This window comes from Nicotiana tomentosiformis, chromosome 3, assembly GCF_000390325.3.
Source record: "Nicotiana tomentosiformis chromosome 3, ASM39032v3, whole genome shotgun sequence".
Classification (NCBI taxonomy): Eukaryota; Viridiplantae; Streptophyta; class Magnoliopsida; order Solanales; family Solanaceae; genus Nicotiana; species Nicotiana tomentosiformis.
The window spans coordinates 110,822,237-110,931,962 of NC_090814.1; the positions used below are offsets into that span (position 1 = coordinate 110,822,237).

A 109,726-nucleotide genomic window follows, 5' to 3' on the forward strand; every position below is an offset into this window, starting at 1 on the left:
TGCCCTGTGAACCACACAATTATTTTTGTGAAAAAGAAGATACTAATAAAGGGGGAAAAAGAAGAAAGATGATAAAGAAATGAACTTTGCGTCCAAATTAACCTCAAAAGTTACATAATTCATAAGCTGATGATTGCCCAAGAGTATATAATTAAAGAGAGAACGTTTGGTTGGAAGTTTAGATGCTTATGAACTTAAGAGAAGTTCAATTGATGGTTTGATTGTCGATTCATAGATATGGTGATCTTGCACGTGTTTGGAGTCTTTGGATAGGTCCGAATAGTACTTATGCACTTATTGGGAAGGGGTCACGGATGGCTGAGGTGAGTTTCGGACCACCCGGAGCTTGATTGAGTTGCTGATGACTTCTGGTGCCTAGTGTGCTTCGCGATTGTGGAGCAGGTCTCGAGATCGCAGAGACTCATTTGGGCAGCTGTATTTTTATTCTTCGTGTTCGCTGGTGAAGAGATCGCAGTCGCGTAAGCAGTGAGGCTAGCCTGGAGCCAGATGGAATTTAGCCTTCGCATTGGCGAAATCTGGGACGAATTCAGGCATTAATTGTAGTTTAAAAGATTATTCAGCAAAACCTTAATTGTCATCTTTTAGAAGGATTTTGTTTTCTTTGAAATCTATCTGAGCCATTTATAATTTGTATGTCCCTCTTCTTTATTAGATATTGCACGGATATGCTGAATACCTTTTCCTCAATGGAAGTAATACTTCCCAATGTTTTTATCATGATTTCAATTTATAAATAGAAACTCCTCCAAATGGTCTTAAGCATTGAAAATTTTGATCTTCTTCATTATTTCACTCCTTTAGAACTGGTGTGGGAATCAACACCCTTCGCACATCTAGAACTAGACATCTGGAGTGCGGACAATATAAGATGGGCCCCAACACCGGATAAACAATAAATTGAGATGGAGCTGGCTCTAATACCATATTAGAGATATGAATATTGAGTTTAACTCAACTTTAAAAGCTAGTTCATGGGATAAGAATTACTCAAGACTATATAAAGAGATCGTCCTACCCCTTTACAACTGATGTGGGACTCAAGAGAAAATTGATATAGAAAAGAAATGTAAATGGTATAGAAAAGAAATGAAAATGATATATATAACTATATAAGTTAAATATTTGCACTAGGGAGACTAAGAATATATGAGAGGATAAGAAAATGTTCCAAACGTTTGCCTCGGGCTTGACCAAGATTAACGCTGGATGAATAAAGAAAAGAATTACACTTCTTTAGAAAATGATGGACAGGAAAAGGAAATAGATTAGGGAAATACGGAAAAAGAAATAGCTATCTCCTTTGACTGGTTTAAGGGGGGAACATAACGGTCTATATTTCTCTCTTTAACTAGTAGCGCGTGGCGCTGCGTGTATGTTAAGTATATTTTTGGAAAAAGTCTTCAGATTGTAAAACAATATTCATAAATTTAATTAGCTAATCTTATTTACTTAAACCGTTATTCGTAAGAGAATTAATAAATTCGAAAGTTACAGTTTTATTATTTATATTAAGCCACAAAAATTCTGTTCTATAGGTAAGGGAAAATTGTAAACAGGACGACCTGAATCAAGCTGACGCGATATATGCCTTTATCCTTAATCTCTTCTTGTATCAGCGTCAAAGATTTTTTTTCATTTTTTTTCCTTAAATATTCTTTCACTATATGTATATATATTTGGAGTCGTGGCAGTAAATCAACTTCTGAAGTTGGAGGGGGTAAATCATTTTATAAGTTAAATAGAAAAGATTGGGAAGTTTAAAATCATATCCGAGTCAATTTGGTCAATCCTACACGTGTAGTCATGTAATCTGTCATGGAGGGCATTCCCAGCCATGCTCCATGACCCCTTGGACGCGCCCCATGGCTTCCTGGGATGCCTTCCAACGCCTAGCGCCATGGACGACCCTGTGGTCTTGGCCGCGCTAAGTGACAAGCGCACTTGTGCCTATGTCGCCTCATCAATATCCCTCGCCAGTGCCCAGCCGCAGGCAGATGCTAACAGCGCCCCTCGGCAGGCTGCGCCGCGCGCGCAAACCCTGATGCTAAAGATAATGATGCCTCCAACGGAGCTGCTTTTACTTTGTAGGAATCTAAGTCCTTTTTATTATAAATATAGAGTAGTTTTACTTCTTGTATTTCCATTACGAGTCTCTAGCTTATTTATGTCAAGTCTTGTAACTTTGGTTTATTTTTTTAAGCATTATTAGGGGGATCAAGTAGCCAAACTTTCAAGCAAGCAAATAATTCTCTACTGTCTCTCCCCCTCGACATCGTGTTGCCTTTCTATAATAGCTTGCATTAATTCAATCAAGCTTTCTTTCATTCTCATTTTCTTTTCTATTCTCTCAATTGCTCTTGACATCGGTTTTCTCGCAGTGACAGTCTCGTCTAGCGTACGGAAGGGACCCCAGTTGGCGGATAATAACCACACGGACATCGATTGCTTAGCCTTACGTCGCCCTTCCAAGACATCTCAAGAAGGCGCCGCGGAACAAATCACATGATGTCACTTGATGTCAAGAAAAACAACGTAATTTCCCTTGTTCCTGTGCCTCTATGTGTCTCAATGTTCCATTCTTTACCATCATATGACGAAGCATTTTAGTTCAATGTGATTATTTATAGAATAGGAGCGGGTATGACTTATGACAGCCACATAACAAGGAAACTCTTCTATGGAAGTTAGAAAAAAAGGCCAAAGTAACTAAAAAAGGCGTGCCTCAATTTAATTACCTATAAATTATTACACACTCAATAGTAGTCTAGAGCTGATCAAAGACATCTTTTGACAGCCAGACAAATACATACAACATATGACTTACATATAGTAAAAGAAAGGTGGTACAAAGACCACCTGTTATTTTGGACAACAAAGATGAAAATCCCTTAGCATAGAAACTAAGGAAGCACATTACTATATAGCAAGCAATAGATTGAATAGAAACAACCCCTCAATCAGTGCAGCAACGGTACATGAAAAACCTCTCCATTGGCCTTCCACATTCTGCACAAACTATCATTTCTGGAATATCACCATCAAGTCCCGGGAGAATTAAGCGATTGCAGTGCTGAGGAGTGTGCAATTGTAGGAAATAATCAATAAGTGCAGGCACAAATCCTTTTTCTCTAGCATCTTCCTCCCAAACTGTATAATCATCTAATGTTTTAGTGATTATCTGACTTTTGGCTCGTGCCATTTCGAATGATCCTCTGCTTATCAGTGCCCAACCTTGATCACTTGCATCAAAACTCAGCATTGTCAACACTTCTTGCATAATTTTATCTTCTTGGATTGTCTTTCCAAGTTGCATTTTAGAGTAAAACATGCTCTCTATTCTTGTCCAAAAGTACCAAACTGATGTTAAGTCCATCAAACAATAACTCAGATTTTCTGCTGTTACCATACTGTTGATCCTTCGAACTCGTTCCTTGTTATTGCTCTTCCCTACATACATCATTAGTAGATCAATCCCAGCTCTCTGTGCCACACTTCTTGCTGATTTCGTGAAACTACGGATCCATTCTATGTCTTCTCCTCCATATAAACAGATAAACTTCCCACTCGTCATCTGATTGCCACATTATAAAACCAAGATTTTTATTAGAATTAATTAGTACATGGATCATGGATGTGAGTATAAGCATAAAATAGCAAGGGATTTTTGTTGTAAGCTTACCCATTCAATTAAATTCTGATCAATGCCATCGACGACTAGCTCAAGACGCCAAGATTCCACGCTCCACAAAGCTTCCTCTTTGGAAATAGTGAAAGGATAGGCCAAATTTCCCCAAATCCAAGCCATGTGAATAGCATTTGGACAAGCCACTTTACCCTGTTGTGGATCCAAGGTTACAAGCATCATTTTCTTGGAGAAATGCCACCTTTCTTTGACAAACTTGACGATTGCTGGCTCTAACAAGGAAGGATGGTGCAATGTGTACCACGGCATTATTGCTTGCAGCGCCTTAAATTTCATTTCCTGCTCTTCATTCCACCCCCTTGATCGATCCACAATCGGAAGCCACACTATTTCGTATTGAAGTTCTGGCCTTGCCCTTGATTCAGTGTATATATGAGACAGTACTAACAACTCTTCAGGGCTGGCGTCAAGATCTGACAGAAGAAGCAGAACAGTCTTTCTTCTAAGCACCTCAATACTAGCCTGAAGTCAGGGAAAACATAATCTTTAACACAGGAAAAAACATAATCTTTCTTTAAGGTTAAAAGAAGTAAAATTTGAACGTACCCTCGTGTGAGTGGTTCCTACTTCAAGTGGGAGTAAATCGTCCTTGATGTAAATCATTCCCCTGTTTATCTTCATGTTGTCGAATTGGGTTGTCTCAAAGAGGTGCACCAGCATCTGATAGTACTCAACGTGCATCTTCTCCTCTGCATGGTATTGATATAATTAAGCCCTTATAGAAAATTCCAAGAACTAGCTCAAATTCTAGTTTAAATCATGATTTTGTTACTTTATGATGATTTCTTAATTCCTTGTGAAGGATTTTGAAGTTTCAATTTCACTAAGATACTTTATTATGTATCTTAATCTTCACTTCTCTTCCATTTTCTTGTATATTTATGATTCGATGATTAAATCTACTCACGAATATGATGATAGCAACGATCTAATTCAGCTCTGAGGTGATCGCTTATGTTTCTCAGCTTGTGAGTGGAGCTTGACATTTCCCATGTGTCTGATGTGGTAGCTGCTATCATCCTGCATATTCCATTTGTTTGTATGTAGTAATGTTACTTCCATTGACCAAAATTAAATTCGTACACAAAAAAAAGAAGAAGAAATATTGTGGTTAAACGGAGGGGCTTACTCATAGTTCATTCCAAGAAGGCTAGTAAGTTGAGAAGCACAAGCAACAATACTTTTAATGGTCCAATAAACAGCAGTAGGAATGTGGGAAATAGCAATAGACAGAGGTGGTTGATCTTCAGAGATGTACTGAGAAGGAAGTCTCTTGAATTCAATTATACGTTTGGTTACTTCCAAAATGGCCTTGATAAGTTCGTTGATGGCATCAAATCGCGACTTGAGGGAAGCATGGTGTTCCATAGTATCTGGTAGCTGTTTCAAGAGAGCCACAGATTTTGCCAAAGGATGAGTAGCAAACATCTGAGCCACCAGCCAGAATTCACCATAGGTAATGGCAAATGCTGCTAAAGATAGCACGAGTTTTGCGTCCCATTGGTAGCCAGAGAGCATAGCTAAAATTGCCATTGTTGTTGAATGAGTATCCCCTCCACCTGAGCACTTGCATGTCAACTGCAATTACATTTTGTAAAGACAAACGCGTTATAGCCAAAAAGAACAATCTAATAAAAAGAAAAGTGTGTGGACACACGGAATATTAGTCAACCTCGCAAGAGACTTTGTGTATGATATAAGCCAATCCTTCTAGTATGCCATCAAAGGCAAGTGATGCATTTTCTTCTAACTTCAATGCTTCAATGTTGGCTTCAAGAGGCTGAGTAGTGCCCTGAAAACATATAGCATAGCAAACAAAAGTTAAGAAAACAAAACGTCGTTGTTTTGACAAGAAATGTGTTCAGAAAATTAGATTATATATCATGTAATCAAACTAAAAAAATTTAAATGTTACATGAAGCACGCCATCAATGCTAGCAGGGTAGGCATGTTGAAAAATCTCCTCAACGACATGGAGGATGATTTTAACATCAACTTCGCGACCATCAGGATTGTGAGTATCAAGAATTTTCTTGGACATAGCATGATCATCAGACAATGAGAATACTGGGCGTTCTCGCCTAGCCATTGGCTGCGAAGGCTTACCATGATGAGCAGATGGCACCAAAGCACGACTTGCCATTTTCTTGGGGGTTTTAGTTTGGGTTTGAAGAAGAAATTAAAAGAACTGGCTTTGGTTCGATGATGTTAACTTAAGCATGCATTCAAGCTATATATAGTGAGGAGAAAGATAGGAATAAATTAAGGGGGAGGAAAAATGTAAATGAATCGAGTACCTTGCTTGTAAGAGGGTGTAATATGCTAAAGCACTTCCGAATTTGATAAGGGAGTAATTATTACACTGCCTATGGTGGTCCCTTTGAAATTTTCTTTACAGGGTTAAAGCATAAAATACTTTTTGATTTGATTATTACAACTTGGACAGGTCCTAGATTTTGAAGTTAGGTTGGAAAGAATGTTCTCTATTTTTTATGTTGAAGTAGAGTTATCACTGACTTTTCTTCTAAATAAGAAATGTTGATTTAATTAGGCTACTCCCCTATTGCATATAATTAGATTAATACCTAATATAGGTTAAACGCTTGAGGGAAGAGGCAAAGAACATATATAAATCCTCATTCTATCTGTTTTTTCCCCTCAAAAGTCAATTTGCGGAGTAATTAGCAGTTGTCTCAGTAGTAATTAATTTTAGAACTTATCAATATAATGAGCACGACATGCAATAACACCTCCTGAGAGTTAATATTGAAGATTGCAAATATTTATTATTGAAAATAATACGGACTTGTCACCTCTCTTTGCCCAAGAAACCTATTTATCTTTTTCCTCAATTTTTTAGATTTTCCATCCTTTTTATTCCATTTACGTGCTAGATTAAAAAACACAAAAGACATTCTCAAATGCTCTTAAATCTTAATCATATTTATCATAATGATTGAATCGCTAATTAACGGGATTATTATAATTTTAGATGAGTTACAAACTTTTCACCTCCCCATTCACCTTAACATCTCCTTTTTCAATAAATTCATTCATATAGATTTCATATACATGTCAATCCCCATTTTTTAGGCTTGTTATATGGTTCAATTGGTTTCACATTTCTGGTGCTAACGGGGGCTTCCGAGAGTATGTTAATAGATTATTGTTTTAGTTGTTTGGGCTTCCTGTTTCGTTTAGGTATATCAAGTGTGGTTTGAAGTACATTTATGTTAATGTAAAGATTTTTGTTCTTGATGTGCTTTTCTTTGTCCATGGTTTTTCTCTTTCACAGGTAATGTGATTCAATATTTATTATGCTCTTTAATTGTTGCTATGCTCTTTGCATAATGTATATAATGGAGGAATTAAATTGGCTTTTGCTTCATGCTTTCACGACATGCATTTTATCTTTTTACTTTCTTTTTTTAATCTTATGCCTCTTCTGTTTTCTTTAAATCAATCCTCTAAACGTTGAAAATTAGCATTCAATGAGTAACAAAGAAATATAGAGATGGAGAGAAACAAATGATGAAAATTAAGAAGAATATTGTAGTTATTTTAGATGAATAAAAAATTTAAGTGTGAGGATGGGTCATTCCTTTTCATGGAACGGATCTATTCTTTGAAAAGGCGTGGTAGTTAATATGTCACTCTGTGTAAATATATATATATATATATATATATATATATATATATATATATATATATATATATATATATATATATATATAAGTGGGCAATAAAAAAGTGAGGTGGCACCTCTCTTAAGCCAAGAAACACATTTATCTTTTTTCTCTTTTTTTGGTTTTTTCATCATTTTTTTCATTTATTTTATATTAAAAATTCTATCTTTATAACTCACACCTCTTTATCTTCAAACCTATATTTTTAATAATATCAATAACTCTCATGCATTTTATATTCTTAACCTCTAAATATTTAATGTGTAAGTTTATGACTATTTATTATATGTTCCTCCATATGTACCTATATAAGGACTTCTATGTTTTGAACAAATATGATTGATACTAACTTTATATTCTGCTTATATTGTTTGAGCTATCTCTATGTCAAATGTTATAGTGAAAAAGAAAAATTATACTGAGATATGGTATAATTTCTATTCTTTATTTTTTGTTTAAGGTAAATGCACAAAGATATTCCATACATGTGTGAATCTTAAGAAGAATGTTTAAGAGGAAGTATCAAATAATGAGGTGAAGATCGAAGTAAAGCGTATTTCACAATTCTCAATAATGGTCTTTGATTTTGTCATTTTTAGGTTTAGGTTGTATAAGTTGAAGTAGTGATTTTTTTCAAATAATACATAGAGATTTTGATATCTGTTTTTTGTTGTATATATTTATACTCTACAATTGTAATTACTTTGAGTCGTGATTTTATCCGATGTCGAAGTGAGAAATTCTAATGTGTTTTTCTTTTCTTGTTATATATAGATTTATCATTTTTATAAATATATTGTTCTATATGTTCTTAATTTTTTTGCCTCTATTTCTTTTCTTCAATGAACGTTTTTGAATTAGGCATTAATCTATGACATTGATAATGTGTAGATAACTTTAAGTTAACATATAATGTAATATAATTAATTAAGAAATCACATGTAATAATAGGTTATTACCGATCAAAAGTTTTAACACCGTGAATGGGGTAGGTTTTCAATAGTTTAAAAATCACTAGACAACAAGTTATTAACTTTATGAAATAAAGTATTTTTTTTCCGGGTTATACTATCGATGATTGAAAACTTAGTGAAGTTCATAATCAACTTGCAAACAATACTCATTATTCTAATGTTAGGATTTACACAATATAGATTTATCATTTTTATAAATATATTTTTCTATGTGTTCTTAATTTTTTTGCCTCTATTTCTTTTCTTCAATGAACTTTTTTGAATTAGGCATTAATCTATGATATTGACAATTTGTAGATAACTTTAAATTAACATATAATGTAATCTAATTAATTAAGAAATAACATGTAATAATAGGTTATTACCGATCAAAAATTTTAACACTTTGAATGGGGTAGGCTTTCAGTAGTTTAAATATCACTAGACAACGAGTTATTAACTTTATGAAATAAAGTATTTTTAATTTTCGGATTATACTATCGATGATTGAAAACTTAGTGAAGTTCATAATCAACTTGCAAACAATACTCATTATTCTAATGTTAGGATTTACACACATATACATTTATCATTTTTATAAATATATAAGTTTCTATATGTTCTAATTTTTTTTGCCTCTATTTCTTTTCTTCAATGAATTTTTTTTAGTTAGGCATTAATCTCTGACATTGACAATTTGTAGATAACTTTAAGTTAATATATAATGTAATCTAATTAATTAAGAAATCAATTGTAATAATAGGTTATTACCGATCAAAAATTTTAACATTCTGAATGGGATAGGCTTTCAGTAGTTTAAAATTCACTAGACAACGAGTTATTAACTTTATAAAATAAAGTATTTTTTATTTTGGGGTTATACTATCTATGATTGAAAATTTAGTGAAGTTCATAATCAACTTGCAAACAATACTCATTATTCTAATGTTAGAATTTACACATAATTAGTTTTGATTCTTATCTTATTAAGTGTGTTAGTGAAAGATTTTTTTATTAAAAAAATTAAATGTTCATGTGAATGCTTGGTGAATATTATTCTTTAAAGTGTGACATTATCTCTAATTTAATATTACAATTACTCAATTAAATGTATCACATAAAAGCATGCTTTAACTACCAGAATAATACAATAAATTAACGGAATAAAACATTTATGTTGCAAAGTAAGAGGAGGAGGTCTTCCTAATGATCTTTTGTCAAAAAGTATATTTTTTCTCATAGAAATTTTCAGCTTCTCAATATACAACTAACAATAATTTAATTTATTTTATTTGTGTAATTGATAGTTTTAAGAATCTATGCAACTTTTATTTTAATTTTAGGTTTTATTTTTCTTAGTTTTGGACTTTCTTAATTAGATAAAACTTAAGTAATATTCATTGATAATATACAGTTAACTATACATCATATAGATTATTTGCTACAAATAAACTAAATTTATGAATTAAACCAAATGTATTTTATTTATTGGCGATTTGCTTTCTCATGAAAAGAGGGATAATATCTACATTTGTTATTAACTCGATAAATTCTTTTTTAAAATTTTATTGATGTTTCTTGAACCCGTGCAAAGTGCGGGTAAGTTTACTAGTTATTAAGTAGGCGTTTGGACATAAAAATTGTAAAATTCGAAAAAATGGTGAAATTTTAGTTTGGATTGTTTTTGAAGTTTTGTGAGTGATTTGAGTGAAAATTTTGAAAAATAACTTTTTGCAGTTTTTCAAATTTTCGAAAATTTCTTAAATGCATCTTCAAGTGAAAATTGAAAATTTTATGAACAAACGGTGATTTCGAAAAAAAGTAAAAAAAAATTAAAAAAATCTTCTATCAAATTTTATGTCCAAACGGGCTATAAATATATTCGGACGAAGGCATGTGCCAACTTTCTGGCAAACGAAAGGCGCAAATACAAAAGATTTACTAATATGGGAAGATGAGACCAAGGAATGAAAATGTAGAGTTTCTTCTCCTAGCAGATTTAAAAGATTTTAAGTTTTTGTATTTTTTTTCCAATTTATCAAAAAGGTAAGTAGTGAGTAGTTATTTTAGGAGGAAAAGGGTCAAATTTATTCTTGTACTATCAAAATCATGGCAGCTTTAACCTCTGTTAAATTTTTGATCTCATATCATTGCATGCGTCACTCAAAAAATCCTTTTTATATATACACTTGACCCCTAATTGAGCTCCAACTATTCAACATGATGGTAATTTTAAATCATAGTCAAAAGTTAAAGGATCAATTTGAATCTTTTTTCTTGAAGAATTTGAGCAAAATACTCTACTAATTTCAAGCTAAAGCTCCATTAAAGCAAGCGCAATACAAGATAAGTTGCATATAAGGGTGGCAAGTGGGTCGGGTCAGACCCGCTGGCTAAATGGGTTAAGTGGGTCGGGACTGGTAGGACCGCTAGAGATGGGCTTGGGCCGGTTCTTGCCTAGGAACCATTAGGATCGGGTCCGTTTGGCCCGCCAAAGGCTCGGTCCGGTCCCGGCCATAACGTCCCGGCCCCGGTCCGTTGGCGGGCCAAACGGGCTCAACGAATATTTTTTTAAAAAAAAACTAGTCGTTTGGCTATTTAAAAAAAAGTTGTTGGGCTTTAAAAAATAGTCGTTGGCTATTTAACCCCCTCCCCCCAACTTAGTTTTAACTCCAAACTCTTTATAATTACACTTTTTTCCTATTTTACCCCCTCCGAACCTTGAAGGATTTATGAAATTTGTAAGAGATAGCATGTAACTTGTATGAACAAAAATTAGTACTATGTATTATGTAACTTGTATTTTGGCAAATCTTGATTAGTTCCTTTTTCTTCTCAATGGTGGTATTAGCACTTTATTGTTCTCATTCCATAGGGGGGAGGAAGACTAAGAAAGATATTGCCATAATTTTTATTGATATAATAAAATTATAAGGCATTACTTTGAATATTTTTTTATAATATTTTGTCCTTAAATTTGAATTAAAAAATAGATCACAATTCTATAATAAATTTATAAGGCATTGCCTTAGATATTTTATTAATATCTTTTGTCTTTAATTTCTATTTAATTTTTTAAAAAATCACAACTTAGCTGTTGGGCCCACTTAGCACGCGGCCCCGACCCGTTTAGCCCTGGACCATGAGTTCATGGGCCCAGTCCCGGATCGGTTCTTACAAAAAGACTGTTTAGCCCGGGACTGCTAAACCCATTTATTTAAGGACCGGGATCGCAACCCACGAGACCGGCCCACTTGCCACCTGTAGTTGCATACGAGAAAGGTGTGAATAGACCAAAAGTATAATTGAGAATAGAATTGAGCAATTTTAGATAGTATAGGGACAAATTTGAATATTTTTCCATTTTAAAAAGGAGAAAAAGAAAAGATCTTCAACATTTTCGTTTCAAACAGACAAATCATGAATAGTTCTCTGATCTAAGATAATATCCTAATTTAAGTTATATCAGTTGTAAAAAGCTTTCAACAATCTTCTTTCTATGTTATACCTCACATTCTTACACGAATAATTTTCTTAGCAATTGGAATTGAAAAAAGAAAAAGAGCTTACTAAAAGATTCCGTTGAAAGAGTGTTTTGATTAATCTAATTTGATTCTCCAAACTCGTGCATTAAAAAAGAGCATTTAGCCTATTATATAAATGACTATTGACTACGTAGAAGATCGGACGGTGTAGGTGGACCTTCACTCTTTTATGTTACTTCTATTATATTTGTCTTTAGTTTATGTTATATATTTCCCCGTTCACTTTTACTTGTCCACTATACTAAAAATACATTTTCACTTTACTTATCAATTTTCATAAATTAAAAAGAAAACAAAAATTCTTTTCTTGTTTTACCCTTATCATTAACTACTCATTCCCCAAAATATTTTCCCAAGACTTGTTAAAATGGTATCATTATTATGAGTATTATAGTAAAATATGTACTTCATTTATCATTTTTAAGGGGCATGTTAAATCCATGTTGAGCTCTTTTCGGCTCTAACCTAACGTCTCTCTCTAACCTAACAACTCTAACGTGTCTCTCTCTAACCTCTGATAACACCGGCGTAATTTCGACGACCTCCACCGGAGTCAGGTAAGTCCCCTCCTTCCTTCTCTAATGTCTCCCCTTCTTTCCTCTTTCCCCACCCCAGATCGGCGGATCTGCCCCCCTCCCCCCATCCCTCACATTCTCCCCTTCTCTTTATCTCCCACTATTTCTGGCTCTTCTTTCTTCCTCCTCCATTATCCCTCTTCTCCTCTACCCCCGTCTTCTTTTCTCCAGCTTTTGTGTTTTTTTTGTTTCTTGTTTTTGGTTTTTTTTCTCTGTCGTCGGGCATCTCCGCCGGGCAGCGACGTTCTCATTGGGTGGCTAGGCCTTCTTGGTCGTCTTCTGTCCTTTCCCGGTATGCTGCTTTTCGAATTCTTCGGTGTAGCAGTGGCGGTAGAGGATTCTGCACAAGGGCAATTTTCTGACGAGCCTTGAGAGTCAAGTGAGGCCCAGACATGGGCAGCTGGAGGCGGGCGACGTGTAGGTATTTTCGGACTGTAGTTGTTGTTGGTCAACACCATTTTGGCATCCGTAGACATTTCAGGTTCTATCATTCCTGCTTCGTATTTGTAATACGGGAGAGGACTGCGGGAGGAGACTCGGATCATTTTTCAGTGAAGATGGGGTTGCATCAGGGATCGACTCTTAGCCCGTTTTTTGTTTACCTTAGCGTTAGAGGTGATGACGCGACACATACAAGGGAAGGTGCCATGGTGTATGCTATTCACTGATGAAATAGTCCTGATTGATGAGACGCGTGATGGAATTAACGTTGGGTTGGAAGTTTGGAGACAGACACTGGTGTCTAAGGGTTTTAAGTTGAGTAGGTTAAAAATTGAGTACTTGGAGTAAATGTTCAGTGATGGGATGCATGAAGAAGGAGTGGAAGTGAAGATTGATACTCAAGTCATTCCCAAAAGAGATAGTTTCAAGTATCTTGGGTCAATTATTCAAGACAATGGGGAGGTTGACGAGGATGTTACCCATCGTATTGGAGCGGGGTGGATGAGGTGGAGGTTCGCTTCGGGGGGTTTTGTGTGATAAGAGTGTGCCACTTGGACTTAAGGGCAAGTTCTACAGAGTGGTGGTTAGACCGGCTATGTTGTATGGGGTTGAGTGCTGACCTGTCAAGAAGTCTCATGTACAGAAGATAAAAGTAGCTAAAATGAGGATATTGAGATGAATGTGTGGCCATATCAGGAAGGACAGGATTAGGAATAAAGTTATTAGGGACAAGGTAGGAGTAGCATTTGTGGAGGACAAGTGGCGAGAGTCGAGGCTGAGATGGTTCGGGCATGTGAAGAGGAGAGACATAGATACTCCGGTCAGGAGGTGTGAGAGGTTGTCTATTGCGGGTCTGAGAAAGGGAAGGGGCAATGCCTAAGAAGTATTGTGGAGAGGTAGTTAGGTGTGACATGTCATTACTCCAGCTTACTAGGGATATGACCCACAATAGAAAGATATGGGGGTCAAGGATTAGGGTTGTAGGTTGACAGATAGTAGTGTATTCCTCGTAGGCTTACCAGTAGTACTAGGACTATTTTTGTGTTATCTTATTCATGATTCTTTACTATTACATGTTGTGTCATTCGTGCCCGTTAGCTTAATATATTGTTGTTACTATTGTTTGCTACTTTTGCCTTATCTCCACTGTTCCTTGAGCCGATGGTCTATCGAAAACAATCTCTCTATCTTTATAAGGTAGGGGTAAGGTCTGCGTACACACTACTCTCCCCAGACCCCATTTATGAGATTACACTGGGTTCATTGTTGTTGTTGTTGTTGTTGTTGTTGTTGTGGTTTAAGGGGCATGTTAAATCCGTTGTGGACAAGTAAAAGTGAACGAAGAGAGTACATTGTCAATATAAGAAATTTTACACTATCATATTATTTTTACCTGTTTTAGTAGGTAATCTGTCTTATTTTTAAGATTATAAATTTTATATGTTAAGAAGGCTTCCTTATGGATAATAGTGTGATTCTTTTTTTTTTTTTATAACTTAAAAAAACTCTTGTTTGTATTGTCCTCCACTCACCCCGCTTAGTGAGGGGTTCCTAACAAGACTAGGTTTAATTAGACTACCACTTGTCCCTTTAGGGGACATCCCAATTTAAAAAAGCAACCACTTTCAAACTTTAACTTGAGTCATAACTTTATACTCCTAGGTCTTATCCAAATTGTAAGTTGTCCACTCCAAGTAACGGATCATAAACTTGGAATATTAAAATATTTGCAATGAGCTTCTTGTGTATAGGTTTTTCTTCTTTTTGTTTCTTCTTTTGTGTTAATAAAGTTAAGTGAAAATTTGGGAACAACGAGCATTTTTGATTTGCTAAGATTGCTTAATTTCCAAGGGGATTTTGGAATACGAGGATTCCTCGATTTATTATCTTTAATAAACGTACCTAAAGATAAGAAAGTTAAAAAAATAAAAATCGTAAAGCTGGATTATTATTTTCCAAGATTCTTTTTGTCTATTTTTCCTGAGTTCAATTTCTAAACGTAATTGAAATGTATTCCATTTTGCTAAATAATTACTCTAAGTGTTTATATCAAAGTCCAAACTGATCAATTTAACTCAATAATTAGAAATAATAGCAAAAATATCATACAAAAATTAGTTAAGTGATAAGCGTGTGTACAATCAGACTTTTCTATAATATTATCTCTATATAACAACCATTCATTATAAAAGTCACGTTTTATTTAGAATCAATTTTTATATTATGTTATAATATATGTCCTCTATAACAACACTTTACTATAACAGTCAAAAAATATTATAACAAACGAGATTGTTTTAAAGATGTTTGACTTTCATTTACTAATTTGATATAAACAGTAAATTTTAAGATTAATAGAGTGCCTTAAACTTGGAAGTTTGGACGTAATTAATGTGACGATAGGAAAGAGGATGAAATGGTACGTCACTTTGTATAAAGTAAAAGATCTTGCTATACTAATTTTCTAAATTCTATAGAGAAAGCAATTAAACTCTGGAGACTCCAAGGTAAGCACAGTGCAAAAAGTCTCTGGGAAGACGCAAAGAACACAAATCCTCAGTAGTCAGTACATCTCTTTTCCTGCAAAAGCCAGTTTCATGGATTAATATTCACGTTTGTCACTAAATATTTTACAAAAAAGTTCAACCATGTTTTCATTCTGAAAACTTAGGTTCAATTATTACCGGTATCTTCCTCTTTTCTAATAATTCAGGGGTCCTTTTCTGTCCAAATAAATTTGAAAAAAACAATATTGATCTTAGATTCATCTAAGGTGTAGTATCAGGAGTTATATCACTGGTAGGAAGTTTAGATCCACGTACAATCAAACTTCTTTATAACCATTTCGTTTGTTTCTACACTTTTCTGATTGCTATAGTGAAGTGTTGTTATAAAAAGCATAGATTATAACTAACATTAAAAGTTGTTTCCAAAAATACTTGACTGTTATAATAAAATGTTGTTATAGATTATGACAATTATAGAGAGGTCTGACTGTCAGTGGCGAAGTCAGGAAATTCAATAAGGGTGGTCATATTTTGAACACCTTTTGCCAGTGGGCTATGCAAGGGTATTCAAAGTCTATTTTTATTCAATAACAAGTAATATTTTACTTTATACGTAGTATAATTTTTTGGCGAAGTGTGATCAGTTGACCACCCTTGGACCAACATAGCTTCGCCCCTGCTGACTGTAATTCTAATTACAATTAATCTAATTTATTCTCTAAAAGCTAGTTGATTAAAAAGAGCATATTGACCTACTATGATAAGAAAGGAAAATGTCGGGAGGATCTTTAATATTTCTGGTATTATATTTGTGTGTGATGTTTAGATCCAAGTAGTCATAACTGGATTGAACTAGAATAGTGATGGAAACTTTAATTTGACGCCAACTATGTAAAATTGGCATAGCTATATATAAGTATATTGTCTAATTACCAACTAAAGTTGTGGTGGAGTGATACGTAATTATTCATCCTTAATCAGAAATCTCGAGTTCGAATCATGTGTACGGAATCACCTTTATTAAGGAGTATTTTACCCTCCAATGTGAGCGTTCTCGGCACAAATCCAATTTAGTCATGCCACATTATAGGTAGCAGACACCGGACTAAAAAAATTATCTAATTAATCCATCTTAGAATATGAAAAAAAACGCGGAATGAGGACTCTTCCCCCTTGGTTAAAAAGTTCAGTAAGAAGTACGTACGAATAGCATGTTTCATGTGGTATGTTGGCTTTCTAAAGGGATTTTGGAATATGAATCCTCTAATTTTAACTTTAATAAATGTACAAAAGAAGAAACGAGCTGTTGTTTTCCAAAATTCTTACTTTTTGTCGCCATCTATATAGGATCTGTATTTTTGGATATGCCTCCAACTTTTGTTGAGAAATGCATATATATCATTTTTATTGAGTCCTGCAATAAACCATAGTCTAATCTGCTGCACAAATACGTTTATTCACTATTTTTCCACTTCAATGACTTAGCAATATTTAAATGAAACGGCCACACATAAAACAAAATATACATTGTCGACCCTATAATTTAGAGTTGAGGTATAATTGATATTTTCTTTTTGGCAACAAGGTGTAGTTCATTGATTAAATGTTAAGTTATTTCTTTTAAATAATTATAATGTGTTTTTTAAATCTAGAGAGCAATACTAAAGTGACTTACCAAACTCCAACTACCTTTTCTTCTTCGAGAAGACTTACTCGGACTAGGTGCGTGCAATAAAAGATGGAAATATGAATTAACTATAGTTGAAGTGACAAGGTTTATGCAAAAGATATAGGTATATATTTTTTTTGGTGGATTTAAGTTATATATACGTTTGACATCATAAATAGTTATTCACATTATGAGTTTTAACCTTTGACATCATAACAATAATTTATTATTATATTTAATAAATTATCTATTAATATTCACTAAAAGATTTAATTACAATTACCTAATAAGTTAGATAATTATGTATATAATTTTTTAAACTAACAGTGCATAAAGCTTAAGCTCCTTTCATGTTATAAGTTTAATGTTTTTGTTATCAATTCCTTCATTTTGCTACTTAAACTCCTTACATATTGTAAGTTTAATGTTTGTTATAATCAACCCCTTCATTTTTGCTTCCCTTACATGAGTTCCTTATCAAAAGGAATTTTATTCATGGGCCTTTTTATGGGCTCTCGACACACAAGGTATTCACATTTAAACATGTTGTTTAAAATATATTCACAGTTTACAATATATTTAAAGATTAGTTAATTTTACTCAAACTTTAGGACATAGAGTCCTAGAGTTTAAACCTCAAAGTTCAAATTACAGAACATCATGTCCTAAAATTCGACTCTTACGTCCTAAATTTTAAATTAATAATTCAGAAATTCAAGATACTTAGTCCTGAATTTAAAACTAGCAGCTCAAAAATTTAGAACAGTTAGTCCTGAAGTTTGGGTGAATTGGCTAGTCTTTAAATACAATGTAAATTATGGATATATTTTAAATAGCTGAGCTTAAAAGTGGCTATTGCTGCACTTCACCCTCAAAATAGGCCACAGCCCATCCACACTACATGTTAGCTAAGGCCCATTATAGAGTTGAATTTGAAGGCCCAATTATTATTGGGTTAATACCCTTCTTCAAAAGGGGTTGGAGAAGACACGTGCGAAGAGTAGAGTGAGTAAAGAAACAGGACTAAATTAAAGGATCGAGAAGTAGCTAGAGTTGAAATAATGCCGTCTTCAATACCCTTGCTGCATTCTGTGTCAGCTATAGCGTATGGTTTCCGCTACCGTGCGCCTTTAAAGCACACTTGTTTATTCTACACTCACCAACTCTATACTCTTCAGCCTCCTAACTTCCCCCTCTTCTCTTCATCCTTTTGCCGTGTTCCTAACCCCAATTTCTTCACGGGGAATTCTCTCTTCTCTCGAATGGAGGTAATAATTCTATCTATAGAAGTATATTTTATATTTCTACTAATTTTGTTTTAGTTCAATGGTTAGAAATGATCGTTTTCTTCCTGATAGTCAATACTGGTGGCGAATTTCCGAACAGTGAATGGACTAGTAACAGAGAATGTTTGATGACTTGACTTTGTTATACAACTGCAATGAAACTCGTTCGGATGATTAGTTTCTCTTTGGCAAAATTCCTTACAAGTTTCTGGAAACATTTTGAGTGCTAGGTTACAGGATTCATCACCATATCCCTGTAGTAGTTTCGGCGTTAGCGATTTTTCCTAATTGTTGTGATGTGGAAGTAATTATCTGGTCTTGGTTTTATTTTGATAGCTAAGTTTATTTGAGATTATAATCAGCGATACGTTGTAAGCCATGCCCTTCTGTTCTAAGTGGCCTTTTGGAAGTGTACATAATGTTAAAGGTTGTCCCCCTCCCCTCCCCAAATCCGCACCCCTCTCAAATTGTTAGTGTCCTAGCTTCAAATAAGCATTCAATTAGCTGATATTCGGTGCACATTGTTTTTCCTTTTCGGCTAAAAGAAAAAATCTGAATAAAAAATAGAGTTGTGAGGATAGGATGATTTCTAATTATTGTAAGCATGATCATTAAACAACAAACTCAGTAAAATCCCACAAGTGGAGTCTGGGAGGAGTGGAGTGTTCTTTTCTTTTAAGGAGGTTACTCAATAGTTTGGCAAGACTTTGTTTCTTTTATTAGGCTTGTATATTATATTAGGCTTGTATGAAATGAGGATGATGCCCCATTGAGCAAGTGTGAGAGGTTGGCTATTTTGGGTCTGAGAAAAGGTAGAGGTAGGCGGAAGAAGTATTGGGAAAAAGTGGTTAGACTGGACATGGTATGCCTCCAGCTTACCGACGACATGACCCCTAGATAGAAAGTTATGGAGGTCGAAGATTAAGGTTGAGGGTTAGTAGGCCGTCGAGTTTAGGACTCCGTATCAGTTATGTTTGTTTTGGTTGTTTGTTTTTTGTTTTATATACCAGTACTAGTATTATCACTTTAGTGTTATCTTATTTGTGGTGTCTAGTAACATTTGTTGTTCCCCTTGTTTGGTTATATTAATGCTTTGTTTTTTGTTGTTAATGTTCTTACCTTTAGTATTTCCGACATGACTTTCTTTTACTGTTTTCCTGTTCTTATCTTGTTTTCTTGAGCTGAGGGTCTTTCAGAAACAGTCTCTCTACCTCCACAAGGTAGTGGGATTACACTAGGTATATAGTTGTTGTTGTTTTATATTATATTAGGCTGGATAAGTATTCCTAAATGGGTGGTACAATCTAAGAATATCCTGTGGTAGAAAGCTATGAATTTCTTCTAATTGAGCTTTCTTTTCAAGCTTAAATGTGAAATTGAACAGAAAGATGAGATTGGTGTGCCTAGATAACTAAGTATTTTCATACTCTTGGAAATTTCTAGGATGCAAATTTTCCGGATACATTACCTGATCCGCCTTTACGAATAAAATCTTACATCACCTACCATTCTTGTGTTACATAATTCAAATGTTTTAACTGCTGTGCATTTTTTTTCCTGTTTTCCTGTCAACCTTGAGCAGGTCAACAGATGGGCATATTTGTTATCTCTTACTTCAATCTTGTTTTATGTTTGTCAACAGCATTTTCTGAGTGGAAGTGGCATTAACAGAAACAAGGGAATGATTGAGCAGTTGCAAAGATATGGAGTAATAAAATCAAAGAAAGTAACAGAAATAATGGAAACTGTTGATAGGGGTTTGTTTGTACCTGAGGGTACTCCCGCTTACATTGATAGCCCCATGAGTATAGGTTACAATGCCACTATCTCAGCTCCTCATATGCATGCTATGTGTCTTGAATTATTGGAGGACAGCTTGCAGCCTGGCATGCATGCTCTGGATGTCGGTTCAGGTAATTGTCTAATGAGCTCACTTGTTTCTACAAATTAATTGGGGGATATCATTATTTCTTTCAAAACGAGTATATAGGTGTCAAAAAGCACGGGTAGAGATAGCACAAGCCTTAAATATCAAATCCTTTTGCGCAAATAATAAGAGGTTCCTTGATAATAACTCAATCAAGATAGTAGATAGCAGATATTTAATTTTAAATATGAGAACAATTCAAAAGCACATATTTATTAGTTTTAAACATAGAAGACATTATTTCATTGCTCTAATTTGGGACCTTATGATATATTTTGACTCTATCCGTCAAACATTCAGCTGTCCAAGTTGTGATTGAATTGTGCTCTCCCAGGAATAAATGTGATACTTATAGAGCTCCCTAAGGTGGACGGACATTCTCATAATTTGCATGGTTTTTCATGTGGTGGATAATCAGAAATGACATTGGTTTATGCACTCAGTGAGAGATTAATAGCAGATTGTTGGTTCTCAATATTCTGGACTTGGTTGTTTTTGTTTCCCCGAGGTCAATAGCTTGTGACGTGTGAGCATGTATCAATACCATCAGTGGATTGAACATGACCAGTTTTTGCTGCGCAACTTTTTTCTCTCATTTTCCAAGTTCCTTGTATTGTGGTTGCTTGTCAAACGGATGCCATCTAGCAGAGCATAACACTTTGGTGTAGTATCAATTCTACACTTGTGCTATGAGCTCCATGGATCTTAATATCAAAAATAACCTCTAATCCAACGGGGGAAATAATAGTTTCAGAAGAATGTTAAATGTTTTGCATGATTGGCCTGTCCGGGTGAACAGTTAATAGATTGTGTAGTTTGGTGTATATATCTTATGTAGGTATCAAAACTTGATTTTATGTTAGGAAAATCATTGGGTATTTGATGGGTCGGAATTAGACAGAAGTGAAAGAATCAAATCTGGGGTTTGGTTAGAGGAAGAGGATAATGTTGACTTGTAGATTGAACCAAGATTATTGGTGTTTCTGCGTTGCTCTGACTGAAAAGTTGGTCTTTCTGTGCTTTCTTTTTTTGGATAAGTTCTTCCTGTATTAACTATAAGTGAGTGTTTCATTTACCATGAGTTATTTTTATGTAATGACGAGATTTGTCTTCAAGGTAGCTTTTATCTCACTAGTAGAAATGTTTTCTGTAACTTTCATATTTAGTCTCAAAAAAGGAAAAAAAAAAGATTTGGAACTTTCATGCCATTGTTGACGGACATTATTTTTTCTTATGGAAAACATCAGGAGATACTGATAAGCTTTTAGAATCTTTCTTGTTTTGTTGTTAGCAATGAAATCCTATCTATAGGGATTAAAGAATAGTTGATTGATTCAATGAATGAAGGATGACCTTTTCTTGCCAAAGCTAATAGCTTTGTTTCGTGTAGGAACTGGGTATCTCACAGCATGTTTTGCTCTGATGGTTGGACCACAAGGTCGAGCTGTTGGTGTGGAGCATATACCCGAGTTGGTTGCGTGGTCGACCAAGAATGTTGAAAGAAGTGCAGCAGCTCCTTTGTTAAAAGAAGGGTCTCTCTCATTGCATGTTGGTGGTATGGTTTTGTACTTTTCATGTAGTTTATTCAGGAACTTATGGATTAGGTCATAGAGAGATTTGTGTTTTAAGTAATTTAATTGGATGCGTCTCTGTAATTGCTGATCACAACCAAATAATTCGCACCAAAGAGAGCATTAGGAGACACTCGACATACCAAAGTAGTTTGTGTTCGTAGATGGTTGCTTAATCTTATTTCTTGTTTCCTGTCTACCATGACCCAACCATTGGACAAGTTTTATTGTGGGATTTTTTGAGTACGTTGACAAATAAGTGTTTTTTAATGACGACTTTTGCATCATTGCAGACGGGAGGAAAGGTTGGCCAGAGCATGCACCATATGATGCTATTCACGTTGGAGCAGCTGCAGCTGATGTTCCCCAGGATCTCATCGACCAGTTAAAGCCCGGGGGAAGGATGGTGATTCCAGTGGGTACTTTTTTCCAAGATCTCAAGGTTATAGACAAGAATTTGGATGGTTCATTAAGTGTTCGAAGTGAGACTTCCGTCCGTTATGTTCCACTGACTAGTCGGGAAGCACAGTTAAAGGGCACATAACGCTGTCGAGTCGGGTGGTGATAGTCTTGGTTACCCATTATAACTAGCTTCTATTTCCTTTGCAGTTTCCTTTGATGCTTTGTACAGTTTCACCTCTTAGCCTGTAAAGAATGAACAATCCAGATGATTCTGTATTTAATCTCCATGCAAATTCTCTCCTCTAGTTACTCAATGATAACGAAGCTTTCAATGCAATTTCTTGTTTCTGCGCCAAAATGTCAATAAGTTATGTTTTACTACTATAATTGAGAAGATAAAAGTTTCATTTCGCTGTGTTTTGTTTTGGCTTTGCTCAATAACAGTAGTGGAATGTCCAAACGAGAATTTATTATTCTTCATCGTTAAATCCCACCCTAAGAAATTGGGTAGGTTGTACCTCATCTGGAAAGAACAATACTGCAGCCCTGTCATTTCATACTTTTCCTTATGCGCATTTTCTCTGCTTCCCGCCCCTAATCCTATAGAACCTCCAACCATTCACCCCTTCTAGCACCTTCCACCTATGTGAGCCGGAAGAGCAGATTGCAGCTGCATAATCTAGCGCAATCGGCAGAGTTACTTATGCATTTATCATGTTAATTATGAAATCGGACAAGTATGAGATTAGTCATCGTTAGAGATCCCAAGATATATAAGGAAACTGACAGCATACAGCAACCAGTGCACACCAAGGTTAACGGCAAATCAGTACACCACAGATAGTTGATAGCAGTCAAAATTTTAATGCATTCAACCCTTCAATTCGGAATTTCCGAAGGGCAAGAGCCAAAAGAAAAAAGAAGTTCCCATACCTATATATAAGCAATCAAGGAATAAAAACAAAGAAGTAGAGAGCTCAATCTAAGACGTCTGATGAAAATCTAACTACTCATAGCTGGCATGACTGCTATGTCAATCGAACAAATAAATATATGATCAAATTCAGTATGTGTTACGCCTAGGTCTTTCTTCAGCAGCATTAACCCTGATAGTCCTCCCATCCAGAGTCTGAAATACACCGAATGAGAAATTTTTAGCTTCAAGATCAAAGATTTTGAAAGAAAATATATCTTAAAACAAGAATCAATCAATGAAAGTAACCACCAACCAAGCAACTAACTTTTTAACGTCTGTATTGCCAATAATACACATAGAGGGTGTTTGGTTTGTGGACAAGTCATCAAGAATCTAAATACTAAGACTATACTAAAGCGAGTGATTATCATTGCATATTTGCAAGTCTTATCGAATAAGTTAATCGTGTTAAAATTTGAGTACACTAATCCAGTTGTCCTCACTAAGAGATCCACAGTTTCTTATCTAAAGAAAATGAATCAGATATATAATACCTAGCTTTCCATTGGTAAAAGTTCCGGCGCTAAGGTGAATAATGTGTGTAAGGCAAGCAACTTCTCTTTCCAAAAAGTTAACACGTCTAACTTTTCTAATCATGTACGTCGTCAATTACTTAAATAAGTACAGAAAGACTACATGTAATGACTAACAGATGAATGAGCTAGAAATCTACAAAGTTTAAACTTGGTTTCATGATCAATATGGAAACACATATACGTAACTGTTTATGTCATCTTATAGGACTCCAAATATAGGGATGTCAGAGATCAAGATTAATGTCTAGTAACTTCGAGATTAATTTATTTTAGTTCAAAATTTAGATTGCAGTCAATTTAAAAGAGAAACCCCATTAAAATTCTCAAGTAAAAGGGTTGATCTATCATAAAAATCTTGAAAAGGCATCAACTTTTTTCTTTTTCAGATTAAAAGTTAAAGGTGTCGAAGCAGTTAGAATCAAACACATGGATGGACCACAGTCCACAGGCATTGGAGATGATCAACTACTATCAACTACATGTGTGCATATGTGTGCGCAACAATGCGAGTGTAATAATCTGTGTGCAAATCACCTGTCCGTCAAGGTTGGCGATTGCTTCACTCATTTCAGCTTCACTTGACATCGTCACAAAACCAAAGCCTCGTGACCGTCCAGACTCTCTGTCAAAAACCACCCGAGCACTTACTACTTTACCATGTTCACTGAAAACTTGCTCAAGGCGTGCATCATCAATGTCCCACGGGATGTTGCCAACATAGATTCTGTAAGTAGGCTGAAATGTTCGAGGTGGACGCTCTGGCCGTGATCCTCTTGGAGCAGCTTTGTTGACTGTCAATAGCCTTCCGTTGAGATCCTACTCGAATAAAAAAGAAAATTAAAAGGAGTTTCTAGAGATAATCCAGTAATATATCAAGGTATCCATGTGTCACACATCATAAGCAAGAAATGACTGAATTGTATGACAGATTCTTCTCAAGAGACTGTTCAAGGGCATAGCACATGACAAACATCAGATTTTCTATTACTCCAACTCGTCTTGAAGTGACCAGCATATTCAGTCAAACACTACATGGAGGACTACCATTAAACTTCCCATGGTTGTCCAGAGAAGCAACAGGGAGACCTGGATAGTAATGTCTAAGCATAGCTGAAAGTTCATAACCATATTAGGCGTGGGACTCAATTCTCAAAAAAAAAAAAAAAAAAAAAATAGGCGTGGGACCCTTTGTGCAAAGTCACCGGTATATGATACACAAGCTACTTAAACAGACACTGCCGTTCGCTAGAGTTGACCAACAACATATCCAGCACTATAAATATAGTTCCTTTACTTCATACCTGGCAGGCTAGCAATTTTGAAAAGTATCCCAAAGATAAACTTATTAGTTATCTAAGATATACAAGTTATCTATCATAAAGCATTTTTTCACTCTCAGAAATCGTCATAAAATCTTACACTACAAAATTTCAGCAGGTGGATATAATCATCATCCTTTCTTTCGAAGACACCTTCTATTGCAAATAATTGTTTCGTTAACCTTTGCCCTGGATATTTAAGTTCCACAGAAATTTTATGAACAATTTGATAAAGTAAAAGAGAAATTCCTCACATTGTACATGATATTAGAAAAGCTAAACAATTTAGATTTTAGAGGCAAAAGGACTCTTGGAGCCTCCATTGAATTTACAAATACAAAATTAACCTATACAGTTCTCAAAAGGGGTGCGGATGTTCTTATCAGCACTTTTTAAGCAACAAGAAGAACAAATGTTGCAAATTTTATAGAAAGCGTCTTCAAGCCCTACTTGATTGAAAAAGAAATCCACACATTTAACAACTCTTGTTTAACATGCTTTCAAGTAATGGATTTGATAGCTCAATCAAAGAATAGACTACAATCTCAATTCGCATCAAAGAAAAAAGAAGCAGTATAACTCACATATTGGCTGTACAATTCCACAGCTTTGTCAGCTTCTTCGACAGTGCTCATTGTCACAAACCCGAATCCCCGACTCCGATCAGTCTCCCTATTGTAAATAACCTGCAAAACCAAAATTCAGTTCCACCACACACATAAAGCTCTAATCTTTTTTGTACTTTAAAGAAAAGGGTCCAATCTAAACTTGTCAATGAAATTAGCCCCATTGTTAAAGTTAGTTACCTCAGCAATCTCAACAACACCAGCCTGTTGGAAAAGCTGAGCAAGCCCCTCACTATCTATATCATATGGTAAATTCCCAACAAACAATTTAGCATCCTCAGAAGGTTCTTGGTACTCCTCAGTCTCGGTTTCCCCTGTCTCACCAACAAAGCTAGGAAAATCCCCACCTTGTTCTTGGTCATCAAGGACAAGGGTGTTGTCATCTTCAGATAATACAGAAACAAAAGTTGGGAATTGGGTACTTTTCTTTTTAAGGGATAATAAAGAGGAGAAGGAAGAAGAGAGTGAAATGGGTTTTAATGGGGTGGAGAGAAAAGGGTAGGAAGAAATGGATTTGGTGGGGGTGAAGAAAGGAGGGAGGGAAATAAGGCAACCATTAGTTGCCATGGATAAAGGCTTGGTTAAGGGTTTGATAACAAAAGACATTGGTGGTAACGAGGGAGGAATTAGTTTATGAGGGAGAAGAGAGGATAAGGTGGAGTCGCGACGAGAGGTTTTGTAGCCGGCAGATCTACGCTGTACTGTAGTCCTTTCTTTAACGGTAAAAGGTGGAAATATATGTGTACTTTCATATATTATTTATATTTAATCTCATTATACTATCGGTCCAAATTTACTTTTACCATTATAGTATCAGGTCAAATTTAACCATACAATCAACAAACTTTTAAAAATACCCCTTTATCTGTTAAGTCATCCAAAATCTTTCAATTTTTTTTTATTTAAATCATTTATTTTTCTTCTTGGTCCACTATTTTTGAAATAATTGACATTTACCTGTTTTTTAAATTAGAGAAAAAAATAAGAGAAAAAAATATTAAATAATACAACCGAATAAATAAAATATAGTAAATTAAAAAATCTAAATTAGGTAGCTTTTCTAAATTCTAAAGTATTTACAATATCCCAATTTTAATGAATTTGTTGCACCAAAAATGTATGGAGACTTTGCACGTATTAATGATTGAAGTTGAAGTTCCTCAGAGACTTTACATTGTCTAATTTAACTTTACTTTAATTAAATGCATACACATTGTGCACTCTTAAGTTAATCGATTGATCGAACTCTATACTAACCAAACAATGACAAAATATATTTGAATATACATGTACATACATGATGATTAGCTGCATATAATACACAATAAATAGACTCACTAAATTTTACGGTGTGTATATGATTGAAAAATAAATAAAATTCTAAAATAATTTTATTTATTACAAGAAGATAAATGGGTGCATTGGTAATTAAAAAAAATTATGAATAATTTGTATAGTCTAGTAACTTTAGCATTCACATCAATAGTAATTTTTGAAAATAATAGAGCAAGAAGAACAACAAGTGATTTAAATAAAAGGAATTTAGGAGATTTTGGATTACTTAATAAATCAAGGAGTATTTTTAAAAGTTTGTTGATTGTAGAGTAAATTTGGCCCGATAGTATAACTGTAGGGGTAAATTTGGCCCGATAGTATAACGGAGATTAAATGTAGACAATATATGAAAGTAGAGGGGTATATTTGGCCCTTTTCCCTTCTTTAAAATTTTATATTCATATATTAATATTAATTTTTATGCACTCTATTCCGTTTATTGTCGTCAGCATTTTCATGGGGTATGGGATTTGTTTATTCAGTTATTAAGTGTTGGTGAGTAATAGCTTACAAATAATTATATTCAAAATTACTTTTTTAGTTATGAATTATAAAATTGTGAGTTGTAATTTCTTGATTTGTTAACTTGTTAGAAGCCCAAAATGCTGGATTTGTATTTTGCGATTATGAATTATACCTAGAAGACTAAAAGTTTTTTTATTGATTACCTGAAATTTGGTTGCATCTTAACAAAAAATTTAACAATGTAAAAAGTAGACATCGAAGATAAAAATTTTGCATTACAGGCAAGGGCAGAGCTAAGTGGGCAGAAGGGGGTGCAACCGAATTGCGCAAGGAGAATCAAGAAAAAGGAATCAATAGAGAAAATGGGAAGAGGCTCGCTCTTTTTTACTTCTAAAGAGGCAATTATATTGTAACGACCCGGCCGATCATTTTAAGTGTATTAGCCCCGATTCCCTATTTATTGCCTTCTCTGTGTTATATTGTGGTTACGTGACTTGTCGGGATGTTTGATTTTGGTTTCAGATGAGTTTCAGAGTGAAATGCGACACATAGTCCTTAAAATGGAAGTTTAAGTCGTAGAAGTCGACCGTAGTTGGACATGTGTGAAGACGACTCCGGAATGGAGTTTTGACGGTTCCAATAGTTCAATAGGGTGATTTTAGTCTTTGAAGTGTGTCCGGACATTGATTTGGAGGTCCGTAGGTTGTTTCGGCGTTAATTGGAAAAAGTTGGAAAGTTGGAAGATTTTTGGGAAGATTGACCGGAAATAGACTTTTTGATATCAGGGTCGGACTCCGATTTCGGAAGTTGGAATAGGTCTGTAATGTCAATTATGACTTATTCGCAAAGTTTAAGGTCAATCGGACTTGATTTGATAGGGTTCGACATCAAATGTAGAAGTTAAAAGTTTATAAGTTCCTTAGGCTTGAATTTGGGTGCGATTCGTTGTTGAATGTAATATAAGGCCTCGACTAAGTTCGTATTGTGTTTTAGGACTTGTTGGTATGTTTGGTTAAGGTCCCCGGGGCCTCGGGTGTAATTCAGACCTTGTTCGACGGATTTGTGTAATTCTTGTATGGTTGGACTCGATATCGAATGGTTGGTCGGGTCTGAGACGAGGGCCCGGATTGACTTTTTGGGACGATTTTTCGACTCTTAGCTAAGATCATTATTTTATTATTTAAATTAGTTTCCTATAGTTATATTTATAGTATGAAATTATTTTGGCTAGATTCGAGCCGTTCGGAGTTGGAAAATCGAGGAAAAAACCTTCTAATTGGTTGATTTAGCGTGGTTTGAGGTAAGTGACTTGTCTAACCTTGTGTGGGAAAGAATTTCTCTTAGGATTTGGTACTGTTATGATAATTTGTGATATGTGAAATCCGTGTACGCAAGGTGACGAGTATACACGGGCTAAATGTTGAAATTCTAGTTTTTGCTACGTAGTTTCCTTTTTATGCCTTAATTGAGTTACTTTAGCATGTTATAGTCACCATATTTAGCCTAATTTCGCATGTATACTTGTCTTATCTCTTATTTGCAACTTGTACTACATGTTTAGTTGAATTACTTGCTTTCTTAATTCCGTATTCATTATTTAACTGTGGAAATTCTTTACTTGAACTTTGCTATCCTTGAAATACCTTGCTGTTGAGTTTGGTGTTGAGTTGCAAAGGCCGTGGTTTCTATTGAGGCAAGGTGTAAGTTTTGAAGTGTCATTTTATTTAGTTGTTATGTTTTGGCTTCCATGTTATTGTTGAGGTGATTGTTTGGTTGTGTGCACGAGGTTTCTGCCGTGCCGTTGTTATTGTTTGTACGAGATTTCTACCGTGCGGTTGTTACTATTTGCACAAGGTTTCTGTTATGACGTTGTGATTATTGATACGCATGCGGTGGTATAAGGTCTGGGTGTTGAAACGTATACGGTGAGATAAGGTGGGCTTGATACGCGTGGCTAGTAGAGGAACTACTAGAAGCCATGCGGTGTGATAAGGTGGGCTAAAATACGAGGTGCTATTTCGGAAAAAATAATTTTCAAAACTAAATGTAAAGGCTCCAGCGGTGATATAAAGAAAGGCTGTGATTTATTTTTATGATTTGGGACTACGAGGCGGTACCTCAGGAGTGCCCCTGTTGATCTTCTCTATTTGCTGTATTGTTTGATTGTTGTTTCCTCAACATGTAAAATCCTTGTTTTCCTTTCGTGATTTTATTAGCTTCCTTGATTTTCGTGTTGTTACTTTCTGTAATTTCTTTATTGTTTCCCTTCCTTGTTATGTCAGTATATTATTATATTTTTGGTCTTGCTTCTTATTATCTCTAGTAGGGCCTCGACCTGACCTCGTCACTACTCTACTGAGGTTAGGCTTGGCACTTACTGGGTACCATTGTGGTGTACTCATACTACGCTTCTACACATGTTTTGTGCTGATTTAGGTATATCCTATCAGCCTCGGTATTAGCGCGTTGAGTTGCTTGCCTTTGGAGACTTCAAGGTACATCTGCCCGCGTCTGCAGGCCTCAGAGTCCCTTTCTACCCTATTCTTTTCTTATTTCTTTACATCTTTATAGACAATGACGTATAGGAGTGTTCAGTACTGTATCTAGAGCTTGTGACTTATATTCTCACATGGTTTTGGGAGATGTACATATTGAGTTGCCGATTTTATTTCATATACTTGTTGATGTTTTTGAGATTTAAATTATCATTTCAGCTATTTCGCAAGTTTGTTAGGCTTACCTAGTCTTAGAGACTATATGCCATCAAGACATCCTACTGAGTGAAATTGGGGTCGTGACAAGTTGGTATCAGAGCTCTAGGTTCATAGGTGTTATGGGTCACAAGCAGGTTTAGTAGAGTCTCGCAGATCGGTACGAAGACGTCTGCACTTATCTTCGGGAGGCTATGGAACTATTAGGAAAAACTTCACTTCTTTGATTCCTTATCGTGCAAAATCTTTGACTTTAGATTCTAAATTTCTGTCTTTCTATTCTCTCACAGATGGTGAGGACGCGTACAGCTGGGTCAAATGACCAGACACCCACGCCCCCTGCTAGAGTCGCGAGAGGCCGAGGCTGGGGCCGGGGTAGTGGCTGAGGACGTCCACGGGGTGCAGCTAGAGCACACGCAAGAGCTTCTACCGAGGAGCCACTAGTAGCTCCAGTTGGAGGGCAGGCACCTGAGACGCCTATTACTGCATCAGCCCTTCAGGAGACTCTCGCCCAATTTCTGAGCATGTTCGGCACTTTGGCTCAGGCAGGTTGATACCACTTGCTCCTGCCACATCTCAGGCCGGGGGAGGAGCACAGACTCCTGTTGCCCGTACCCCAGAGCAGCGGGTCCAGGTTGATCAGGTCCCAGAGATCATACCATTATAGCCGATTGCCCCAGTTCAGCCCAAGATTAGGGCAACAGTTTTTGAAGGGGGAGCAGCTTAGGCTCGAGAGGTACAAGAAGTGCCACCCTCCTACTTTCGATGGCTTGGCATTAGAGGATGCCCGGGGTTTTCTTGAGGAGTGCCACCGTATCCTCCGTACTATGGGTTTTGCGGAGTCTAGTGGGGTTGCTTTCACTATGTTCCAGCTTAAGGGAGCAGCCTATCAGTGGTGGCGAGCATATGAGTTGAGTAGTTCGGTCGATGCAACTTCACTCACTTGGACTCAGTTCTCGGATATGTTCTTGAGGGAGTTTTTTCCCCAGAGTCTCAGAGATGCATGGCGCGCAGAGTTTGAGCAGTTGCGCCAGGGTTCTATGACCGTGTCGGAGTATGCGGTCCGGTTCAGTGATTTGGCTAGGCATGCACCGGCCTTGGTTATTACTGTTAGAGAGCGAGTCCATCAATTTATCGAGGGGCTCAACCCCAATATCAGATTTAGCATGGCCCGAGAGTTGGAGATGGACACTGCATACAGTAGGTAGTGGGGATCGCTAGGAGATTAGAGTGTATGTTGACTCGGGAGAGAGAGGAGAGAGAGGCCAAGAGGTCTCGAGATTTTGTCACATGTAGTGGTACCCGTGCCCCAGTTACAGCTTGTCATGGTAGGGACTATGTGAGTTGCCCTCTTCATTCAGCACTTCCAGCCTCCAGCGGTATTCCGGGCACTCCTAGGCCCCAGGCTCCCTATTATGCACTGCCATTGTCTAGTGCACCTCCTGCACGGGGTGCTTTCAGTGGTTAGTCCAGGCAATCAGGCCTGAGCTAGCCATAATAGCCACGTCCTCCGAGAGCTTGTTTTGAGTGTGGTGACACTCGTTATATGGTGAGGGATTGCCCCAGACTCATGAGGGGTGCGCCTCCACAGACTACTCAGGTTCCGCGTGCTCCACCGAGCCCTCAGGCTATGGTTACCGCACCAGCTACTAGAGAGGTCGCCCTAGAGAAGGCCGAGCCAGATATTATGCTCTTCCTGCTATGACGGAGGCAGTTGCATCCGACTCAGTCATCACAGGTATTGTTACGGTCTGTCATAGAGATGCATCAGTCTTATTTGATCGAGGCTCCACTTATTCTTATGTGTTATCTTATTTTGCTCCGTATTTGGGTGTATCCCGTTATTCTTTAAGTTCTCTTGTATATGTGTCCATACCTGTGGGAGATTTTATTGTTGTTGACCGTGTGTATCAGTCGTGTTTAGTTGTTCTTGGTGGTTTTGAGACCAGAGATGACTTATTGTTGCTCACTATGGTAGATTTTGATATTATTTTGGGCATGGACTGGTTGTCGCCCTATCATACTATTCTCGATTGTCACGCCAAGATCGTGACACTGGCTATGCTAGGATTACCGCAGATAAAATAGAGAGGTGCTTTAGATTATGTTCCTAGTAGAGTTATCTCATTTCTAAAGGCTCAGGGTTGTCACGACCCAAACCGATGGGCCGTGACGAGTACCCGAGTTCTACCTATCGAACACCCCTAAGTATTCGTCTAAGATATAAACATGAAATAAGTGTAGGTTATGTATAACGTCTGGAAATAAACTACTGATTCATATGAACAACATACGTGGGAAACACATGCCCAAAAGACAAATATACATATATATACGGAATACGGTAGGGCGAGCCGACAAGGCCACATACTATATAACTATACATGACTGTCTACAGACCTCTAATAGAGTGTACAACTATATAAAGGATGGGACTGGGCCCCTTCATACCCACATGTATATAAAAGTATCGTACCAAAACTCAATAGCAGCTCCGGATCAAATGGAGCGCACCAACTCTCGCTGAGCAAGTATCCTAAGACGGGGGACCGTCAACCTGTCTACCTGTACCTGCGGGCATGAAATGCAGGCCCCCAAGCAATAGGGGCGTTAGTACAAATAATGTACCGAGTATGTAAGGCATAAAAATTAGTATATAATAGACATGAAAGAAACATGGAGTAAAGGACTCAACCTGTAAGTCTGAATAGATCTGTGAATCATGAAATATTTATAATGTCACGCATATGCGTATAAATGTCATATCATGCATAGGTATATGCATACATAACATCATCAAGCCTCTGACGGCATCCCATTATATCATCTCAGCCTCTGTGGGCGAAATCATAAATCTATACCAGTTAATCAGGTGGTGGTGCGTATATAACGCCATAACCTTTTTCCATACCCCATATACATATACTATACGCGTATATAACGCCATCTAGTCATGGGTCAGTATACATGTATAAATGGATGCAATGCATAATGAAGTAAGTCAATAAGATCTCTCGGAATGTAATGAGACCCATGAATAAATGATATGATAGTAGGACATATGGAAAATCAAGAACATAGGAAACCCTAGTACTTCTAGGAATAGAATTATTTGTGAAAGTTGCGTACTTGCTCATTTCTTGCATCATATGGATCATGCCAAAAAGGAAAGAAGGGATAGCCTTAACATACCTTATCACAATATTTTCAATCACCAAGTTGAACTCGCCTCTTCGTACCTTAATCTACAACAACAATAATAATACTATCATTAAGTTACGAAAGGTACAACTATCGCAAAAAGAACGACAAGCTTATTTTGTATTAAAACAGGCAGCATCTCCCCTATAATCCTTACTTCCTTCAAATTCAAGATAACACCAAATACAACAATACCAATATGTATACATTATTTTCCAACCTTATATACACCATAAAATATTGCTAAACAGCCCAACACACCCCAATCTCTTCATACACAAAACGACCATCGTAGTAGTGTCAAGCAGCCCGAAAATATTATGACGAACGACCAGCCCACCACCCTGCATTTATGTGGTGTTTCTACACAACCTTAATCCTCCAAAATTCCACAAAATAGTATTAAAACACGCAGCTCAACAAAACACAAAACAATCCACAAAACAGTCTGCTACAAGTGAATAACTCGAACTCACGGCTTCCGATCACCGTCCTGTGAGTTCTAACTATTAGAAAACGAATTTATCAACCTTCCTTGATATTTAAACACTTAAATACAGAAAGTACACATTTTCCTAACTATGAATTACCTTCCAGAACTCAAACTACAAAGAAAAAGAGAGGCAATATAGCGATACTTACATCGTAGGATCGTTTTAATGTTATCGTTTCTTGATTTTGTGCCCGGGATGATAATATTATTTGAAGCTCTTGCAGAGAGCTTAAGAGTAAAGTTAGGGGTTTTATTTGGTTGTGTGTTCTGGAAAATTGAAGAAAGAAACAAGATAAGGATATAAATATCCATTTTGTTTGAATAGTCAAAAGGTGCTACTTGGCACCCTAGCATTGGTCCTTTTTCCAACGCTTATAACTTTTTATCTGGGTGTCGTATGAATGAACGATTAAGAGCATTGGAAACTAATTCTAAGACCTTCAATTTCGTATATAATATGTCCCAAAAATACCTCATATAGCACACAAAATGTATTTCTCAAAAAGCTCTATTACAAGGCAAATCCTTAGTCGGTTTTTCCGCAACTTTAATCCGATTTTTCCCAAACTTCATATTTTCTATCCAAACATCATATATAGCCATAGTATGACTTTAAAAACATTTAAATTATGATTAACAAGTCTCATATTCATTACGTCACCTTGGGACGCACGGGGTGTAACAATTTTCCCACCTTAGAAACATTCGTCCTCGAATGTTAAACTCCCAGAAATCTATAGAAATTTTGGCAGAATCTCCTCTGTAACGGTACTACTACCAACCTGTCACACAACAAACCCAACAATAAAAAGCCAGACAGGGCCACAATCATCAATAACACCAATGGCCTCACACGACCAATAACAATATCTAACATAAGAATCAAGTACCATATACATACCTAAAGGCTGTGATGTCTCAGTCTGATCCTCCTCCAGAAGTGGAAACAAGTGAGGATACCTAGTCTTCATTTCTTCTTCAGCTTATTAAGTCATCTCCTCCACATTATTGTTAATCCAAAGTACTTTAAGCGAAGCTACATCCTTAGTTCTTAATCTCCGAACTTGTCTATCTAGTATAGCAATGGGAGCTTCCTCATATGATAGCTGCACTGTAACCTGAACATCGTCAACTGGAATGACTTTAGAGGGATCTCCAATACACCTACGGAGCATAAACACATGAAATACTGGATGTACAGACTCCAATTTGGAAGGCAAGTCTAACTCATATGCTACTTGGCCTACTCTACGTATAATCTTATAAGGTCCAATGTACCGAGGGCTAAGCTTTCCTTTCTTACCGAATCTCATAACGCCTTTTATCGGTGATACCTTTAGGAATACCCAGTCATCTACCTGAAACTCCAAGTCTCATCGTCGATTATCTGCATTGGACTTCTGACGACTCTGAGCTGCTAATAGCCTTTCCCGCATAAGCTTAATCTTATCAACTGCCTGTTGTACTAACTCTGGTCCTACTAACTTAGTTTCCCCAACCTCGAACCATCCGATAGGTGACCTACACTTTCGTCCGTAAAGAGCTTCGTATGGAGCCATCTGAATGCTGGAATGATAACTATTATTATAAGCAAACTCAATAAGTGGAAGATGATCATCCCAGCTACCCCTGAAGTCCATAACACAAGCCCGTAGCATATCCTCCAGTGTTTGAATAGTACGCTCAACCTAACTGTCTGTCTGGGGATGAAATGTTGTACTAAGACTTACCTGAGTCCCCAATCCTTTTTGGAAAGACCTCCAGAAATTAGCTGTAAACTGAGCACCTATATCTGAGATAATAGATATAGGGACACCATGAAGTTGTACTATCTCCTTAATGTAAATCCTTTCATAATCCTCTACTGAATACGTAGTCCTGACAGGCAGAAAATGGGCTGAGTTTTTAAGTCTATTAATAATAACCCATATAGAATCGAACTTACGCTGGATACGAGGTAAGCCTATGATGCTCAATAGCCTGCAATAATCCACTGGGTTTTTGATGCTCAATCTTAACCTGCTGACAATTAGGGCACTGAGCAACAAACTCTGCTATATCCTTCTTCATTCCGTCCCACCAGTATATTCCCCTGATATCATGATACATCTTCGTTGCTCCTGGATGAACAGAATAACGAGAATAATGAGCTTCTCCCAGAGCCTGCTGGTGTAACCCTGCCACATTAGGAACACATAATCGATCTCGATATCTGAGGACTCCATCTCCTGTAATCTCCAACGGTGTCTTCTCCTTTTGAGGGGTTGTATCTCTGTAGTGAGTTATCACAAGATCTTTATGCTGGCATTCCTTCACTTTAGTTACTAGAGAGGATGTTTTCGTGTCCTGAATAGTAACCCCAGTACCACCTGAATCTAGTAGTCGAACTCCAAGATTAGCTAGCTGATGAATCTCACAAGCTATCTCACTCTTCTTTGGCTGTAAATATGATAAGCTAACCATAGATCTACGGCTGAGGGCGTCGGCTACTACATTCGCCTTTCCTGGATGGTATAAAATATCAACATCATAGTCTTTTAGTAGCTCCAACCATCGCCTCTGACGTAAATTCAATTCCTTTTGCTTGAATATATATTGAAGGCTCTTATAGTCCGTATAGATATCAACATGAATGCCATAAAAATAGTGCCTCCATATATTTAGTGCATGGATCATCGCGGCTAACTCTAAATCGTGGGTCGGGTAATTCTTCTCGTGGTTTCTTAGTTGTCTAGAAGCATAAGCGATAACCTTACCATGCTGCATCAATACACAACCCAATCCAACACCCGAAGCGTCACAATAGATAGTATCACGACTCGGAATTCCCACCGTCGGGACCGTGATGGCTCCTAACATTTCACTTGCAATACAAGCCAACGTTAGAGAATCATTAAACCAAATCCTTTTTTCCATTCAGTAAATAACAATAACCAGCTAAGATGAAATATAATAATTGCGGAATAATATAAAGACTGCCTTAATTACTACTACCCGGATCTGGAGTCACAATTCATGAGTATTCTAAAATTCACTACAAGTAATAGTCTGAAAGAAATACAACTGTCTGAATGAAAGAAATAGTAGAATAGAAAAGATAGACAGGGACTTCAAGGTCTGTGAGTACCGACAGATCTACCTTGAGTCTTCGGATTGCGGTCCAATAACAAAAATCTCGATCAACCCGAGCAGGTACCAAAATCTGCATAGAAAGTGCAAAGTACAGTTTCAGTACAACCGACCCCATGTACTGGTAAGTGTCGAGCCTAACCTCGACGAAGTAGTGACGAGGCTAAGGCAAGACACTTACAAACCAACTTGTACAATTTAATAGTGTATGTATAAAAAATAGTAAAGAAGAACTAGACAAGAATTATCGGGAGGGGGGGACATACTGGGGGAAATACGAAATAAAGAGCCACAATAGAGTGAAAACTGGAACAACCAATATACTATGAATCAACAGAAACAATGAATACAAGAAAGAAAAAAATGCACGGTATCACCCATCATGCTTTTACTCTCAATCTCACCATAAATAAATAGAAACGGCACGACATCACCCTTCGTGTATTAACTCTCATATCATGACATGACATCACCCTTCGTGCATTAATACTCACAATATGGCATGGTATCACCCTTCGTGCATTAACACTCACAATGTGTTACGACATCACCCTTCGTGTATTAACACTCACAATATGGCACGGCATCACCCTTCGTGCATTAACACTCACAATATGACACGACATCACCCTTCGTGCATTAACACTCTCCTTTACCATAATGCAATGCATAAATAACAACAAGGAGATAGAATAACAAGTACAAGCATTACTTCAACATTTGGTTCCACAATATCAATCTCAACTTTGAAATAAATTCTCAATTATCACCAGAAAATCCGTAAACATGATAAGAATAGTCAATTTATCAACTCTAGTATAAACACGTAGCAATTAGGCATAGGAAAGAGACAATATAAGAAAAACAGGAGAAACAGAGAAAACAGGTAAATTGGCGGCGCATAAGTACTCGTCACCTCACATATACGCCGCTCACATGAATTTCACATAACAAATAGTCTGGGGTTTCTAATTCCCTCAAGTCAGGGTTAGACACAACACTTACCTTGCTCCGAAGGCCACATAATTCTCAATTAAGCTTTTCCTCTAGAATTCTCCTCCAAACCACTTGTATCTATTAAAAATGACTCAATAATATCAAATACTGCTAAAGGAATCAATTATATTGCAATAATTAAATTTTCCCAAATTTTCCTCCAAAAAGTCAAAAATCGACCCCCAGCCCGCTTGGTCAAAACTCGAAGTTCGGACCAAAATTCATTTACCCATCACCCCAGAGCCCGGATATATAATTGGTTTTGGAATCCGACCTCAAATTGAGGTCTAAATTCCCAAATTTCCGAAATTCCTAGTTTCTACCCTAACCCCTAATTCTACCATGAAAACTCTAGATTTTAGGTTGATAATTCATAAAATGTAATGGGTGATTGAAAGAAAATGGTTTAGAACCACTTACCAACACTTTGGGAGAGAAAACAACTCTTGAAAATCGCCTCTAGTCCGTTTGATTTTTGAGAAAATGAAATAATGGCCAATTACCGTTTTTAGATTCTGTTAAGTGTTGGGCGACAGTGTTCATCGCGATCACGTCAAAACTGTCGCGTTCGCGAAGAGCGGCCTCTTAAGGACTAATGCGATCGCGGGAGGCTTTGCGCGTTCGCGAAGGCTTAGCCCACCTTACCTTCGCGTTCGCGTAGAGTTTCCCAGGTCCCCTGCCCAGCCTAGCTAAAACTACACGTTCGCGTTCAACGGGTCGCGTTCGCGTAGAGCAACTCCCCCCAATGCTCTGCGTTCTCGACCATGGTCTCGCGTTCGCGTAGAGTAAAATCCTCCCCAGTCCAGTTTCCCCTTCGCGATCGTGAGAGTGACTACGCGATCGCAAGAGTGACTGCGCGATCGCGAAGCACAACATAGCAGACACCAGATACAGCAAAAATACTAGATTTTTCTAAGTCCAATACATCCCGTAGCCTATCTGAAACTCACCCGAGCCCTCGGGACTCCAAACCAAACATGCACATAAGTCTAAAAACATCATACGAACTTACTCGCACGATCAAAGCTTTAAAACCTCTAATTTCACAACCGGACGTCCGAATCACGTCAAACCAATTCCGTTTCTCACCAAATTTCACACACAAGTCTTAAATATCATAATGAACCTGTACCGGGCTTTGATACCAAAATACGGTCCCGATACGAACAAGATCAAACGTTAACCAAATTTTTAAAAACAATAAATTTTCAGACTTTTAATTTTCATCAAAAATTCATAACTCGAGCTAGGAACCTCCGAATTTGATTCCGGGCATACGCTCAAGTCCCATAATTCGATACGGATCCACCGGGACCGTCAAAATACGGATTCGGGCCCGTTTACCAATAATATTGACCAAAGTAAACTAAAATTAACTTTTAAAGAAAAAATTCTTATTTTCATCAATTTTCAACATAAAAATTTTTCGGAAACATGCCCGGACTGCGCACGCAAATTGAGGAGGGTAAAAATGAGATTTTATTTTTAAGGCTTAAGAGCGCATAATCGAGTTCTAAAACATAAGATGACCTTTTGGGTCATCACATTCTCCACCTCTAAAATAACTGTTCGTCCTCGAACGGACATAAAAAACCACTTGAGCTGGTAAAAAGGTGGGGATATCTATTCCGCATATCGGACTCGAACTCCCACGTAGCTGCCTCAACATGCTGACCTTTCTACTGCACTCGAACTGAAGGGTAACTCTTTGATCTCAACTGACGAACTTGCCGGGCTAGAATAGCCACCGGCTCCTCCTCGTAAGTCAAATCCTTGTCCAACTGAACAGAGCTGAAATCTAACACATGGGACGGATCGCCCTCATACTTTCGAAGCATGGATACATGGAATACCAGATGAACAACTGCCAAACTTGGTGGCAACGCAAGCCTGTAAGCCACCTCTCCCACTCTCTCTAGAATCTTAAAAGGTCCGATATACCTAGGGCTCAACTTGCTCTTATTTACGAACCTCATTACACCCTTCATGGGTGACACCCGAAGCAACACTCTCTCCCCGACCATGAATGCAACATCACGAACTCTGCGGTCGGCATAACTCTTTTTCCTGGACTAAACTGCGCGAAGTCGATCCTGAATAATCTTGACCTTATCCAAGGCATCTTGTACTAAGTATGTGCCCAACAACCGAGCCTCTCCCGGCTTAAACCACCCAACTGGCGACCGGCACCGCCTACCATATAATGCCTCATAGGGAGCCATCTGAATGCTCGACTGGTAGCTGTTATTGTAGGCGAACTCTACAAGGGGCAAGAACTGATCCCACGATCCTCCGAAGTATATAACACATGCGCGGAGAATATCCTCTAAGATCTGAATAGTGCGCTCGAACTGCCCGTCCGTCTGAGGATGAAACGCTATGCTCAACTCAACCCGCATGCCCAACTTACGTTGTACTGCTCTCCAAAAGTGCGAGCTGAACTGCGTACCTCGATCAGAAATGATAGACACGGGCACACCGTGAAGACGGACGATCAAACCGCTCCAAAGAATAGGTAACTTCCACAAGAATGAAGTGCGCTGACTTGGTCAGCCTGTCCACAATGACCCAAACTACATCGAACTTCCTCTGAGTCTGTGGGAGTCCAACAACAAAATCCATAGTGATACGCTCCCACTTCCACTCAGGAATCTCTATATTCTGAAGCAAATCACCAGGTCTCTGATGCTCGTACTTTACTTGCAGACAATTTAGACACCGAGATACATATGCAACTATGTCTTTCTTCATTCTCCTCCACCAATAATGCTGCTACAAGTCCTGATACATCTTGGCGGTGCCCAGATGAATAGAATACCGGGAACTATGGGCCTCCTCAAGAATCAACTCACGAAGTCCATCCACATTAGGTACACAAATACGACCCTGCATCCTCAAAACTTCGTCATCTCCAACAGAAACCTACTTGGCACCATCGTGCCGCACCGTGTCTCTAAGGACAAGTAAATGAGGATCGTCATCCTATTGCTCTCGGATGCGCTCAAACAAAGAAGTTCGAGCAACTGTACAAGCTAGAACACGGTTGGACTCAGAAACATCCAACCTCACGAACTGGTTGGCCAGACCCTGAACATCCAATGCAAGCGGTCTCTCACCAACTGGAATATAGCAAGGCTACACATACTAGTTGACTTTCTACTCAAAGCATCGGCCACCACATTGGCCTTTCCGGGATGATACAATATGGTGATATCATAGTCTTTCAATAGCTCCAACCACCTTATCTACCTCAAATTGAGTTCCTTCTATCTGAACAAATACTGCAAGCTCCGATGATCCGTGAACACCTCACATAGCATGCCGTAAAGATAGTGCCTCCAAATCTTCAGCGCGTGAACAATGGCTGCCAGCTCTAGATCATGAATAGGGTAATTCTTCTCGTGAACCTTCAGCTGCCACGAAGCATATGAAATAACCATGCCACCCTATATCAATACCGCACCCAGACCAATACGAGATGCATCACAATATACTATATAAGATCCTAAACTGTGGGTAACACCAATACCGGTGCCGTAGTCAAAGCTGTCTTGAGCCTCTGAAAGCTCGCTTCACACTCGTCTGACCACCTGAACGGGGCACCCTTCTAGGTCAACCTAGTCAACGGGGCTGCTATGGATGAAAACCCCTCCACGAATCGACGGTAATAACCTGCCAATCCCAAGAAACTACGGATCTCTGTAGCTGATGTAGGTCTAGGCCAGTTTTGAACTGCCTAAATCTTCCTAGGATCCACCTGAATACCCTCTGCTGATACAACGTGGCCCAAGAAAGCAACTGCACTCAACCAAAACTCGCATTTTGAGAACTTTGCATATAACTGGTTGTCTCTCAGAGTCTGAAGAACGATCAGAAGGTGCTGCTCATACTCCTCTCGGCTGTGGGAGTAGATCAAGATATCATCAATAAACACAATCACAAAGGAATCCAAGTAGGGCTGGAACACCCAATTCATCAAATCCATGAATGTTGTTGGGGCATTTGTCAACCCAAAGGACATCACCAGAAACTCCTAATGCCCGTAACGAGTCTGAAAAGCTGTCTTAGGGACATCAGATGCCCTAATCCTCAACTGATGGTAGACAGATCTCAAATCAATCTTCGAAAACACCTTAGCACCTTGAAGCTGATCAAATAAATCATCAATCCTCGGCAATGGATACTTGTTTTTGATGGTGACTTTATTAAACTGCAGATAATCTATACACATCCTCATCGATCCATCTTTCTTCTTTACAAACAACACAGGTGTACCCCAGTGCGAGACACTAGGTCTAATGAAGCCCTTATCAAGCAAATCTTGCAACTGTTCCTTCAATTCTTTCAACTCTGGCAGGGCGATGCGGTATGGCAGAATGGAAATGGGCTGAGTTCCCGAAGCCAAATCAATGCGGAAATCAATATCCCTATTGGATGGCATCCCCGGCAGGTCTGCAGGAAACACCTCTGGAAACTCACAAACAACTGACACTGAATCCATGGAAGGAACCTCCGCACTAGAATCGCGGACATAAGCCAAATAAGCTAGACACCCCTTCTCGACCATATGTCGAGCCTTCACATAAGAGATAACTCTGCTGGCAGAATGGCCAAGAGTCCCTCTCCACTCTAATCAAGGCAACCCCTACAAGGCTAAGGTCACCATCTTTGCATGACAATCTAATATATCATAATAAGGTGACAGCCAATCCATACCCAGTATGACATCAAAATCAACCATGTCGAGAAGTAGAAGATCTACATGAGTCTCAAGACTCCTAATGGTGACCACACACGAACGATAAACACAATCTACAACAATAGCATCTCCCACTGGCGTGGACACACACACAGGAGCACTCAAGGAATCACGGGGTACAACCAAATATGAAGCAAAATAGGATGACACATAGGAGTAAGTAGATCCCGGATCAAATAAAAATGAAGCATCTCTACTACAAACTGAAACAGTACCTGTCCCTGGGACGACCTCTAGATGGCTAGTCTCCACCTCTAACAGCCTGACCTCCACCTCTAACAGTCAGGCCTCTACCTCTGGTTGCCTGACCCCTGCCTCTAGCTGGCTGAGCAGGTGGTGCAGCAACTAGTGCCGAAACCATGGCACGAGAACTCTGATGCTGTGGGCTGCCCGTTGCATGAGGGCAAAATCTAGGAATGTACCTCGGATCACCACAAGTATAACATAACCTCGGCTGCTATGACTGTTGACCCTGAAACTGACCCTGTCGACCTGAGTAAGCACCCTGATAACTCTGGAGTGGAGGTGCACTAATAGGAGCTGGTGGTGTACTGTAAGCTAACTGGTCGGAATAAGGCATGTGAGGACCACAACCACCTGAGGTACCGTGGGATGCCGGGAGTGCTGAATGAAATGGCCTGGGAGGATGGCCTATACCAAAAGTACCCCTACCTCTAGATGACGCACCGCTGAACTCACCCCTGACCTCCCTGAGCAAGAACCATCTCCACTCGTCTGGCGACATTAGCAGCAGCCTGAAAAGAAATCTCACTCCCAGTCTCCTTAGCCATCTGTAATCTGATAGGCTGAGCAAGTCCATCAAGAAACCTCCTCACCCTCTATCTCTCGGTGGGAAGCAGAAGAAGATCATGATGGGCCAAGTCCACAAAATGGGTCTCATACTGAGTAACAGTCATACTGCCCTGCTAGAGACGCTCAAACTGACGACGACGCTCCTCTCTCAATGTGATAGGTAGAAACTTCTCTATGAAGAGCTGAGAGAATTGGTCCCAAGTAAGAGCAGGCGACCCAGCTGGTCTGGTCAACAAATAATCTCTCCACCATTTCTTGGCGGAACCAGTCATCTTAAATACAGCAAAATCGACCCCATTGGTCTCCACAATACCTATGTTCTGTAGAACCTCGTGATAGCTGTCAAGATACTCCTGGGGATCCTTTGAAGGGGCACCACTAAAGTGAACTGGGAAGAGCTTGGTAAACCTGTCCAATCTCCATAAAGCCTCAGAAGACATAGCTAACCCATCACCGGTCTGCGGCGCAACAACCGGCTGAACTACTCCAACTAGATGAACTGCTGGAGCCTGATACTGGGGAGCTATCTGCTCTGGAGCGGGAGTAGTGGGAGTCTAGGCCCCTCCTCTAGCCTGAGAGATGGCTGGTGCCATGGAAAATGCACCAGTCTGGGACACACTCTCCATAAGGCCTACCAAACGGACCAAAGCGTCCTGAAGTACTGAGGTGGCAATGAACCCCTCCGGAACCTGAGCTGGCCCGGCAGGAATAGTCTGGGCTGGAATCTCCTCATCAAGATCTATCTGAGGCTCCACTACTGGGGCTGCTGCTCGAGCTCTAGGCTGAGCCCTGCCCCTGCCTCGGCCTCTGGCACAGCCTCGGCCTTGACCTCTGCCCCTCATAAGAGCTGCCACTGGAGGCTCTGGCTGCTGCTCAGCTGAGGAAGCGGTACGTGTTTTCGCCATCTGCGAGAGAATAAGAGTAGAAGAGTTCAATCAGTATTGAGAAAACAACATCGCACGACAGAGGAGAATATAAGTGAAATTTGTTCCTAAACTTCATAGCCTCTGGAAGATAAGCATAGACGTCTCCGTACCGATTCTCCAGACTCTACTAAGCTTGCTCGTAAATCGTGAGACCTAGGCAACCTAGTGCTTTGATACCAACTTGTCACGACCCGGAATTCCCACCTTGGGGACCATGATGGCGCATAACATTTCACTTGCTAGGCAAGACAACGTTAGAGAATCATTAAAACAAAACCTTATTTCCATTCAGTAAATAACAATAACCAACTAAGATGAAATATAATAAGTGCGGAATAATATAAAGACTGCCTTAATTACTACCATCCGGATCTGGAGTCACAATTCACGAACATTCTAGAATTCACTACAAGTAATAGTCTGAAAGAAATACAACTGTCTGAATGAAAGAAATAGTAGAACAGAAAAGATAGACGGGGAATTCAAGGTCTATGAGCGCCAACAGATCTACATTGAAACTCCGGATTGCGGTCCAATAGCAAAAATCTCAATCAACCCGAGCCGGTACCAAAATCTGAACAGAAAGTGCAGAGTGCAGTATCAGTACAACCGACCCCATGTACTGGTAAGTGTCGAGCCTAACCTCGACAAAGTAGTGACGAGGCTAAGGCAAGGCATCTACAAATCAACCTGTACAATTTAACAGTGTATGTATAAATAATAGTAAAGAAAAGCTAGACAAGAATTATCAAGAGGGGGGACATACTGGGGAAATACGAAATAAAGAGCCACAGTAGAGTGAAAACTGGAACAACCAATATACTATGAATCAACAAAAACAACGAATACAGTAAAGGAAAAATGCACGGCATCACCCTTCGTGCTTTTATTCTGAATCTCACCATAAATCAATAGAAACGACACGGCATCACCCTTCGTGCATTAACTCTCATATCATGGCACGACATCACCCTTCGTGCATTAACACTCACAATATGGCATAGCATCACCCTTCATGCATTAACACTCACAATGTGGCACGGCATCACCCTTTGTGCATAAACACTCACAATATGGCACGACATCACCCTTCGTGCATTAACACTCTCTCTTACCATAATGCAATGCATAAATAACAACAGGAAGATAGAATAACAAGTACAAGCCTTACTTCAACATTTGGTTCCACAATATCAATCTCAACTTTGAAATAAATTCTCAAATATCACTAGAAAATCCATAAACGTGATAAGAACAGTCAATTTAACAACGCTAGTATAAACACGTAGCAATTAGGCATAGGAAAGAGTCAATATAAGAAAAACGGGAGAAACAGGAAAAACATGTAAATTGGCGGTGCATAAGTACTCATCACCTTATATATACGCCGTTCACATGAGTTTCACATAACAAATAGTTTGGGGTTCCTAATTCCCTCAAGTCAGGGTTAGACACAACACTTACCTTGCTCCAAAGGCCACTTAATTCTCAATTAAGCTTTTCCTTTAGAATTCTCCTCCAAACCACTCGTATCTATTCAAAAATGACTCAATAATATCAAATATTGCTAAAGGAATCAATTATATTGCAATAATTAAATTTTCCCAAATTTTCCTCCAAAAGGTCGAAAATCGACCCCCGGCCCGCTTGGTCAAAACCTGAGGTTCGGACCAAAATCCATTTACCCATTCACCCCCGAGCCCGGATATATAATTGGTTTTAGAATCCGACCTTAAATTGAGGTCTAAATCCCCAAATTTCTGAAATTCCTAGTTTCTACCCTAACCCCTAATTCTACCATGAAAACTCTAGATTTTAGGTTGTAATGGGTGATTGAAAGAAAATGGTTACCAACACTTTGGGGAAGAAAACAACTCTTGAAAATCGCCTCTAGTCCGTTTGGTTTTTGAGAAAATGAAATAAATGGCCAATTCCTGTTTTTAGATTCTGTTAAGTGCTGGGCGAAAATGTTCATCGCGATCGCGTGAAAACTGTTGCGCTCGCGAAGAGCAGTCTCTTTAGGACTTACACGATCGCGGGAGGCTTTACGCATTCACGAAGGCTTAACCCACTTTACCTTCGTGTTCGCGAGATAGGGCTCGCATTCGCGTAGAGTTTCCCAGTTCCCCTGCCCAGCCTAGCTAAAACTACGCATTCGCATAGAGCAACTCCCCCCAATGCTCCGCGTTTACGACCATGGTCTCGCATTCGTGTAGAGTAAAATACTCCCCAGTCCAGTTTCCCCTTCGTGATCACGAGAGTGACTACGCGATCATGAAGCACAACATAGCAGACACCAGATACAGCAAAAATACCAGATTTTTCTAAGTCCAAAATATCCCGTAGCCTATCCGAAACTCACCCGAGCCCTCGGGGCTCAAAACCAAACATGCACACAAATCTAAAAATGTCATACGAACTTCCTCACACGATCAAGTCACCAAAATAACACCTAGAACTACGAATGTAGCACAAAATCTAATGAAATTTTCAAGAAAGCTTTAAGACCTCTATTTTCACAACCAGACGTCCGAATCACGTCAAACCAATTCCGTTTCTCACCAAATTTCACTCACAAGTTTTAAATATCATAATGAACCTTTACCGGGCTTCGGAACCAAAATACGAGCCCGATACCAACAAGATCAAATGTTAAACAAATTCTTAAAAACAATAAATTTTCAAACTTTTAATTTTCATCAAAAATTCATAACTCGAGCTAGGGACCTCCGAATTCGATTTCAGGCATACGCCCAGGTTCAATAATTTGATACGGACCCACCGGGACAATTAAAACACGGATCCAGGCCCGTTTACCAAAAATATTGACCGAAGTCAACTAAAATCAACTTTTAAGGCAAAAATTCTTATTTTTATCAATTTTCAACATAAAAGTTTTCCGGAAACATGCCCGGACTACGCACGCAAATTGAGGAGGGTAAAAATGAATATTTATTTAAGGCTTAAGAGTGCAGAATCGAGTTCTAAAATATAAGATGACCTTTTGGGTCATCACAGATAGCATAACCATCAGTCCCTTCTGGAAGTGTCAGAACTGGTGCTGTAGTCAATCTGTCCTTCAATTCTTGGAAACTCCGCTCACAAGCATCAGTCCGCTGAAACTTAGTTGCCTTCTGAGTCAACTTTGTCAATGGTGTTGAAAGGGAAGAAAACCCCTCTACAAATCTCCTGTAATGACCTGCCAAACTCAGGAAGCTACGAACCTCTGTCGGTGTCGTGGGTCTAGGCCAAGTCTTCACTGCCTCAATCTTCTGTGTATCGACCCGGATACCCTCACCCAAAATAATATGACCAAGGAAGGCTACAAAATTCAACCAGAATTCACATTTAGAAAATTTTGTATACAACTTCCTTTCTTGTAGATCTCTGAGCACAATACGCAAATGATCTGCATGATCAGCCTCTGAACGAGAATAAACCAAAATATCATCTATAAATACAATCACGAATAGATCTAGAAAGGGTCTAAACACACGGTTCATCAAGTCCATGAATACCGCTGGGGCATTGGTCAAACCGAACGACATAACACGAAACTCAAAGTGCCCATATCTGGTCGTGAATGCTGTCTTCGGAATATCCTTCTCTATAACGCTTACCTGATGGTACCCAGACCTCAAGTCTATCTTCGAGAAACACCTGGCACCCTGCAACTGATCAAATAAATCATCAATCCTCGGGAGCGGGTACTTATTCTTGATCGTCGCCTTATTCAATTGTCTATAATCAATACACATCCGTAAGGAACCATCTTTCTTTCTCATAAAATAACACAGGTGCTCCCCACGGTGATGTACTAGGTCTGATAAAGCCTTTCTTAAGCAAATTCCATCAGTTGTTCTTTCAACTCTCTCAGCTCTACAGGTGCTATTCTATAAGGAGGAATAGATATCGGCTGAGTATTTGGTAATGTGTCAATAGTAAACTCAATCTCCCACTCTGGCGGAAGGGCTGGAAGCTCATCGGGAAACTCATTAACCACCAGGATAGATTGAAGGGTCGGTGACTCTGCTTTCACATCATGTACCCGAACTAAGTGATAAATATAGCCCTTTTTGATCATCTTCCTTGCCTTGAGATAGGAAATAAACCTACCTCTCGGCGATACAGTATTACCTTTCCACTCTAGAACTGGCTCCCTTGGAAACTGGAACCGAACCATCTTTGATCTACAATCAATGTTAGCATAACAAAAAGCCAACCAATCCATACACATTATAACATCAAATTCTATCATATCTTGCTCAATCAGGTCTGTTACTGTAGAGCGACTAAGAACTACTACTATACAATCTCTATATACCCGTCTAGCTGTCACTGGATCCCCAACAGGTGTAGACACCTCAAAAGGTTTAATCAACTCAGGTTATATCCCAAACTTACTAGCAACCAATGGAGTGACGTACGATAAGGTGGAACCTGGATCAATCAATGCATATACATCATATGAGGAGACTGATAATATATCTGTAATAACATTAGGTGATGACTCATGATCCAGTCGACCCTCTAAGGCATAGATACGGTTCTAAGGACCGCTCGAGCTAGATGCTCCACTTCTGCCTCTACCACGACCGGTTGGTGCATGTGAACCTTGCCCAGGGGGGCATACTGATGATGAAAAACCAACTAAAGATCCCGCTGGCTGAACTATACCTGCACCACCTCTCGTCGGACAATCTCTCATAACGTGGCCTGGATAACCACAAGTATAACAAACATCCAACCCCACGAGGCACTGCCCGACATACTGCTTACCACACTGAGCACATCGTGGAAAGGGTGGCCTCATCTGACTTGACTCACCCCTATACTGAGAACTAGAGGCCCTGGAACTATGACTGACCCTGAATATGTGGAACAATCAAATCTCCTACCGAAAAACTGAGGGGGTGCACTAGCCGATGGATGGGCTGGATACCTCGGGTACTGCTGTCTCTGACCACCTCGAAACTCACCAGAAGGACCTGAAGATCTCGCTTTCTTACTCTGGCCCCTATCATGCTCACGATCAGCCCTCTGCTTCTGCTTACGCTCCTCTACACCCTGAGTGTATGCCTGAATACGAGAAATATCAATGCCTGGATGAAGTGAGACCGACATACAATCATCAAGCATGTGCGACTCCAACCCCATCACGAATCGGTGAACCCGATCCTCCATCTTAGCTACAATAGTGGGAGCATACCTAGCCAAAGAATCAAACTGAAGGTTGTACTCCCGAACACTCACAGTACCCTGCCGAAGGGTCAGGAACTTATCAACTCTGGCCTGTCTATGCTTTGGTGGCAAATAATGATGAAGAAAAGCCTCTGTAAACTCCTTCCATACTGTTGGAAGGACATCCTCACCTCTGGACAACTCCCAAGACTCGTACCAATTAACTGCAATATCCCGAAGTCTATAGGAAGCTAGCTCAACTAACTCAGTCGCAGTGGACTTCATTACCCTCTAAGTTCTCTGCATCCTATCAATAAATACTTGAGGATCCTCGTCTGGATCTGCTCCAGTGAATATGGGAGGGTCCAAATTAATGAAATCGCGAACCCTCGCACTGATGGCCCTATCTGTATGACCGAAACCTACCTCCTGGCGCCGATCCTGTGCGGTCACTAATCGAGTCAATAGCTAAATAGCATCTCTCATCTTCTGACCCAGTGTATCAGGCTAAGGAACTGGGGGTACTGGGGCTGGCGCTGGAGCTGATGCCCCTCGGATCTCCTCCGGAGAGGGTAGAGTATGTGAAGTCTAAGATGGAGTCTTATTATGTGACTCTCCCTGAGCCCTGGTAACTCATGGCGCTCTACTTTTAGTCTCATCATCCACGGACTTGCCCTTCTAGGCGGTTGTAGCCTTCTTGGGCATCGCTGACAACATAACATATCGTTAGGAAAATGAATTCTTATATCGCACAATCTAAAATAAGAAAGGAAGGTAACATCCTATATGTCCTGCAGCCTCCTATTTATAAGTGTGGTGCACAACACACTCATAAATAAGACTCTACTAGACACGGTCTGTAGACAACCCTAGGATGGAACTGCTCTGATACCACTTTTGTCACGACCCAAATCGATGGGCCGTGACGAGTTCCCGAGTTCTACCTATCAAACACCCCTAAGCATTCGTCTAAGGTATAAACATAAAATAAGTGTAGGTCATGCATAACGTCTGGAAATAAGCTACTGATTCATATGAACAACATACGTGGGAAAACATGCCCAAAAGACATATATACATACATATATATATATATATATATATATATATATATATATATATATATATATATATATATATATATATATATATATATATATATATATATACGGAATACGGTAGGGCGAGCCGACAGGGCCACATACTATATAACTATACATGACTGTCTACAAATTTCTAATAGAGTGTACAACTGTATAAAGGACGGGACTGGGCCCCGTCATACCTATATGTATACAAAAGTATCGTACCAAAACTCAATAGCAGCTCCGGATCAAATGGAGCACACCAACTCTCGCTGAGCAAGTATCCTAAGATAGGGGACCGTCAGCCTGTCTACCTGCACCTGCGGGTATGAAACGCAGGCCCCCAGGCAATAGAGGCGTCAGTACGAATAATATACCGAGTATGTAAGGCATAAAAATTAGTATATAATAGACATGAAAGAAACATGGAGTAAAGGACTCAACCTGTAAGTCTGAATAGATCTATGAATCACGAAACATTTATAATGTCATGCATATGCGTATAAATATCATATCATGCATAGGTATATGCGTAGATAACATCATCAAGCCTCTGATGGCATCCCATCATATCATCTCAGCCTCTGTGGGCGAAATCATAAATGTATACCAGCTGATCAGATGGCGGTGCATATATAACGCCATAACCTTTTCCCATACCCCATATACATATACTATACGCGTATATAACGCCATCTGGTCATGGGCCAATATACATATATAAATGGATGCAATGCATAATGAAGTAAGTCAATAAGATCTCTTGGAATGTCATGAGACCCATGAACAGATGATATGATAGTAGGACATATGGGAAATCAAGAACATAGGAAACCTTAGTACTTCTAGGAATAGAATTATTTGTGAAAGTTGCGTACTTGCTCATTTCTTGCATCATATGGATCATGCCAAAAAGAAAAGAAGGGATAGCCTTAACATACCTTATCACAATATTTCTAATCACCAAGTTGAACTCGTCTCTTCGTACCTTAATCTACAACAACAATAATAATACAATCATTAAGTTACGAAAGGTACAACTATCGCACAATGAACGACAAACTTATTTTGTATTAAAAATGGCAGCATCTCCCCTATAATCCTTACTTCCTTCAAATTCAAGATAACACTAAACACAACAATATCAACATGTATACATTATTTTTCAACCTTATATACACCTCAAAATATTACAAAACAGCCCAACACACCCCAATCTCTTCATACACAAAACGACTACCGTAGTAGTGTCAAGCGGTCTGAAAATATTATGACAAATGACCGGCCCACCACCCTGAATTTATGTGGTGTTTCTACACAACCTTGATCCTCCAAAACTCCACAAAATAGTAGTAAAACACGTAGCCCAACAACAACACAAAACAATCCACAAAATAGTCCGCTACAAGTGAATAACTCGAACTCACGGCTTTCGATCACCGTCCCGTGAGTTTTAACTATTAGGAAATGAATTTATCAACCTTCCTTGATATTTAAACATTTAAATACAGAAATTACACGTTTTCCTAACTATGAAGTACCTTCCAAAACTCAAACTACAAAGAAAAAGAGAGGCGATATAGCGATACTTACATCCTAGGGATCGTTTTAATGTTATCATTTCTCGATTCCATGCCCGGGATGATAATATTATTTGAAGCTCTTGCAGAGAGCTTAAGATTAAAGTTAGGGATTTTATTTGGTTGTGTGTTCTGGAAAATTGAAGAAAGAAACAAGATAAGGATATAAATATCCATTTTGTTTGAAAAGTCAAAAGGTGCTACTTGGCACCCTAGTATTGGTCCTTCTTCCAACGCTTATAACTTTTTATTCGGGTGTCGAATGAATGAACGATTAAGAGTGTTGGAAACTACATTTCAAGACCTTCAATTTTATATATAATATGTCCCAAAAATACCTCATATAGCACACGAAATATATTTCTCAAAAAGCTCTTTACAAGACAAATCCTTAGTCGATTTTTCCGCAACTTTAATCCGATTTTTCCCAAAAATCATATTTTCTATCCAAACATCATGATTAATAAGTCTCATATTCATTACGTCACCTTGGGATGCACATAGTGTAACAAGCATATGGTTGAGAGGGGGTGTAATGCTTATTTAGCTTTCGTGAGGGATGTTAGTGTTAATACTCCTATTGTGGAGTCAGTTCCGGTAGTGAAGGATTATCCAGATGTATTTTTGGCGGATTTTCCGGGCATGCTGCCTGAGAGGGATGTAGATTTTAGCATTGATTTGTTACCGGACACTCAGCCCATTTCTGTTCCACCCTATCATATGGCCCTAGGAGAGTTGAAAGAGTTAAAAGGGGTAGTTGCAAGAGTTGCTTAATAAGGGCTTCATTCTGCCCAGTGTTTCGCCTTAGGGTGCTCCAGTCTTGTTTGTAAAGAAGAAGGATGGTTCTATGCACATGTGTATTGATTATCGCCAGTTGAACAAGGTTACAATGAAGAACAGGTATCCATTGCCACGTATTGATGACCTATTTGATTAGCTACAGGGTGCCAGAGTGTTCTCTAAGATTTTCTTGCATTCAAGCTATCATCAGTTGAAGATTCGGGAGCCATATATCCTGAAGACTGCCTTCAGGACTCGGTATGGACATTACGAGTTCCTTGTGATGTCTTTTGGGCTGACCAACGCCCCAGCAACATTCATGCACTTGATGAACATTGTACTTCATCCCTATCTTGACTCATTCGTCATTGTATTTATTGAAGACATTCTGGTGTACTCCCAGAGCCGATAGAATCATGAGCAGCACCTGAGGACTGTGCTTCAGACCTTGAGAGAAAAGAAGTTGTATGCAAAATTTTTAAAGTGTGAATTCTGGCTTGATTTGGTGGCATTTTTGGGTCATGTAGTGTCGAGTGAGGGGATCAAGGTGGATCCGAAGAAGATTGGAGCAATGCAGAGTTGGCCCAGACCGTCTTCAGCTACGGAGATTCGGAGTGTTTTTGGTTTGACGGGGTATTACCGTTGATTTTTAGAGGATTTCTCGTCTATTGCGGTACCTATGACCAGACTAACCCAGAAGGGTGCTCCGTTCAGGTGGACCGAGGAGTGTGAGGAGAGATTTCAAAAGCTCAAGACAGCTTTGACTACAGCCCCAGTGTTGGTGTTGCCTTCGGGTTCGAGGGATTATACTGTGTATTGTGATGCATCGCGCATTGGTCTCGGTGCGGTGTTGATGCAGGACAGTAGGGTGATTGCCTACGCGTCTAGACAGCTAAAGGTGCATGAGAAGAACTATCCTGTCCATGACCTCGAGTTAGCAGCTATTGTTCATGCCTTGAAGATATGGCGGCACTATTTGTATGGTGTCCATTGTGAGGTCTACACCGATCATCGGAGTCTACAACATCTGTTCAAATAGAAGGATCTTTACTTGTGGGAGCAGAGGTGGTTAGAGTTTCTTAATGACTATGATATCACCATTCTATATCATCCCGGGAAGGCCAATGCAGTGGTGATGCCTTGAGTTGCTAGGCGGAGAGTTTGGGCAGCTTAGCATATCTACTGGTAGCAGAGAGGCCATTAGCTTTGGATGTTCAGGCCTTGGCCAACTAGTTTGTTAGAGTGGATGTTTCTGAGTGGGGTCGAGTTTTGGCTTGTGTAGTTTCTCGGTCTTCTCTTCATGATCGTATCAGAGAGCGGCAGTATGACGACCTCCATCTGCTTGTCCTTAAGGACACGGTTCAACACAGTGATGCCAAGGAGGTCACTATTACAGATTACGGTGCATTGCGGATGCAGGACAGGCTATGTGTGCCCAATGTAGATGGTTTGTGTGAGTTGATTCTCTAGAAGGCTCACAATTCACGGTACTCCATTCATCCAGGTACCGCGAAGATGTATCAGGACCTGAGTCAACATTACTGATGGAGGAGAATGAAGAAGGACATAGTGAAATATGTAGCTCGGTGCCTAAACTGTCAGCAGGTGAAGTGTGAGCATCAGCAACCAGGTGGATTGCTTCAGAGGTTAGAGATCCCAGAGTGAAAATGGGAGCGGATCACTATGGATTTTGTTGTTGGGCTCCCACGGACTCAAAGGAAGTTCGATGCAATTTGGGTGATTGAGGATAGATTGACCAAGTCAGCCCATTTTATTCTAGTGGTGACTACTTACTCTTCAGAGCAGCTGGATCAGGTTTATATTCGCGAGATTGTCAGGCTTAATGGTTGGGGTTGAGCACATCATTTCACCCTCAGATGGACATACATAACTCATGTTGAATGGCCCTCCAGCACTGCGATGTAAACTGCGTATCCCGGGTGGAGTTGAGCACAACATTTCACTTTCGGACGGACGGGCAGTCCGAGCGCACTATGCAAATATTGGAGAATATGATTCGTGCATGTGTGATGGAGTTTGGGGATCCTTGGGATTAGTTCTTGCCACTTCCAGAGTTTTCCTACAACAACAGCTACCAGTCAAGCATTTAGATGGCCACGTACGAGGCTTTGTATGATAGACAGTGTCGGTCTCCGGTGAGTTGGTTTTAGTCGGGCGAGGCTAGGCTATTGGGCACGGACTTGGTTCAGGATGCTTTGGAAAAGGTTAAATTAATTCAGGATCGAGTTCGTACAGCCCAATCTAGACAGAAGAATTGTGCGGATCAGAAGGTTCGCGACGTGGAATTCATGGTTGGGGAGCGGGTCTTGCTCCGGATTTCGCCCATGAAGGGTGTTATGAGGTTTAGAAAGAAGGGCAAATTGATCCCTAGGTATATCGGGTCTTTTGAGATTCTTGAGAGGATTGGAGAGGTGGCCTACAGGCTTGCACTACCACCTAGTCTAGCTGTAGTTCATCAAGTGTTCCATATTTCTATGCTCCGGAAGTATCACGACGATCCGTCTCATGTGTTGGATTTCAGCTCAGTCCAGTTGGACAAGGATCTTCTTATGTTGAGGAGCCGGTGGCTATTTTGGACAAGCAGATTGGAAAGTTGAGGTTGAAGAACATTGCTTCAGTGAAGGTTCAATGGAAGGGTCAGCCAGTCGAGGAGGCGACTTGGGAGACTAAGCATGATATGCGTAACAGTTATCCTTATCTTTTCACCACTTCAGGTATGTCTCTATACTCATTTGAGGACCAACGTTTATTTTAAGAGGGGGAGGATGTAATGACCCGATCGGTCGTTTTGAGTATATTAGCCCCGATCCCTTATTTATTGCCTTCTCTGGTAGTTACCGTGTTTACAGCGAAGGAAGGGAGGACCTGGGCAGATGGATGCCTTACTCTATGCGGTCGCGAAGGTGTGCTCGCGATCGTGTGTCTTTGGAAAAGTTCTCACCGCGATCGCGACTAGTGTTCCGCATTCGCGTATAAGGTTTTGAGTTGTTGGTAATTTTGTTCTTCGCGATCGTGAAGGAATTTCCGCGATCGCATAGTGTAAATAACGCGGCAGCAAACTTAAGTTTCAAAATCGAGGGTTTATTTCATATTACTCAATTTGGACTTTGAAAGCTCGGTTTAAGGCGAATGTTCGATGGATTTTCAGAGGGATTATTGGGGTAAAAGTTCTTAACTCATTTTTGATTAAATTTCACTAATCTATCTTTGATTTTATCATTTAATTAGGGATTTGGGTTGAAAAAGAATTGGAAAAAATGGAGGAAACTTCTTAGGCCGAATTTTGAGGATTTGAGCGAGATTTTGGTATTGGATTTGTGTAATTCTTGTATGGTTGGACTCGATATCGAATGAGTGTTCGGATTTTATAATTTTGGTCGGGTTCCGAGACGCGGGCCCGAGTTGACTTTTTGGGATTTTTGATTCTTAGCTAAGATTATTATTTTATTATTTAAATTAGTTTCCTATAGTTATATTTATAGTATGAAATTGTTTTGGCTAGATTCGAGCCGTTCAGAGTTAGAAAATCGAGAAAAATGCCTTCTAATTGATTGATTTAGCATGGTTGGAGGTAAGTGACTTGTCTAACCTTGTGTGGGGGAAATTTCCCTTAGGACTGGGTACTGTTGAGATAATTTGTGATATGTAAAAGCCGTGTACGCAAGGTGACGAGTATACACGGGCTAAATGTTGAAATTTCGATTTTAGCTACGTAGTTTCCTTTTTATACCTTAATTGAGTTACTTTAGCATGTTATAATCACCATATTTAGCCTAATTTCGTATGGCTACTTGTCTTATCTCTTATTTGCGACTTGTACTACATGTTTAGTTGAATTACTTACTTTCTTAATTCTGTATTCATTATTTAACTATGAAAATTTTTTACTTGAAATTTGCTATCCTTGAAATACCTTGCTGTTGAGTTTGGTGTTGAGTTGCAAAGGTCGTGGTTTCTATTGAGGCAAGGTGTAAGTTGTGAAATATAATTTTATTTAGTTGTTATGTTTTGGCTTCCGTGTTATTGTTGAGGTGATTGTTTGGTTATGTGCACGAGGTTTCTACCATGTCGTTGTATATTGTTTGCATGAGGTTTTTGCCGTGCGGTTGTTACTATTTGCACGAGGTTTCTGCCGTATCATTCTGTATTGATACGCATGCGGTGGTATAACTAGGTGTTAAAACGCATGCGGTGAGATAAAGTGGGCTTGATACGCGTGGCTAGTAGGGGAATTACTAGAAGCCATGCGGTGTGATAAGGTGGGCTAAAACGCGGGGTGCTATTTCGGAAAAAATAATTTTCAAAACTAAATGTAAAGGCTCCCGCGTTGATATAAGGAAAGGCTGTGATTTCTTTTTATGATTTGGGACTACGAGGCGGTACCTCGAGAGTGCCCTTGTTGATCTTCACTATTTGCTGTATTATTTGATTGTTGTTTCCTTAACATGTAAAATCCTTGTTTTCCATTCGTGATTTTATTAGCTTCCTTGATTTCCGTGTTGTTACTTTCTGTAATTTCTTTGTTGTTTCCCTCCCTGTTATTTCAATATATCATTATATTTTCGGTCTTGCTTCTTATTATCTCCAATAGGGCCTCGACCTGACCTCGTCACTACTCTATCGAGGTTAGGCTTGGCACTCATTGGGTACCGTTGTGGTGTACTCATATTACGTTTCTGCACATGTTTTGTGCAGATCTAGATACATCCTATCAGCCTCGGTATTAGCATGTTGAGCTACTTGTCTTTGGAGATTTCAAGGTATACCTGCCCGCGTCCGTAGGCCTCGGAGTCCTCTTCTACCCTATTCTTTTCTTATTTCTTTACATCTTTATAGACAATGACGTATAGGAGTGTTCAATACTGTATCTAGAGCTTGTGACTTATATTCTCACCGGGTTTTGGGAGATGTACATGTTGAGTTACAGATTTTATTTGATATAGTTGTTGATGTTTTTGAGATTTAAATTATCATTTCAGTTATTCCGCATGTTTGTTAGGCTTACCTAGTTTTAGATACTAGATGCCGTCACGACATCCTACGGAGGAAAATTGGGATCGTCACACATATCTTACTTTTATCCTCTTCTAAGAGAAACTCAAGGTTCCACTTAATGCAACACGTTGAATCATTTACAAAATGATCCAGCATTTGCGCTGCAGCATTGAAAGTTTTTCGAGGAAAATATACAACATTAAGATCAGTCACAAGATGAATCAAGAACCTCGAAAAGAACATAGTAAGAAGAATGAAAATGAAGAACCAAAAGTTATTGAATCGTATTGATATCAGTGAAACAATTACAGAAGAGCTTATAATAAAACTCAACGAATGCTGCTAACATGATCTGCTTACATACAGTCAACTGAATTGGCTAAATTGCAAATAAATAACAAGCTAAATTGGCAGAGAAACCAATCCCAGCAGCCAATCGATCACAAGGATGAAAAAGTGCAGCATTACTCTTAACATGATAACAAGATCATTTCCAGGACTAAACTAGAGAAGTTGCAGTCAATTATTTTGCACACATTCCCTTTGTTAACCTCCTAAAACTTCTCTCCACTACTATGTGGAAAAGCTCTTCAGTTTCTTCACGTACAAAGGTCATTCATCTTAATAGACCACTTTAATATCTCTCGTGTGGCAATCACCCTTCAGATTTATCACCAATAGTCCCTTTTCTTTATTGTAGGTGAAATCATTATCGTTCATGTCCACTTTACATGAACTTGGTTTTGTGCTTGAATATGCTCCAAACTGACCACATCCTCTTGTTTTCACGTTTACTGCACGATCTGGAAGATCATCGGAACTGTACATTACATCTTCAATTGCTCCTCCTGAGTTATACATGTCAATCAGACCAATTGGAGCAAATTCAATATTTTCACCCAAGACCTGTTGGTATATAACATTCAAATATTTCATGTCAGAGCTGCTTTAGAAACATTGAGCAATAAGAAACAAAGAAAGTGGCTTTATCAGTTACTACCTTGATCGGTGAGATAGTAAATATTTCACATTTTAGTACACCCAAAGACACCTTTATTCTTTTTCTGTTTGGTACTTTGCAAAGAGATCCTGAAAATCAAAATAGCCTGAGCATCAGCATTTGTGTTTTGCCTACCAGTTTACTGGTATGATTAAGCAAATGAGGCACTTGCTTGAATTAAAAGCATATACTGCATAGTCTACACTCAAGTTTTGTCCTGCAATTTCTTTAAGGAATTCAACATCAAGAGGGCTAAGATGGCCAAAAATTGTGTTTTTTCTGTTGCTGTTGAGTTGTGTGCATTTGGAGTTGCTTCTTTCAGTCGCCAACTTCCAGCTCCTTGGCAGTTGAAAACGCCTATTACCCCAGTACGCTTATTCAAATTCCAAATCTTCAGCAGGCTGTTAATTGTAGAAAAAGATTAGTTTTTGTATTAGAAAAACTTGATCAAGGTTTTGCCTTTAGTTTAACTAAACCAATGGATGTAACTAACAATATGAGAATTACCTTTTCCCATCAATGACTGGATCAACAAATAAGCTATCTCGAGTTGGTCAACCAGCATATCTTGCTCTTAAGATGGATCCATCAGGTAAAACTAGTTTCTTGAGGATGTTGAAGTCATGTTTCCCTGGCTTGTCACTGAAATTTAATATAGTCGATATATCAAAAGTTAAATGAAGTGCATTAGGCCTTTTAATTTTCTTGTCCTCGACATCTTAATGAGAATCATCCAAGTGACTTACCTCACATAAACTGCACAGCCACCTAATTGTCACGACCCAAAATCCCACCACATGCGTCGTAATGGCACCTAGTCTCTAAGACTAGGTAAGCCGATTTCTATTATATTTTGAAGCCATTTTTTTTTGAATTAAATAAGTAACCAAAACTAACAGCGGAATAAATATGAATATACAACCTCCCAAAACTGTTAGTACTGAGTCACGAACTCTAACTGAATACATGAAATGATCACGAGGACCGAATATACAATACCGTTTGATTAAAAATTAACAATACAATGAAATGAAAAGACTCCAAGGGACTGTGACGACCAAACAGCTCTACCTTGAATCCTTACGGTCCCGCTTTAATTCTGTTCAAGTCCGATATCTCCAATACCTGACTCTGCACAAAAATGTGCAGAAGTATAGTATGAGTACACCACGGTCGGTACCCAGTAAGTATCAAGACTAACATCAGTGGAGTAGAGACGAGGTACAGTCAAGACAGTCACTAGTCTAATGGCCTGTGCAATATAATATACAAGATAGCAGGAAACAGATAACAATAAGGATATCATAAAACAACCAGTGATATGCACAACAAGACAACAAACACCATTTAATATCGTTCAACAAATAATAAATACAAGTACACCCAATTAAATCAAATTCTTCAAATAAATATCATTCACATATAATTCTACCAAATTACTCTCTTTCAAATATAATTTTTCTCAAATAAATATCTTTCAAATATAATTCTTTCATGTAATACTTTCTAAATAAAAATCCTTCCAAATAAATATTTTGAATATAATTCTTTAATTAAAAAGTCACCATGTGACACCTTGTTTCATAATCATAAAAATACGGGTCTCAGCCCATTTTCATATCTCCACGGCACCTCGTGCCCATTATTAAATCATCATATTTTTCCGGCACCTCGTGCCCTCATTTCATATCATAATTGCACGAACAATTCACATGTCAATATCCTCAATGTATATAAGATCGACATGATCAATTTATTTCCATTAAAGTGAGTTTAGAATTTTTAAATCAAGTAAGAAATCAACAAAGAATTGAATTTATTTTTAGAAATTATTTGGGTGAAGAAAATAACATTGCACTTAAATTAAAGCATCTGATAAACTACTGGTTTGGTTGTAAAACTATTTAATTTAAAACATAATAATAATTTCTTTTATTTAAATCAACTTAATCATCGGAAATCAGTAAGAAAAAACAGAAATATACTTCTTCAGAGTCTCATGCTAAAAAGCCAAAGCCAACACAATACAACTAGGAGCACAAAACACATAATAATAAAGTCAACTAGTACATCACGGAAGAACACACGAATTTACATATTAAATGAAACAAAATCACCCAAGGCAAGAACATAAATAAAGAAATATCAACAGGGCACTCCCGAGGTACCGCCTCGTAGTTCCAAATCATAAATAAATTCACAATATCTCATTTCTTATATTAACGCGGGAGCCTTCATATTTAATTTTAAAGAAATTATTTTTTTTCGAAATAGCATCCCGCGTTTTAGCCATCCTTATCACACCGCATGACTTCTAGTAGTTTCCTTACTAGCCACACGTTTCAAACCACCTGTATCTCACCGCATGCATTTCAACACCCTGACCTTATATCACCGCATGACTTCTAGTAGTTCCCCTACTAGCCACGCGTTTCAAACCACCCTTATCTCACCGCATGCGTATCAATATCACAATATTTCACAAATCGCACCTCAAGTGCCCAAATATCACAGCATAATACAACTTGCATCTCAATTGCCCAAATATTACAATATTTCACAAATTGCACATCAAGTGCTCAAATCTTACAACAAATCACAGATTGCACATCAAGTGCTCAAATCTTACAACATATCACAAATTGCACATCAAGTGCTCAAATTTTATAACATATCACAAATTGCACATCAAGTGCCCAAATATTATAACTTGCCACATAAATCAACAATACATTATTTTTCACAATAAGGAGCCCATGGCTCGACCATAATGTGCACAATATCTTAACAAAAATATCCGGTAGTGAACACTCAATAAAATAATATTTCACATAAAATCAAGGTGGCAATCACACCAAATCATCGTATAAAATAATTCAACAAACAAGGATCTAGGCATGACAAATAGAGGATTTAATAAGTGTTAATAATTTCCAATTTAATACCTAAGGGCGTTTAAGGATTTTAATCAACGAAATTTGCACATATAAACTAAGTGCGCACTCGTCACCTCACGTACATGGTTTTCAATTACACAATTTGCGCATAATACTCAATGCCTAAGGGGTATTTCTCCCACTCAAGGTTAGGCAAGACACTTACCTTTTTGAAGTTATGCCGATACTCCAAAATCACCTTCTTGCTTGAATTTACTTTCGGACCGCTCAAATCTATCCAAATTAATTGTATAACTTCATTAAAATTCATCGGAAATAATTCTGGATAATAATACGCCGACTTAAAAATTTATTTCAAAAAGTCAACAAAAGTCAATGTGGGCCCTCCCCTCGGAACCCGACATAATTTTCATGAAATCCAAACACCCATTCCGATACGAATTCAATCATACCAATTTTATCGAATTCCAATAACAACTCGACCTCCAAATCTTAAATTTTCGTTTTTGGAAGATTTTACAAAAATCTTGATTTCTTCCATTAAAATCCGAATTAAACGATGAATATAATCATAGATTCATGAAATATAAACACTTTAGGATATAGAACACTTACTCCAATCCATATGGTGAAAATCGCCTCAAAAATCGCTTCAATCCGAGCTCCATAGCTCCAAATATGTTAAAAATGGCTCAAACCTCGAAATATAGCTACTGTCCAAGTATTTACTCTTCGCAATCGCGGAAAATGATTCGCGATCGCGAAGCACAAAAATTTTCAGCCCCAAAATTTCTCTTCGCGATTGCAGAAAACCAATGACGATCGCGAAGAACAAACTTCCCAACTCTTCCAGACAGCCTCTAGTATAACGGTCATAACCTTTTGTCAAAAACTCCAAATGATACATGGTTTAACTTTCTGAAAACTAGATTCCAAGGTCTATAACTTTCATTTTTTTCTCATCTCCCAATTCCTTATAGATTTTAAGATATAAGCTTCCAAACTCAGCCCTATGCAGTAGATATTTCCCAACTCTTCTCGGACAGCCTGTGGTTTATCCACTATACCTTTTTGTATACACCTCCAAATTACCAATAGTTTACCTTTCTTAAAATTAGACACAAAGCGCTACAACTTTTATTTTTGGATCATCTCCAAATTCTTTATCGATTGCGAGATATAAGATTTCAAAGTCGGGTTAGTTCAGCAGAAAATGTCCTTTACGCGATCGCGAAAGGCCTTCCGCGATCGCGATTCACTGGCCATTTTCCCCCATTTTGTGCTTCGCGATCACGGCCAATTCCACACGATCTCATAGCACACTGCTGTAGCCAAAAACCAGCAGCTATAAATGGCCTAGAAATGGTCCGAAAGCACCCTGAAACTCACCCGAGCCCCTCGGGACCCCGTCCAATCACACCATCCAATCCCATAACATACCACAGACCTGCTTGAGGCCTCAAATCACATCGAACAACATCAAAACGATGAATCACACCTCAAATCAAAATCTATGAACTTTGAACTTTCAAATTCTATATCTTGTGCCGAAACACATCAAATCAATCCGGAATGACTTCAAATTTTGCACACAAGTCATAATTGACATAACGAAGCTATTCAAATTTCCAGAACCGGATTCCGACCCCGATATCAAAAATTCAACCCCCCGGTCAAACTTTTCAAAAATTCAACTTTTCCCATTTCAAGTTTAATTCCACTACGGTCCTCCAAATAATTTTTTAGACACGTTCCTAAATCCAAAATCACCCAACGGAGCTAACGGAACCGACAGAACTCTATTCCGGAGTCGTCTTCACACATTTCCGACTATGGTTAAAATCCTAAGACTTAAGCTTCCGTTTTAGGGACCGAACATCCTAAATCACCCTGAATCATCCGGTAACTGAATTCAACCATGCACGCAAGTCAATACACATAATACGAAGATGCTAAAGACCTTAAGTCATTGAACGGGGCGTTAATTCTTAAAATGACAAGTCGGGTTATTATATTCTCCACCTCTTAAACAAACGTTCGTCCTCGAACGTGCTAAGAATCTTTCTGAGGACTTTGAATTACTGAGTGTATTCTTACACACATACTTATGGGTGATTCTACATTCCCGCAATTTAACACGGGTCCGACAACACCATCTCAATTGAGATTATTTCTTTTCTCCATTCTTATAAGCTTTAAAGCAAAATCCTTAACTCTCCAATCATTTTCAAAATGCCTGATTTTCACTTCGACGCACTATATTAGTCTCAACTGACTATAGCAACTCGTGCCTACTCACACATCAACTTTCTTGATAGTGTTGAAGTACTCCGGGGTGTTACATTCTCCCCCGCTTAGGATCATTCTCCCTCAAATACATAACATATATTTTTTTTTTTGCACATAACAATCTCTCAAATTTTTCTAACTCTCAAAATTTTTATTATTTTATTTTTCAGAAATTTCGGCAGAGTCTCCCCTGTAAATGGGCATATCCACCTGCCGGAGTAACACCAAAACAACTCCTAACAACACATCCACAAACTAATAAAACACCACAAGGTATATATCAATAACACTAATCTCAGCATTACAAGCATTGCACTATTATAATGATATCATGACATGAAGTACATCATATGTATGTCCATCACCACATATCTGGTCTTAATAGTTGTTCATAATCGATTACAACATCGCCAATTAACCTCATATTAACCAAAATCTCATTTCAACTTCTCGTAACACTAACAGCAAATGCGAGGCATGAATACCTCATAATTATTTACCCGAATTAACGAGTTATATTTAACGCCACCCTGGCACTCACCTCGTAGGCTAAAACCCAATAATTAGAGCACAATTATGACACAGAAACACATAAAAGAATTATCACATAAGCCTATCAGGCATGACTCCTTATTAATACTATAGTACAATTTAAACTTCACAAAAGGGAGAATTTGAACTCATAAGTATTTCACCACAAGGACCTCGTCCTTATATACTCCTACCGCGGCTTGTAGCCCGATTTAAATATTTTACATTATATAAAAATGCGAGGATCTCGTCCTCAACTCCGTATCCCAAGTATTTTGCACATTGTGCCAACTGAAATTTTCAATTTTCTTTCTTTATTCTTTTCAATAAATTTCGTAAATAGTTTTCACAACACATAATGAACCCTCATACCGGTAGGGCATATAATTCATAATAATTGGAATCGATCATTTCGAAACACATTAAACCCACTGTAATGAATAATATTAATTACTTTTGGACTTAGAGCCCTCAATGGTGTACAAAAATAAAATGACAGACACAGACTCACATCTTCAAATCTCCCAACAGGGATAAATGTATAAATGGGTCACAAATTTACAAAACTCACCCATAAGCGGAGCATAATATGAGGACTCACCTCAATATTTAGAACCGAATCAAATTAAAGGAAAATATCCTTTTATAACAAAATCAGGATCGTACTTGTAACGACACCATATAGTGTATCGGCCTCAGCCAAATCATAATGATTATATCAATGGATCGGGCCTCCACCTCTTAGGTGCCCACTACCCGCCTGTCCTTCATCTCTAGCTGACGGTGCATATGAAGTATTAAGTGGAATAAAACTTGTAGCTGAAGTACTCTAATGAAATCCACCCCTCCCAAGTCTGGGACAATCTCTCATAATGTACCTAGTGTCACCACACTCATAACAACCCCTCTGCGGGTTCGGCTTCTCGCACTGAGTATGTGCCGCATAATTGAAATAACCATTACAGGAATCCTGTGTCGGTGGTGCATTGCAAGAACTTACTGTAGGACCTCGAATATTCTGAAATTATTTTTGTGACCCCGCTGGTACTAACATGTAGAATTATTAAGGACACAGAAATACCGTAAGCTCCAGCATCATCCTATACAATCTCACCTCTTAATCATATACAAGTTTTGAAGAACCTTAAAATACCACATAAATACATCTCAGGTCCCAACTGATATAGCATATGACCCCGCAATCTGATCGTTGATAGTGGACTCCCCTCACTTGGCGCGAAGCCACAGGATACATTCCGATGATCCACGATACTAACCTTCATCGCTCGTAGGACACCGGTCATAAGACACCTCAAGCCGTTTATTTGGCGCATGTCATCCTCATGACAGTTAAACTCGCTTCCTCCAGTGCCTTGGTTGCGTATGTACCCTTCTCTAAATAGAAATCCCATACGAACTACATAGTCTCTAATACCACCAACTATTTCAGATCTACATCCACCTCGTGACCCTACCACAATTGTGATGATTAGGCAATTAATTAAACCTTTTTGAGATCATACTTATTAACCGGATGTCAGAACCTGCTGCACCCCTATGTGCACAACTGAGTAATCTCTAAATACTTCCGCATCCTCGATCTGGATGACACGTTGTAACAACGGTTGAAAAACCCTGGCGCCCTTATAACCCCTCTGTAGTATCAAAAGCCGTTGGCGCATAGTTGATACCGAGTGCGCAATTTCATATACGAGTGGATGAAAAAGAACATAAGATATATGCTTCAAGTTGAATAAATGCCGCACGATAAGGAATGAAAGAAGTGAATTTTTCCTACTAGCTTTGTAGCCTATCGAAGATAAGTACAGACATCTCCGTACCGATCCGTAAGACTCTACTAAACTCGTTCGTGACTCGTAGAACCTATGAACCTAGAGCTTTGATACCAACTTGTCATGACCTAAAATCCCACCACAGGCGTCGTGATGGCACATAGTCTCTAAGACTAGGTAAGCTGATTTCTATTATATTTTGAAGCCATTTGTTTTAATTAAATAAGTAACCAAAACTAACAACGGAATAAATATGAATATACAACCTCCCAAGACTGGTAGTACCGAGTCACGAACTCTAACAGAATACATGGAATGATCACGAGGACCGAATATATAATACTGTTTGATTAAAAATAAATAGTACAATGAAATAAAAAGACTCCAAGGGACTACGACGACCAAACAGCTCTACCTTAAATCCTTACGGTCCCGCTTTAATTCTGCTCAAGTCCGATATCTCCAATACCTGGCTCTGCACAAAAATATGCAGAAGTGTAGTATGAGTACACCACGGTCGGTACCCATTAAGTATCAAGACTAACCTCAGTGGAGTAGAGACGAGGTACAGTCAAGACATTCACTAGTCTAATAGCCTGTGCAATATAATATACAAGATAGTAGGAAACAGATAACAATAAGGATATCATAAAATAACCAGTGATATGCACAGCAAGACAACAAACACCATTTAATATCGTTCAACAAATAAAAAATACAAGTACACCCAATTAAATCAAATTCTTCAAATAAATAACCTTCACATATAATTCTACCAAATTACTCTCTTTCAAATATAATTTTTCTCAAATAAATATCTTTCAAATATAATTCTTTCATGTAATACTTTCTAAATAAAAATCCTTCCAAATAAATATTTTGAATATAGTTCTTCAATTAAAAAGTCACCATGTGACACCTCATTTCATAATCATAAAAATACGGGTCTCAGCCCATTTTCATATCTCCACGGCACTTCGTGCCCATAATTAAATCATCATAATTTCTCGGCACCCCGTGCCCTCATTTCATATAATAACTGCACGAATAATTCACATGCCAATATCCTCAATGTATATAAGATCCACATGATCAATTTATTTCCATTAAAGTGAGTTTAGAATTTTTAAATCAAGTAAGAAATCAACATAGAATTGAATTTATTTTTAGAAATCATTTGGGTGAAGAAAATAACATTGCATTTAAATGAAAGCATCTGATAAACTACTGGTTTGGTTGTAAAACTATTTAATTTAAATAATAATAATAATTTCTTTTATTTAAATCAACTTAATCATCAAAAATCAGTAAGAAAAACTAGAAATATACTTCTTCAAAGTCTCGTGCTAAAAAGCCAAATCCAACACAATACAACTAGGAGCACAAAATACATAATAATAAAGTCAACTAGTACATCACGGAAGAACACAAGAATTTACATATTAAATGGAATAAAATCACCCAAGGCAAGAACATAAATAAAAAAATATCAACAGGGCACTCCCGAAGTACCGCCTCGTAGTCCCAAATCATAAATAAATTTACAATATCTCATTTCTTATATTACCGCGGGAGCCTTCATATTTAATTTTAAAGAAATTATTTTTTTCCGAAATAGCATCCCGCGTTTTAGCCATCCTTATCACACCGCATGACTTCTAGTAGTTCCCCTACTAGCCATGCATTTCAATACCCTGACCTTATATCACCACATGACTTCTAGTAGTTTCCCTACTAGCCACGTATTTTAGTCTACCCTTATCTCACCGCATGCGTATCAATATCACAATATTTCACAAATCGCACCTCAAGTGCCCAAATATCACAGCATAATACAACTTGCACCTCAAGTGCCCAAATATTACAATATTTCACAAATTGCACATCAAGTGCTCAAATCTTACAACATATCATAAATTGCACATGAAGTGCTCAAATATTATAACATATCATAAATTGCACATCAAGTGCCCAAATATTATAACTTGCCACATAAATCAACAATACATTATTTTCCACAATAAGGAGCCCATGGCTCGACCATAATGTGCACAAATTCTTAACAAAAATATCCGGATGTGAACACTCAATAAAATAATATTTCACATAAAATCAAGGTGGCAATCACACCAAATCATCGTATAAAATAATTCAACAAACAAGGATCTAGGCATGATAAATAGAGGATTTAATAAGTGTTAATAATTTCCAATTTAATACCTAAGGGCGTTTAAGGATTTTAATCAACGAAATTTGCACATATAAACTAAGTGCACACTCGTCACCTCGCGTACATGGTTTTCAATTACACAATTTGCGCATAATACTCAATGCCTAAGGGGTATTTCTCCCACTCAAGGTTAGGCAAGACACTTACCTTTTTGAAGTTATGCCGATACTCCAAAATCACCTTCTTGCTTGAATTTACTTTCGGACCGCTCAAATCTATCCAAATTAATTGTATAACTTCATTAAAATTCATCGGAAATAATTCTGGATAATAATACGCCGACTTAAAAATTTATTTCAAAAAGTCAACAAAAGTCAATGCGGGCCCCTCCCCTCGGAACCCGACATAATTTTCATGAAATCCAAACACCCATTCCGATACGAATTCAATCATACCAATTTTATCGAATTCCAATAACAACTCAACCTCCAAATCTTAAATTTTCGTTTTTGGAAGATTTTACAAAAATCTTGATTTCTTCCATTAAAATCCGAATTAAACGATGAATATAATCATAGATTCATGAAATATAAACACTTTAGGATATAGAACACTTACTTCAATCCATATGGTGAAAATCGCCTCAAAAATCGCTTCAATCCGAGCTCCATAGCTCCAAATATGTTAAAAATGGCTCAAACCTCGAAATATAACTACTGCCCAGGTATTTACTCTTCGCAATCGCAGAAAATGATTCGCGATCGCGAAGCACAAAAATTTTTAGCCCCAAAATTTCTCTTCGCGATTGCAGAAAACCAATGACGATCGCGAAGAACAAACTTCCCAACTCTTCCAGACAACCTCTAGTATAACGGTCATAACCTTTTGTCAAAAACTCCAAATGATACATGGTTTAACTTTCTGAAAACTAGATTCCAAGGGTTATAACTTTCATTTTTTTCTCATCTCCCAATTCCTTATAGAATTTAAGATATAAGCTTCCAAACTCAGCCCTATGCAGCAAAAATTTCCCAACTCTTCTCGGACAGCCTGTGGTGTATCCACTATACCTTTTTGTATACACCTCCAAATTACCAATAGTTTACCTTTCTTAAAATTAGACACAAAGCGCTACAACTTTTATTTTTGGATCATCTCCAAATTCTTTATCGATTGCGAGATATAAGATTTCAAAGTCGGGTTAGTTCAGCAGAAAATGTCCTTTACGCGATCGCGAAAGGCCTTCCGCGATCGCGATTCACTGGCCATTTTCCCCCATTTTGTGCTTCGTGATCACGGCCAATTCCACACGATCTCATAGCACACTGCTGTAGCCAAAAACCAGCAGCTATAAATGGCCTAGAAATGGTCCGAAAGCACCCTGAAACTCACCCGAACCCCTCGGGACCCCGTCCAATCACACCATCCAATCCCATAACATACCACAGACCTGCTTGAGGCCTCAAATCACATCGAACAACATCAAAACGATGAATCACACCTCAAATCAAAATCTATTAACTTTGAACTTTCAAATTCTATATCTTGTGCCGAAACACATCAAATCAATCTGGAATGACTTCAAATTTTGCACACAAGTCATAATTGACATAACGAAGCTATTCAAATTTCCAGAACCGGATTCCGACCCCGATATCAAAAATTCAACCCCCCGGTCAAACTTTTCAAAAATTCGACTTTCCCCATTTCAAGCTTAATTCCACTACGGTCCTCCAAATAATTTTTCAGACACGCTCCTAAATCCAAAATCACCCAACGGAGCTAACGGAACCGACCGAACTCCATTCCGGAGTCGTCTTCACACATTTTCGACTATGGTTAAAATCCTAAGACTTAAGCTTCCGTTTTAGGGACCGAACATCCTAAATCACCCTGAATCATCCGGTAACTGAATTCAACCATGCACGCAAGTCAATACACATAATACGAAGCTGCTAAAGACCTTAAGTCATTGAACGGGGCGTTAATTCTTAAAACGACAAGTCGGATTATTATATTCTCCACCTCTTAAACAAACGTTCGTCCTCGAACGTGCTAAGAATCTTTCTGAGGACTTTGAATTACTGAGTGTATTCTTACACACATACTTATGGGTGATTCTACATTCCCGCAATTTAACACGGGTCCGACAACACCATCTCAATTGAGATTATTTCTTTTCTCCATTCTTATAAGCTTTAAAGCAAAATCCTTAACTCTCCAATCATTTTCAAAATGCCTGATTTTCACTTCGACGCACTATATTAGTCTCAACTGACTATAGCAACTCGTGCCTACTCACACATCAACTTTCTTGATAGTGTTGAAGTACTCCGGGGTGTTACATTCTCCCCCGCTTAGGATCATTCTCCCTCAAATACATAACATATATTTTTTTTTTTGCACATAACAATCTCTCAAATTTTTCTAACTCTCAAAATTTTTATTATTTTATTTTTCAGAAATTTCGGCAGAGTCTCCCCTGTAAATGGGCATATCCACCTGCCGGAGTAACACCAAAACAACTCCTAACAACACATCCACAAACCAATAAAACACCACAAGGTATATATCAATAACACTAATCTCAGCATTACAAGCATTGCACTATTATAATGATATCATGACATGAAGTACATCATATGTATGTCCATCACCACATATCTGGTCTTAATAGTTGTTCATAATCGATTACAACATCGCCAATTAACCTCATATTAACCAAAATCTCATTTCAACTTCTCGTAACACTAACAGCAAATGCGAGGCATGAATACCTCATAATTATTTACCCGAATTAACGAGTTATATTTAACGCCACCCTGGCACTCACCTCGTAGGCTAAAACCCAATAATTAGAGCACAATTATGACACAGAAACACATAAAAGAATTATCACATAAGCCTATCAGGCATGACTCCTTATTAATACTATAGTACAATTTAAACTTCACAAAAGGGAGAATTTGAACTCATAAGTATTTCACCCCAAGGACCTCGTCCTTATATACTCCTACCGCGGCTTGTAGCCCGGTTTAAATATTTTACATTATATAGAAATGCGAGGATCTCGTCCTCAACTCCGTATCCCAAGTATTTTGCACATTGTGCCAACTGAAATTTTCAATTTTCTTTCTTTATTCTTTTCAATAAATTTCGTAAATAGTTTTCATAACACATAATGAACCCTCATACCGGTAGGGCATATAATTCATAATAATTGGAATCGATCATTTCGAAACACATTAAACCCACTGTAATGAATAATATTAATTACTTTTGGACTTAGAGCCCTCGATGGTGTACAAAAATAAAATGACAGACACAGACTTACATCTTCAAATCTCCCAACAGGGATAAATGTATAAGTGGGTCACAAATTTACAAAACTCACCCATAAGCGGAGCATAATATGAGGACTCACCTCAATATTTAGAACCGAATCAAATTAAAGGAAAATATCCTTTTATAACAAAATCAGGATCGTACTTGTAACGACACCATATAGTGTATCGGCCTCAGCCAAATCATAGTGATTATATCAACGGGTCGGGCCTCCACCTCTTAGGTGCCCACTACCCGCCTGTCCTTCATCTCTAGCTGACGGTGCATGTGAAGTATTAACTAGAATAAAACTTGTAGCTGAAGTACTCTGATGAAATCCACCCCTCCCATGTCTGGGACAATCTCTCATAATGTACCTAGTGTCACCACACTCATAACAACCCCTCTGCGGGTTCGGCTTCTCGCACTGAGTATGTGCCGCATAATTGGAATAACCATTATAGGAATCCTGTGCCGGTGGTGCATTGCAAGAACTTACTGTAGGACCTCGAATATTCTGAAATTATTTTTGTGACCCCGCTGGTACTAACATGTAGAATTATTAAGGACACAGAAATACCGTAAGCCCCAGCATCATCCTATACAATCTCACCTCTTAATCATATACAAGTTTTGAAGAACCTTAAAATACCACATAAATACATCTCAGGTCCCAACTGATATAGCATATGACCCCGCAATCTGATCGTTGATAGTGGACTCCCCTCACTTGGCGCGAAGCCACAGGATACATTCCGATGATCCACGATACTAACCTTCATCGCTCGTAGGACACCGGTCATAAGACACCTCAAGCCGTTTATTTGGCGCATGTCATCCTCATGACAGTTAAACTCGCTTCCTCCAGTGCCTTGGTTGCGTATGTACCCTTCTCTAAATAGAAATCCCATACGAACTACATAGTCTCTAATACCACCAACTATTTCAGATCTACATCCACCTCATGACCCTACCACAATTGTGATGATTAGGCAATTAATTAAACCTTTTTGAGATCATACTTATTAACCGGATGTCAGAACCTGCTGCACCCCTATGTGCACAACTGAGTAATCTCTAAATACTTCCGCATCTTCGATCTGGATGACACGTTGTAACAACGGTTGAAAAACCCTGGCGCCCTTATAACCCCTCTGTAGTATCAAAAGCCGTTGGCGCATAGTTGATACCGAGTGCGCAATTTCATATACGAGTGGATGAAAAAGAACATAAGATATATGCTTCAAGTTGAATAAATGCCGCACGATAAGGAATGAAAGAAGTGAATTTTTCCTACTAGCTTTGTAGCCTATCGAAGATAAGTACAGACATCTCCGTACCGATCCGTAAGACTCTACTAAACTCGTTCGTGACTCGTAGAACCTATGAACCTAGAGCTTTGATACCAACTTGTCATGACCTAAAATCTCACCACAGGCGTCGTGATGGCACATAGTCTCTAAGACTAGGTAAGCTGATTTCTATTATATTTTGAAGCCATTTGTTTTAATTAAATAAGTAACCAAAACTAACAACGGAATAAATATGAATATACAACCTCCCAAGACTGGTAGTACCGAGTCACGAACTCTAACAGAATACATGGAATGATCACGAGGACCGAATATATAATACTGTTTGATTAAAAATAAACAGTACAATAAAATAAAAAGACTCCAAGGGACTACGACGACCAAACAGCTCTACCTTAAATCCTTACGGTCCCGCTTTAATTCTGCTCAAGTCCGATATCTCCAATACCTGGCTCTGTACAAAAATATGCAGAAGTGTAGTATGAGTACACCACGGTCGGTACCCATTAAGTATCAAGACTAACCTCAGTGGAGTAGAGACGAGGTACAGTCAAGACATTCACTAGTCTAATAGCCTGTGCAATATAATATACAAGATAGTAGGAAACAGATAACAATAAGGATATCATAAAATAACCAGTGATATGCACAGCAAGACAACAAACACCATTTAATATCGTTCAACAAATAAAAAATACAAGTACACCCAATTAAATCAAATTCTTCAAATAAATAACCTTCACATATAATTCTACCAAATTACTCTCTTTCAAATATAATTTTTCTCAAATAAATATCTTTCAAATATAATTCTTTCATGTAATACTTTCTAAATAAAAATCCTTCCAAATAAATATTTTGAATATAGTTCTTCAATTAAAAAGTCACCATGTGACACCTCATTTCATAATCATAAAAATACGGGTCTCAGCCCATTTTCATATCTCCACGGCACTTCGTGCCCATAATTAAATCATCATAATTTCTCGGCACCCCGTGCCCTCATTTCATATCATAACTGCACGAATAATTCACATGCCAATATCCTCAATGTATATAAGATCCACATGATCAATTTATTTCCATTAAAGTGAGTTTAGAATTTTTAAATCAAGTAAGAAATCAACATAGAATTGAATTTATTTTTAGAAATCATTTGGGTGAAGAAAATAACATTGCATTTAAATGAAAGCATCTGATAAACTACTGGTTTGGTTGTAAAACTATTTAATTTAAATAATAATAATAATTTCTTTTATTTAAATCATCAAAAATCAGTAAGAAAAACTAGAAATATACTTCTTCAAAGTCTCGTGCTAAAAAGCCAAATCCAACACAATACAACTAGGAGCACAAAATACATAATAATAAAGTCAACTAGTACATCACGGAAGAACACAAGAATTTACATATTAAATGGAATAAAATCACCCAAGGCAAGAACATAAATAAAGAAATATCAACAGGGCACTCCCGAAGTACCGCCTCGTAGTCCCAAATCATAAATAAATTCACAATATCTCATTTCTTATATTACCGCGGGAGCCTTCATATTTAATTTTAAAGAAATTATTTTTTTTCGAAATAGCATCCCGCGTTTTAGCCATCCTTATCACACTGCATGACTTCTAGTAGTTCCCCTACTAGCCACGCATTTCAAATCACCTGTATCTCACCGCATGCGTTTCAATACCCTGGCCTTATATCACCACATGACTTCTAGTAGTTTCCCTACTAGCCACGTATTTTAATCTACCCTTATCTCACCGCATGCGTATCAATATCACAATATTTTACAAATCGCACCTCAAGTGCCCAAATATCACAGCATAATACAACTTGCACCTCAAGTGCCCAAATATTACAATATTTCACAAATTGCACATCAAGTGCTCAAATCTTACAACATATCATAAATTGCACATGAAGTGCTCAAATATTATAACATATCATAAATTGCACATCAAGTGCCCAAATATTATAACTTGCCACATATATCAACAATACATTATTTTTCACAATAAGGAGCCCATGGCTCGACCATAATGTGCACAAATTCTTAACAAAAATATCCGGATGTGAACACTCAATAAAATAATATTTCACATAAAATCAAGATGGCAATCACACCAAATCATCGCATAAAATAATTTCAACAAACAAGGATCTAGGCATGACAAATAGAGGATTTAATAAGTGTCAATAATTTTTAATTTAATACCTAAGGTCGTTTAAGGATTTTAATCAACGAAATTTGCACATATAAACCAAGTACGTACTCGTCACCTCGCGTACATGGTTTTCAATTACACAATTTGCACATAATACTCAATACCTAAGAGGTATTTCCCCTACTCGAGGTTAGGCAAGACACTTACCTATTTGAAGTTATGCCGATATTCCAAAATCACCTTCTTGCTTGAATTGACCTTCGGATCGCTCAAATCTATCCAAATTAATTATATAACTTCATTAAAATTCATCGAAAATAATTCTGGATAATAATACGTCGACTTAAAAATTTATTCCAAAAAGTCAACAAAAGTCAACGCGGGGCCCACCCCTCGTAACCCGACATAATTTTCATGAAATCCAAACACCCATTCCGATACGAGTTCAACCATACCAATTTTATCGAATTCCAATAACAACTCGACCTCCAAATCTTAAATTTTCGTTTTTGGAAGATTTTACAAAAGTCCTGATTTCTTCCATTAAAATCTGAATTAAACGATGAATATAATCATAGATTCATGAAATATAAACACTTTGGGATATAGAATACTTACCCTAATCCATATGGTGAAAATCGCCTCAAAAATCGCTTCAATTCGAGCTCCATAGCTCCAAATATGTTTAAAATGGCCGAAATCTCAAAATATAGCTACTGCCCAGGTATTTACTCTTCGCAATCACGGAGCACAAAATTTTTCAGCCCCAAAATTGCTCTTCGCGATTGCGGAAAACCAATCGCGATTGCGAAGAACAAACTTCCCAACTCTTCCAGACAGCCTCTAGTATAATGGTCATAACATTTTGTACAAAACTCTAAATGATGCATGGTTTAACTTTCTGAAAACTAGATTCCAAGGGCTATAACTTTCATTTGTTTCTCATCTCCCAATTCTTTATAGATTTTGAGATATAAGCTTCCAAATTTAGCCCTATGTAGTAGAGATTTCCAAACTCTTCCAGGACAGCCTGTAGTGTATCCACCATCAACTTTTGTACACACCTCCAAATTACAAATAGTTTAAATTTCTGAAAACTAGACACAAAGGGCTACAACTTTTATTTTTGGATCATCTCTAAATTCCTTATAGATTGCGAGATATAAGTTTCCAAAGTCGGGTTAGTGCAGCAGAAAAGTTTCTCTACGCGATCGCGAAAGGCCTTTCGCGATTGCGATTCACCGGCCATTTTTCCACATTTTGTGCTCGCGATCCCGGCCAATTCTACGCGATCGCATAGCACACTACTGTAGCTAAACACCAGCAGCTATAAATGGCCTAGAAATGGTCCGAAACCACCCCGAAACTCAGCCGAGCCCCTTGGGACCCTGTCCAATCACACCATCTAGTCCCATAACATAACATGGACCTGCTCGAGACCTCAAATCACATCGAACAACATCAAAACGACGAATCACACCTCATATCAAAATCTATAAACTTTGAACTTTCAAATTCTATATCTTGTGCCAAAATACATCAAATCAATCCGGAATGACTTCAAATTTTGCACATAAGTCATAACTGACATAACGAAACTATACAAATTTCCAGAATCGGATTCCGACCCCGATATCAAAAAGTCAACCCCGGTCAAACTTTCCAAAAATTCGACCTTTGCCATTTCAAGCTTAATTCCACTGCGGACCTCCAAATAATTTTTCGAATACGCTCCTAAGTCCAAAATCACCCAACAGAGCTAACGGAACCGACGGAACTCCATTCCGGAGTCGTCTTCACACATTCCCGACTATGGTCAAAATCCCAAGACTTAAGCTTCCATTTTAGGGATCGAGTGTCCTAAATTACCCCGAATCATCCGGTAACTGAATTCAACCACGCATGCAAGTCAATACACATAATACGAAGCTGCTCAAAATCTTAATTCGTTGAACGGGGCGTTAATTCTTAAAACGACAAGTCGGGTCGTTACACTAATGCTCTTGCTGCACTGTGGAACTCAGCAGTGTTGTGATTGCTCTACAACATGAAAGAGCAAGTATTAGCATTTTAGAGAACTCTACTTCAATTTTTATAAATTCCAGCTGTATATGACGTAAATGGTATTAACACGGGAATTTTTACGTGGAGCATGTCCCAGTCTGGCACTACTATTTCCCCGAGTGGAAGACTGTTATAAGCCACTATTGTAACATGTAAGGTCTAGAAGGTCGGCTCATTAGACATGAAATCTTCTGATGCTCTAGCTGTTGCACTCTTCTTTGAACTGAAAATACACTAAAACAGTCAAGACATAATTTGGTGCTGATGAAATTTGAAAATGAGATAGGTCGGATAGAAGATAAATCTGTAAATAGAGTCTGAATTATGAGACATGCAACAAATCAGGTTATTGTCTTTGAAGTTCCTCTCAATAGATTCATCAAGAGCTTCATGATACTTCTTAGTAAGTGACACCCGTCCACCAAATACAGAACCCAATGTTTCCATCAAGTTTTGGACATCAACCTTGACGCCGTCAACTCCACAACTAGCAAGATAATTGTGGAGATCATTATAGAAATCATAGATTTTTTGAGCATCTATTACTCCAACTCCATATTTCTCTAAGCTGTCCAAGGCAATATCTCTAATATTTCCTAAGTTTCTAGGGGATTGAACCGGATACGCGATCTTGGGATTGTATTTTTTCAAAGTTTCGGATGTAGGAAGAACTCCTCAGTAACCAGCTAAAGCATGCCACATATAGACGTATCTGTATTAATCAGTAAGTTCACTAGTTAGAAAGCATAAAATTGACAAAAATTAAAATTACATTCAGTTTTAGATCTTACTTCAGGCCATATTTCTGTTTGATGGTATCAACGAGCTCTTTGAGATTTGTGCACGAGCCATCTAAATCTAAGCTCTTGAATTTGCTGTTTTCGTTAATATCAGCTAATCTAGTGGCAAACCTATAAATAAAGAAATAGGCATTGAGTACTTTTTGCTCATTCAAGAAGCTTGAAGGTTTTTCAAGAACTGAGAATAGAAAAGAACATACTGTATTTCTTCAGTAAGTGGTTCGCCTTCTTTTTAAAATCCATTGACTATATCTTGCCATCCATCATCTATGATTAAGAATTTTGGTGAACATCCTCCTTCTAAGAAACTTCAAAAACAGAATCAAAATTATATTACTGAGAGAGGAAAATTTGCAGCATATTCCATTTGAAGAGCGAGATATTTCATAAGCGCAGTGAATAATCAAACCTTTGAAGACCCGCTTTGATACCAGTTGGATTAACTTCTTTATAGAAACATCCCAAGTGCACCATCCAAACCAATCTAAGCGGGTCAGAATCTGAATTTAGAACAGAAAACAAGTTCAGCTGAAAGCCCTTTAACTAAATTAACAAAGCTTACTAATTATCTTCTAATTCTTGTTACCTTTTTGTTCTCGATGTGACTGAATGTACCCTTGTGCTTTTCAAACATAATCCCAAGACACCAAAATTTGAGCATTACAAGTGATAAACAAAATTTGTTTTTGATAGTAGCAAACCTGAAGTTGTACGTGAAAGAAAGAAAAGTGGACAAAACAAAAGAAAGAAAAATCAAAAAGAGATGAACTTATGATGCAAGCATTTACATTGGCATTCTTATGATGTATGTGCTTACATCGGCATTCGTATGATGTAAGCGCTTAAATCGGCAGGGCATTCAAATGCCTATAAAAGGGGTATGCATTTTCATTTGATAATCATCACTCAACTTCTTCTTTCTCTCTGCAATTAATTATGAGCTATTCTTTGTGTGGCCGTGGAGTAGGCAAAATTGTCGAACCACATAAATCTTATCTTGTCTTGTCTTGTACAATTTATTGCTTCTCTTTCAAATATTTTTCCCTTCTATTAGCCGGACACGTTTTCCAACAACTGGTATCAGAGCACGGTGCGATTCTGGTAGAAAAGTACGGTACTGGTGCATGTACTATTTACAAGAATAGTGCGACACTATTGATCATCATTACTATTCACATGCATTATTCACATAAATCTTTTTGTGAAAAATGGCATTGGAAGGGGAAAGTTAAGATTGACAAGTTCAATGGTAAAATTTTTGGATTTTGAAAAATGCAAATAGAGGATTATTTGTACTAGAAAAAATTACACTTACCTCTGCCCGAGGTAAAACCAGAGACTATGGCCAAAATAAATTGGGATATATTAGATCGCCAAGCTCTTGGTGTGATTCGCTTGACGCTAACACGAAAGGTGATGTTTAACATCATTAACGACAAGACCACTGCAAGCCTGATGAAAGCGTTATCAAATATGTACGAGAAGCCATCTGCTTCAAATAAAGTCTATTTGATGCGTCGATTGTTCAACTTAAAGATGACAAAAGGTGGATCTGTCACGTAACATATCAATGAGTTTAATGTAATATTAACTCAGTCGAGTTATGTCAATATAACATTCGATGACGAAATCAGGGCATTGATTCTACTATCATCTCTACCGGAGAGTTAGTCTACAACAGTAACTGTAGTTGGCAGTTCATCGGAAAGTACCAAACTCAAATTGGATGATATTTAACGACTTGGTTCTAAGCGAAGATATTCGCCGGAAAGAATCAAGTGACTCCCCAGGATCTGCCTTGAATACCAAAAGCAGGGGAGAAACATCCAAAGAGGACAAAGTCATAGTCGTGGCAGATCAAAGTCAAGGAGAAGAGGGCAATTCAAAAATCACAAAAACATTATGTGTTGGAATTGCGACAAAAAGGGCCACTACAATAGTCAGTGTAGAGAGCCAAATAAGAAGAAGAACGATCAATACAAGGATGATAATTCAACAAATGCAATTGTTGAACAAGTCGGTGATGCACTAATTTGTTGTGCAGACAGTCCAGTTGAATCTTGGATTCTCGACTCAGGTGCATCCTTTCACTCTACATCATGCAAAGAATTATTGCATAATTATATTGCTGGAAACTTTGGAAAAGTTTATCTAGCAGACGGCGAATCTCTAGACATTGTCGGGAAAGGTGAAGTTCATATAAAGACTTCATAAGGCACGCTATGGAAATTGCAAAATTTCTGACATATTCCTGGCCTCGAGAAAAATCTGATATCTATGGGTCAAATTGACAGTGAAGGATATACAACAACATTTGGTAACGGATCGTGAAATATAACCAAAGGAAATTTGGTTGTGGCACGAGACTTCAAGAAGGGAACACTATATGCAACTACAATACAACAAGATACTATAACAACAATTGATCATGATCGTGATACAACATTGTGGCACCGGAGGATCGTGCATATGAGTGAGAAGGGAATGAAGTTAATGGCATCCAAAGAAAAGCTGCCAAACCTATAGCATGTTAAATTAGGTTTGTGCGAAGAATGCATTTACGGGAAACAAAAGAGAGTTAATTTCTCAAAGGTGGGAAGGACACCAAAGAAAGAGAAACTGGAACTAGTGCATACAGATGTGTGGGGACCAGCATCTGTAACTTCTCTGGGAGGCTCACACTATTATGTCACCTTCATTGATAATTCCACAAGAAAGGTATGGGTTTATTTTCTGAAAAATAAATCTAATGTGTTTGTTACCTTTAAAAGATGGAAAGGTGAAGTTGAAAATCAGACAAGTCATAAGTTATAATGTCTGAAGTCTGACAATGGAGGAGAATATGATAGTCAAGAGTTTAAAGCATTCTGCTCTAAGAATGGTATCAGAATGATCAAGATAGTTCCTCGAACACCAGAACAAAATGGCGTTGCTGAGAGGATGAGCAGAACCCTGAATGAACGGGCTAGAAGTATGAGAATACATTCTGGATTGCCGAAGTACTTTTCGGCTGAGGCTGTTAACACGGCGACTTACCTCATAAATAGGGGACCCTTTGTACCACTGAATTTTAAAATTCATGAGGAGGTATGGACAGGAAAGGAGGTAACTCTCTCACATCTGAAAATATTTAGTTGTGTTGCTTATGCGCATGTAAACTCTAATGATAGAGATAAGCTTGATCCTAATGCCAAGAAATATTTCTTTATTGGCTATGGTGATGATAATTTTGGTTATCGATTTTGAGATGATCAGAATAGAAAGATCCTAAGACACAAAAATATCACATTTGATGAAAATATGATGTACAAAGACAAGCTTGAAGTAGAACCAACCAGCACCAGTAGCAGACATCTGAAATAATTGACTTAGAAGAAATCTCAAAAAATGAAGTGGCTAGAACGACTACAACTGGATCTAAAATTAAAGATGCCGAACTAGAAGCCGAATCTGGATCAGAATCAGAATCAGAACCAGAACCAGAACCAGAGATAGAATCAGATGGAGAACCAGATCTGGAGTCAGGACTTGAATCAAATTCGGGGATCAGTTAATCCTGAACCTACATTAATGAGATCTAAAAGAGTCACGAATGCTCCAGATAGGTTAACTCTCTCTCTCTCTCTCTCTCCACTATTTACTTCTGACTGATGCTGGAGAACCAGAGAATTTTGTTGAAGCAATGCAGGTGATAAGCTTTGATAAGTGGAAGCTAGTCATGAAAGAAGAGATGAATTCTCTTCAAAAGAATACAACATGGATACTTACAGAATTACCAAAAGGAAATAAGGCATTGCAAAACAAGTGGGTGTACAGGGTTAAGGAAGAGCATGATGGTAAGAAGAGATACAAAGCACGATTAGTAGTAAAAGGCTTTTAGCAGAAGGAAGGGATTGACTACACCGAGATCTTCTCTCATGTAGTCAAATTAACTACTATCAGGTTGGTGCTAAGTATCGTAGCTGCAGAAAATTTGCATTTGGAGCAGCTAGATGTTAAAACTACTTTCTTGCATGGTACACATCTACATGAAGCAACCTGAAGGTTTTCAAATTTTTGGTAAACAAAACCTTGTGTGTAAGTTGCAGAAGAGTTTGTATGGTTTAAAACAAGCACCCCGACAATGGTACAAGAAATTTGATGGATTCATGCATAATAATGGTTTCACAGGATGTGAGATGGACCATTGATGTTATATCAAAATTTTTGATATATCATATATCATTTTACCGTTGTACGTTGATGATATGCTAATTGCACAATCTAGCATAAATGAGATCAACAGGGTTAAGCAACAACTGGCAGAGGAGTTTGAAATGAAAGACTTAGGACCAGCTAAGCAAATGCTTGGGATGAGGATTAGCAGAAACAGGTCTGAAGGAACCTTAAAATTATCTCAAGAAAAGTACATAAATAAGGTACTAAGCAGGTTCAACCTTCATGATGCAAAGACCAGAAGCACTCCACTCGGAAGCCATCTTAATCTGTCGAAGGACCAATCACCTAAGACAGATGAAGAAAGGAAGTACATGTCCAAAGTTCCATATGCTTAAGCAGTAGGAAGTTTGATGTATACTATGGTTTGCACTAGACCTCACATAGCCCATGCAATTGGAGTTGTCAGTAGATACATGTCAAATCCAGGAAAGGAGCATTGGGAAGGTGTAAAATGGATATTACGATATCTTAAAGGCACCTCAGGTATGACACTTTGTTTTAAAAGGAGCAATATTATCTTACAAGGTTTTGCTGATGCAATTTAGGCGGCGATCTGGATAGTCGAAAAACTACCACATGCTACGTATTCACCTTGGGTGGTATTGCTGTTAGCTGGATGTCTAGACTTCAGAAAAGTGTTGCTCTATCTACCACTGAAGCAGAGTACATGGCAATCTCAGAAGTTGGAAAAGAGATGACTTGGCTCAAGAATTTTCTTAAAGAGCTAGGTAAAGAGCAAGACAATTATGAATATTTCAGTGATAGCCCGAGTGCAATTCATCTTGCCAAGAATCTAGTGTTTCATGCAAGATCGAACCATATCCAGTTGAGGTATCATCATTGTATACGGTCAAAACCGGTTTCGACCTTCATATAATTAATCAGGATTTAGGGACCGATAAATACTGAAATCGAAGTCAATATCGAGCTATGATATGAAGAAGTGTTATCGAGCTCAAGAGCCAGGGCTCGAGTCAATTCTGAGCCCAAGTCAATATCAGACCCGAGTCAATACCGAGCCCGAATTAATATCGAGCTCGAGTCAATTCCTAGCCTGAGTGAATATCGAGCTCGAAACCTAGAGATCGACCACTACTAGGTCCGGCCAAGATCGATCTAAGAGACAAGAGCCATTATAGCCGCACTAAGGGAAAAAATCTCAACGGGAATTAAGAAAAAACTAATTAATTAATCTATCATGGGATCCCCACTATGTATTGTTAATTATATTCAAAGTAGATCCCTCCACTATAAGAAGAGTGGCTATCATTTCTGTAGAAGGGAGACCAAAACATCTACACACTACCATATTGAAAAGATTATTGATATTCATAGAGAGATTATCCTTTTTTGGGCTTTATACATTGATCTGTCTTGCTTGTTCGTATATCGTTTTCCATTCAATTTGGTTTGTATTTCATTCTTTTTACAGCCAATATTCGATATGTTTCTACTTACTTTTCCGATTTGTGCCAAGTTATACCACGTATCCTTAGAGCTACGTATAAATTCAACTCTATCCGTTTTTCGGGTAAACAGTTTGGTGCCCACTATGGGGCTAAGGATAATAGTAGTTATTTGGTACAAATCTCTGTGAAACACACTATTTTACACTTGCTCTTGGAAGTGTCTTTGAATTTCAGGTTAAAAACAATGAATTCTCAATTAATGGCCCTACCTATCGAAAACGAAGCTGGCCTTCAAGATGAGAACAACAACTTACCCCCCGGGGGTGGAAGGCCACTCATCGATCCCGATGGAGCTCGGGTCGAAGAGCCAATAGACGTTAATTCACATGCGGCCATCGAGGCAAACAAACGTTCTAACCCTGAAAATAACATTCATGGTGGAACTCGATCTGCAGCTCGAAATACCCAAAACGCTGAGGAAAACGAAATCAGCTTGCGTATGATTTTCGAGATGTTACAAGCTCAACAAGTAGCAATAGCCCAATTGCAGAGCAAACCCAGTCACCGACCAGACTCGAGCCTAGTCCACCCCAAGAAGTCACCCACAAAACGGGGCCAACTATAGTAAGGTCAAATGAGCAAGAATCGGGGACTAATCCCGAAATTGTTAAGATGTTCGAGGAACTGACTAAACAAATAGAGTCGGGAGAAAGAAGGATTGAATCAAATGACAAAAGGGTGGAAACATATAACTCCAGGGTTGATCAGATCCCGGGGGCACCACCGATATTGAAAGGCTTGGATTCCAAAAAATTCGTACAAAAGCCCTTCCCCCAGGACAGTTCCGAAACCGATTCCCAAGAAGTTCCGCATGCCCAAAATTCCTAAATATAATGGAACAACCGACCCCAACTAACACGTCACCTCGTACACATGTTCCATTAAAGGGAACGATCTAGAAGACGATTAGATCGAATCTGTATTATTGAAACATTTCAGTGAAACCCTATCAAAGGGGGAGATGATATGGTATCATAATTTACCATCTAACTCTATCGATTCTTTTTCTATGCTTGCAGATTCTTTCGTAAAAGCACACGCTAGGGCCATAAAGGTCGAAACCACGAAGTCCGACCTTTTCAAGGTAAGACAAAAAGATAACGAGATGCTAAGGGAATTTGTATCTCGTTTCCAAATAGAACGAATGGATCTACCGACGGTCACAGACGATTGGGATGTTCAAGCTTTCACTCAAGGTCTAAACGAACGAAGCTCGATGGCTTCACAACGGTTGAAGAAGAACCTGATCGAGTACCCAGCTGTTACCTGGGCCGATGTACACAATCGGTATCAATCGAAGATCAGAGTTGAAGACGACTGGTTAGGTTCTGGGCCTGCTATTAAAAGGGACACCAACCGAGAACAAAGGCCGATCAGGGACCGATACCTGCCGTATAGTGGAAATCCTACAAGCTCGGTGTGATAAACGACAATCAACTACCAAGCAATTGGAACGTGTCACACCTAAAATGATACTACTGCTAAGGTACGACCCTCCCATGTTCAATAATATTTCAAAACTAACCCTTGCAGGTGTTCGACCAGAGACAGGGATGGATTATTCAACTCGAAGCCTTTAGGCCTGAAAGCACGCGTTGCACTCTTTTTCCCTTAGACCGTTTTTTGTCCCAAATGGGTTTTTCGGCAAGGTTTTTAATGAGACAACCATTGATCGTGCTAACTTGGAACAATTCAACAGTATCTGAGGCCTCCTTACAATCAACCTCAAATACCGGGGGTGTTGTCATCGAATATATCAACGATGATTATCAAGTTTGGTGTACGGAAGTTACTTCGTTACTTCATGGCAACAGGGTCTCGACAAGAAAAATTGTATGGGCCAAATGGTCAAATGAGCCATGCCTATGTAGTTGGCCCGAGCCCTGGCGCAAAACATGAACACATGTATAATGACTTATAAAGAAACATTTCTTCTTTACTGATATCTCATATCCCAGAACAATTCCTCTATTTTGTGGTATATTATGCAAACAGGCTTAAGGGCCAACCATTACCCCATAAATCGAGGACTGCCAACCGAAAAATCAATGAGATCAAGCACCACTAAGCCCAAGGGCTACCTTATTTCGAGTTCGAGCAAATCCTCACTCGACCACTAATCCTAAGGGCTATTCTTATTTTGAGTTCGAAATATCATCCTCACTCGACCACTAATCCTAAGAGCTATTCTTAATTCGAGTTTGAGAAATCATTCTCACTCGACTACGAAGCCCAAGGGCTACCTTATTTCGAGTTCGAGCAAATCCTCACTCGACCACTAAGCCTAAGGGCTATTCTTATTTTGAGTTAGAAATATCATTGTCACTCGACTACTAATCCCAAGGGCTACTCATCACTTCGAGTTCGATCAAACACTCACTCGACCATTAAGCCTAAGGGATACATTACTTTGAGTTCGAGTAAACACTCACTCGACCATTAAGCCTACGGGCTACATTACTTCGAGTTCAAGCAAACACTCACTCGACCATAAGCCTAAGTGCTACTCTTAATGTGAGTTCGAGCAAACACTCACTCGACTAATAAGCCTAAGGGCTATTCTTACTTCGAGCTCGAGCAAACACTCGCTCGACCATTAAGCCTACGGGCTACATTACTTCGAGTTCGAGTAAACACTCACTCGACCAATAAGCCTACGGGCTACATTACTTCAAGTTCGAGCAAACACTCACTCGACCATAAGCCTAAGGGCTACTCTTAATTTGAGTTCGAGCAAACACTCACTCGACTATTAAGCCTAAGGGCTATTCTTACTTCGATCTCGAGCAAACACTCGCTCGACCATAAGCCTAAGGGATACTCTTAATGCGAGTTTGAGCAAACACTCACTCAACTATTAAGCCTAAGGGATATTCTTACTTCCAGCTCGAGCAAACACTCACTAGACCATTAAGCCTACGGGCTATGAGTTCGAGTAAACACTCACTCGGTTATTAAGCCTAAGGGCTATTCTTACTTTGAGCTCGAGCAAACACTCACTCGACCATTAAGCCTACTGGCTACGTTACTTCGAGTTCGAGCAAACACTCATTCGACCATAAGCCTAAAGGCTACTCTTAATTCGAGTTCGAGCAAACGCTCGCTCAACCATAGGCCTAAGGGCTACTCTTAATTCGAGTTCGAACTAACACTCACTCGATTATTAAGCCTAAGGGCTACATTACTTCGAGTTCGAGCAACCATTCTCACTCGGGGACTATCTACAAAGCCCAAGGGCTACCTTATTTCGAGTTCGAGTAAACACTCACTCATAAAGCCTAAGGGTTACATTAATTTGAGTTTGAGAAAATACTCACTCGACCTTTAAGCTTAAGAGCTACATTACTTCGAGTTCGAGAAACCATTTTTACTCGGGGACTATATACAAAGCCCAAGGGCTACCTTATTTCGAGTTCGAGTAAACACTCACTCATAAAGCCTAAAGGTTACATTAATTCGAGTTTGAGCAAACACTCACTCGACCTTTAAAGCCTAAGGGCTACATTACTTTGAGTTCGAGCAACCATTCTCACTCGGGGGCTATCTACAAAGCCCAAGGACTACCTTATTTCGAGTTCGAGTAAACACTCACTCATAAAGCCTAAGGGCTACATTAATTCGAGTTTGAGCAAATACTCACTCGACCTTTAAGCCCAAGGGCTATATTACTTCGAGTTCAAGCAACCATTCTCACTCGGGGACTATCTACAAATCCCAAGGGATACCTTATTTCGAGTTCGAGTAAACACTCACTCATAAAGCCTAAGGGCTACGTTAAATTCGAGTTCGAACAAACACGCATTCAACCATTAAATCCTGAAGGCTACCTTAATTCGAGCCCAATAAATGAGGGGACTATCCACAAAGCCCGAAGGCTATGCAGTTCAGATTCGAATTATTTCCCCGAATCGGAGACTATATATCAAACTTAAAAGGCTATTTTGCTTCAAAGGGAGAAAGTTTATATACAAATCTTGCACAAAGGCAACTCGGCCTAAAGGAAGTTATTTACAAAAACCGAAAACAGCCTTAAAAGAAAAAACAACAACTACCTAAGGTCCTAAATAGCTTGATCTTTATCGGAGACCGTGTTCTCATCATCTTCCTCACCTTCAGACTCGCTCGAGCTATCAGAGTCTTCCTCAGGGAAGGCCAGCTTTCGAGCTTTGTCTTCCTCCGCCCTGGCAACTTCAATCTCGGTCCCAACATCAAAACCCTGAGCATTGACCTCCTCGAGAGCTTCTCGTCGAGCCTGCCATTTAGCGTGTTCGACCATGCTCTTGGCTTTAGCTTGGTTGACCTCAACATCGATCCTGAATTAGGCCACTTTAGCATCGTGTCTTTTATTGGCCTCGATGACCTCAGATATGGCCACCTCAAGTTCATCAGCCAAACCCGCTTTATCAGAAATAGCCAAATCCAACCGATGTTGAAGCTCCTTCATCTTCTCGATCAGCCCCGAGGCCTTTTCTTTCGCAGAAAAAAGTTGGGCCTCATACAACTCTAACTGATCTTGAACGGCTTCCTTTTCGAGGCAAGGATATCCATATTCATTTTAAATTCTTCCGCCTCATCCAATAGCCCATCTACCTGTGAGTTAAGCCGTCCAATCTGCTCGATCCTCTACCAAACCTACATAATCGGATTGTTAGTGGTTATCTCATTATCATCTTCACTATCATGAAAAATTCAGAATACCTGCTCAACCATCTCCTTGTGCTCTTCTCGAGCTGTTGTCAAATCTGCTCGAAGTTTTTCACTAAGAAGCTTGTAAGAGCCACTCTTCTTAGTGAGGTTCCGAACCTCAGCCTCATGTTCCTCTCGGATTCGGAGGAAGGCCTCGTGATGCAACATCGAAGCCTACAAACATGAGGAAAAATGTTAGAATTATGTACAACTCTAAGTAAAAAAGAAACAGTAGAGATGCCATCAGAGTTACCCAATTCAAAGCATGCTGAGCCTCGTTAAAATGATAGGAGGGCCCTACCGCATTCATCACTGATTGATACTCTTCGGTCACCAAGGACCGAAGGTAACTAGCAATCCCCACGAGGGGAGAGAAAATTCGGGTATCCTCAGGCACGGAGAGCACTATCTTCCACATACGATCGGGATCAACACTCGGGGTCGGGAATCGGTCCACCAGTTTTTGAACCGATGAAGACCCAGCAGAACTTGACCATGATGCTTTCTTTGGTATCGATATTCCACCAAAACCAATAACCTCCTCCGAGGCAGCCGACTCGAGCCTATCCAGAAAACTGTGGATATCGGTCAGCTCCTAAATACCCTCGAAGGACCGACCTGCCAACATGCTAGCCTCAGAGATCATAGCATCCGAAATGTGAGGGGATCCGCTAATGTCAATTATCCCGAGCTCATCCCTCGAGGAATCTTCTGCTGCCCGAGAAGTCCTACCCTCGACCTCCCCTTCAATCATCTTAGCTCGAGACGGGATAGTCTCAGTATTTTCTTGTTCTGGGATTATGGCCAGGATGCCGTTATTCACTTCCGCCGATTCGGAAGATTGTTGTATCACAACATTAGCCCGTACACAGGCTAAATCTTCTTCTCCTTCTTCGGGCTTGTCCCTTAATTGGTTAATCAGTTCCAAAGGCATGACACCGGAGCCCCCCTTTGGCTTGCGAGATTTCCTAGCCGGTTTTTCTTTTTCCAAACTAGGGGAACTCGGTACATCTTTTCTCTTCCTTTCTCTAACCTGCTTCGGTACAGGAACCTCTTCATCACCAGATAGGGGCCTCATGATAACATCCTTCCCGAGTCCTACAAAGGAAAAAGGAGGATAAATAAGTAAAGAAGAACAAACAACAAGCAAATCGAGAAAGAGACTCACCATGACTACGGGCCTCCCATCGACCCTTTGACAATTCCACCCAAGCGCGCTTGGAGTACGGTCTCTGTGACACCAGACCTTCAAACCATTGTTTAAGGTCCGGAATCGGTTCCAGCATCCGAGCTACGACTGTGACAAGAAGGGCAAAAAATAGATCAAGAAAATGAAAGGCAGTCTCAAAATTAAAACGAACAAAGGGAAACAATTGCTCACGGTTCATGTCCCATTTCTCAAGGAACGGCAGGTCATCAACAGGGATCAGGTCCGAGGTTTTGATTCGAACAAAATGACCCATCCAACCCCGGCCATGGGTTTCATCAATACTCGAGAAAGACGCTTTGGTTGCTCGGCGAGCAAGCTTGATTAAACCTCCTCGGTAAAGTCGGGGACTATAAAGGCGCATAAGGTGATCGAGGGTGAAGATACGCCCCTCAATTTTTCTCGAGAAAAATTAGAGAAGAATCACTATCCTCCAAAAATAAGGATGGATCTAGCCTAGGGTCACGTCGTATCTCTTGCAAAAAGTGACGATGACGGGGTCTAAAGGACCCACCGTGAAAGGATAAGTGTAAACACTTAAGAACCCTTTCACATGGGTAGTAATTGATTCATCAGGCGATGGGAATACTATGTGCTTATCATCCCGGTTGCATTCTTGTTTAACTTCTTGAGAACTTTCTCGGTGATTGTGCACTGGTACCTTGACATCGGCTCACATCGGCCCGGTACCGGAGAGGGTTTTTCAATTTTAAAATCACCAACAATTGAACACCCTATCGGAATGAATTCCTCAGGGCAAGGCTCCTCCACATCCTCGCCACCGGCGGGTCGTGATGAAGAAACGACCTCTTTTTGCGGAATGATTTTAGATTTTTTGGCCATCTAACTTTCTGTGGACAAAGATCGGAAGTATTTGGTGTTTTCAGAAGAAATTTGCAGTGACAGTCACAGATCTGCAGATGAAGAACATAGAAGATTTGAAGGTTGGAAATCTGAAAATGAAAAATAGTGAAGAGAAGGGCTATTTATAGATTAGGCAATGGCGGTTCAGAATCAACAGTGGTCGACCATCGTCTGACTCACATTTATTGCCTTGATAACTGAACCGATGGGACATCTATTGCGTACGTCATGATCGAGCTCGATGCAAACGTCAGTATATATCTAGTCATATCATTGAAAAATCATGTCGTTTCTCGCCACATCCTTCCCGAGTAACGATAGGACTATTTGTATACAGTCAAAATCGATTTCGACTTTCGTATAATTAATCAAGATTTAGGGACCGATCAATACTGAAATCAAAGTCAATATCGAGCTATGATATGAAGAAGTGTTATCGAGCTCAAGAGTCAGGGCCCGAGTCAATACCGAACCCGAGTTAATATCGAGCCCGAGTCAATATCGAGCTCGAAACCTAGAGATCGACCACTACCAGGTCTGGCCAAGATAGAGCTAAGAGACAAGAGCTATTATAGCTGTCGTAAGGGAGAGAATCTCGGCGGGAATTAAGGAAAAAATAAGTAATTAATCTATCATGGTATTCTCACTATGTATTTTTAATTATATTCAAAGTAGGATCCCTCCACTATAAGAAGAGTGGCTATCATTTCTGTAGATGGGAGACCAAGACATCTACACACTCCCATATTGAAAAGATTATTGATATTCATAGAGAGATTATCCTTTTTTGGGCTTTGTACATTGATTCGTCTTGCTTGTTCGTATATCGTTTTCCATTCAATTTGGTTTGTATTTTATTCTTTTTACAGTCAATATTCGATATATTTCTACTTACTTTTCCGATTTGTACCAAGTTATACCACATATCTTTAGAGCTACATATAAATTCAACTCTATCCATTTTTCGGATAAACAATCATATCCGAGAGTTGATAAGTGAAGAAACTCTTTCCCTGCAGAAGATATCAGGATCAAAGAATCTGTTAGACATGTTGACCAAAGTTGTCGGTGTTGACAAACTGAGGTTGTGCACTGCCTCAGTTAGCCTTCAAGATTGATAGGGTGAATACGCCACCAGAGAATAGCAAATCTTTATTTTAATTTCTTTCTTGATGTAACATAGGTTTGAGGGGGAGATTGATAGTAGCAAACTTGTTATTGTATGTGAAAGAAAGAAAAGTGGACAAAACAAAAGAAAGAAAAATCAAAAAGAGATGAACTTATAATGTAAGCGCTTACATCGGCATTCTTATGATGTATGCGCTTACACCGCCATTCGTATGATGTAAGCGCTTATATCGGTATTCCTATGATTTAAGCGCTTACCTCAGCAAGGCATTCAAATGCCTATAAAAGGGATATGCATTTTCATTTGCAAATCATCCCTCAATTTCTTCTTTCTCTCTTCAATTAATAAAGAGATATTCTTTGTGTGGCCGTGAAGTAGGCAAAATTGCTTAACCACGTAAATCTTGTCTTGTCTTGTACAATTTATTGCTTCTCTTTCAAATATTTTTCTCTTCTATTAGCCTCACACGTTTCCCAACAGTTTTCAGGAACGTTTCTCAACAGTTTTCAGGAACAGGGTCCGCAGAATCATCCTCATCCAAAACAACATATTCTTCTCCGACTTCCAGGAGAAGCATCTGAGTTTCCATTGGAACTTCGCTTCCTGATTTTTCCTACACGGGGAATCATCCACCAAATCTTCACAATAAAGAGGCATAAGAATTTGTAATCCCTGCAAAAAGTAAAAAGAAAATAACTTTGGCAGATCAAATCCTTAATGCTAGCAGTTTTACGAATATTTTCAATTATTGAGATACTTACTCATCAAGAACTCCAAGGTTAAAGACGTGATGAGAACTAATTGTCATTGATTTAGCTCCCAGAAATGCAGAACTGGAGCTTGCTGATGTAATGACAATATTTTCTGGCACCCCAGTTAAGACAACTTTGCCACGCACCGTGAGACATTCATCTTTAATTATTGGACCACCTGTTATTGTCATGCTTGTTAATTGTTCCTCAGCAACTCTACTTGAAAAGCTGCAGAACTTAGTATATACTGAAACTTTAATAATAAGATACACAACTCCAAGTAGCACAAGTAGAAGAATACATATTCAAAAAAGCCTAGCTTAGTGCTAACGAAAATGACAATGCCAAAATCCTAAGCAACTCCTCTAGATGTAAAGTGGATAGATGTAACTGATAATTCAAGAAACTGAAACTATTGAGACTAAGATATTAATTGGGAGCTCTACTGAGAACTCTATTAAGAGGTATTTATATGGGTGATTCAGGAGAAAAATATCAAAGCCAAGGGTAGCAAGGAAAGGAAAAAAACATGCCATCGGACAATTTATTGAAAGCGATTGATGTTGGAGGAAACAGCAGACAGATTTTTTTTTTTTTTTTAAGTAAATGATTTGGGACAAGATTAGATGAATTAAACGTCGAGTCAATGATTTGGGACCAATCCAAGTGGGATTGACATGGGTATGAGTCATCATCGAAGGTTATTTCCCCTATAATTACCAACCATTCGATAAAATCAAGCAATCCATGAGTTTAGCAGCCAAGAGAATCGAGACTAGGTTGTCCAATCTCATCAGCAAATGCAATATTTTAGGTTCTTTTTACGGAGGGTTACAAATTACAATTAGCTTCATCTTTTGTACTCACTATGGTCAAACGTCACTGAAGTATTATTTTTACACGAGAAATTATTTTATTTTTCTTATAACACATTACACATGTGACTCTAAAATCTAAGCAGTTCAAACTATTCTCTACCATAAGAGCTGAAACTGAAGTTAATTAATTATTATTATCATCTGCCTGATCTAGATAGATCCTTACAAGAATTAATACTAAATAATTAATCACATGCTTCTTGACACACTAAAATCAAAACGGAAAAAAGAAAGAAAGAAAAAAAAAAAAAAAGACGTTCAACTTAGATGAAGCTGCGCACAACCCCCATATCTGAATTCTGAAGGGTCATTAAAAGTTATATTATTAATAAAAATAGTATAGTAACTTGTGGTGATTGTCTATTGTCATAGTATGCACGAGATACGCCAAATGAAATTAGTAAGGTGCACGTTCCAAAAGTATAGTATTTATATTTGCTACGTACCTTATTATAATTAATTTCTTGGAGATGCAGCACAAGAATAAATCCAATGTCTATTTTACCCATTTACTGTTACAGCGTGAAGGATTTTGCATCTCGCTTGAAAAAGGAATTTATGTTTTCTACCTTCTTATCATTATATGATGTTGGAGCGGCGAATATAAGACGAAGTAGCACTATGATGCAAAACAAATTGCAGGCCTAAGAATAAAGATTTTGGATGACACGCTTGATCACAATGCCTATCATTAAACTTACAAATAAAACATAAATCCCTACAGAGGAACCCGTTTGATATTTTGAACTGAAGCCAAAACACCTGTTCAAACACTCTGAAGTCTAAATGTAATATCAAATAGAAAGATAAATGTGTGGAAATAGGAATCCTGAAACATGAGCATTTCCATTCAGACTGCTATCTATATGCTACATCTTCAAAAAAGCAAGTAGGTGACGGACAATACAAATTGGTGAGAGATACCTATATGTTACATCTTACAGAGGTGCCAGCCGGTGACAAACAATACAAAATAGTGAGAGATTACAAAATTGAGGTGAAGAATCTCAACAAGATTAACTCCGGAAAGGAACAGTAACCGAGTCAACTGGCTGGATCTTAGCAGGAGATGTCTTTACCAAAAAGTTCACTTATTCCTTTAGTAGGATCTGGCTGTTTTACAAGTGACTCTCCAACTAGAACCTACAGAGATGCGAAAAAACGCTATCATCATATATAATTGACAAAGACAAAGGGTATAAATCAGAATATTGTATTGATCAGAATGAATGTATCATGGTAGATGGTGATAAACATAATTTTCAAATGAAGACAGAAGGACCTAGGCAAAATCATATTCGAGGAAATAACACTACTATCCTCTAGTGTCCGTTTTGGAATAGTTATATACTGCCGTTATTATGAATATCAAAATTATTAAGGCAGCTTACCGCTTTGACACCGGCTTCTTGTACATAAGCAATATCAGCTGGAGTAAATAGTCCAGACTCCCCAACCACCTGAAGAATTAAAGTAGAAATTAACATCACAACTTATTGGGAGAGAAAATACTAAAATAACAGCTTAACATGATGTATTGAAGATCTTACAATTATGCCCTTCTCACGGATCCTTTCTCCACGCTCTCCTTCAAGAAGCTTTTTGGTATTGCTAATGTCCACCTTGAAAGTTCCTGGTAATAGAAGAAGTTGATTTAGTTGGCAAGTTGTAGACAATTGAAGAGTACAATGATCAAACATGTTGCTTATAACTTTATTTATTATGTTTGTACATTTTTCCCTAGCATATGTAGCCAGAAAGCATGACTTTCTATGGAAGTGAACAGGGATTTAGAATCTCTTACTTAATGTAGGAACCTTGATCTTTTTATCCAGAGTTCATTTTGTTTAATTTCCTTATAGAGCTAGTTTACATCTTAACCCCCCCCCCCAAAACACCCACACACACACAAAGACAACCCAAACCCAAGAGGGTCATGTTAGCCTTTGGTGTTAAATTTGTCTCCTTATAGTAGTTGACAGCATGTATTGCATTGAGAAACGAGTAGATTGGTGGTGTAGAATTAATTATGCAATTTACCAAGGTCTCTATTATTGATGCCAATAAGCTCAACCCCGTCAATTCCGAGGACACGATCCATTTCCCTCTCATCATGCACCTAGAAGAAGCGCAAGAAGTTGAAATGGTTATTATAAGGAAACGAAATAAAACAGAGATACAGAAAGAGAAGCTCGTTTTTTTTTGGAAAAGTGAGAATCCTTGCAATGACAGAAAGATATTAACATCAATAAAGGATTTGTAGTTTATAATAAGAATAAATAGAAATCCAAAAACCAATATATGCATATTGAAAACAATCTTTCATGAAGAAAATAACTTATACCAAATATCTTTCATATCCATGAAACATAACAACTGCCTCTAACAAATGGAAGCTGACATTTCCTTTTCGTCAATGAAAGATAAATACAATTTTTTGTAAAAATACCGATGCGTAGATTTTGAATTATTTGCCTTTCAGTTCATGGAATGGTCGAAAAGTAGGAGTGGAGAAAGTAACAATTTACCTCAACTAGTGCTGTCAATCCAAGTAATTTGCAGATCTTAATCATATATTTGATGTCAAGATCTGGTAGAATAGCAGCAATTAACAGAACTGCATCGGCACCTTTAACCCGAGCATAGTACAGTTGCCAAGCTTCTATAACAAATTCTTTACACAACAAAGGGCACTGCAAAGTTGGAGTTCAATGAAAAACTGTTAAGGACTCAATTATGAAATATTATAGGTTGTACAAAAAACTATGAGGGAACCTGCATACCTCTACTCCAGCATTCCTTATGGCCTCTAGATTTTCAAAGCTTCCCTAATTCACAAAAAGAAAGAGAAAATCATAATCAACAATTGGAAAATCATTTGACAATCTGCATCTAAGCACTTCCATAATACACCAAGAATTAGTATAGTCTATAGGCTAATTGTCACAGTTGATGCAACTTCCTAAACAACTCCATTATGCATCCCAATTACCTACCTCCACAACTGCTAATCAGGTGTTTAGTCATTCGCTTAAATGGGATGGTTGGTTTATCCTTTTTTATCAGAACAGAAAACTGTAACATAAACATATCATATTCACAAGTTTTTTCAAACACTTCAATTACAATTTAAGGCCCTATTAGGAAAAGGATACAAATATTTTTTTCAATTGATGAAAAAGGATAAAAATATTTGAACATTCCTGATTAGATTCCCTTTGCATCAGAAGGAACAAAATGCTTGCAACTTTGCCAAATACTTCAACTACAATTTAAGATTCCTACTAGAAAATCATAGGAAGAAACTAATCTCAACATTGTTATCTTAAGAGTGATCATACCTTCACCTTATTTTGGTCATTGCATTTACATTATGAAATTTATTTTTTTACAGTAAATGACTCTGATAGCGGTGTTACTAGATAGTAATTTTACTATCCCCTAAAGCCATTAATTACTAGAAAGAACATTATCCGTATTGGCAATTTGAACCTTTACCTGAAAATATTTTTTATCTGTCAAAACACTAAGGCATGCTGCTCCACCTCTTTCATAAGCTTTGGCGATCTCAACCTGTCATGCAAAAACATTGAAAGGTTAATCCCCAATTTCAAATATTTCAACAAGGGTAAGTTGCAACTGAAACATTTGAACGCTCTTTAAGGGGTTTGACTCAATGGATGGCTTTCTTTGTCAATGGATTGAGCTAAGTGTGAGTCCATGAATAAAATGCAATTTCATATTTGAACAAAGGCCTGCAAAGATTTTTATTAATTAAGATCTTTATAGATTATTAAGTCTAAAGGAGATTCAATCTGAAACCCTATATATGGTGGAAGAAGAAAATAATCTGATGTACCTAAACCTGCATTTTACTAAATTCTTGATAACCGAGAAATCTGTTGTTTTATAGTGGATCTGGCCCTCTACCTGTCTCCACGTAAATACGAGGTTTGGTTGAAAGCAAGACTCAAACACATGATGTGGGCTTACCACAATCTGTGTAAAACTTTGCCACTGAATGATGCCCTGGGGTTGCATCGGACTAAATTAGCACCCTATTTTCTCGAGCTGACTGTTCTAGTCTTGAAAACACATAGTCCCAGATGAAGACCAAATCTCTAAAGGAAGAATGGTTCACTTAGGTCACTATAATTATACTTCAACTTTTCACAACATAGAGGAGCAAGCAAGAGCATATTTGCTTAATGCTAAAATGGAAATTGGTTACGTATGCATCCCTCTTTTTTCTCTATAATTTGTTTTAGGGCGCTTAAGTTTTGTAATTTTATACAAATGGGAAATTATTTTAAAAAGTTAGCCCACGTGATATATTAATTTGATAAATGATGCTGTCACATCCTTTTCAACTTTTACAGCGCTGACCAAGAAAATGAAGGGATGCTATGTTCGATTTCTTCAGAGTAAAGAAGAAGAAACATAAAACAAGCGAAGATAGTTTTGATTGGCCACTCAGCATTAGTAGTGTTTTTTCCTTTAGATGTAAATGCACGGAGATGTATAATCAGTTTCCTTTGTTCTGCCCCACCCCCTACCCCAACCCCCCTAAATTTACACAGAAGAACCTAGCTGACTGAGAGTTAAACTTGCTAGTTGATACTATAAAAATTAGGGAATCTGTTAGATCATTGAAGTACCAAGAGCTTGAAATAAAGGAATCAGCATAGCATATTATGCAGAAGTTACACCAACACACACCAAGAGATGATCTTGAACTAGTCAACGAAGGGAAAGACAACCTGGTACAGTTATTAAAGTACATATGTTTATGGTTTTTAACTTTCTGGTGCAACATTCAAGATGTAAATGATGAAGACAGCTTGTTAGAGTTCATTAGCTCGTTACAGGAAAAGAGCTTCTTTTTGAATCAGTTAGGATCCCTTCTTCTTTTTTTGTATTGGGGGACCTCAACTCTTGTAATTCACAAACACTGTCTTAGTGCTTGGTTGTTTGTTATTTATAATTTTACTACTTACCAGTTTCAAAATAATCAATCCAGTCAACGATGAAAAGCAACTATTCGCTTATTTATCTGTCACCATACAGATGCATAGGTCAGTATGCAAACTACCTTCATTTCAGCTGTTTTGAAAGTACATGATGAACTCTAATGATAATTATTGTGGTAGTAAATAACTCATTGCAAAGGCAAGCAGCAAAATTATATCAAAATGGTGGAAAATCTGATAGTAACTTCTTTTTAACTTTCATTTCTTTTTCTAGATTTTCATCCATCGGAAAAAATACCAACTTAAATGAAACCTTTTAATTAAATATAGCTCTAAATACATGTCTTACAATGCCATCTTTTTCTCATTTGCTTGGCTGCTGGTAGACAGCCAAGAAGGATCAGAATTTGCCGTAAATATGACTATCACTTTTATTTGAGAAGAATATTGGAAGTTTGTTTTTCCTGTTGATTTAGTTTATAACTTTATGTCACTTCAAGTCCCTTTAAAATCATTAACACATTTCGTAGTAACTACATATAGTTCTGTAGAATACAATTATTCAACATAAGAGTCCTTGTATAATTCAACCGAAGTGAAACCAATCAAGAACTACTTCACAGAAAAAGAAGAAAAGATAACATATTTCGACGTGTTTCAACATTGTTTTACTTAAAATCAGAACTTTACCCTGTTTCCTAACAGATATTTCTTAGCTCAACGTAGAAGGTATGAGAAACTAAGTAATGTCAATTGTCAAACTAAAACGCTTACAAGATCTATAGACTCAATTGATACGAAAGGGATATGACGCACATACTGGATTAAAATCTTCGCGAAGAACACCTCTACTTGGAGAAGCCTTCTTCACTTCAGCAATAAGAGCAGGCAACTCAGTTCTTGAATATGATTCTTTCAGAGCTCCTAGAAAATCTCTGGTAGGTGGAGCACTGCTAAGCAGTTTGTTCAATACAATAAGTGGTCTCTTCTCTTTCATCTGGCAAACAAAAATCGCCTTTTAGTTCGTAGAATATAATGAAATAGGAACATAATAGCATAGATACGCTCAGGCGGCAATTGAGACTCTAGTCCAAGAGATACCTGCGCAACTTCCTTATCCTTGTTCCAGACAATTTCTTCAAGTATGTTACGTGGAGTATTGCCTTCATTCTGCAGCCGAAATTCAAAAGGGCCAACATAGTGCAAAGGAGGTCCTGATGGCGGCCTCCTTCTGATTCTTATACCCTCACTTGTACCAATTTCGTCTTTGAATCTTTCTGCTTCCCACTCCTTGATTTTGAGAGCATCTCCTTCGGGAATGGTGGATTCTGAAGCCACCGCTGATCCGTCCTTCAAGTTAAATCAATTATGCCTTATCTTAGTACAATGATCTTTACAAGAAAGGCTTTTCTCATATATCCTTGTAATGCTATCAAATATTGCAAATAAAAATTGACGAATGGAAATCTTGCCAAAGGTTAACTCTCGATCAGAATGAAATGTTGATATTCCAAAACTTTGAAGTAAATAAAAGAGAAGCATGTGGGAACACATTAATTTGAGGTCCTAAACTCTATGTAGACATCATAACATAATGGAAAAAAGACATGTTTTTTAAAAATTTTAACAAGCCCAAAATTCAATACGCAATTTGCAAAATATTAAAACCGAATATATAGCAAAATTAAATCAATGATTGAGGCTACCTGTTGAGCTCGAACGGGTGAACATTGCGGCAGATTTCGAGCTCGGTGGGACATGAAAATAGATGATGGAACTGACAGGGAGAATGCGGGTTTGTTGGGTCTGGGATTGGAAAGGGGTTGAATAGAGAACCGGGGTCTTACCGTCGTCGCTACAGTTGCCGCCGTTGCTGTGGTGGTTCTCAATGGTATTACAGAATCCATTATTCAAAAATTGTTGATACTGATTCAATGGGTTTTATTAAGGGGCTATTTATGTTAACCAAACAATACTGGATATGGAATTAGATTTTGAGATCTTTTGGGATTTTAATCTTTAGCCTCAGCCGCCATCCCCAACCCCCGCCTCATAACGTCCAACTGTCTCGCGCTTTTTTTTTATTTACCTCATATTGCAGAAGAATATTACTCGTATGTTTTTAGCTTCCGTTTTATTTTTTTTTATTTCTTTATATATATATATATATATATATATATATATATATATATATATTTACAGGATCTGAAGCATGTTAATTGAAGAAATGTTGCATATTGTAACTTCTTATCTTGAGTCAATGCATTCTCGCACTCTTTATCATTTTGTTTTATTCCTTCTTGTTTTGAGCTATCGTAGTTGAATCATGATATTTTATCCTTTTCATCTTCTTCGTTTGGGCTAAGGTAGTTGAATCATAATTCAGACACGTTCCTCAAATAGAAAAGAATTGGCATACATGCTCAAGTATTTTCACGATTTTGTAACATGCTTACATTACTATATTTGTTTTGAATATAGCAAGTGTAAGACTAAAAACTCATATATTTATGATAATAAGTAAATTGAACGATAGTTGTTACGCCTTATTATAATTTTCAAATTTTCTCGAAACTAGAAGTTGAAGTCGAGACAATATATAACTGTCAAGGTCAATATTTTTCTCTCATAAATCTCACAATTAAGCTTATTCATTTACTAGTTAATTTGTCCACGCTTCGCGCAGTAATAGAACACGTTATTGCATTTTAAAATATATAGTAAAATATTTCAAAAAATCTTACTTATTCTTTTTGATTCTTCAAATTCTACTAGATTAATATAGGTGAAACTATTTTTTATTTTTCTTTAATAAGCATGTAAAGTAAGAAAAGAATCAAGAATTTTGATCTCTTTAATTTATAGAAATAAATGTTTGAATAGTTCGTTGAAGAAACTTCTTATTGAATGAGAAAATTTCTAATATTTGAAGAGAATTAATACATTATCGTTATTCTAAAAGGTCAGAAACGGAGTGTAATCTAATTTTAGAACAACGTCAAAGTTTCTTTTATTTAAGAAAGCAAAAATATTAACCTGAATATAAGATGTGAAATATGCTGGAAATAAAATCAAACTCCATCAAACGAAATATGAATTGGTTCCTTTTCTTTAAAGTAAGTACATATCAATTTTTATACTATTATTTTTGTTACACCCCGTACATTTGAACGTTGAATTTGTCGTAAGATAATTGACATAAGTTCAAGGACAAGACTATTTTTGAGGTTATAAGTATTTATAATATTTCAAACAAACGATAACTAAGTGTTATCAAGGTCAGGGGGTAAACGAATCGAAGAAATTGAGTATCGCCGAAGTTTGACATTTTGGGATGAAATATGATCCAAGATATAATACCTCGTATTTATGGAACAGTACTATATCACATGACCATGATAGTAAGGTATATGAAGTATATTACTCCCTCTGTTTCAAATTAGATGAGATACTTTCCTTTTTAGTCTGTTCCAAAATAAATGACACATTTCTAAATTTGGAAATAATTCAACTTTAAAATCTTCATTTTATCCATTTTACCCCTAATGAGAAGCTTTTATAACCACACAAATGTCATGGCCCCACAAAGCGTTTACCTCTTAAATTTTTAAGAGCACAAGTTTCAAAAGTCTTTTTTTTTTCTTAAACTCTGTGCCAAGTCAAACTACCTCATCTAAATTGAAACGGAGGAGTACTATTTAAGTGAATTGTGTGCTAGAATTAATTATGTGAATTATTGATTTAGTGAGAAATTAACAAGCTTATTAGAAAATTGTGGATAAGCCTAATGGACCTCCCAACGTGGCAGCAAATGGGGTTCTCAATTAAGCCAAATGGTGACTCTTTGGTTTATGTACTAGGTGGCATATCTATACATACACAAGTTCAAATGATGATAAGAGATAGGTGTACTATATCTATACACGTGTAATGAGGTTTGGAAGACTAAGCAAATGGGTATTCTATTAGTGACATATGTAAGTGGTTAAAGGCCTCTTTTAAGATATATTTTACTACTTTGTTGGCTTCATATATAGATTTTACTACTTTGTTGGCTTCCTATATATATATATATAGAAGGTGCTGCACATTAGTGTTATATATACATAGAGACACTATATACATTTTCTTAACTTCTTAAAGTGGAGAAGATTTTCTTTAGGAAAATATGGACAGTAACGTTTTCTAGAAGGTAAATTATATTCCTTCTCAACAAAAAGATACTAAGTCCTACGACTAAAGCGAATGCTAAGAACATAATGATTATACTCACGTCGGTTTCCTTTAGCGGATACGAGTTGAGCTCTTGAGCCAGTGGGTTAAGACCAAGTATGTTAAGGTTATCCCTTCTTTACTTTTGGTATAATCCATATGATACAAACGAAACGAGCAAACGCACAACTTTCATAAATAACTCTATTCATAGAAGTACTATGTGTGCTTATGTTCTTGATTTCCCATGTGTCCTACTATCATATCGTTTATTCATGGGTCTCATGACATTCCGAGAGATCTTATTAACACACTTCATTATGCATTGCATTCATTTATACATGTATATTGACCTATGACCAGATGGAGTTATATACGCATATATTACATGTATATGAGGTATGGGAAAAGGTTACGGCGTTATATACGCATTATCACCTGATCAGCTGGCATACATTGATGATTTTACCCACAGTAGCCGAGATGATATGATTGGATGCCCTCAGAGGCTTGATGATGTTATGTACGTATATACATATGCATTATATGACATTTATATGCATATGCATGACCTTATAAATATTTCATGATTTACAAAGCTATCCAGACTTACAGGTTGAGCCCTTTATTATATGTTTCTTTCATGTCCTTTATACACTGATTTACATGCCTTACATACTCGGTACATTATTCGTACTGACGTCCTTTTGTTGTGGACGCTGCATTCATGCCTGCAGGTATAGATAATCAGTTTGACGAGCCCTCATAGTAGACGAGGTTAGCATTCAGCGAAGGATCGGTAAGACTCCACTTCATTCCGAGTGCAGCCGAGTCTATAAGTCATTGTGTCAAAGTTTTGCTATAGACTTATGATTAGGCCAAGTCTTTGTCCCGACCATGTTTTGATGTCGAATAATCTTAGAGGCTTTATAGACAGAGGTTCATTTTGTACAGTATGTCAGAGGCCTTGACGACCCGTATGTATTCATGTTTTAGGAAAAATGGTTTATTGATACAACATTTTCCACTTATAGTTATACATTACGAGTTGTGGACATGTTAGCCCATGATGGTTATAGAAAGAATGGATTTAGCCAACTCGACCTATGCATGTTCTAGTTTTGGTCGAAAGATCATGAGTTACAAAGTGGTTCGCCCGTGCCAGTATGGCACCGGGTGCCCGCCACGCCTCCCCAGGTTTGGGGCATGAAAAAGGTGGTATTAGAGCACGGATTCTACAAAGCCGTGCCTAGTGGAGTCTCACTTATAGGTGTGTTGTGCGCCACATTTATAATTGAGAGGCTATAGGAATTTTAGGAAATGTTACCTTTCTTTTGTTTCCAGATCGTGCTATAGAGCTGAGTCATAAGAAGCCAGTATGAAGTTTCCACCGGATTTTGTATCAACTAAAGGTGTAGGTATCATAGTAGAGCTTTAAGGCGTGGATGTAATTTTCACCTATGTGGAAGGGAGGTTTGAAAGCGATAGAAGATACGATGTGAATTGAAAGGTAAGTAAGGTAAAGGTGAAGAAGATATGAGATACTCAAGCACAAAAGGTTGTGAATAGTCCAGACTTCAGATAGAGGTTGGTTTTAGTTTAGTTTACACAGGAGACTCTAGCAAATATTTTCGTAAATATCTAAGAGTTAACATTCGAGGACGAATGTTTCTAAAGGGGGAAGAATGTTACATACCGTACTTTTGAACGTTGGATTTGTCATAAGATAATTAACATAAGTTCAAGGACAAGACTATTTTTGAGGTTATAAGTATTTATGATATTTCAAACAAGTGATAAGTAAGTGTGATCAAGGTCAGGGGGTAAACGAATCGAAGAAATTGAATATCGCCGAAGTTTGACATTTTGGGATGAAATACGGTCCAAGCTATAATACCTCGTATTTATGGAATAGTGTTATATCACATGACCATGATAGTAAGGTATATGAAGTATATTAGTATTTAAGTGAATTGTGTGCCAGAATTAATTATGTGAATTATTGGTTTAGTAAAAAATTAACAAGCTTATTAGGAAATTGTGGATAAGCCTAATGGACCTCCCAACGTGGCAGCAAATAGGGTTTTTAATTAAGCCAAATGATGACTCTTTGGTTTATGTACTAAGTGGCATATCTATACATACACAAGTGCAAATGATGATAAGAGATAGGTGTACTATATCTATACACGTGTAATGGGGTTTGGATGACTAAGTAAATGGGTATTCTATTAGTGACATGTGTAAGTGGTTCAAGGCCCCTTTTAGATATATTTTACTACTTTGTTGGCTTTTTGTATATATATATATATATATATATATATATATATATAAGGTGCTGCATATTAGTGTTATATATACATAGAGACACTATATACTTTTTTTTAACTTCTTAAAGCGGAGAAGATTTTCTTTAGAAAATATGGGCAGCAATGTTTTCTAGAAGGTAAATTACATTCCTTCTCAACAAAAAGATACTAAATCCTACGACTAAGGAGAATGCGAAGAATATAATGATTATACTCACGTCGGTTTCCTTTCGCGGATACAAGTTGAGCTCTTGAGCTAGTGTGTTAAGACCAGGTATGTTAAGGTTGTCCCTTCTTTCCTTTTGGAATGATCCATATGATACAAACGAAACGAGAAAACACACAACTTTCATAAATGACTCTATTCATAGAAGTACTAGGTGTGCCTATGTTCTTGATTCCCCATGTGTCCTACTATCATATCGTTTGTTCATGGGTCTCATGACATTCCGAGAGATCTTATTGACTCACTTCATTATGCATTGCATTCATTTATACATGTATATTGACCTATGATCAGATGGCGTTATATACACATATATTATATGTATATGGGTTATGGAAAAAGGTTAGGGCGTTATATACGCACCACCACTTGATCAGCTGGTATGCGTTAATGATTTTGCCCACAGTGGCGGAGATGATATGACGGGATGCCCTCAGAGGCTTGATGATGTTATGTACGCATATACATATGCATGATATGACATTTATACGCATATGCATGACATTATAAATATTTCATGATTTACAAAGCTATCCAGACTTACAAGTTGTCCCTTTATTCTATATTTCTTTCATGTCCTTTATACACTTATTTACATGCCTTACATACTCGGTACATTATTCGTTCTGACGTCCTTTTGTTGTGGACGTTGTATTCATGCCTGCAGGTATAGATAATCAGTTTGACGAGCCCTCATAGTAGACGAGGTTAGCATTCAGCGAAGGATCGGTAAGACTCCAGTTCATTCCGAGTGCAGCCGAGTCTATAAGTCATTGTGTCAGAGTTTTGCTATAGACTTATGGGTAGGCCGGGTCTTTATCCCAACCATATTTTGATGTCGAATAATCGTAGAGGCTTTGTAGACAGAGGTTCATTTTGTACAGTATGTCAAAGGCCTTGACGGCCCATATGTATTCATGTTTTAGGAAAAATGATTCATTGATACAACGTTTCCCACTTATAGTTATACATTACGAGTTGTGGACATGTTGGCCTATGATGGTTACAGAAAGAATGGATTTAGCCAACTCGACCTATGCATGTTCTAGTTTTGGTCGAAAGATCATGAGTTACAGAGTGGTTCGTCCGTGCCTGTAAGGCACCGGGTGCCAGCCACGCCTCCCCAGGTTTGGGGCATGACAAAAGTGGTATCAGAGCAAGTCGTGTCCTACGGAGTCTACAAAGGCGTGCCTAGTATAGTCCCACTTATGGGTGTGTTACGCACCATATTTATAATTGAGAGGCTATAGGGAATTTAGGAAATGTTATCCTTCTTTTATTTCCAGATCGTGCCATAGAGTTGAGTCGTAAGAAGTCAGTATAAAGTTTTCACCGGATTTTGTATCAATCAGAGGTGTAGGTATCACAGTAGAGCTTTAAGACGCGAATGTAATTTTTACCTATGTGGAAGGGAGGTTTGAAAGCGACAGAAGATACGATGTGAATTGAAAGGTAAGTAAGGTAAAGGTGAAGAAGATATGAGATACTCAAGTACAAAAGGTTGTGAATAGTCCAGACTTCAGATAGAGGTTGGGTTTTAGTTTAGTTTACACAGGAGACTCTGGCAAATATTTTCGTAAAAATCTAAGAGTTAACATTCGAGGACGAATGTTTCTAAAGGGGGGAAGGATGTTACATCCCGTACTTTTGAACGTTGGATTTGTCGTAAGATAATTGATATAGGTTCAAGGATAAGACTATTTTTGAGGTTATAAGTATTTATGATATTTCAAACAAGTGATAAGTAAGTGTTATCAAGGTCAGGGGGCAAACGAATCAAAGAAATTGAGTATCGCCGAAATTTGACATTTTGGGATGAAATACGGTCCAAGCTATAATACCTCATATTTATGGAATAGTGCTATATTACATGACCATGATAGTAAGGTATATGAAGTATATTAGTATTTAAGTGAATGGTGTGCTATAATTAATTATTTGAATTATTGGTTTAGTGGAAAATTAACAAGCTTATTTGGAAATTGTGAATTAGCCTAATGGACCTCCCAACGTGTCACTAAATAGGGTTCTTAATTAAGCCAAATGGCGACTCTTTGGTTTATGTACTAGGTGGCATATATATACATACACAATGATTATAAGAGATAAGTGTACTATATCTATACACGTGTAATGGGGTTTGGATGACTAAGCAAATGGGTATTCTATTAGTGACATGTGTAAGTGCTTAAAGACCCCTTTTAAGATATATTTTACTACTTTGTTGGCTTTTTGTATATATATATATATATATATATATATATATATATATATATATATGGAAGGTGCTGCACATTAGTGTTATATATACATAGAGACACTATATACATTTTCTTATCTTCTTAAAGTGGAGAAAATTTTCTTTAGAAAAATATAGGCAGCAACGTTTTCTAGAAGGTAAATTACATTCCTTCTCAACAAAAAGATACTAAGTCCTACGACTAAGTGGAATACGAAGAACATAATGATTATACTCATGTCGGTTTCCTTTAGCGGATACGAGTTGAGCTCTTGAGCCAGTGGGTTAAGACCGGGTATGTTAAGGCTGTCCCTTCTTTCCTTTTGGCATGATCCATATGATACAAACGAAACGAGCAAACGCATAACTTTCATAAATGACTCTATTCATAGAAGTACTAGGTGTGCCTATGTTCTTGATTCCCCGTGTGTCCTACTATCATATTGTTTGTTCATGGGTCTCATGACATTCCGAGAGATCTTATTTACTCACTTCATTATGCATTGCATTTATTTATACATGTATATTGACCTATGACCAGATGGTGTTATATACGCGTATATTATATGTATATGGGGTATGGAAAAAGGTTACGACGTTATATACGCACCACCACCTGATCAGCTGATATACGTTGATGATTTTGCCCACAGTGGCCGAGATGATGTGACGGGATATCTTTAGAGGCTTGATGATGTTATGTACGCATATACGTATGCATGATATGACGTTTATACGCATATGCATGATATTATAAATATTTCATGATTTACAAAGCTATCCAGACTTACAGGTTGAGTCCTTTATTCCATGTTTCTTTTATGTCCTTTATATACTGATTTACATGCCTTACATACTCGGTACATTATTTGTATTGACGTCTTTTTGTTGTGGACGCTGCATTCATACTTGCAGGTATAGATAATCATTTTGACAAGCTTTCATAGTAGACGAGGTTAGCATTCTGCAAAGGATTGGTAAGACTCCACTTTATTCGGAGTGCAACCGAGTCTATAAATTATCGTGTCAGAGTTTTGCTATAGACTTATGGATAGGCCGAGTCTCTGTCCCGACCATATTTTGATGTCGAATAATCTTAGAGGCTTTGTAGAAAAAGGTTCATTTTGTACAGTATGTCAGAGGCCTTGATGGCCCGTATATATTCATGTTTTAAGAAAAATAGTTCATTGATACAACGTTTCCTACTTATTGTAATACATTACGAGTTGTGGCCATGTTGGCCCATGATGGTTACAGAAAAATAGGTTTAGCCAACTCGACCTATGCATGTTCTAATCTTGGTCGAAAGATCATGAGTTACTGAGTGGTTCGCCCGTGCCAATAAGGCACCGGGTGCCAGCCACGCCTCCCCATGTTTGGGGCATGACACTTTTATTAAGAAAGAGTTAGCTTCTAAGCAACACCATTTAGCATTCGCATTCCAAATCGGGAAAGGGCCGAGGAATGTACCTAAAAATCAAAAAGAAAAGATAAGATAGAAAACGCAAGTACACAAGGATAATTTCTAAAATTATTTCAGGAAGATTAAAAGAAATTTGACAAACAAACGAAAATAAATTCTAGGACAAAAGTAAATGGCACCTAATACATAACAATGATTGAAGACAAGGGTGAGAAAAGTGAGATTGATCTTGTAAATCGACAGAGTCATAGGTAAGTTTTGAACTTTGTAATCATTCATATGAATTTTTCAACACATATGACATATAGACACTAACATGATTATTGATATTGGGTTTTTCTATGCATTTATTATTACCCACATTCGTGACGCAATTTTTTGATGATTAACTATATCATAGGCAGATTAGTATTTTTGTTGAAAAATTAATTCAAAGTTGTAATAGGAAACCTTAATTATTTAGGATTTGATATTTGCTAGTTTATTTCATGTCTACATATGATTTGTAGTTAGAATTAATATAAGAATAGGCTTTCATGTTTCTAGTTGAAATAAGTTTCATACTACTATAAATAGGGA

The 109,726-nt window shown here is 38.0% G+C and overlaps 4 protein-coding genes and 2 long non-coding RNA genes across 7 annotated transcripts; 1 reads left to right on the top strand and 5 right to left on the bottom strand.

Annotated features, from left to right (window-relative positions):
• Positions 1 to 2,724: 2,724 nt before the first annotated feature.
• On the bottom strand, positions 2,725 to 5,955 carry LOC104119788 (protein SIEVE ELEMENT OCCLUSION B-like). Its single transcript, XM_070197434.1, has 7 exons — positions 5,640 to 5,955; positions 5,397 to 5,516; positions 4,854 to 5,302; positions 4,632 to 4,744; positions 4,271 to 4,413; positions 3,701 to 4,186; positions 2,725 to 3,592 (listed from the first exon to the last, which is right to left on the bottom strand). Exons 1-7 carry the CDS (start codon positions 5,865 to 5,867, stop codon positions 2,975 to 2,977), a joined length of 2,157 nt encoding a protein of 718 aa, XP_070053535.1. The 5' UTR covers positions 5,868 to 5,955; the 3' UTR covers positions 2,725 to 2,974.
• Positions 5,956 to 18,098: 12,143 nt separating this feature from the next.
• On the top strand, positions 18,099 to 22,623 carry LOC104119789 (protein-L-isoaspartate O-methyltransferase 1-like). The gene is made up of 4 exons (XM_009631374.4): positions 18,099 to 18,368; positions 20,029 to 20,299; positions 21,704 to 21,868; positions 22,178 to 22,623. Exons 1-4 carry the CDS (start codon positions 18,162 to 18,164, stop codon positions 22,426 to 22,428), a joined length of 894 nt encoding a protein of 297 aa, XP_009629669.1. The 5' UTR covers positions 18,099 to 18,161; the 3' UTR covers positions 22,429 to 22,623.
• Positions 22,624 to 23,101: 478 nt separating this feature from the next.
• On the bottom strand, positions 23,102 to 26,467 carry LOC104119790 (28 kDa ribonucleoprotein, chloroplastic). The gene is made up of 4 exons (XM_009631376.4): positions 25,924 to 26,467; positions 25,702 to 25,803; positions 24,333 to 24,614; positions 23,102 to 23,415 (listed from the first exon to the last, which is right to left on the bottom strand). The coding sequence occupies exons 1-4, from the start codon at positions 26,347 to 26,349 to the stop codon at positions 23,350 to 23,352; spliced, it is 876 nt and encodes a 291-aa protein (XP_009629671.1). The 5' UTR covers positions 26,350 to 26,467; the 3' UTR covers positions 23,102 to 23,349.
• A 32,176-nt stretch (positions 26,468 to 58,643) lies between these two features.
• Positions 58,644 to 79,277, bottom strand: LOC104102201 (uncharacterized). 2 transcript variants are annotated; one of them, XR_011414909.1, is made up of 11 exons: positions 79,152 to 79,277; positions 78,975 to 79,065; positions 78,766 to 78,865; positions 78,557 to 78,676; positions 77,847 to 78,477; positions 76,320 to 77,741; positions 75,909 to 75,976; positions 60,285 to 60,344; positions 59,721 to 59,855; positions 59,214 to 59,614; positions 58,644 to 59,119 (listed from the first exon to the last, which is right to left on the bottom strand). It is a non-coding gene; the product is annotated as an uncharacterized lncRNA (long non-coding RNA). The 2 variants fall into 2 exon arrangements; XR_011414908.1 differs by having other exon boundaries at positions 78,766 to 78,873.
• A 13,364-nt stretch (positions 79,278 to 92,641) lies between these two features.
• Positions 92,642 to 93,035, bottom strand: LOC104102203 (uncharacterized). The gene is made up of 2 exons (XR_011414910.1): positions 92,900 to 93,035; positions 92,642 to 92,810 (listed from the first exon to the last, which is right to left on the bottom strand). It is a non-coding gene; the product is annotated as an uncharacterized lncRNA (long non-coding RNA).
• Positions 93,036 to 94,544: 1,509 nt separating this feature from the next.
• LOC104102204 (indole-3-glycerol phosphate synthase, chloroplastic-like) lies at positions 94,545 to 100,845 on the bottom strand. The gene is made up of 10 exons (XM_009609855.4): positions 100,445 to 100,845; positions 99,840 to 100,088; positions 99,559 to 99,735; positions 97,267 to 97,341; positions 96,552 to 96,596; positions 96,297 to 96,461; positions 95,809 to 95,887; positions 95,319 to 95,401; positions 95,160 to 95,228; positions 94,545 to 94,911 (listed from the first exon to the last, which is right to left on the bottom strand). The coding sequence occupies exons 1-10, from the start codon at positions 100,643 to 100,645 to the stop codon at positions 94,828 to 94,830; spliced, it is 1,227 nt and encodes a 408-aa protein (XP_009608150.1). The 5' UTR covers positions 100,646 to 100,845; the 3' UTR covers positions 94,545 to 94,827.
• Positions 100,846 to 109,726: the final 8,881 nt, after the last annotated feature.

Excerpts from the sequence above, each read along its gene's own strand:
- LOC104102204 (XM_009609855.4), bottom strand. The coding sequence starts at position 100,645 with ATGGATTCTGTAATACCATTGAGAACCACCACAGCAACGGCGGCAACT. Across the intron at positions 96,597-97,266 it reads CAGATAAAAAATATTTTCAG|GGAAGCTTTGAAAATCTAGA; the intron begins GTAAAGGTTCAA and ends TTTGTGAATTAG. Across the intron at positions 95,402-95,808 it reads CATCAATAATAGAGACCTTG|GAACTTTCAAGGTGGACATT; the intron begins GTAAATTGCATA and ends TTCTATTACCAG.
- LOC104119788 (XM_070197434.1), bottom strand. The coding sequence starts at position 5,867 with ATGGCAAGTCGTGCTTTGGTGCCATCTGCTCATCATGGTAAGCCTTCG. Across the intron at positions 4,745-4,853 it reads CTTCTTGGAATGAACTATGA|GATGATAGCAGCTACCACAT; the intron begins GTAAGCCCCTCC and ends TGGAATATGCAG. Across the intron at positions 4,414-4,631 it reads TCGTTGCTATCATCATATTC|AGGAGAAGATGCACGTTGAG; the intron begins GTGAGTAGATTT and ends AATACCATGCAG.
- LOC104119790 (XM_009631376.4), bottom strand. The coding sequence starts at position 26,349 with ATGTCTTTTGTTATCAAACCCTTAACCAAGCCTTTATCCATGGCAACT. Across the intron at positions 25,804-25,923 it reads GTGTTGTTGAGATTGCTGAG|GTTATTTACAATAGGGAGAC; the intron begins GTAACTAACTTT and ends TTGGTTTTGCAG. Across the intron at positions 24,615-25,701 it reads TGGAATTGTACAGCCAATAT|GATCTCAACGGAAGGCTATT; the intron begins GTGAGTTATACT and ends TTATTCGAGTAG.
- LOC104119789 (XM_009631374.4), top strand. The coding sequence starts at position 18,162 with ATGCCGTCTTCAATACCCTTGCTGCATTCTGTGTCAGCTATAGCGTAT. Across the intron at positions 18,369-20,028 it reads CTCTCTTCTCTCGAATGGAG|CATTTTCTGAGTGGAAGTGG; the intron begins GTAATAATTCTA and ends GTTTGTCAACAG. Across the intron at positions 21,869-22,177 it reads TCTCTCATTGCATGTTGGTG|ACGGGAGGAAAGGTTGGCCA; the intron begins GTATGGTTTTGT and ends GCATCATTGCAG.